The 129,920-nt window shown below is 39.4% G+C and overlaps 7 protein-coding genes and 1 non-coding gene across 18 annotated transcripts; 4 read left to right on the forward strand and 4 right to left on the reverse strand.

The window, feature by feature from the left end:
- Window positions 1-7,148: 7,148 nt before the first annotated feature.
- On the reverse strand, window positions 7,149-11,335 carry LEW3 (UDP-Glycosyltransferase superfamily protein). Its single transcript, XM_078580083.1, has 7 exons — window positions 10,987-11,335; window positions 9,674-9,960; window positions 9,295-9,481; window positions 8,796-8,864; window positions 8,522-8,715; window positions 7,862-7,971; window positions 7,149-7,484 (listed from the first exon to the last, which is right to left on the reverse strand). Exons 1-7 carry the CDS (start codon window positions 11,284-11,286, stop codon window positions 7,246-7,248), a joined length of 1,386 nt encoding a protein of 461 aa, XP_078436209.1. The 5' UTR covers window positions 11,287-11,335; the 3' UTR covers window positions 7,149-7,245.
- A 9,831-nt stretch (window positions 11,336-21,166) lies between these two features.
- LOC144706857 (tRNA (5-methylaminomethyl-2-thiouridylate)-methyltransferase) lies at window positions 21,167-26,575 on the forward strand. The gene is made up of 10 exons (XM_078579919.1): window positions 21,167-21,608; window positions 21,958-22,032; window positions 22,599-22,652; window positions 22,828-22,906; window positions 22,978-23,102; window positions 23,259-23,342; window positions 24,181-24,264; window positions 24,497-24,648; window positions 25,033-25,183; window positions 25,908-26,575. Exons 1-10 carry the CDS (start codon window positions 21,210-21,212, stop codon window positions 26,373-26,375), a joined length of 1,671 nt encoding a protein of 556 aa, XP_078436045.1. The 5' UTR covers window positions 21,167-21,209; the 3' UTR covers window positions 26,376-26,575.
- Window positions 26,576-40,620: 14,045 nt separating this feature from the next.
- On the reverse strand, window positions 40,621-43,398 carry ATP5 (delta subunit of Mt ATP synthase). 2 transcript variants are annotated; one of them, XM_078579709.1, is made up of 7 exons: window positions 43,239-43,398; window positions 42,898-42,948; window positions 42,543-42,786; window positions 42,313-42,425; window positions 42,047-42,133; window positions 41,016-41,164; window positions 40,621-40,869 (listed from the first exon to the last, which is right to left on the reverse strand). In XM_078579709.1, the coding sequence occupies exons 1-6, from the start codon at window positions 43,344-43,346 to the stop codon at window positions 41,036-41,038; spliced, it is 732 nt and encodes a 243-aa protein (XP_078435835.1). In that variant the 5' UTR covers window positions 43,347-43,398; the 3' UTR covers window positions 40,621-40,869; window positions 41,016-41,035. The 2 variants fall into 2 exon arrangements, with proteins under 2 accessions (XP_078435835.1, XP_078435833.1); XM_078579707.1 differs by lacking the exon at window positions 40,621-40,869 and having other exon boundaries at window positions 40,913-41,164.
- A 5,934-nt stretch (window positions 43,399-49,332) lies between these two features.
- On the forward strand, window positions 49,333-49,405 carry TRNAK-UUU (transfer RNA lysine (anticodon UUU)). Its single transcript has one exon. It is a non-coding gene; the product is annotated as a tRNA-Lys (tRNA).
- Window positions 49,406-62,696: 13,291 nt separating this feature from the next.
- Window positions 62,697-70,650, forward strand: LOC144706748 (Peptide chain release factor 2). Of its 6 annotated transcripts, XM_078579756.1 has the most exons (12): window positions 62,735-62,815; window positions 62,953-62,998; window positions 63,119-63,251; window positions 63,426-63,521; window positions 63,969-64,010; window positions 64,591-64,935; window positions 65,574-65,786; window positions 66,504-66,605; window positions 66,766-66,903; window positions 67,674-67,978; window positions 68,835-68,988; window positions 70,329-70,650. In XM_078579756.1, exons 3-12 carry the CDS (start codon window positions 63,249-63,251, stop codon window positions 70,467-70,469), a joined length of 1,539 nt encoding a protein of 512 aa, XP_078435882.1. In that variant the 5' UTR covers window positions 62,735-62,815; window positions 62,953-62,998; window positions 63,119-63,248; the 3' UTR covers window positions 70,470-70,650. The 6 variants fall into 6 exon arrangements, with proteins under 6 accessions (XP_078435885.1, XP_078435886.1, XP_078435883.1 ...); XM_078579760.1 differs by lacking the exon at window positions 63,119-63,251 and having other exon boundaries at window positions 62,715-62,815; window positions 62,953-63,088; XM_078579757.1 differs by lacking the exon at window positions 62,953-62,998 and having other exon boundaries at window positions 62,720-62,815.
- A 17,331-nt stretch (window positions 70,651-87,981) lies between these two features.
- GN (sec7 domain-containing protein) lies at window positions 87,982-94,510 on the reverse strand. Of its 2 annotated transcripts, XM_078580020.1 has the most exons (7): window positions 94,184-94,510; window positions 93,946-94,101; window positions 93,092-93,112; window positions 92,948-93,008; window positions 92,009-92,781; window positions 88,292-91,938; window positions 87,982-88,218 (listed from the first exon to the last, which is right to left on the reverse strand). In XM_078580020.1, exons 5-6 carry the CDS (start codon window positions 92,738-92,740, stop codon window positions 88,357-88,359), a joined length of 4,314 nt encoding a protein of 1,437 aa, XP_078436146.1. In that variant the 5' UTR covers window positions 92,741-92,781; window positions 92,948-93,008; window positions 93,092-93,112; window positions 93,946-94,101; window positions 94,184-94,510; the 3' UTR covers window positions 87,982-88,218; window positions 88,292-88,356. The 2 variants fall into 2 exon arrangements, with proteins under 2 accessions (XP_078436146.1, XP_078436148.1); XM_078580022.1 differs by lacking the exon at window positions 93,092-93,112.
- Window positions 94,511-100,591: 6,081 nt separating this feature from the next.
- On the reverse strand, window positions 100,592-102,202 carry LOC144706398 (uncharacterized). Its single transcript, XM_078579323.1, has 2 exons — window positions 101,462-102,202; window positions 100,592-100,926 (listed from the first exon to the last, which is right to left on the reverse strand). Exons 1-2 carry the CDS (start codon window positions 102,122-102,124, stop codon window positions 100,765-100,767), a joined length of 825 nt encoding a protein of 274 aa, XP_078435449.1. The 5' UTR covers window positions 102,125-102,202; the 3' UTR covers window positions 100,592-100,764.
- A 3,631-nt stretch (window positions 102,203-105,833) lies between these two features.
- Window positions 105,834-108,215, forward strand: LOC144706980 (large ribosomal subunit protein uL13z-like). Of its 4 annotated transcripts, none has more exons than XR_013582359.1 (5): window positions 105,834-106,189; window positions 106,962-107,062; window positions 107,144-107,231; window positions 107,865-107,929; window positions 108,050-108,215. XR_013582359.1 is itself a non-coding variant. In XM_078580089.1 (4 exons), exons 1-4 carry the CDS (start codon window positions 106,086-106,088, stop codon window positions 108,105-108,107), a joined length of 315 nt encoding a protein of 104 aa, XP_078436215.1. In that variant the 5' UTR covers window positions 105,834-106,085; the 3' UTR covers window positions 108,108-108,215. The 4 variants fall into 4 exon arrangements, 1 of the variants encoding a protein (XP_078436215.1); XR_013582360.1 differs by having other exon boundaries at window positions 106,968-107,062; XM_078580089.1 differs by lacking the exon at window positions 106,962-107,062.
- The last annotated feature ends 21,705 nt before the right edge of the window (window positions 108,216-129,920 follow it).

The following is a 129,920-nucleotide window of genomic DNA, read 5'->3' on the forward strand; positions in this document are numbered from 1 at the left end:
ATTTTATCGGGATCAAAAAAAGATCATATATGATATTCCAGACTTGGGAATAACTGAGAATAGGGTAATTTCGTCTGGCAAGGATTAAATACTCCTCTACCCCTGCGTTCGATCTACGCATAAGACATATCTCTTGAGGAGACCAATATTGCAAAAGGATGTTTAAGCAGCTTACGTAAATCTTATCCAGAGGAGGAGTAAGGACAAGAAGATCTCTAGACTGGGTTGTAAAAATAAGATTTAGGATATTTAAATGAAGTTTAGAATACACTTCAAGTTCCCAATTGTCTTTATTATCCTCTAAAGGGAATCTGTTCTGATGGGATCAGATATGGACAAGAAGAAAAAAGAGGAAAAAAGACAGTTATATCCGCATCGAAGATAGTGGGACGGAGCTGATGACCGTAGAAGAGAAGCTGTTTTTATTATCAGCTAGTAAAGATGCTTATTATAACCAATCTCATAGCTGGACGTTACAGATTCTATAAATTGGTGTGTACGGACACGTCAAGCATAAACAACGGCTAAAATTCGTAATGACGCATGCGTATGACTCCTTAACGGAGCATATATGAGGGGAAATAAAATTCGATTTCCATGGGTGCAAAATAGAAATAGGGGTCTACTAAAATAGAAAGCGAGTGCGTTACCCAACCGTTCTTAGCTCTCCAGACGAAATTTTTCTTGCCACCACAGGAGCAAACTGGATTTCCCAACAGTGAGCACGGCTACTAAAAAACCAAGGTATTACACAACAGAAATGCGTTACGTATAGGAGATGATCACGAGTTCACAACACAAAAGCACTTAATGGCGCAAAGAACTGACAGCAATCAACCTATGAAAGATGGGATGCAACACAACGACATTATAAAAAACCCATTGAAGGAAAAAGAGATGAGAACATACCTTGACGTCAAAGAAGCGGCGGAAGGGCGCCCTGCGCCTGCTGGGAGACTTCACTTTTCCGAATGCGACAACAGGTAATCGTTCCCGAGTCCAGCCTCCCGAGTGCTTCCTCTTTCGTTCAGAGTTACACGCTACCAGCGGATGCCATAGATCTGCCGTGCGCGGGAGAGTAGAGAGTAGAGACTGTAGAGTGGAGAGTGGAGAGTAGAGAGGGGAGAGGGGAGAGGGGAGAGGGAAGCCGGGAGAGTGGAGCGTGGAGAGGGAAGCCGGGAGAGTGGAGAGTGGAGAGTGGAGAGGGGAGAGGGAAGCCGGGAGAGTGGAGAGTAGAGAGGGGAGAGGGAAGCCGGGAGAGTGGAGAGGGGAGAGGGAAGCCGGGAGACTGGAGAGCGGAGAGGGGAGAGGGGAGAGGGGAGCTGGGAGACTAGAGACTGGAGAGTGGAGAGTGGAGAGGGGAGAGGGAAGCCGGGAGAGTGGCGATTTAGGGCTCCAAGCGCGGGCTGGACATATTTTTTCGTCCAGGACGAAGGACGATACGATTTTTTGCCGAGACGGGATGAAAAACCGTCCCGGCATTACTGGACGGGATGAAAAATCATCGCGTCCTTCGTCCTAACGCTAACATAGGACGTTAGACGGGAAAAAATTCTTCCCGAACTGCCCTCGTCCTGTCCCGTCCCGTCCTCGTCCCGGAACTATAGTTATATCATGATGATTCAACCAAAAAACTCAGGTGATGTAAGTTTAAACAACTTAATATAATTATTAATGCAACGCATCCTGATTTGGATGTTTTTTATGATTTTTTTTAAGGAAATCACCCACTTAGGACGTATGGTATCTTTAGGTATTTCTATCAGTAATTTTCCATGTTTTAGTACAATGACTTTGCAACCATCCCGTAGTTACTGGTCAATAGCTAAACTTCCAGCGTACAAATTCATAATGAGCCAAAATACATTATATAGATTAATTAACTTTCTTTTAACAAGTACACTACAATGACATGTTTATAATGTCAAATGAAATAAATATAATTATAATTTTAATGATTTTAATCAAGTTTTATTTCAAGGATTCATTTAAGATGTTACATCTTTAATTAATTATGTCATTATGTGTCCATTTGTAAAAAATGTCATTAGGTTAATTTTTTTAAAAAAAATTGTGCATCTCATTATTTGAATCCTGCAGTCTTGAAGTACAAATACCCAATAACTTGATTTGTTTTAGTTGTATTGTCTTAGAGGATACCAACATATCTCAATAGTTGAAGAGTTCTTATAAAGCTTAAGCATAAAATATTTCTCTCCACTTTTATTCTGATTCTGTGAATGGACTTCAATTTGGTCCCTCCACATCACCGTTTTTTAGATAATTTCCGATTTCTTTCATTTGTGATTTTTCAATGCCTCTAAAATAAATTTTAAAAAATTCACAAGAAAACCAGAAAATTCTAAAGTTAGCCGACAAAAATTCAGATGAAAAGGGAGTGTAACGGTAAGTTGTACGCAATGGCTGAATAAATCTATTCTATAAAATTTACATGCATTTATCTTCACACATGAAAAATAAATATAGTGTGATAATCATTTCTTATCATGTAAGAACTTTGAGAAATTTTCAGAAGTACTTCAGATAACGCATATTATGGAATGCATCATAGCATGGTAGGTCAATCCCATATCAAAAAATCCTGTAAAATGAGGGAAAATAATTGTTAGTATTATCAGATACAGGAACATATTCAATTCCCCTAGCGGGCCCTAGAAATATATTTACCAAACATTAGTTCTATCAATGGAACTTTCATTCTGACCCAGAGGCCAAGCCTATGATCTAGCAAATGACCCACCTCTGCCTATAGACAAAAATTATATTGTGGTACTGTGAAAAACACATAGTTATATCTTGGTTATAAGATTTCATGATTCCCAAATTTAACCAGTCAAAAATGGATTATGATCATGTTAAAAATAGCTGGGATGTGATTGAGAAAGTATACTTGAAATGGGACAATTAATCAATAATATCAGCCTTGGTGGAGCAATCTATCCACCTTCTCTAGGAAAGTCATTCTGCCTTGGAATATGCAAGCGAGCTTCAGGTCCTAGGGGAGGATTAATTTTTATCATATATGAATTTCACACTCTATTGATCTGGGATATGCACTTCATGACAAAGGCCTACAGCTACTTTACAGGTCTGCGTCCAGAATTTGAAAATGTTTGTGATTACTTATCTAACAAATAACACAAACTGAGATTCGAAGATGTGGTCATCTAAGTATGCAAAGAAGGAGCTGCTTGAAAGGTCACAGTCAGATAATTATGTAGAATTCTGCTTTATTGGCAAAGCTGGTGTTGAGAGGTCTGGAAAATTCCTATGTACCTTATTGTAGCACTAAGAAAGTCCAAACATCCAATGGTACCAAACTTACTTTGGCAGATATTATTAGCATTGAAATTGACCAATTTGGAACACTTACCCATGTCTTACATGTTCCCAACTTAAGCGTGATGACTAAATCCAAAGTCACCACTACATCACCTGTAGTTAAGGAGGAGAGTGAAGTCGGTGTGACCATCAACTTGTATGATAATGAATCAGAGCTTGCTGCTGCGCACTGATTCATTGGGGACACAGTCACTAAAGTGAGAAAAGTAGTTGGAGCTATTCGTGAAACAACACAGTGATAGATTTATTATGTTGATATCTGTAGGGGACATAAATTGCAGCCAAGGTTTCCCTCACTTGATTGCCCAACTCGGTGGAGAAGCATTCACGAGATGCTATAAGAAGCTATTGCGTAGAGAGATGTGATTGATGCAGGGGCTGCATTATTCACTAAAGGGAGGAGGTAAATGAAGATCTCGCATGAAGAATGGGAGCTGCTGAAGGACTTTTCCTTCCTACCGAACCTTTTACGTACACAACAGATCACGTCAGCCGATCGAAGGAATCCAGTGTTGGAGATGTCATCCTTGTGGTGTATGCATTATCACGACACGTGGAGGACTTCATTTACGGGGTTACTAAGCCCATGTTGTTCACCGACAAGAGACTACCTCAGGATGAACGAGTATCATTGATAGCTGCATGCATAGCCATGCAGAAAAAACTAGCTGACTACAAGAACTTGTGGAACAATGATGGTCATCCTCGCTGCCATGCTACTTGACCCATTTTGCAAGGGGTCAATTTTGGTTGAGGCATCCTATTTGAAGGCTATCTCCTATGTTCAAAGAATTCTCCCTATTACACCAGAAGTTCTACATGACCAATGCAACCCAACCATGCCCGTCAACAATAAAATATTGAAGGCTTGGGTCAGTCAGGCCCTCAGCAGCAAACCATCTATAAGAATAACTTCAGCAGCCACCCTTGTGGAGGAATTTGAGACCTTCCTACATACAACTCGCCAAGGAGGGGGAGATACTGCATGTGCCTGGTGGGGTAGTAAGGGTGTTCTTGTCTCTCCAACATCATCAAAAATTGTGTAAATTTCTATTAGTGTCTGTAATTAGTGCTCCATTAGAACGGTTGTTCTCTGATGGCAGAGCAATTCTCACTTATGGGCAATCATGTTTGGAGAAGTCGAGTATCGCGGCACTTCTTTGTGTAAAGTGATGGTTTCAAGGGGAAGAAAACAAGTGGTACAACATTTGTCTTGTTGGTAAAATCTATCATGAAATAAAAACATCAATATGATTCTAATTTATCTTAATTTACGTTAAGCGTATTGTAAACTGACAGTGTATTAATTGCATATTTACACTATAGCTTTAGAGAGATAGGACAATGCTGATGTGATTGAAACACAAAAAAGCATTCTATTTCGTTACTCTTTGGATAATATAAGTACTTTGTTTGCTATTGGTTGGACATTTGATATTTGTTAACTTAAAGATGAATTAAACTTTTCACTTTACATTTGAATCTTACAACAATTCTTACATAATCTATGAAGTACATTACTGGTACCATGCCGCTGGCAGAAGAAGTGGCAGCCAACCTCAATTCATACCATGACGGAGTGTGCGACTACTCCTTCAATGCCTCGAGATGTCACCACAAGACTAAAGTATGCATTTCATCAGCTCTGACTCTAAAGCTGAAGATGACAAGAGTGTTAGGTCTGACTTAAATTACATATATGCCACTATTAATGGTTTTCAATTCTCATCGGAGAAAATAGAATTGATTCAGGCCAGTCCGAGACAAGTCCTTCCAAGCCTTCACTTGACTCCAGTTGACCCCCTAAGCCACACATCCCAGAGAGCCATGATCCATATTCTGAGCCATGGGTTGACCACATCTACTGGACCCACCACAACTTTTCCCCAGCAATGATTAACCACGTCTAGTAGCAGGTTGCTCACAACTTCTACCAAAGGCTACCTCCATCACCCCAAAGCTCCGGCGAGGATAACAGATGGCTTGTGGAATGAAATCTTATGTCACCTCAATCTCACCAGATGATACTCCTTTAAGTTTACGTACTATCTTTGTTTTATAGTCTACGTTTTGGTTAAGTTCCCTTAGTTGACATCAATGTGGAACATTAATTTAGCATTAATTTCATATCAATGTTTCGTCAATCTACATTATCACATTATATATACAACTCATTATCTAGCACATATTTTTTGCTAACAATTGAACATGAAAATATGTTTTTTGATCTTAGCGGGAAAACCAAAATTCCCACATGATATCCGTTATCCATTCCATTATCGTATTCGATATCATTATCGTTATCCCCTAAACGATATCAACATCCCATATCAATATCATCCTAACAATATCCAGAAATGTTATCCATTCAGTAATGCATAACAATATCTGAATCTGATCTCGTCCGCATCCGTAATTTTTTTTACCACAGATATTGCGTTATCCGATTATGGATATCACATAAGGATGCAATTAGTAGCACCCTAATTACCACGATTCATGGACAATTTGATACCAGATTATGCGATGGCACACTGGTAATGGAAGGAAATTCATTAACTATGAAATTAACTCCATATTTAAGTATCTGGGGATTAAGTATGAATCTTCATGCCCAAATATAATGGAGCCTTCAAAAGAAAAATGAGAGCTTTTACCATTGAAAGAAATGTACCAAAGGTCTGAAAAAATGAGCGCTGCTATACTTTCACCTAACTAACCAGTTGCCAACTCGTTGACTATGTCAACAAACCCCTTCAGAAATTTTTCAGACCTCTTCTCCACAAGCTAAGATTAATCACAGTTTGGACCCAGGACATAAGCCTACAAGAAATAAGCTTACTGGATGTTGATGGGTGCATACCGTTAAGTAGATGGCAAATGGTCAACTCGAAAGGTTCGAAGCCGCATCGGTTTCCCAATAATACACCCAAAAATAAGGCATTGATTATGGGAATACTTTTGCTTGAGTTGCCGAGATGAACACAGTCGGACTTCTCATCTCTTTAGCTACTAATCAACACTCGGAATTATATCAGTTTGATGTAAAATGTAATTACAACATTCCCAGACAATGCATTCTTTACGACAGAGTAAGACCGAATTGCATTGGTGATAGTCTAGCATTCACGTAGCTTGAGTAAATTTCTCAGACCACTCTAATATTTTATGAAGATGATATTATTTTCACTGCAAATTATTCGACTAAAATGATTCGTAGGCATTCTTAAACATTCTTTAGGATATCAAAGTGTTCCATCCATTCACTGCTATATCGCTCTCAATATAAATATATTTATGATTTACTGGATGAAACAGGTCACCTTCCATGCCACCCTCAATATACTCCTATAGACATAAATTGTATAACTTAAAGTTTGGTGCCACAGAACTGAATACTGACCCACTATCCTAATCCCATAATAACTCTTCCACATTTGTCACTGCAGACCAGATATAAATTTCAAAAATCATATTTTTTTTAATTATATCTACTTTTGGCTGATTTTCATTTATCCTTCAGTTAATATAAATGTATACAAAACCCCTAATGTAAATGTCACATAAATTACATGCTAGGCTCAAATTACAAGTTTTCAACTAAAACTAACACTTCTCGAATCAAAAAAGTTATGGTCCTTTACATGGGTGAATCCAAATTGATGTCATTAAAATAATATCTAATTCATGAAAAAAGATATTTATGTCATTTCCACTTTACACGTCCTCCAAAGATAACAATATCGGAATGTAAGAGGGAGAGACACATCTCCGTTCTCTTTCCATTTTCATAAATTTAACATACCAATCTATATTTTCATCATAATTTATGAAAACATGTTAGTAACAGGGACAACTGGTAATCTAAAGTCAGGCCTGTGGTTACCTGCTGTGCAGTATTGGACAAACAGCAGCTAAAAACTCCTCAAAAAACTTTCTCTCAGAGAATCTCTCTGCTCGCCTCCTCGCCGCAGATGTAATCGCCAGCCTCTCCGTCTCTGGCATTTGCAGAATCGCAAGAATTGCATTAGCATATTCTTCCGTTTTCTCTGCAAGAAATCCCGTTCTCTGCCCGTCCTCATCAACGACGATATCCATCTTGGGTCCTGCAGAATTATGCGCTGGGACAAAGAGAGAGGAATCAGAGAGCTTAAAGTCGGCAATAATTCGTAATGTTTGTAAATTTCTAAAAAGAAACTGTATTCTTATCGTGAGAATAGTGGAAATAGAATTTCCGCATGGGCAAGTGGGAAATGAAAGCAGAGGAATGAATGTCACCAAAGGGGTGAGAGAGAGAGGGGACTGGAACAGAAACTTCACTTAATACTCCCTGGCTGCCATCCTAAAGAAAGGACTATCCTAGTTAAAGAAAGGAGTATTTTTAAATGGATAAAATAAAAATACTCGAATGGGCCTAATGGGCTAAAAGTACAAACTCACACCCAGACGGTATAGAATCGCATCAATTTCTTATAACTTTGGGCATTAAAAGTGGTACCGATTGGAATGGCACCAGCAGCCATGTACTCAACGATGCTTATTCCAAAGTGTTCATCTACCATGGAGTGGAGACCCGCCACTGCAGTTCCAAGAAGCTGGACCAGTTCCCTGCACCAAAGAGGATAGAACATAAGATGGAAGATTTGAAATGGAAACAAGTGAAAAATTTTCCGAGTAGCTGAAGATCGATTAAATTCCTTGAGAAATTTTAAAATCCATCGAGCAATGAAAAAAAATAAAAAAACAAGTTTGTGCACAAAAACAGAAAATGTATTCTTCAAAACAAAGAAGTTACCCATAAGGAAGGTAGCCAAGAATCTGTTGAATTTGTCTAGGGAATCCTCATGGAGGAGGTTCAAGCATCAATTCGGGACTTAATACTGTTATTTCACTTTTCTTCTATCCTTCACAGAACCCTATACTACGAACTCTATTAACCCCCCCTCCCATTTCTGATATTATAAAATGCCCTTTTTTGCTCAATGCATCTTGTGAAAGTGTTCTTCAAAAGCTGCTTCTCACAGTCCTACTTTATCAGGTTTACTTGTCGAATTGGCTTCTCTATTTTTTCGCTTCTCTACATTGCATTATTTAGTGGTAATTGAATAAAAATAATCAAATGGTAAACAAAAACTAAAAGTAGTGGGATAGTAGAGACCTATAAGTGACATCAATTAAGAACTTCACATCGCGGTCGATACCAAGCTGGCTACATATTTCCTTGAGCTTCCTAACCCGCTCTTTGTCTTCATCATGTCTACAGCTGCCCACAAGCAGAAGCTTAGGTCTTGGCAGTGACATATCCAGATTGTCTAAAGCAAGAGCCAGAGCTTCAAGTTGAACTGTATGCGCCTGACGCAGATCAGTAACAAAATCGCAATCTATTAAACTTTAGCACAATATGAATGAATTCCATCAATGACAAATTTCACCTTTTCTGGGCGAAACTGGGCAACAGATATGAACACCGGCGCTTCCTTTTGTCGCTCCAGAGGAAGTGCCTGTTATTGTAACAAAAAATGGTGCAAGCTAAGGTTCAACAGACTGGATTTCTGGGAGTAGGGTTCAGCATTTCCAGACAATGTTGATGGTTGACGTTGACAATTGGACGATGATGATTTCAACCTCAACAGCGGTTGATGTCAATGTCAACCATCCACTGTTCAAAAGAAATTCGTCATCTTCAATGTCAACATGACGTATCCTGGTTGGCATTGACAGGTTAACAATCCATGTCGCTTTAATTTTGCAAAATTCTTGGAGAATCTGTCACATCAAGGTCTAACATAAGCAGTCCCCCATCAATATTATCTGCATTGCCACCTTGCCAAAGTCAACCACCCTTTGTCATCAATGTCAACAAGTGTCAATGACATTGCATTTTGATGGATAGATGACGGGTGTCAAACCCTCCGGGTAAAGAAAATGTACCTGAAGGGCTGAGGTGTCACAGGGAGGGTAAACTCGTCGGATTCGATCAGGAATTTTCCATAGCTTCTCGATGTGAGATCTTGTCCAAGAAGAATTGACCATCGCCAGATCAGAAAAGGATCCCACAAACCCATAAATCCAGCTAAACACAGTGTAGTAGATGATCTTGCACCGGGAAAGCCAAATGCTGGAATACGATAAAATAATAGTTAAATTCACGAATATTAACAACTTTGAGCATTTATTATTTGATATTGGATCCATGATACTATACTTCATCAGATTAAAATGCGAGATAACAAACCATGTGATAAATATTCCAGGCTTTTTCATAGAAGTATCAAAGGTTATAATGAATAAAGATACGACTCAGAATCACCTCCTGGCAATGGCAGAGTCGTTGTTGTACATTGCACTGCGCCGGCAGACGCGAGAAATCATATCTGTGCTTATCGTTGGATAATGTGTATAGCACATTACTTTGCACCCAAACAGTTTGGCGACAGGATAAGTAAAGGCATAGCCACTGGTATCAAAATAGAACTGGGGCGCTAGGGTACTCAAAGCCTCCCATGCAAGATAGACAGAACCAAGGCTTTGGCCAATCATCGTAAACCGGGGATAAGTTCGTTCTTCTATCCACTTCCTCCTTAACAAGATCACGACCTGTTCATAAAGAAAGTCAGTTTAACGCCACAATCTCTTGATATTGGTGCACGATTTTGAGAAAAATATTTTTCAAAAAACAAACCAAACGGCCTGATTAAATTGTTGAGACAGATATTTTTTTGAACAAAAATAGTTGATACAGATTGCTAAAGCAAAGGATAAATTTCTCAGGTTTTCATAGCATTTACAATAGATCATGATGTTGAGCTAATCTCTCGATTCAACCTTCAGTTGATTTTTTGAGACCCAATTCATACAACTTCAGAACTTCGTTGAAAAAAAGTTCTTTTGTAATTCCTAACAAAAAGACTCAGAAAACACAGGATGCCCACCTACCTGAGCAGTCTTTAGTTTGATTCAAGATATTGTTCAAAAGAGATAATGACCAGTTTATAGAGAACGTCAGTTCAGCATCGCCATTCATTGATCTCGGTATATGATTTCCCAAAAACAAGTTTCAAAAATCCTGAACAGGGCTGACTGATTCTGTTGATGCGGCGGATTGCGAAAGAAAATTACAAATTTCTCCAGATTTGATCGCATTCACAACAAGTAATGATGTTGAGCTCATCTCCTTATTCAATCTTCGGTTGATAAGCCGCGCCCCAAATCTTCCTAACTCGCATATTCTTTGAGAAAAAAATTGAAATTACACGCAGGAGAACTCAGAAAATACTATATCCCCACCTACGCGAGCAAACTATCGATAAAACTCCAAGATTGAATGTTGAGCTCATCTCAAGATTGAATCTTCGATGGAAACATGATGAAAGACTGAATTTTGTTTTGTCAATTCCCAAAACCAGAACTCATAAAATATCGAATACGCACCTACATTAAACAAATTGTTCATAAAATTGAATTACACATTCAAACTACATATTTCAATCTAATACCAAATTATAATCCGAACAAAAAAAATAGTGAAAAAGTAAAAAAATCAATAAAAAAACGAAATTATTAACAAATCGACCGCAACACAAAATGACATTTCTACTGAAGAATTCAAGAACAAGTCTATACCTCAGGCGGGGATAGAAGCTCCACCCCGAAACGATCTCTCGCCCGGGCGACAAGACCTTCAGAAGTGGCATCATGATCGCCCGTAAAAACGACGGATCGAAGATCAGGCCGCTCACCCTGGACGGCTTTGACAGCGCACCAGAGCACTCGTTCTCCACCTCCGCCATCGTTGGTGTATGGATGAAAGAATCCAACCGCAGCAATCTTAGGGCTGCTCCTCGCCTTCAGCCATGCCGCTGCGATCAGCCCCGACAACGCCGAGATCGCCCAAACAAGAACAAGGAGAAGAAATTCCAACATTGCCGCAGAAAGATCTCAGTTTTTGGCCTTGGGTTTCGCATTATACTCAAATATATAGAACATTTTTTGGTCTTACATCTAAGTTTTGTATTTAACATTGGTTTTATGGGGTTCTTCTGTGGAACAAATCTCAGTTGAAACAATTAATGGGTGTTCATGTTGTTTATAGAGTGATGGAAATTGAATAGTAATTTAGCATTGTTTGGAAAATATATAGAAGCATGATATTTCTTGTTTTATAATATTGTTGGATTTAGTAGCTAATAAATTTTGGTTTTACAGTGACTGAAACTGGTTGTAAGAGTGTATTTTGGAGATTTAATATTGCTGGGAAAAAGAAAATGTTTTGGAATTTTACAGGTATTCATGATGGTTCTATGGGACACAAGTGGTTGGGGACATCCCTGGTCCGGATGCGGTGAAAGCAACGGCTTCTAACATGTATAGAGAAGTCCAAGGGAAATTAATAGAGATGTTTGATGGCGTTCACAGTGTCTCTCTTACAGTGGATGCTTATCACAAAATAATCTCGCCCTTTTAGGTGTCACTGCCCACTGGGTTGACGCCGACTGGAAGCTGTGTGAGCTACTCCTTGCTTTCCAACAGATCAAGGGATCCCATTGCGGCACCAACTTGGCGAGGATCGTCGTGGAAGTTGCATATGAACATGGAATCGAGTCGAAGCTTTGTGCCATCACCACGGACAATGTGTCTAAGAACAGAACGATGTTGGCCTCTATTATAGATCAATTGAAGACCATAAACCCATAGTTCACTATCGATAGACATGTACCATGCATTGCCCATGTAATCAACCTCGTAGTCCTGGCCAGATTGAAGATCAGTCGTAATCCTGAGGCACCAGCAAGTAGTACGCTACGAGGCAGAGATTTTCACATGTATGCAGCATTGGACACAGATGAACTAACTGAATCGCAAGTCGAAGAATATAGTACAACGACAGATGCACCCTTGGGAATAGCCGTTTCACGTGTGCGAGCCATCGTCAACGCTATTCAGGATCCACGCAATGAATGGAGAAATACGTTGATATGTGCAAAATGTTTGAGCTCCCAAACACGATCAAGATAAAGGTTTGACTGCCCAACGCGCTGGAACTCCACCTTCATTATGTTAGAGCGTGCTCTTGCCAAGAGAGAGCTATTTCCCTATGTCCTATTGTCAGGATTACGCCAAGAGAGAGCGCGAGGTTCCTTTCGACATCATCTAAAGATTATGCCCTATGTCAGGAGGACTAGGCGTTGATTGAAGAATATCTGTGTATCCTCAGGCCACTGTGTCAGGGTTTCAACTATGTGTGTTCTGTGAAGAAATTGTCAATCACTGAAGTAACATCATTGATCGCAGACCTGAAGACTCAACTTGAGCAGGCGATGTGCAGTGCTAGGGCAACTTTGGATGTCGAGCGGAGGGATGCATTGCACTCGTCGTGTAGTGCTATGCATAACAAGTTGATGCAGTATGCAACGGTACTTTGGGGCAATCATACTGTGGCGATGGCAGCGACATTGGATCCATTCTCCAAAATAAACGTTGTGCATCCGTCATATCGCCAAGATGTGTTTTCCTATCTTGGAGGTCTTTTAGACAGCGTGTGTAATAGAGATACCAACTGAATGTGAGTCGGAGCAGGGTGAACCATCTGAAAGACGTCGTCAGCAATATTTTGTATCCTCCAAGCGATAATATACACGTCCGTGCAAGAGTCAGCGACCACGTTCAGCACCTAGACAGGAGCTCGACAAGTATCTAAATATCTTGTGCAGTTAGGAGGAAGATAGTCCACTAAGCTGGCGGAAGGACGTTAGAACTCGATACTTTCCGAACTTGACAAAAACTGCATCCCAATTTCTTGGCGTAAGCCCAACCAGTGCATCAGTGGAGTGGCTTTTTTCAGTTGGCCAAGGCATCACCACGTATCGAAGAGCACGCTTAGATGCAGAGAGCATTGAAATGTTGATGATGCTTCGTGCATGGTTCCGTCGCGTAGAGTAGTACTCGGCTGACTACGATGATGACGTTGACGACAACAACAGCTCCTTTAATGGTGAGTTACGTTTTATCGCTTTCTGACCTTTGCTTGAGCATGCTTATTTTTCTTATCTCTCTCCTTTCCACGTAATAGTGTAAGGGGGGGAAAAACACGAAGGCGGTGGACACGTGTACATCCTTCCTGCTTTATTGTAAGTCGTGCGTCTACCCCATCCTTCCTGCTTTTATACACATTTCCCCATCTGTGAACGCAGATATTTGTCTTCCATATGCATGCAAAGAATCTCTCTCTGATGCGTTACTTTGAATTTTTTTTCATAGCTTTTATCTTTCGTCCCCAAAATTCCATCTCTAATGTGAATGTAGAACTTTCCATTTTAAATCCGCAATATCGAATACGTCTCTCAACTTCACTTACCTATTTTAGATTTTGTTCTCGCTCTAAGACTTAGAATATTTCTGAGGTAAACTTTTGTCAAACAGTTGTCTCCCAAATTGTTGCACACAGATATTTGTCTTCCCTGTGCAATGCAAAGAATGTCTCTTTGATATGTCACTTTGAATTTATTTTTCTTAGCTCTTATCTTCATTTCTCAAAATTCTGTTTATAATCTGAATTTATACACTACCATTTAAAATCTGCAATTTTGAATGTGTCACTCTTCTTCACTTCTGTGATTTAGAATTTCGAATGTTCTCGCTGTGAGACTTTGAAAATTTCTGAGGTAGATATCACTATGGCGGGAGATAGTTCTCTTTCTTCTACTCGGGTGAAATTGATCCTTTATCCTCTTGTGGCTTATCCTTGAATCTCTATTTCCCTCGATCCAGCTGTAAAAAATGGCGACACCAGTTCATCATAAAGCATTTCTCTGGTTCGTTTTTGGTGGGTTTGCCCATTTTGAGCGGTATGTCGCTCTACTATTTTGGTTCTATATATGGGTTTTCAAAAAATTTTTGGTCTTTCCTTTCCTTTTTTAAAAATTATGAGTCAAGACTGTGATTTAAGTTTTTCTTTATAGTTTGTAGGCGGCGATGACCTTGTTTTCTTGGTTGTGATCGGTTTTAAAAATTTGGGTTATTGTTTACGGTTGAATGCTGTTGTTTGTATCTTCTTATTAAGACGAAGGTGAAGATATAAGGGTTCAGGTGTCTCGAGCATGCAGTGTTTTGTTACCCATTGATCACATTCATTTCTTTTTTCCAATAACATTTTTACATTGTTCCCTTACGACTTTGATTTCAGTGTGTACGGAGTAAAAGTGTGAGAGGTGAGATGGCCATCTCAACACCGTCACTCTACACCAAAAGTGAAGGTTATTTTGAGCGAGTTGGATGGACGACTTCATGAACTCTGCATCAATATTCTGTCTCAGATTCTGAAAAAATGCTCCCTACTTTCTGTTTCACCTTTGCTATGATTGATGAACGCCACATGCCCATGTCTAGCCCTACTCTGAACTTCTTTTCCATTTTAGTTTGTGTGTTATCCTTTTAACTCCAATGGACATCTCGAAGGGTGGTCGTAAGAAATATATGAAATTTTCGATTGCTCATCTCATTGTAAGATGGAGATAAGAGTACTTCAGAAAACTGATCAATTATGCACACTGTGAGTGAATATCTCTATCCGAGTGGCATTCGTGTAGTTACTCGGATATTCTCTCTCTCCTCCTCTAGGGTTTCTCTCTCTCTACATATAGGGAGGAACCTCCTCTCTTGTTATCTCGATCAATGAAGTTATTCCACATGGTATCAGAGCTAGGTCATCCGTGACCTTGGCAGTGCTCCGCCGCCGCATCCTCCTCCGCCTTCTCCCCTCCTACAATGGCATCCTCTACTGGGCGTTGCCTTCATCCGAGAGGCATCTAAGCTCTCCGTTGCCCTACTCCACGCGCCGCCGTCCTTGCTCCGCCATCCTTCAGATTCCCGCGCCGCCGCCCTACTGTGCGCGGCCGGTGGCCTCTCCTTTCCGGCGCCGCCACCCCCTGCTCTGCGCGCCGCCACCTCGACCCGCCGTCGCCGCCCTGCGCGTCGCCGCCGCTTCGTGCGCCGCCGCCACCGCCGCCGCCCAGTAGGGATTGCCCCCAATCCGGTGCCAATTCCCAAATTGGCCCTAATTTGGGCTCCTTTCCAAAATCGGGGCCCAATTTGGGGCTAATTTGGGCCTATTCCCAAATCAGAGCCCCTTGGGGCCTAATTTTTTGGGATTTTGGTCCAATTGGAGCTACTTGAGGCCATTTTGGGCCAAATTTGAGCTAATTGAGGCCCAATTGGAGCTCATTGAGGCCAATTTAGGCCACTTAGCTGATTGAGGCCAATTTGGGTCCCCTTCCCGGCCGCCTCTACACCGTGGCCGCCCCCACCTCCTTGCCGGCTTCATGATGGGTTAGACCTTCTTATCTCTCTCCTACTCTACTTAAGGGTTCACATGGCGGGCGAGGACACTGCGTCGGCCCCCGATTCGCCTCCGCCTACGACTACTCCTACATCTCCGGGCATGCACCCAGACCTCTACATGTCCTCCCCAAGCTTCATCACCGGCCTTCAAAGCCTGACAACCCTCCTTGACGGTACCAATTACGTTACGTGGTTCGGGGGGTTCCGACGCTTTCTTGAGATCCATGGCCGGGTCTCTTTCCTCACTGACGACCCGCCCTCTCTTGAAGACCCAAAATTCACTACATGGGTCATTCAAGATCAGGCCGTCACCTCTTGGCTACTGAAGATGGCTATTCTTGTCATTGCAGAGCCGATGCAGCTTATCTCCCCGTCCAAGGCCATTTGGGATGAATGGGCCCGCATGTATGGGTATCGGTCCAACATTGGTCGGACAGTGGAGATTGTTGAAGGAATGTTTCGTGCTTGTCAGGGCGATCATCCACTTCAGGAGTTTTAGGCCACTCTGCGCTCCCTCCTCAACCAGCTCGCGAATTATCAGCCGTACACGGCCGACCTCGCCACACAACGCCGCTACCGCGAGGAGATTGCTGTTGGTTTATATCTGTCTGGCATCAACCCCACCCTCGGCTCACAGATTCGCGGTCACATTCTGAGTGACGTCACTCTGCCGACATTGGGCGAGCCTTCTCCACAGCATTACGAGTTAGCTCCCCGGGGTCAGCTATCTCTGTTCCCGCTCCCTTCTCAACTGACTCAACTGCACTCTCCTTGGAGACCCGACCTCACGGACGCGGCTCGGATGGTGGTGGTCGCGGTCAGGGACGGGGCCGTGGTCGCGATGGCAACCTATATCCTCCATGCATTCACTGTCAACGACATGGCCATCGCTCCGACAAATGCTGGCAGAAGTTTGGCAAGCCTGACCAGGTTGCCAATTCCAGCATGACGGACTCCTCCTCGGCATCGAACGTGCTTATTATCTCCCAGGAGGAATATGATCGCTTGCTCTCCACGCGGCCTTCGACGGACAGCTCGAGTGCTAGCGGCTCTCATGCCTCACACATTGCGTCGGCTTCGCCATTAGGCACTGCTCTTCTTGCCTCTCCTCCGGGTCCCTAGATTATCGACTCGGGCGCCTCTACACACATGTCAGGTACCCCCTCCCTACTTTCCCGACTTTCTAGCCTTCCTCACCCAGAGTCGGTTACTATTGCAGACGGCCGTGTTTGTCCCGTTCGGGGCAAAGGACGTTCCCTCCTGACTCCCTCCCTTCCATTATCTGACGTTCTCTACGTCCCCAACTTTCCCGTTAACCTACTATCCATCAGTGCCATCAGCAAAACCCTCTTCTGCTCGGTGTGTTTTTTCCCTTATCACTGTATTTTTCAGGACTTGTGGACGGGCAAGAGGATTGGTTTGGGACGTGAGACCGGTCGGGGTATCTACAAGCTCGTTCTCGATCACCCTTCCACTGACTTTCGTTGTCTTCTCTCCCAGTCGGAGACTTCCCTTCAATGGCACCGTCGTTTGGGCCACCCCGGCATTACCAAACTTTGACACGCCCTCCCTTGGATAACCTTATCCCCCTTTGATTGCGAGTCTTGCCAGTTGGGCAAGCACTTTCGCTCTACATACTCTTGTCTTGACTCTATTCCAAGCACGAAACCTTTTGACCTCGTACACTGTGATGTATGGGACCTTCTCGTGTCTCGTCTATCTCAAATTTTTGCTATTACATCGTCTTTGTCTATGACTTCTCTCGTCTCTCTTGGGTTTACCTTCTTCATGACCGCACCGATGTTCTTTCCTCGGTTCGTTAGTTCCTTCACGAGATCTCCACCCAATACACTTCCACCCCCAAAATTCACCGCACGGACAATGCCTTGGAGTTCGTTCAGACGAAACTCCAGGATCTTTGCTCCTCACTTGGCATCATCCACCAGACCACGTGCCCCTATACCTCCCAGCAGAACGGTGTCGCCAAGCAGAAACACCGTCATCTACTGGACATGACCTGCACTCTTCTCGATGAGATGGGCGTTCCACACTACCTTTGGTCGAACGCCCTACTCACCTCTGCCTATCTCCTTAACCGCTTACCCTCCTCTCCTCTGGGGGTGGTGAAGTTCCCCTCCGTCGCCTTCACCCAGATGGCGATCTTTTCGCGCTACCTCCTCGGATATTTGGGTGTGTGGCATTTGTCCACGACCACACCCCCAATTTATCCAAATTGGCTCCTCGTTCTCTCAAAGGAGTCTTCGTTAGCTACTCACGCACCCAGAAAGGTACTTTCCTGATCAGCGAAGATATCTTGTATCGGCCGACGTCACCTTCTTTGAGCCCACTCGCTACTTCTCCCCGACTCCATCTCTGCCCACTTCTCCACCTACTCCGTCTCCACTAATGCCACCTTCTACATTCCCTTCACCCGATCCTCCTCCATTGGTGCCCACCCTTCCGCTCCTCGTGGAACTTCCACTTGAGACCGCCTCCTCCTCCGCTACTCCTCTTCGGTTGGGACCTTCCGCTCCATCTGTACTTGCCCCGGCTCCGGACTCCGTTGAGCCACCAGGTGGGTCCTCGCCCTCGTCCGCACGTTCGGCGCCCCTTGCATTGGCACCGACTGACCTCCATCTACCAGTGGCTCTTCAGAAAGGTACTCGCTCCTGTACCCTTCACCCTATTTCCCACTACGTCAACTATGACCGCCTCCACCCCGCCTATCGTGCCTTCTCCCTATCCCTCACCTCCGAGTCGATACCACGGTCCCATGTGGAGGGCTTGAGCATTCCCCATTGGAAGGAGGCTATGGATCAGGAGTATGCGGCCCTCACCGAGCGTCAGACCTGGACCCTTGTCCCTCGTCCGCGTGATACAAATATCGTCACATGCAGATGGATATTCACAGTAAAGTATAACCCAGATGGCACGATCAATCGCTACAAGGCCTGGCTAGTGGCCCGAGGTTTCACCCAGACATACGGCATCAACTACAAGGAGACCTTCTCTCCCGTGGTCCATTTGAACTCTATCCGAGTCCTCCTACCCATTGCGGTGAATCAGGGGTGGCCACTATATCAGTTGGATGTCTCCAACGCCTTTCTCTATGGGGAGCTCACCGACCAGGTTTTCATGGAGCAACCACTCGGATATGCAACTCCAGGCTCGACTGCCTGGGTGTGCCATCTTCAGCGTGCACTATACGGCCTCAAGCAAAGTCCACGTGCATGGTTCGCCAAGTTCAGCAAGCTTGTACTTGCTCAAGGACTCACCCCATGAACAGTGGACCCCACGATGTTTCGCAAGCACGGCTCCAATGGCACGGTCATACTTGCCGTGTACGTGGATGACATTTTACTCACGGGCAGTGATCATGCAGGCATTGCTCAGGTCAAAGCATACCTCCACCAACATCTCACTATTCGGGACTTGGGGACGCCCAAGTACTTCCTCGGCATTGCGTTTGCTCATCAGCCGGGTAAGTTGATCTTGAATCAACGAAAGTATGTCCTGGATATGCTAGAGGAGACCGGGTTACTTGGGTGCAAACCTCGAAGTTCTCCCATTGACAGCAAACCTTGCTTCTGGGACTCTACTTCTCCACTACTTACTGACGTCGAGGCTTACCGACGATTGGTGGGGAAGCTCATCTACCTGACGGTCACCCGCCCAGACATTGCTTATCCAGTGGCACTCCTCAGCCAGTTCATGCATGACCCCCAGGATATACATTGGCACGCCGCCCTTCGCGTACTTGCCTACCTGAAGCATGCCCCGGGCAGGGGGCTCCTCTACCAGCATCATGGGCATCTCCGAGTGGAGGCGTACTCGGACGCCGGTTACGCTGGTGATCGCGGTGATCGGAAGTCCACTTCGGGTTTCTGCACCTTTGTTGCTGGGAACCTGGTTACATGGCGTAGTCAGAAGCAGAGGGTGATCTCCCTCTCGAGTGCAGAAGTCGAGTACCGCGCCATGACACACGCCTCTTCGGAGCTACTGTGGATACGCTCTATCCTTCACGAGCTTGATTTTCCTGTGCAGGAGGCTATGCCAATGTACTGTGACAATCAAGCCGCCATCTTCATCGCCAACAACCCCACCTTTCACGAGCGGGCGAAGCACATCGAGATCGACTGTCATGCGATTCGTGATCGCGTGCTCACTGGCCTCATCACTACTCCACACGTGGGATCTTCGGATCAGTTGGCGGACATATTCACCAAAGGACTGAGCACCACCGCATACGACGTCATCTCTCGCAAGCTGGGCTTGTTTGATATCTAAGCTCCAGCTTGAGGGGGAGTATGAGTGAATATCTCTATCCGAGTGGCATTCGTGTAGTTACTCGGATATTCTCTCTCTCCTCCTCTAGGGTTTCTCTCTCTCTACATATAGGGAGGAACCCCCTCTCTTGTTATCTCGATCAATGAAGTTATTCCACACACACCATCTGGCATATTTAAGCAAGGAAATTCCATGATGGAATACCCATCTTTTTCATTTGTAATAGACTTTTTAAGACACTATTTCATTATATTGACATTGTTGGGAATCAAATATTGAACTATCTACATTCATCTGGAATTTAACTAATGAATTTTAAATTCAAATTTCTACAATTTAAAAATCAAATGAATTTTTGCAAAATAAGTATCATAAAGTTTGGTGGGGTTTAAATAATAAAACTTTTACATCTCTCAAAAGATTTATTGCACTCTTTGTGAAATTAATGAAAGGATAAAGGGTATGTGAAAATCAAAATTTACGCTAATTATCTGGTAAATTACTCAATTCTCGCAATTAACTACTACAGTACGATTATAACTACATGTATGAAAGATATTATTATTGCTAATTAATGAGAGATTAAATTTCAAATTTTCAACTTTTTCAAATGTAAACAAATATTTTTATTGGAGTTTTATCAAACTATTCAGTTAAAAATTTGTCCACCTTTCGTCCGTCCACCATACGAGTCTTCCGGACGGAAGGTTTTTTGTCCTGTGGGACAAAAAACGTCCCGTCAGGTCATCGTACGGACTAATTTTCGTCCAGGAATTCGTCCGAACCCCCAGGGCGAAAAGAGCGTCCCGTCCGCATCCCGGAGCTATAAAATGACGAGAGGTAGGATGACGGAACGGTAGGATGACGAGGGGTAAGATGATGGAACGGTAGGATGACGAGTGATAGGATGACGGAACGGTAGGATGACGAGGGGTAAGATGATGGAACGGTAGGATGACGAGTGATAGGATGACGGAACGGCAGGATGACGAGGGGTAAGATGACGGAACGGTAGGATGCTGAGGGGGTAGGATGACGGAACGGCAGGATGACGAGGGGTAAGATGACGGAACGGTAGGATGCCAAGGGGGTAGGATGACGGATCGGTTGGATGATGAGGATTTGGATGACGAGAAATTAACCGTCAACCAACCTTACTATATAAACAGGATCAGGCGCTGCTGGCTAACTGCTCAAACGCGCGAGCAGGAGAGAAGAGAAGCATGCGGTGGCGATCCATGGCGGCTTCTCCAGCGATTGCTCGTCGTTCGATCCTCTCGCCAGCGTCACATTCTCAGCTTCTTCGTCGTCCAATTCCATCTTGTGTGAATCCTCAGCGAAGATTTCAGCTCCATCTTCGGAGTTCACGGCGCGTCAGTGAAGCTTCGGTCGCTGCCGCGTTTTCTAGATCCATCTCGGTGAATTCAGCTTCAGTTCTATCTGATCATTCGTGTCGTGATTCGTCTGCTTTGGATGATTCCTTTCTTGCTTGCTCGATGCCTGGCCGGCGGTTGAAGGTCGCCGTGCTCGTCAGTGGCGGCGTCGACAGTAGTATTGCTTTAAGATTGCTCCACGCTGCTGGCCACGCCTGCACGGCCTTCTATCTCAAGATATGGTTTCAGGTAAAAATTAAAAAAAAATTGTATTACTTGCCCGAACGGTATTCTTATCGCGCCGATAGCTCAATTGAAACTCGTTTTTTCTAAAAGAAGAAACTTTAACATTTTGAATCTAATGGGATGGAGTAGAGCTAATGAAGTAGTGTGGAGGGAAATATGTTGCGTTTGAATTTGGCTGAGGATTTTCTGCGTGTATAATTTTTTAGACTTTCAAATAATATCCTGAAGTCCATTTAAGAGATAGATTCAGGATTTTTTTTATTTTTAATCGTTCATTTTATATTATATGTTGATTACTATCGGCCAGTACTTATTTTGTTTTTGTGTTTTCAATGTGTTTCTTAATTTATAGGAAGACTTTGAAAACTTTTGGTCTGAGTGCCCATGGGATGAGGACCTAAAATATGCAAAATCTGTCTGCGATCAGGTAAGGTACAATTTTTTTTCTCATCCTTGCTTCTGAATTTTTCTAGTGTCAGAATTTGTTCGTTTACCTCACGGTGCTATAAATTTGGTATGACCTAGCCGAAATTTATCTTTAGTTTGAGTCAGCCAACAGCAAAGATTAATATCAGCGTAATTAAAGACTACTTTGAAGTCTCTGTGACTTGAATTACATTTGGCACAACTTTCTTCAAGGAAGACGAAAACTGTTATTGTTGTCACTCAGCTAATATTTATTAGTGTAGTTTGTTGAGCTTATCTCTTATTTGGTCTGATTTCTAAATTCAATGAGCCAAATCCTCGAATCCTTCTGGGGGATAATCTAATTAATTATATTTATTTCTTGAAAAAAATAGTTTTATTCATTAAAATTTTTCATCTTAACAGTTTTCCAAAAATCATGAAACCTGAAATCTTTAACTGAAACTTCAACTAAAAATTTTCCGAAAATATGACTGATCAAGTAAAAAAAATCTCCTTATTTTTATGGGTATGCGATCTTGAGATAACTATTGTTTGATATTCTCCTGAAATAAAATCTCAATGTAGATTGGAGTCCCGCTGGAACTTGTCCATTTGACGGACGAATACTGGAAGCATGTGGTAAGGAAAACACTTCTCCAACTTGGGTGCCATAATCCATATATATAGTTTTACTTCAGTATATAGCTGTTATGCTCGGGTGACTGTAAACTTTACTTTATAGATTTTACGAGGAACTCTATTCATAATTTTTAACTGTTGGTCTTTCTCTTTTCCTATTCAAAATTAAATGTAGGTTTCACATATTATTTCTGAGTACCGATGTGGACGTACGCCTAATCCTGATGTTCTTTGCAATACAAGAATCAAATTCGGTTGGTCTCAGACTCCATTGTCTTTCAATATTTTTCATTTTCTTTGATAATTAATTTGCTTCATTCTTCAGGGGCTTTCCTTGATGCAATCGACAGTATGAACTTCGACTATGTTGCTTCTGGACATTATGCTCGAATTGTTCACCCGTCTTCAGATGAAGATGGGGTTTCCATCCTCAAATTATCCAATGATACGGTAATTTATTTGTATCATTTAAGCCTTCATTTGTTCAAAAAAAAAATCATTTAAGCGTTCATCTTTGTTTCTCTTTTGCAATGATTTAGTCAGTGGCATCGGAATCATTGTTTCCTGTCTTATGAACTTTGCTTTACAATGTTGGGCCTATTTCAGGTCAAGGATCAGACCTATTTTCTGTCCCACCTGTCCCAGAGTCAACTCAAACGTCTTCTTTTCCCTCTTGGTGATCTCTCAAAGGTTAGCTGCTGGCGTGTTTCGTCCTGGTTTGCATTATATTTTTAGAAAATTTTATTAAGTACTTTCTTGACCACTTAATGCCTTTATTATGTCGACTTTATCACTTAATTTCCTCCTTGTATTATGTAACTTTTGCATATGTTGCCCATGAATATTTATTTTATATGTTGTAGCTATTTATGAAATGGATGATTGTGTATTTCCAACTGTCTTTCTGATCAACTTTTGGTCAACCACTTCCCTGTAATAACCGTTTTCAAGAAAAAACTGCCCTGGAATTACACATACCAGTACTAGGGTTCATGGACGAGATGACAAATTTGTCATTGTCATGCCCACCTTTCGTCATTTTAATCATTACCCATGTTTTAGTTGAATGAATGAAGATGATGATGGCTTACACAGAGAGGATGGATGATAATAATGATGACTACCTTTGAGAATCTGAAGAATGACAAGTAAGATTCATCTTCATCATCGTCAGTGTCCACTAGTCATCGTTTTTATTGATACTGAACCATACTCTGAAAACCTCCCTCTTCTGCAGATTGATGACAATTCGACATCATCATCTACAAGTTCAGTCATCGTTATCATCATCCATGTTTTGGCTCAAATGGATTACCATGATGAGCATGATTCATCATCAACAGATGGACGATGACTCTTGGAAAATGGATGACGATAACGATGTTGATTCATCATTGTCATTTCAATTTTGGAAGTTCAGTTTGAACATTATCAAAATATTCATGATTACCGCTTCTTTCCATTTGTTTTTTTGTAAAAATGATTTCCTTTGCTCTCTAATCATTGTTGCCATGTGACTCCATTGCAGGAGGACGTGCGTGGCCTGGCATCATCTTTGGGTCTCCCAAATAAAGACAGAAAGGATTCACAAGGAATCTGCTTTCTGGGAAAGGTCGGTTATAGAATTTTCTTGTTCCAATTCTAGAATCAAGAATTTAATTTTCTCCAATCAAAGCAAAAAAATGTGAAATAATCCAAATTTCAGACCAATATATATTCCACGAAAGAGAAAAAACCCTGATGCCCTAGGCACTCTAGATCCTGTTAGTATCTTTTAAACTTTTCTATTTTCAAAAAAGTGTTTTTAACTTTTCTAGAAAATATTAAAAGCATTTATATTGCAGGTTAAATTCAGCGAATTTGTTGCGAGGCACATTGGAGAGAAGGAAGGTGCTCTCTTGGAGGCGGAGACAGGGGATTTCCTGGGTAACCACCGTGGTTTCTGGTTTTACACAATTGGTCAACGCCAGGGCCTACGTCTCCCTGGGGGGCCCTGGTAAACCCTAATTTTCCTATCTTGCAAAAACTTCAATGTTTTTTGCTATTTACAAAAGATACGCTATTTTATTTCAAGCTAATTGTACATGAAATAAATGATAAATCGATCTGATTCGATTCGGCGTAGATGAGTTCCAACATTTCACGTTTATTTTTGGTATTTATAAATGATGCACGAGTTCATTTAGTGTTATTACATGCATCTTTTACTAAATTAGTAGGCTGCTGATTTCATTCAGCGCATATGAGTTCTTACATTTAGCTTTATTTTTTTTGGTATTTATAAATGACGCTCGAGTTTGTTTAGCTTTATTTTAAGGAATATTTACTTCAAGTAAATGGCAAATCGGTCCCAATGTTTAGTGCATATGCATGATTGCAGGTATGTGGTGGAGAAGGATATAGAGAACAACGTAGTCTTTGTATCGAGGAATTACTTCTCTCGTGATAAAAGGAGGAGAGTGTTCCGTGTGGGATCCTTGAAATGGATCAGTGGCACAGCCCCAGAGAGCGGCAGCCATCTCCAGTGCAAGGTAAACCGACTTATCTCTATCTTTCTCTCAGAGATACCTACATTCTCTCTCTAAAAGAAGAGAGACACAACAACTACCTGGGTATTCTCTGTCTGACTCTCTCTCCATGAGCAAGATACCTACATTGTCCCTCGAAAGGAGTCTGCAATAGATACTAACTTCCTCTGCATTTTCATTATCTCTCTCTCTTTCCCTCTTCTGAGTTTAATGGACCTAAGGAGAGATATACCTAGATTCCTCCCCTAAAAGGGACGGGATGCAGTTACCATCTGCTCATTCTCATGATATACCAGAACTTAGAGAGAGAGAGAGAGATACTTTTTGGGAATTCTCAATATCAATACTCTGGAGCTTGAGACAGAAAACTACTTTCTCTCTTCAAAAGGAGATAACATATTTGAGGGCATTCTCATTGGGAGAGAGATAAGTACAATCTCTAATTAAAATTAGTGAGATACTTTCAGGGCATTCCCATTCTCTCATTCCCTTAGTACACTGGACATGAGGAGAGAGATAAGTACAATCTCTAATTAAAATTAGAGAGATACTTTCAGGGCATTCCCATTCTCTCATTCCCCTTAGTACACTGGACCTTGATAGAGAGAGATATAACCACCTCCCTGGCATCTCTCTCTCTCTCACACACACTTTTTCTCACTCAGATTAAACCAGACCTAGAGAAAATCCGAACAATATCCAATATTTTTTCTACATCTCTTCGCAGGTCCGCCACGGCCCCGGCTTCTATGACTGCACCATCACCTTAGAAGAGAACGGCGATAACCAAGACGAGTTCACGGCTGCTGCCACCTCTGCCTCCGCTGCCACAACTGCTGCTGTCGTTCGTCTCTCGGAAGATGATCAGGGCCTGGCGGCAGGCCAATTCACCGCCTTCTACGACAAAGGCACCTGCATGGGCTCGGGCGTGATACTGGAATCATGGGATGACACGGGCTTTCCCATCTGTGCCCGGGCCGTGGAGCTCGCAAAGCTGCCTGAAAAGTCAAACCTCGGACCCCCAGTGAAAATATTCAACCAGTTGACCAGCTCCAGTTCACCGCAAACAGGCACGAACCGGGGTCTTGTAGCGGTGACGAGTGATAAGATGCCACGAGTAACCCGTGCAGTCTCCCTCAAGTGGAAGTTTAGTGGCTGGCGGCGCCGGATTGGCAGGTGGCTGGGAGTGTTCTAAGCATTCTGGAAACTGGGTTCTGTTGTTTGACCAGAAAGTCAAAGTCTTCCAGGTCAGCCTCCGTGATTTATCCCCTGCTGACTTATGTTTGACTTCTCTTATCATTGACTTTTCTGACTTATCAATGAGGTCAACATGTGGCAAGGAGATGTTGTAAGGTGTGTTTATGGTAGAGATCTTTTGATCATTTTTTGCATAAAGTTGACTGGTCAACACCATTAGAAGTGTGGAAAAAGAAATAGTTTAAGACATCTGATATTGTTAATATTATTGGAGAAGTTAGGTAAGATAGGGCCTCTGTATGGGCTGGTAACTTAGCTCTGAGGGCTTTCTTAAATTGTACATAAATATAATTCTAGAGATAAGAGGAAAAAGAGAGTTTGGTTAAATAACTCTCTGATATATGGGCATAGTTATGTATGAATAGACTTGATAAATAAGAAGAAAGTAAGACTGGAAAATTGTGGAACATGAAACTAAAAAGCATTTTATTTGTTGATGGATAGGTTTATGCATTAATAATAAACAATAGACAAGTAGAATACACACTGTTTTGTGAAAATGTAGAATATTTATGAAAAACTATTCGTTTATCCATTTCAATAAAAGATATATTTTTTTACCCCATTAGGCACTTATTGTTGGGTTCTAGAGGCCTAGATCTGGATGAATAATTCAAAATGATGCGCAGCGGAAGTCCCTTTGCGAATCAAATGGCATCAACGAAAAACATTGAACGAAGTACCTTTTCACGGATCTCATCCTTGATTTCTTCGATCCCGGAGCAAGACGAGTCGCGTTGTTCAAGGGTGCAGCCTCTAGACATATCCATGCAGTCCTTGGCGCGTCGGATCTCCTCCTTTTTCGTTGACGAGCCCCGTTCTTTCTCCGTCGGCGTTGTTACGTCGTCCTGATCACATCAAGGATAGAGAGGGGGTGTGGGGAGAGTGGAGAAGAAGGGGAAAGGCCCCTGAACAATTCTGGCATAGGTGAATTTCGTTCAGGGCCTTCCCCTATTTATACTAAGTGGGTATTTTTCATAAAAACCCCCAAAACTTAAGTATATCTTCCAACGTCCAAAAGACCATTTGCGTGTGACCCTCTAGGCCCATGTGTCAGTCTAGTTAACGACTCCAGTGGCCCAATAACCTTTATTGGCCTTCCAAATTAATTAACTACATCATCATATAGATTAATTAATGTCAGATCGATTTAACCTAATCGATATGTCGAGACTCCGACACGTGGGGTGCCAAGCTACACCTCGTGTCCTAGAAGATACAAAGGAGTGTGTATTGACTCACTCAAACCTTAATCGGTCATCCGAGTTAGTATTGATGCATTCGGAAATCATCGGAGAACTCTTCTCCAATATTTCACTACCTTGACTAAGGACTTCATTGCATCATCTTCCTTGAGTTGTCACCTCTTATACCGATGGTGGACGATCCCATCTTGACCACTCAATCGCCTTCATGTACTTATTGATGCACCCGAACTAAGACCGTTTAGAATCCCATGATTAGAGACTCGTTGGCCATAGCCAAAGTACAACCGTCCGTCCACAAGACGTCTTTGGTGTCTCAGGTCTAAGGACCTCTTACACAACCGTGACGTGAATCAACATGATTGACAGTTTGGTATAATACCATTCAGGAATTCGTACGGATCAATTCAGTGAACTCTTTCCACTAAAGAGCACCCACTATCTATCCTTAGTGTTGCCACACTAATGGCTACACGACCGGCCATACTCATCATATGAGTGAGGCTAGATAGTGCAATTCTATTCAGATACTTTGATGTCCTTCTCGCGTATCCTTCGAATAGGAATGTTTAGAACACATGCTTAAAGACTAGTGATCTCCACATTACGATCTCATCATAATTCACTGTCCGATCATGTATTCATGGACTTCATTATACGCATCACACGTGCACTATAATTAATGAATATGGAACGAGATGTGGAGTGTGTAATTGGCTTGACGGCCACATATATTTCCATCACTTATAACTCTCCGCATCCCTTCATTTTTTTCCATTAAAAGAAGTTTAAAATATGACCAAAAATAGATAAAAAGTCAAACATATTTTGGGAACTCATCTATTATTTCGATATTAATATTTTTCAACATTATGAAGTAACCTCAGTCAATCAAGAACTTTTATTTTAAGCTATTGGATTTGTGTTTGATCAGCAAAAATAGATAATGTTCCACTGAAGTTATCATTTAAGAATAAAGCTGGAGAAAAGTTAATGGCACATAATTCCAAGCCTTACCCCGAGTAAAACACAAACCCACAGTTTTTCTATAACTTGAAACAAAAATACTTGTTATTATTTCAAGTCGAATTGAAAAGGGAGCCAACAATAGTTGAGAGCTATGATTGGACACATTGTTTATTTATAATTATTTCACTGATTTTAACATGTGGGCTACAAGCTTACAGTTAAATGTTCTTCGCCATTCCAATGGATGTCGTGTATACATCCTTTTTTCTTATAATTTCAGTATGTTTCTATAAAAAAAAATATCTTAGACATTTGATAAAATCTCTCGTACTGATATGTAAGTAATACCATTTCAAGCCATCTCACTATATTAAGAAGAAAGAATCTATACATAAATTGAGCAAAATATTTATCTATAATAGTCAATGAAAAATAAAAAAATCAAGAGCTCAAGTTTTCAGATATTTAAAGATTGAAATATATCTACAACTACACATGGTTAGGAGTCAGTCATCCCTCAATAATAAATATTAATCTAGAAAACCACTAGACTTTCACCCAAAACTATCTATGAATTAACTTTGAGAACCAGACTCAACGTACTTATTTAAAAGCAAACACAATCATAAACTAAAAACCAAAAGAAAACTTCAAATTTATAATATATTACATCAACATGTTAAAATTCCCTGATGTCGATTCATAAGTTTGCTTTTTTGAATTTTGGAACTATTCCAATATACACAACATTCCTAAACACAAACAAAAAATCTCAAGCTTCCTTCAGAAGAAAACAATTTAAAACTGATAAATCTATGTTTAGACTTCCTTTAAAATTAATATATCAGAAAACCTGAATTCTAATTTTCACAAAACAAATAATTTTCAAGACATGAATTTTGTGAAATTAATATTTGATAATATGCATTTTGAGTAGCTTAATCAGACCATATTTACATGTTTATTTTCATTGAATTAATTATATATGCATGTAATCAAGATTAAAATGATTAAATTTATTTTAGAAGTATATTCTGAATTTTATGCATTTTTAAATTTTTAGGGATTTTTCTGACATCAAATTCTGAAATAATATATTTTTGAGCCAGAGTATGATTTTCAGGAATTTTTGACATTCAATTTGTAAAGATATGATTTTTGTAAGTCAAAATACATATTTATTTATAGTTTTGGGACTTTATTTTATTAAATATGAATTTTAGAACATATTTTAAAGCCTTTATTTTCGTGATGCCACGTCTTGCCGTTCGATTTGTGGAACGACGACCAACCAGAGTTAGGGATAATGATTGCGACAGCTAATCATTAAACCTAGTTAACGATTAGCCAATCATTTAACTAAGGCATTATGGCATCGTGATAAGCGATGGCATAATTGCAGTCAAGACGGACGAATCTGCTTTTTGATTTTTACTAGCGCAGGGTGACATGGATGAATAAAAAAACACTCTTTTTTGCAATAAATGAACACATGAATGAGGCTCAACTTTCTTTAAACTGGTGATTTATTTCTTCCTTTGATCAGACAACAATGACAGCTGTGTGACGTGTCAGTGACACATGGTGCCAAATTTACACGTGATGGCGTGCACGTATCTGATTCTTATTGGATTTAAGGGGAAAATGGCTGAAGTGGCATGCGCCGACGCACCGCCACGTCAGCTGAAAGCTAGATATTAACCAATACATTTAAATAATATTTTATTGTTCTTATGTTTTGTCCTCAAGGTGACACATGGTGTGATGAGAGCCATCAATTGCAGATGACGAGGAAGAAATCTTTGGATAAAATCAATGGCTAGGGAATGTCCAACTTTCAGGCTTGATATCTGACGACACAGAACTCGGATTGAGCTAAATATTTTAAGGGGAGCTTCGTTTTTTGGTCCTCTATCCATCCATTTTTGGTTGAGCCCTTAATCTTTGTAAAAAAATCTTGAAGCTGACTTGGGCTTAAAAAGGTAGATTGAAAGAAAGTGAAGTTTTGAAGGTCCATCAAGTGTTCCTTGGTGTCACTAGTGTGTGGAGAGATTCAGCAGAGTAGTGGGGAGGTTGATCTGTAGAAGAAAGATGCCTTGATCCTGGCGATAGGGATCTAAGGTTAGCTTCTTGCCTTACATTGAGTCTTCTTCACCACACTTAGGTAGTTTAACTACCTTCATCATTCATCGTTTTCATCTATCACTGTCAATCATCCTCCTTCATTATCAATCATTATCATCCCTATCCGCCATCCACTACCATCCACTTCACGTCTTCTCCTACATCACTAAGATCTTGTCGCCTATCTTTCTCTTTCCCTTAAGAAAACATATATCCTTATCACTCCATTTCTACCATCATTCTACCTTATTCTCAGTATCTACATCACTGCATCCACTACCGACTACATCACTACCACTGCCGCCGTCATGATCCCATCTCATCTCTCCATCTTCAAAAATCATAAACCCTGACTTATAAAACCCTAATTAGCCGCCTCTTATCATTCACTCTTCTATTGTCTCATGCCACCATTCACATTCACCTCGATCCTCTCATCTTACTAAAGGATCCACTACTAGTACTAACATGCTACTCGTCTATTTTCTCAATTCCTCCTACATCTATAAGTAATCAATATATTTACCTATTCTTTAGCTCGTGTGATATACGTAACTACTCTCATCTTTTTGACTTCACCTAGTCAAGAGATTCCTTCCCTAATATATGTTCCCTGTGGAGATGACCCATACTCGTCATTAGCCAACTGAATAATTTTACGAGTATAGGTTTAGAAATATTATTGATTAAACTCATTTTCTCAATGACATAAATGTACCCTAATTTTTTAGTTTATTAATTGGTGCTGTTACCAGGGAACGGTAGCTATTAGGAATTTTTATCTCTTGTGTGGTGATTGGAATTTGTTTAATTAAGTGCTTTTTAGATTAAAATTAGTGAATTAAATTTATGTTACACCCCATAAGGACAAATACTTTAATTTTTAATTTTTAGGAGTGGTGTCTATTTTTATGAGATTTAGTGATTTATAGTATAAATTTTTATGAGAAATGGTTGATAGAAACCCACATCGTGACTAAGGAAATTCAGGTGAACTGGGGGAACCCTCTAATGATAGAGATGCTAACGATGATGTTAAGGATTAATAGAAGACAAAGAATAAATGAATATTCTACACCTCTAGGGAAGATAATGGCAGGATAGACTTTGCCCAAGAGCCCAACAACATCCCTTGATACTTCTTGGCTGATATCCTCAAGGGAGGTCTACACTCTTTAAGAGGGAATACATATAAAAAGGAAATGAAAGGAATGCTAACAGTGGCCAAATGACAAACCTAGTCCTAGATACAGGGATGGACATATCTTTGGCCCACAATGACTAAAATAGACCTTAAAAATTATATGACGCTTAATATCACTAATAATCCTTCCAATTTTGAGATTAAGTTTGACTAGATTTATGACGTGTTTTGAAAAGGTAGATGGGATCATTTCAGTGGGTCTTTGTGTGGAAAAAGGGCATGTTGAATTTGGAGTTTATTTGAAAATATTTATTTGTGAGCCATCACCCCCTTGACAACCAAGGCACAACCGGTACACCATCCATGATCCATGATGCATCAGACACTCACCAGTAAGCAGCAGTCGACTAGGTGTTTGTTCATGAGCCGTGACCCAACACTCACATACTACAGCTCAACACGCATTAGACTGAAAACAAGGGTCCTTCACGCTTGGTTGCCACATGCCTAGGTGGCTCACTTGGACTCCCAAAATGGCACATAACCTGTTGGCCATTCTAATCCCCCCCACATCATGAAGGGGAATGCGGTGTGACAACTGAATTGGACACTCTATTTTTTCTCTTCTGGTATGCACCTTTGTGATACCCACCATGGTGCAGTTTTGGAAGGCTACATGCCATGCTAATGCACTGCATAATGCATTCAAACTTAAATTTTCCTAAAGAGGGGTAGAAACCAAAAAGGATGTTAAATATTGTATTTTTCTAATCCTTCCCCTGGACCCATTTTTTTCGCATAGATGTCCATGAAAATTTTATTTTCACCGCAATTCTTTCACATTTATGTTTTTAAACTAATTTTTAGTTCTGTAGTCCTTGGAGGATGTGGGAATCCCAAAAAATAGGAACGATAGAGGCAAGAAAATGGTAAAAATACATATGGCATTCATCTGCAGCTTTAATCCAATAATATTTGGAATTCTTAACAAGATGTTCAATTCTACCTCTATCTCTCCGAGATGAATGAGTGACAGTTACAACCAAATGTGAATTTTTAGCAAAATATCTCTAGCGACCAGAAACTAAAGTAAAATCTGGATGTTAAGTACCAATCTCTCAACCATGTCCTAGACACTGCACAAACCCAAGAGATCTCAGAGCTCATTCAAGCTTGATGTGGTTTATAGAGCTAATTTTTGCCATTCTTCACTTTATCACTTCTGACTCCCTAATCTACTAGTGGATTGAAGTGAATTTTATGAAGTTTATTCTCATATTTCCCCAGCAAACAATTCTGTTAGGTCAGATCTCATTGGATCTGTCAAATTCAGGGTCAAGCTTGAACTAGGGTCTGGTCAATGTGTTTCTTTAATCTTCTTCTTGATATCTTCAGAAGCCCTTTTTGGAGACATATTTGAAACCAATTTTCCAAGTAAAAAAAAAACAGATTCAGATCTATATCATTCATTATTGTTGATCAATCTGGATTAGCTCTATTTGAGCAATAAACCTTTAACTTTCAATTAAAGTCGATAATCTTATAGGGTTATTTTTAGTGTGTTCATAGTAATGACAAATTTGAGCGACCAAATATCAGATATATTATTGGAGGTGACTCGTTGAACTGATTTCTCCCTTTATTTTTTGGCCTATAATTATATACAGTTGAATTTTAAAAAATGGATAGACTGAGTGGTTTGACCTCCCCGTGAGTTTGCTGACATCTAATTTACCAAAATAAAGAATGTATATGTTGGTTTCAAAAAAAATAAAGAATGTATATGTCTCAAACTTATCATAACTCCCAAAATATAATCCCTTATCTATTTTGATTTTCCTTAATATATCAAAAACAAAACAATTGTCTCTACTTCTTCATGATCTTCTTTCGGTAATCAAATGGATTCTAACAATGATCTTTTACTTTTCCCCTTGACTTATAAAGCACAACTTTAACCCCCTAACATCCAAATATTTATTTCCAACTAATTAAAAGAAAATATGTCAAATATTTACCATGTTCCATGGAAAATAACACAACTACCCCTACTAGCATCTATGTAAATTCCCAAAAAATTTTCTCATCATTTACAAATGATTTGTACATTAGAAAAATTCCTTTTTAACATATAAACAAAGCTAGTTATGTTTTTAAACAGTTCTTATATGAAATTGGGTTTTCAATGGTTCTTATGTTTATTTAAGTGCTTATTAACTGGAGGAAAAACCAAAACCCTTTGGAGGGCCATTATAAGTTTTAAATTTGGAGGTATTTTCACGAATTTTGGGAAAATTTCCCGATTTACATTGAAATCTCTCATCGTGGATTCTGAAGGGTCAGTTCTAATTTTTTATGCTAGTTTATGACACTTATTTAAAAAAAAAATTATCCAGACATGTCGAGACATATATTTGAATAAAAAAAGATGTATTCCATGTAATTGAGACCCTAACTGCATATTCCTTGCACCGTCCATACTTGTCATCATAAGATTGGTGTCCTTATATAAAATATTCTTCTCAAATTTATTATCTGAAAAATAAATATATCGCAAACTTAGTAATGAAATTATTTATAAAAATCATATTGATAAAATTATAGATATGATGATAGTTACATGTAATTCATTTGATAAAATTATCAAGTTATCATGTTTTTAATAAAAAAATTATTGATATTCCTAAATTTCCTATAAATATCACTACCTGAAAATTTTGAACATTTTTCAATAACCCTGTTTGACTTAACAAAAGATTCAAGAAGTTTTCATACTGAGAAATATTTCTGTATCATGTAATCAAAGTAAAGATCTGAGGTGAGAGAGAGACCAGACCTCAGGATATGAGGATCATTCTCCATTATCCTATTATTCTCCATTATTACCATCCATTTCTATGATTTTCCATACATTTTCTCTTTACATTTCACCATTTTCCCTAGAATTTAATTTTGATCTCTATTTTTTTCTGTGGAAAATGAGATGTATTCATTTTACACAATTCCAAATTTCCACTACGTTGCATCCCACTGGGCGCCTACAATTGACCAGCAATGCTGACCCATAATATGTGTGCGCCTGCCATTTTCCATACAAGAACTCTTCATGCCTCATGACATGGCTGCAAGCGCCAATGCTGCCAGCATCTGCTAACCGATACCAACGTAACTTTTTATTATTTTATTTAAATGCTAAATTATAATTTTAAATAAATATCATAAATTATTAAAAATAATAAAAATACTAAAAATTTATTTGTACTACTCATTTTATTCGTATAATTTTAAAATTATTCTAAAATTACAGAAACATAAAAAGTCAAGAAGTTAAATTACTATATTTGAGTAGATTGACCTCTTTCTTTAACTATATTGTTATAGAATAATAAATAGACAAGTATCATAGGTATGGTTGGATAAGTATGAATTATAAAATTAAAAGTGAGCTTAATTTTTGACTTATCACCTGTGCATCTTTTATCTGATAAAATAAATGCATACAATTTTTCCAGTTGATAAATTTTTATCTTGCTAAAATAATTCATGCACACATCATGATCACATTAGTCCTAACTATGTACATGCTTTGAATTTGTTTCTAAAGCTTTGGTAGTACTAGTTGGTGAGATAATAAAAAAATTATATGGATATCAATGAGAAAACTCAGAGGCATGGCCCTTTTGAAATATCCAATTATAATCCCTAAAAAAATTAAAAATAAGTTCCGACATGGCCTGAGCTTACATGTTCTTTTGCATCATAATTTTAGTCAATGATGACACATATAATGTAGCATAAACAATGTTCAATCAAAATATTTGGACAAATAAATCAAGGAGAAGAAATACCAGAACAATAAAGCATGAATTCTAGAAACAAATCCAAAAAATAATAAGGTTCATGGTTGCCATAAAGGGATCCAGGTCATATCATTAATCATATCTTAACCATATGATTAAAACATCCAATCGTATCTAAGGATAGAGAAATAATTTCAATACAACTAGAAATATTCCTCATGATCAGGTTACCTTCCTAACCTCTTGGAAAAATAGAGATCTGAATTTCAGTCCAGTTTTAGGGAAGGAGGCCCATGATATAACAGAGATATATGAGAAAAAATGCTGAAAGGAATTTTAAGAGTGAAACCCTAGAATTACACATTAGATCCTCCCAAGAGAAATCATCTGCAATAGCAATGACACTCTAAGCAAGTGCAATTCCTCATAAGAACTGTATACATTCCGAGAAGATACTCAGCCTTACTTGATTCAGAAGCATGCATCAATTTTCTATCTCTTTATTTTTGTGAGTTTTATTATATTCATGAACTAAAAAAAATCTATGTTTATTACTTAGCTGCTAATTCTATGAAATATCCAAGAGGGATCCTTGAATATTTTAATGTTTAAGTAATGGTATTCCTGTGTAGAGTATCATAAGGATATTGAGGTAAGCCCATATCATCCTAGGGAGATCATTTTCAAGACCACTAAGGATAGGATAGAATATGCGTGAGTAATCCAGTTGAGGTTTAGAAGTAGGTAACGTGTGACCCAATATAAATCATGATGAGTTCAAATAAGACCCTGAGGAGCAAGAATTAAAAGGCAAAGTAGAAAGCTTTGAACTTATGTGGGATAAGAAAAATACATACATAGGGGAAAAATAGAGTTTTACACAATAAATAAAAAGCAATATATGATTTCACTTGAATTATTCCTATTTAAGGGTGTAATTGAATAAGTAAGAGGTCCATCATTTGATGACTATTTGGTACTACCCATAATCATGGACCACGTTGGATTCAGAAACTGGAATTTCAAGAACATTATGATCAAGGTATTTTCGCTAGATGGAAATGATTTGTATGTGAAGTCTTGACAAGTACTGGATATTTTTACTCATTCAACATTGTTTTGCATGTCTTGTATCTCAAAAAGTGTATGCCTAATTACGAAACCAGTTCTCTATAGAGGTTAAGTTGATTGGAAGAGTTACCTTCTCTTGGTTAGTGATGTGAATATCATGGGAAGTGATTGATGATTGATGAAACCTGTTGTATTGTCAATATGATTTGAGGATGTGAGTGACTGAAACCAACTCCTGTGTATGTTGTTAGTCATTGCACAACCCAAATATGACAAGTACTGGATAGAAAAATTTGGAAATGACAATCACATGTGAGTCCCCATTTTCTGACTCATTCAGTAACCTTGGGGTACGTGCATATGAGACGTTAGTTTTTAAAACTTAGAATGAAGCTCCATCTTTTTAGTAAAAAGATTTAAAGTGAAAATTCATATATGTCATGGAGACAAAACATTTAAATTATTTTTTTAAGTTCCCATTTACTTTACACCCTTAACTGGACGATAAATAACATATCAAAATGTAAATTATTTAAAATTTTTCCTACATTTGATGAGTAATAATTCAGGAGTACATCATGGCAGACCAGAGTAACCTAGGTAGTGATAAATAGTGTGGGTTGAAAGGAGTAAAATGTGGAAGTTCATTAAATTCTAAAACTAAGGTGGTATTGGACACACCACTAGAATATTTAAGATCCCTTTGTGCATAGGTAAGTATTGGAGGAGTATTTAAGTAATAACCTTGAACTCTCTTTAGACTAACCCATATGGTGGAGGGAATAATCAGATGTGAGAGTTGAGCTTAGTGGGTTGGACACCTATACTATTAGGCCTCATGGGAGCCAAACCGAGGTTCACCATAGACTTCATTAGAGAGCTACCTGATCTTGCCTAGGCTAGAGCCCAAGCTAGAGAGAGAGAGAGAGAGAGAGGCTTCAACCCAAGCATGCACACCTCAATCCCCCTCAGGGAGAAATCCCTCTATTGAATAATAATAAAGTTAACTCCTAAAAAAAAATCTAAGATTCTGATTTCCGTAGTTAATCATAGAACATTATCACTGATCATTTGGCACTAAAGGAAAGTCTTGCCATCATGACAGCCTAACCAGCTAACCAGTTTTTCTCTTACTTTCCTCTGCGTCTACAGTGCTAAGACAAGAAGGCTATGACTAACGAGGAAAACTTAACACGCAGGGCTTTCCTTTGTCTTCAGGATCTAATGAGTGGTCCCGATTAAGGGTAGTAGGAAGCCCGGGGTAGGGATAATCCAAGTTGACCAGATGAGGCACGAGCAAGGCAGATTGTACTGGGCACAGATATTTGGAGCATATTGTAGAAAGTACTAATCCTAGTGGGTGTAGATTGTGAGAAAAATTCAAAGAAGATTGGACCATAACTTCAACACCAAACCAGGTTATAATAATTTTGTGGATTATCTTATAAATTATTGTGTCACTTCATGGAAACCACATCAGTGAATTATTTCTTCTTGATTTTTCATTGATTTGAACACTTAAGAGAATAACCAAAAACGTGTATATAATTGTCATTCTGAGCTTTTTGACTCGTGGATGATTGAAAGACCTTCAGCCGTCCATTAAAATTCCAATTTATTGGTTCTTTTTTCTTGTAAAGACATAAACAAACATATTTGATCATTGCATTTGGGTTAAAGATAAAAGTTCATATTTCTCCCTGTGGATTGATCTTGTTCTCAACCTTTATGAGAAACAGCCATGAATTTGGTGAGCACGAGTTTATAAATGTAAAGTTGGTATAACCCTTATCACATTAACAATCTTTTGAGAATTAAACATCATGTCTAAATAAGGAATATGTTTGATTCTACTTCTAATATTATGCAAGACCAATTATGCCAAAATCAAGTAAAAATGAAATGTCCAATTCCAGTAATTAGTTGTTTCCGTGTTCCATGACAATTTAAACAATCTTCGACACCATAGGATGAACTAGCATTGAGCAATTATTACAACAGTTCAGGAGATTTTCTAAGGCAATTTGCTGACATTTGAGCACAACTGATCCATTCTGTATGCAAAGAATTTTCTACATAGTCATCTTTAACCACAATTTTCATTTTCTCGTCAAACGTATAAATGTGCCAACAGCATTTTGAGGGAAATCAGTGTATCTTGAGTAAATAACTGGGGCAGTAGCTTAACAAATCCTACCAACACTGGAACCAGAGTCAGTCTGGTCGGTAAACTGACTAGACAAAGACTATATGTATGTATGCATTGAAAGTCCTAACTTAAATTGAAGGTCAACGACTCTAAAATTTTGCTTCAAGTTCATAGTCAAGCATGATGTGCATGCAAGATAACTTTGGAAATGTAAACTGGCCTTTTGAATTGACTTTGATAAAGAAACTCATCCTGGGTAAGATGGACTTCAGGCATGCGCAAAATAAACTGACCAGTACTCATCCTTCCATCCGAAGGCCATTACCTTTTGCATCCACAGGAAAAAATGCACATTCTTTTTTCTCAAAAAAATCACATATACATAGATGCCTCTTTGGTTGGTGAAAAAAATGAGGATTTCAAACTCTGACCATGTCATACGATCCCAAGATTGTATAACATGGAGTAATGAAATGCTTAAATTCAGTCATGTTCTTTGGCTACCGATTTAGAAGTTGAACAGGAATGGATGGAAAAGTTGTGCGGGGAGATAGGGATCAACCAGGGACGAGCCACCTGAAGATACAATGAAGATGAGATGACCATGAGGATGACCATCGTAGATGGAGAAACGGGTCAGAGGTGTTGAAGAGAGAAGAGACAAGGAAGGGCTGCCCGTAATAAAGGGAACATGAGAAGGAAAAGACATGAGTGCCCTTTGCGGCCAAAAGACGGGACTTTCCCCCAAGGCATCGGGGATCAAATAACCATACAAGTATATCACCTCACGGTCTCCAAGCAAATCACTGATTAGACAAGTGTATTGTCTCATAGTTTAGAAACTGACAGAGTTCCATTCAACTGTTGGACCGAGACATGAATATTCAATGGCACCTTGAAGTTTTGTGTACCGTCAGTTTCCATATAAGAAACATTATGTATTGAAGCATGTTCATATGTTAAATAAATGGGACATGATATTGACCAATCGTTAGGTAAGTGGTTGCCTTTTTGAAAATCAACAATTGCTGATATTACTCCGTGGGGAGTCACGAAGTAGCAGTTGCTTCTGTGATTCCATGAAATAGAAGGATTTGGAAACCACCTTGACTTGAGGCTATGTAATCACAGAAAGAAACCTTGTCCTTTCTTCCTCTAAATCTTGATCTTTTTCAATGCTGATGCACAAAATCTAGGAATATTTTGCATTGGGTCTCCTTTTTATGGGTCATCTTAGGATTACCAGGAGAGAGAACGAATGAGTTCGGAAGAGTGCGAGGAGAGAAAAAAAATTGCACAAAAGGCTTTCCCCAAGATGAGAGAATATAGTATCAAGAGGACTAGAGTTAGGAATGGAGAATCAGTCCCTCTGTCCTTTTCTTTCTATCTGTTCATCCTTCAATGTAGTAATAGGATTAGTCTTTCTAACAACCTACCCATCAATCCTTCAATATATATCTTCATCCCACACATCCAAACCTACCTATCCTGTACCTATCGATTTATCTATCTATATATTCCTCTCTGCTGCTTCTTGCAATATGAGTCAAGGACGAGAAGAAAGACAGGAAGTGATGGATTCACTTCCTGAACAGAGTGGAATGATGGCCATGGATGAGATTCGTTTCCAAACAAATGAGATCAAGCCATCTTTAATTTCCTATTTTTCTTTATTTTCAGTATCTATCATATATCCATGAGTACTCTACTGCCCATAAATATATCCAGAGTACAAAGATTAAAACATTCTTATTCACCCTAATATTGAGAATGGCATTTGATGGGATAAAATATGGACAATTCTATTACTAAACTATAAATACTCCTATAAAATTTCAATCAGAAGAAAAGGAAACGTTCACTTAACTTGGCACCGGCTCTCTCCCTTGTGTATGCCACCATGAAAGGCCACCACGACTGAATCAGTCGACACAAGGCAGTGCAGATAATCACTTCATATTTTTGGCAATCTGATGAGATAAATAAATAACATGGAAGGTCAGCGGATGCCAATTTATGGTGTAAGAAGAGTACTACTCGCTTGTGAGTTCAACTTATTTTCTCAAAAAACTTGAGAGTCCAAAGCATAAGGAGAAAGCTGAATGGGAATACGAACGGAATTGGGACGGTCAGGTTTTAGAAGCTGTCAAAGTTGACGGGCTCCCTAAGAAACCTCTCCATCTGCTGCGCCCTTGTCTTTATGGACATGTCGAAAACCTTCTGTCCAAACTCCACCACTAAACCCCCCATGATGCTGGGATCAATCTGCAATTAAGAGTTGTTTACTGGTTTACATCCACGAATCGCTTAGACAACGAAGACCATGGAAGGAATAGAAGAGAAAAAAGTGGTTGAAGAGGCAGAAGAGAAGAGAAGAGGAAAAAGCGGAAACAGAAGAGAAGAGAAATATGATACAGAAGAGGCAGAAGAGAAGACAAGAGAAGCAAAAAAAGGAGATTGAAAAGAAAATTTGAGATCGGAAAAAGAGCTAAATTAGGTGGAAGAGATAGAAGAGAAGAGAAAAAGAGGAGAAAGAAAAGAGGAAAATAAGGTATAAATGAGAGAGCAAAACGAAGTATAGAAGAGAGAAAAGAATGAAACAAAAGGAGACCCAAAAGAAGAGCTCAATGGGATGGAAGAGGAAGAAGAGAAGAGAAAGATGAGGAAACAGAAAAGAAGAGAATGAAATAGAAGAGACAGAAGACATTTGAGAAGAAGACAGAGAATTAGAAAAAAGATAAAACAAGAAAAATGAGAATTCAGAAAAAAAAAAATCAAATGAGGCCGAAGATATGGAAGAGAAGAGAAAAGAGGAGGCAAAAAAGACGTCAAAATGACATAGAAAAGGCAGAGGACAGAAGATCAGAAAACGAGTAGACATAAGAGAGCGAAAACAAGGGAGAAATGGAGAAGAAAAAAGGAGTTGAATGAAGTAAGACAGAAAGAAAAGAAGAGAAAGAGAGAAAAACGGTGCAGTATTCTATCTCTTCTCTCTCCTCTTTTCTCTTCTCTTCTATCTCTTCCACCTTGCATAACTCATTTTCTTTGTCTCCTCTTTCCTATCATTTCTCTCTTCTGTAGCTTCATTCAGCAAAACGCCAGACCCAATGGGTATGATAATGCATATAGAGAGAGAGGCTGTTCTACCTTCTGTTCCACTTTCACATTCTTGCCCTGGCCCAGGATCTCCTGCAGCGTTTCTTTCAGCTCTTTCTCCTCTTCCGGGGGAAGAGGCTGGAAGAATCAGAAAAAAGAACATCATTTACCACCACAATCTACACAGGGAAACAGGGGGTTTATCTCTGGTAAAAATAGAAATGAAAATTTTGATTAGGCTCCAACGCGGAGACCCACTTTGGAAATCATGAATTTTCCAGCCACAAAGGAGAGGAGAGAAAGAGAGAGAGACGCACAATTACACTGGTGACAGTGACCTTCACTTCTCCTCTGTGAGCCATGGTCAACTCTGTAAAGGTCTTGGCAATCTTCTCAATGTGCCTCAGCCTTCCCTTCTCAGCCAAAATAGCTTCCTCAATAAAACAAAGAAAGTCCAGAATACAAGATCAGGAAAAAATAAAAATTAAAGGATAAAAAGACAATCACAACAATACTTTGTACTCGGAAAAAATATTGAATATCGTACCCAGAAAATTCTTGGTGATTTCCGAGAAACTGGCTTCAGAAAATATCTCCTGCACAGCCTTCACCCGGACATCCGCCCGGACAGATAAATCTTTGATGAATTGGGAGAAAACAGGGCTCTCTTTTGAGGCAGCGAGAAGCTTGGTCAGCTCTGCCTCAACCTTATCCAATGAGTTTGTTTTTGAAGCCGAAATGTAAAGGGCAGAAGCATAGTTCCCAGCAACTCCGAATAGTGACAGAGGAACCTGGAGATTTCATGTTGAGAAAGAATTCCTTCACAGGGTACTTCGAGTAAGAATCTAAAAGAACAAAAACAATAATCAAAGAACAAGTAGGGAGATATGAGAACATGTCACCTTGATGATTTCTTCCTTGGAGTCCTTGCCAGTCGCGTAGTTCCTCAAACCCTGAAGAAGGGAAAAATTATAATGCCAGAAACATGATCGAACGAGTTACACAAATCGAGAATCAAAAATCGACCCATTGGACTCGACAAAAATATAACTACACAAAAGGGGCCTGAATTCTTCCCCAAATAAACCAGACCGAGAGAACCATGAACGCGGAACATCAACAATCATTTGACAGTAGGGTTCATGCAAGAGATCAACCGGATCGACTCTTGAATGGATTAGAACATCAAAAAATGCAAAAAAAAAAAGAAAAAAAACAGGTCTTGCGGAGGATTCAGATATACCAAGGCAACCACATTGTTGGGGCTTGCAATTCTTCCTGGCCCGATGGAGGAATCAGCCTTGAGAAGACCCCGGAGAAGAGAGAAGCTCGATCTCAAACGACCCGCCATTGTCCAAAGAGAACCCTAGCTCCCCTCTCTCTATCTCTCTCTTCCCCCTTGTCTGTTAAACTGTATATTAGAACTGGAGGACGGATGACGAATATCCGTTTCGTTCCATCCGTCGTCCATCATTGACCACATTTTTTCCTTTTAATGTCGTTGATATGGGCATATTTGCCAATATCCAGTATACATGATGGTAATATATGTCATGATATTTGATACCTGTTATAGCACCAGTATTTGTTCCTATGTTAGATATCACCATCTCACGCTTTTTTGATATCGGGTTGTCTGATATTGATCATCGGCTTTCTCTTCATCTGTCTCCCCTCTTGTCATTGACAACATTTTTTTATTTTAATGTTGTCGGTATGGGGTATAGTGCATGAATGCCTGTTTATTCTCCAATCAGCGTCAGAGATTTTTAACCAACATTTATCGCAGTTTACAGGTCATAGTGGATATATTGAGATTTTGATGCCCACTAGAAGATAGTTTTCGCCACGTCTGTACACAGGGGGTTGTATGGAATGAATTTTTTTTGTGGAACCTAAATTTTTTTCAGTGAGATTAGGATCTGGATGAATTAGGGATTCATAAAAAGCACATCTTGCACGCAAAATATGCGGATTAGTGGTTGCCAAGCGACCTGAACTTCACTGATTGGCTCATAAACTTAAATATTCTTCTTAAATATGAACATATAGTCTATATTTTTGGAGAGTGATGGCCCTGTCTAGCTTGCATCGGATGCAACAAAATGGAGAGATATTGGATTATCATAAGCGAAAAGATAATTCCACCATGGTCCATGTGCAATGAGTTGTAGAGGCAACATGAAGATATGGAACCGACACAGATGATGCTTCATCTAATAGATTTATTTGCTGAGCCGAGTAGGATTTAGTGATATGAGATGTAAAATACTCTATTCAGATCTTAGATGGTTGAGTTGTCATCAATATAGAGCCATGTACTGAAGATGATAGAGTGGATCAAAAGGGTAGTTGTGTTTGGGGTTGAACTCCCAATTGAGATGAGCACAAACCTTATTCTTCAGTCCTCACCTTATTAATCATTCACCAAGTTAATTGTTAACTTTAATATGAACAAATTTTAGAGTACTTTGCTTGAGCTTCTATACATGCTTACCGTTACTGCAAACGACCTTCAATAGGCGACACCCCAAATACTCTTCATTGGTTGGACAACAAGAAGAGACATGAGATGTCTACTTCCAAGAGAGATGAGCGAAATAATCAAGTTAAAGCAACTCTGACAAAGGATAGTGCAAAAATGGGCACATGTTTGCGCTACATAATGAAAACTCATCTTAAGAGGAACTGCAAGAAGTACATCAACAAGATAGCTTAAAAGAAGCGTAATGATATATGTGATAGATACTTATCAAGTACCTGCCCCAAGGGTTGTGCCCTCTTGATACATCACTTGGCAGGACCTTCCTCAGGTGGCCCGCAGCTGCCATTGCGTTGAGAGCATTGGCTTGCTCGCTCTCAGCATGCGTCGCATCTTATCGAATGTTGGCCATCATGAGTGGCATATTGCATGGAGCACAAGAGACGGGAGTGCGCGACCTCTCGCCTAACTGATGTACCCTCTACGCACCTCCCCGATGATATTCAATGATGGCACGAGGATCGCTTATACTCCATGCATCACCACCTCTGGGGGACACGAGTACGCTATGGGTGCCTACGGCCTTCTCCGGGAGCTGCACCGGTATCAAGGTACCTCTTTTTTTCTTTGCAGTATCTCTTTTTTTTTTGCATCATGGGTGTGGGCGAGTACGGTCCGGATGCAATTGGGACATTTTATGCGTGCTCCACACCTATAAACACTTATAAATACTTCACTTAATATATAAATCTCTCTTGGTAACATCCAAAGCACAGTTGGATCAGTCTACGGGCACAACCCTTTGGGTTAGCCGCACCCAGCTCCGTGTTTTTTGCCAATATAAAAGAGATAATTATCTTGTAAGATTCAACATATTAGGTATTGGAAACTAGATGTGCTTCTAATACCTGAAATAACATGCATGCGTAGACAAATAGGAGAAAGCTAAGGAAAGTTGAGCCAGAGATGAGGGTGGTGAATGGCACAAGAATTGATGCTATCATTGTGGTGACAACAAACCTCAAGCTTCTATCCTTAATGCATTGTCTTTAGAAGATTTGTATTATGTTCCCAGCACAATAAATAATTTCATTCATTTTTGTTGTTTGAGTAAACTCGGGTACATTGTGACCATCATAAGAGAATTTGTTTTACTTGTTTTAAGAATAAATTGGTCACTTTGGCATCATTGGTCAATGGTTGTATATATAATGGATATTTCTTGTTTCAATCTCCAAGTAGAAGTTGCTCTTAAAAAAATAAACATGTGAACACGATGTACTTATGGCACTCTTGCTTAGGCATGTTAAAAATGGAAGATTTCTTAAGGTTCATAAATATGTATCCTTGGGTCCTTTTGATTTTGAATCATACACAACCATGAGTGTAGCATTATGGATAAGTTTCCAGAAAAGCTATTGTCAAAGAATGGAGAATGGACCAAGATCTAATTTCATTATATGGGCAATATCGATCTGCTTTAGTAGATCATATAGATCTAGAAAAAGCTTCTTCTTTTGAGGAATTTCTAACATCTCTTTTCCATTTCCATTTACCCAATTCATATCTTTGTTCGGTGTGTTCTTGGGAATAATTCGATCTCTTCAATTCAGGATACTAATATAAGGTTCTGAAAGGTTATGAAGTCAAGTTAAATCAAATAGGTCGGGACGAAAGAGTAAGAGGTCAGGTCAGATGAAACGTCGGTTGATTCCACCACTACTATAAATTGGACACCTATCCATAGAAAGAGCTAGGCTCACTTCTTTTCTTCGTGACCCTTCTACTCTTTCTCGTACACATGCGACTTGCCCAGTTCCTTTCTAAGTAAAGTAATGGAGTGATGAAACTCATAACATGTTGACACAAAGACCTCCAAACTAAGAGTTTGATCGGTAGAGGAGCGCCCAGACCACTCTCTAGTGATGACACATGTCGTCGAGGACGTCGTCCGATTGGCACCAAATATGATGGCTCAGTACCGAGATAGGTAGTGGTATCGAACGTCGACGGTGTCGTCGTCCGACGGATAAACCCCTAAGGGGTTGATGTAACTATGGTGCAATGAGTGAATGCCTTATGTGTCGTACTTGTAGGCTCCAACTGGAGGGAGGCGCCGAGCTCCGAGGTGGGACCGGGTCGCCGAGTGACGACGACGGTGGCCTCTCAAACCTCATCGGAGCTATGGGGACGTCTACAACTGAACGGAATTTATTCGTAGGCCTTGCACGTACGGACGACTCGTATGTACCGGTAGAGACACTCAAATTGCTTCGTAGTTTCTCTCAACTCTTTCCCCTCTCACCTACCTAGCCTGAGCGCGGCGGACTCAAGACTAAATTATACTGCACGGGATAATTAAACGAGCGGCGAGAGGGGACGGTGTACCTCGTCCTCAGGCGGCTCGTCGTACAGGTTGTTCGTTGACGCGACGGCCGGAGCGGGTGCGATGGAGAGGAGCCGGAGAGCGATCGGCGGAGAGTGAAGGAGGGACCGAGGAGGACGACGTGAGGCGAAGCTTCAGCTCAAGTGGCAAGGAACCCGGTTAGCACATCCCTATGGATCGGTGCGGATGGGGTCCCGTGGCGGCCGCGAGCAATGAATCGTCTCAATGGTCGGACGCCGGCTGAGGTGACTTTTGGCAGCGATCCGTGCGATCGGACGGTCAGAGGAGATGAGGAAGCGGTGTGGTTGACAGCTTGAGGATCGACGGGCGTCAGATTTCAGGTCTCGAGCGTCAAGACCAGGCTGGGCGCGGTCAGCTGTCTTGGGGGGGTTGCTCGACCGTTCCAAATCAAGTTGCCTAACGAGCGTTCTAGTGGCGCCAATCAACCAGATTCATGCCGGGACGCCGTGGATCATCTTCACGGACTCGAACGTCCAATATGGACTCGGAATCGGCGTTCGATTCGGTCGGTGCGCCGGCTACCAACCTGGCTGAATCGGGTGCCGAACTTCAGGTCAAGACGACATCGGGACTCGATCTGTATCCATCGGTGCAGCGGATTGCTCCCGTCGTCTGAGAAATTCAACGATCACCGGAGTTTTTCTGTCTGAACTGACCTGAGTCACCGTCTGATCAAATTCACCGTCTGACCAAACCCAAAGCTAACCGGAGAGCTTCGAAATTGGGTCGTTCGAAGTCTCCCGTCGGCAGTCACAATCGGCGACGGCAGAGGCAGATTGGTGGCACTGACGGAAGCCTGGAACTTGTTGTCAACGCCACTCCAATTCTGCCCAAAATCCCGATTCACCACCTGTTGGAGTGTTTCCGCCCATCAGCCACATTTGGCTACCGCGACGGCAGATCGGCAGCGCAGACGGGGCAGTGAATTAGCCTATCACGGTTAGTCAATCATACATCGTGTAATCGGCGGGGAGCCGTCATGGGGGCGATGTCCAAGAGGGGGAAGAAAGAAAACAAGAGGGTAAGGCAGAGGTGAAGGGTGACCGGCTAGAACCCTTTCACCGGCATTTCTCCCAAACCCCACCGATTTCCCAATCGTTTCTTCTTCCTCCGCCCTCCTCTTCCCTTCTTCACCCTCCCTTCTTCCTGTGCGGGAGGGGGAGACCTGTCTTCCTTGAAGAAACTCAACTCAAATTCAAAGGAAAACAAATCTGAGTCTATTAGGGCGCCCAGTATTCCCTTAAGTAGGGGAATTAATGGGCCCCTAATGGGCTCTTAAGCAAGGGAGAAGGGGGTTGGTCCACTAAAGGGAGCCCTTATATAATGGGCCCCCTCTTTTACAACAATGAAGAGGAACACAGCAAATAAAAGAAAGGGAATGGCAAGGGAGGGGGGTCCAAATGTTTGACCCCCTCCCCATGATGACAAAACTGGACTTACGATGAAAACAAAACAACGAGTGCAAAAAAAACACAAAACTCGACTAAAAAAAAGGAAGATGAAATCAAAATGTGATAGACGAGCAGTTTCACCCTGACCACGGTGGCTGGCGGTGCAGACGGTGACGTCGGCGGTTCGAGATGGCGTACGCCATCATCTAGCCAACTTATTATTTTTATAAGAGAAGGAACATACCACATTAGAAGTGAACATGTGTCCTCTAACCACAATCACCACTTCTTATAAATCATTTCCTCCTTTATTTTAGTAGACTGAGCTATTCATTGTTCATTCTGAACCTTCTTATTCATTCGCTCCCCCAAAAAAAAGAAATTTACTTTTTTTCAGCTCTTATTTCATAACATTCTATAAGAACTTCGTAACCTTCGGTGCTCCTAAAGTCGCGCCTCATTTGAGTTTGGGTTCGGAAAATCTATAAAGGTCAAAGGATGGGACCCTTTTCTCATTCTCACTCAGGTTCTCAAGAAAACGCCACTTCTTAACAGAACCTCAACCTGTTCTATTGTCAAATCTCCACCAATCACCACTACACTGCGCTCGAAAAGTTGAGCGATTATTGGCCAACTACTTTGCAGAACCTTAGAATGGAAGAGAGCATAGATTCATTCTTTCTTTTAGAACCTCACAGCCCGGTTGGTACGACAAAATTGGGCAAAGAAAAAATAATGCTTAACCAAGCCGACAAAGACCGTCAAAAAAACCATAGAACATTGTTCGTTTGAACCTTACGACAGCCGAAAAGGAAGTCAACCTCACCTTCTTGTAGATGGTGTTAGTGAAAGCTATTGTATTTAGCTCTTCTTTTATTTTTTATTCTTGAAATATGAGCAGACTTGCTCCGCAATACAGGCCTCATACAGAGTCGTGCCCATGTGATATGATGAGAAGAAAAGATAGTAGAAAACCTTTTATTTTCTGCACCCATACATAATTCAAAGTTGGGTGTATAGCTCAGTTGGTAGAGCATTGGGTACATAATTCAAAGTTGGGTGTATAGCTCAGTTGGTAGAGCATTGGGCTTTTAACCTAATGATTGCTGGTTTAAGTCCTGCTATACCCAAACCTACCAACCACCGTAGTAAATTAAGGATGCATAGTAGCGTTAAAAGTTTGTTAGACTCTCTTCGACGACTTCACTTGTCAGGTGAGGTTCCAACTCAAGGTTTTAAGGGTCAAGTTTACGATAAAGTTACAGAGTGAAGATTAATCTCCTAAGAAGTAAAGGAATCGATGAAGAAGAAAGAAGAAGGTTATCCATTAAGAAAGGTCACGATGAGTGAAATAAATAATGAAAGGTTACGAAGTCAATACACAATATGTGAATGAATAAAATAAGAACCTTTGTTTTGAGGTGTGAGTTTACGAGCATTATGAAGTAACTGGGCTTTTATTTTCTTCGTAACCTCACAACCTACTACACGAATAGTGGTGCTTTGACTTCAACTTGTGAGTGTTATTTCCATCTTGACCCGACCAAACCTGAAATGTTTGCTTGCTCACTAGAAGAGTTAGGCAAGAGCAGCTAGTTTAGAAGAAAGAGGAAACATGGGGCTATTCGACCTCACTTGTAGGAGACTAAACTACCTAACCTTAGCTCATTTATTTGTTGATCAAGGAAAGAACTGGCCATTTCCCTCTCAGCATAGAGGGATGAATATTTCAAACTCACACAACAAGTTGAAAGCCCTACTTATTACTTCGTACCTTGAAACAAGGTTATCTTCGATTATAGGGCTCTTGACATACTTTTCCTTGGGAAATTTATCCTACATGCATCTATTACACAGACTCTCTGGGTGCACCCTACTCACAGGGGACACATGCCCAGCCCTCCAAGCTCCAAAAATGATACGTTTTGCAAGAACTTTGCTCCCCCTTTTGCTTCTACGCATAAACTCGTGCCTGCGCGTAAACTTGCACCTTGGAATTAAGAGCAATCATTTTGGGTGTGCTCTCTATGACCTTCCATCCACTCTGTCATGTAATAAATGCAACTTACTTTAGGAATATAATGTGAACCTGAGCGCTGGTTTAAAGATGGCTACTTTGGAACCTTTTACTTCGCTCCTAAGCGCTAAGCGCCTTCTACATCTTCCAGCTAAAAGACTAGCAACATCTTTGTAACTATTTCATTCTTCCTCCTAATGTCGGAACCTAGATGTCAAACTTTACTATATGGGAACATGACCCCTTCTTACAAAGCGGCTTTGTTGTGAAAATGTATTTGTAACCTTGGGGTTTCAATGCAGGCTGGGCCTAGGATATATTGCGAGAAATACTATACCATCAAATAAAGATGACACTAGCCCTTCTCTACAGGCTCTATACATTTACCATGATGCTGACGCATCCAGTGAAGTTTTATTTACATAATGGCAGGTTAAAGCTCATCATTTCTAGACATTTGTGAATGTTCGTTGTTAATAGTGTTTTCTTTACGAGCTGGTTCTTAATTCTCGTAGAACCTCTAGGAAAAAAATCCTGATCTAAAAGTCAATTGTATGTTGTCATGACAAGAAGGTTCTTATTTATCAGAAAAACATATTCCATCTCTTTTTTTACCAACACCATAATGAAGATTAGGAACTAATAGCACAAATCTTGTAAACATTTTTTCTCTTTTCTCAAGTATTGGTTCATAAATTAATTGATTACACAATTTACACTAACATAGCAACCATAGTGATATATATTAGATGCTATATTGTCGAGTAGGTTCTTACTAGTTAATCATTAATAGCTTATGCACAAGATGGAGATAATAGAGCATGACAAAGGTAACGTGAAGTGTTAGTAGGAAGGTTCTTATTTATCAAAAACTTCAATCATTTGACACGTGTAAATTTCAGGTTTTGCAAGAAAAATAGAACTTACTACATTTTGAGAAACTTGAAGTAGAGAAGTCATTGATTTAAATAAATTATTTCTTTAATACTGTACTTGTAGAAGTACAATGTTTTGCAAGAAAAAAGGTTCCTAAGGGGCGACTTTAGCAGTGGAGAGAAGAAGTGATGAAGCGAAAGGGGTGAAGCAATTAGTCACAGAGTGTGAGGAAGAGTCACTTATGTCGCTTCACGTGGTCTGCACCCCCCGAGTACATGCTTGTTCAGCGTCACGCGCGACCGTGAATTTTCACAGTCAATGAATATTCCACTCTGTCTTGCACGTGGATCGTTGACCCTGTGGTGAGGGCAACTAGATGACCGTGATCTAGATGCGGCAAGGCAACAACGTGCAGCAGTGACTAACAAAGGAGGCCGCGAACCAAGATGACCACGAAGCAGATTTCTCGATCAATCTGCTGCGTAGGTCATTGACCCTGTGGTGAAGATGAATTGACATCCCTGAACCAGAACCAATGAAACAACAATGCACGGGCGTCTGGAAAGGGATCGAAGGAAAGAATGGCGCCTCTCGTGAGCCAGGCCAATGGCATCCTAATGACGTTCACCAGGCCTCCCTTCTCTCAAATTCTCTTTCGTCTCCTCTCCATTCTCCTCCTCCTCTCCTTCTCCTATTCTCTCTTCTTGGGGTGAGACCTAGACGATGATGGTAACTGCCACAAAGAAATTCCAGATCTGATTTGGTGCGGTGCCCATCATGGCCTTATATAGGGCCATGATGGGCCCTTTACAAAGAGTCCAACAAGGGGGGCCCCTTTTTACAACACAAATAAAATAAACTATGGAAATTTAAACAACGCGACGATACAGACGATATGGATGCGCCATGACAAACACAGCACGACACAATGAACTGACATAATGAAAATGCAAACACAAGCATGGTAAAACGAAAAATAAAACAAACACAAACTGGGAGAAATTTAAATGATCGACGGTGCGGTCATGTTTTCACCCATGGTGTTAAACCCGGATGTCTTCGCCATTGCCTTGGTGTGTCGGTCGTGCTGAGCGCGAGCTGGCGGGTCGTCGATGGTGATGATGATGTCTCTGATGACGTCTTGGGTGGGGTAAGCGGGTGCTCCATCAGAGCCTGCTTGTTGTGGAGAGGATGTCCGGATTACAAGTGCATCCCTTCTTCCTTGATCAGCTGACGTGATCAGACACAGTTTGGGGAGCAGGGTTCGATGTGGTTGGAAGACTGGAATCATCATTTCAGTTGGATATTCGAAGGAGACGAATCCGCCGCATGTGGAGTACCTTGTTTGTGGTCTGATTGATAATGGGTATCGATTGGAAGCGTGCATATTGTTTTATTTTTAAAGGACACAAGGAACTTAGAGGAATCAAGGGAGGATAAACTTACCGAAAAAGGGGAAAAAAGAGGAATGGGAGTCTCAACATGAATGGGAATGAGAATGGATAAAAGCTTTGTGGGATCATGGGTTGGGAGCTTTCTTGACTTTCATAACCAAATGTTCTTCAATAAAAATGAAAGAAAATTCTGAATCTGCTTTGTTTACGAACAAGGCATGACTTCAAGAGCGAAGCGACGTGTGATTTTAGGAGCATTGGAAAAAACACTATGAAGGTTTCCGATTTATTTATTAGAAAAAAGATAACTGAAATTAATCAGAAGAAAGAAGAAGAAGGCGCGATGCGCGATGAGTGAAGAAGTGAAGTTATGCTTACATAGAGAATGAATGAAAATCATAAGAATCTCGTGCATTAAGAGTTTGATCCTGGCTTAGGATCTCTTTCATTCGACTGACTTGGATTCAATTACATACAAGTTTGACGTAGTGAGTGTAGGTTATGAAGTAAATAAAGAGAACAAGCAACACAACCTAACCACCTGTGTAACACAAGGGAACCTTCAGTACCATGGAACATATCTACCTTATTGTTATCTTTTTATATGATACATCATAGCTATTTTATTTGAGAGCCGTATATGAGCACAACTTTATTGTGGTACAGTATACCTTAATAAGGTTAATAGAATACTGTGTATATCAAATTTTATACGATTATAACCTAACTGGTAAAGTTGGTCGAGCTGATTACTAAAAAATAGGTTGTGGGATAACTTATTAATACATTATGATGTATGTGGCCTTATGTCTGTCCAAGATAAGCGTCGTTGTTCTCATGGATGATTTCTCTAGATTTAGGTGGCTAAACACAACGAATCATAAGTTTGAAGCATTTAAGATATTTGAATAGTTCAAGCATGAAGTAGATAAACAATCTGTAAATATTATCAAAACTCCTTGATAAAATTGAGGAGGTGAATACTTAGATATAGAATTCAAACAGTTCATGAATGATAATGGTATCTTTACTCAACTGATTCCAACCTGCACACAACAAATGAATGAGTTGTCAAAGAGAAGAAATTGAACTTTGTTGGATATGGTGAGATGAATGATGAGCTTCTCAAATTTACTAATATTCGTTTGGAGATATGCTCTTGAAAAAATATTGTGAATATTGAACATGTTACCTATCAAATTTGTGACATCCACCCATATGAGATATAGGATGCAATGAAATCCAACTTTGCATGCATTTATGTTTAGCCCATGTGAAGCGGTACACCCTAGGCAAGTTGAAACCAAAGACTGAGTTGTGTAGATTTAAGACATACTTAAAAGAAACAATGGATTACTACTTTTACTGCCTTGAGGAACATTCAATATTTGTTACAAAAAGAGTCATCTTCTTAGAGGATGAATATTTTATATGGTAAGATAATGGGAGTAAAGTAGTCTTGGAAGAAATTCCAAGTCAGATCATGATTATCACCTTATTAGATGAGGGCTCCATTTTAGAACATGTTCAATTACATGCACAAGAACCACAGAAGTTAGGAAGAGTAGTGAGATAACTGAGATATATTGGACATATTAAATTAGGTGAAGTCGAGAATCTACATCTTAAGGATAATGATCCTCTAACGTTAATGATGAGGCAGTTTAAGACTCTAACTCTTGGAAATGGCAAGAAGCAATGGATTTTGAAATTCAGTCCATGCACCAAAACCAACTGTAATAATTGGTTGACCCTCCCAGAGGAATAGTAACTATCAAGTGTTAGTGGATATCTAAGAGAAGTATGTGTATATAGACAAATTGGCACATACATGGTAATGCTAATTGCAAAATATTATCGTCAAAGGTAAGGAGTTGACTATGATGAAATATTCTCATTAGTTTCCATAATTAAGTCAATCTGAATCATTCTCATCAAACCTTCATACTAAGATTATGAGAAATGGAAAATGGATGTCAAGATTGCATTCCTCAATAGAATTAGTGAGGAAGAGGTGATGATACAACCCGCAGATTCTGCATCCGAGAAGGTGGAATTTTTTAGATTTGATGATGCCATCAGATATTATGACTTCATTAAGAATGAATATGAATCATGCAAATACAAGATGATGAATGGGAGTGAAACCACTTTTGTGATTTTGTATGTGGATGACATTCTACTTATTGGGAATGATTTCAAGATGTTATTGTTAATAAAGGCACAGTTTTCTTAGAACTTCTCCATGAAGGACTTGGGAGAAGTAACCTACATATTAGGGATATGTATCTATAGAGACAGATCAATGAGGTTTCTATGTTTGTCCCAATCTATGTGCATAGATGCCATTGTTAAGGTTTGGCATGTAGAACTCCAAAAGAAGTCTGATACCGGTGAGACAGGGGGTTCAAGTATTTGAAGATAAATTAATTAAGACTCATGAAGATAAAATGATGACGGAGAAAGTCCCATATGCTTCTACTATTAGACCCACTTTGTAAGCAATCATATGTACTATACATGATGTTGCATTTTGTCAAAGTATTACAAGCATATTTGAGGAAAACCCATGAAGGGAACACTATATGGTGATGAAATGTATCCTTAAGTATTTTGAGAAGATCACAGATTTATTTCTAATTTATGGAGGAGAGGAGTGGAAGCTTCAAAATTATATTGATTCAACTTTTAGCCAGACCCAGATGAGATGGCGACAGATCTACATCTAGATTTACATTCATATTGAAAGGAAATGTCATATCTTAGTAAAGTTCCAAGCAAAGCACTACAACGGATATGACAACAAAAGTTGAATACATAGCAGCAACCAAATCCACCAAGGACACAATATGATGGAAGAAATTCATCATTGAGAGAGGCATTATTCTTTCAATTTCGAATCCTATTCCATTGTTGTGTGACACTGTCTCATTAGAAGTCAAAGCCCATTCTAAGACACTTTCACTTGACTAGAGAGATGATTGCTTCAAGGAGATAGTGTGATGGAAAAGGTTCCATCAACCTAAAACATAGCAAACACACTAATGAAGTTCCTAGCTCATGATGTTTTTGGCATCACTGAAAAAAATAAGATTTGTTGAATAAGGTAATTGGCTTCAGTCCAAGTGGGAGATTGATGGATATTATATGGCCATCAAGTCAATCACACTTCCATGATTTATTTAAGCTCATTAAAATAAATATTTGTTCATAATTATTTTCATGTGATCTTTATAATGAAGTTCATAAAATACGTCCAATGACTTAGTGAATCAAGATGAGACCGTAATCTTCAAGCGTGTATTCTAAATAGTTGTATTCGTTGGATACTCGAGATGGAGATTGAGTTATCCGGATAGAATAACACTATTTTCTCCTACGTCTAAGATAAGTATGGACAATTTTATGGCCATTAGCGTGGAGACACAAGGAGAGATGGTAGGTCCTCTTTAGCTAAAGAATTCATTCAAGTGAGCCGAATGAATCCCTTGATGATACTATACCTAGGCATCAATAAGGTTGATTGATGTTAAAATTGTGTAAGTGGTCCATTGATTTCAGACACCAAGGACATAGAGTGTATGGACAACCATGCTTTGATTGAGATGTATGAGTACTTAACCATGGGATTCAAACATGTTTTGGTTTAGATAAAGTAAGAAATACATGAAGGCGATTGAGTGGTGAAGACAAGATGGCCTGCCTTCAGTACAAAAGGAGATTGACTCAAGGACAAAGATGCATCAAATCCATGGCCACCGTAGTAGGGATATAGGAGAAGGTATTATCCAATGATCCCCATTATGCATTAGAACTAACTGAATGATAGATCAGGGTTTGATGATTAATTCCCCTTTCTTCGTTCTTTCATTCTTCACTCATTCCACAAGTGCATATTTATAGTGTGGAGATCAACACCGTCTTCAAGAATATTTGGAGAGGGAGAGGCAATCCAACAAACCTTTACTCGTGTGGATACTTCTAGAGGATGGGCATGTGAACCAATTCCAAACTCTCTCCTTGGGAGCAGGTCAAGGGTAGAACAAGTTTCTCAAAAGGTACACAAAGTTTAACATGTTTTAAAGATCAAATTTGAATTGATATTCAGCTTTTGTTGCTGGGAAAAGTGTTTTCCAACCTTCCATTCATTGCCCAAAACCCAACAATTATCATTGTATATAAAAATATATAAGCAAGGATTGCATGACATGGCAAAATGGATTGCCATTCCACACATTCTAGGCAAAAATTATTGGTATTGGGTGCATTGCTAGGTTGTGCCGAGTCAAATTTGGTCTGCATTTTTTCTGTTACTAAAAGAGATTCCTTACCCCCCTTCAAAATTTATGAATATTCCCAATTGGGTTGCCTTCGTAGGTCTCGCCAATGTTACTTGTAGGTAGTTCTTTCATAACCACGAGATGGCCATATCTTGTCCCCTTGTGGGGAATCTGCTCCGAGGTCGTTGCTCTACAACTTTTGGGCCGTCCTCTAGGCACCTTTGGAAGGCAGGGAGTGTGACTAATCCCACTCTTCAACTCACCCCTTCTCATCAGTTGTAGGGTTGGTGGCCTAAAACTTTCTTGGCTTCACCATAAGGCCTCATCTCGCAAAGCCCACCTCACGAGGCGTCCCTCTCGCAGTATGAATTTTCCACCCCTCCCTCGGTCATGTGACAAGCTACATTTCCCTTCTCCATAGCAGGGTGAGTCCCATGCTTTTGTGGATCACGATCTCACACACTAATCCCTATGGGGGCCATAGTAGGCCAGCTGCCCTAACTAAACCACTCATCATATCGGTCAATAAGCCCCATTGTTGGAAAGTCTTGGCTTCAAAACCTTATGTATAGCTTCTGCCTAATACAGCTCCTCTCTATAACCCAACCCAGGCTTGGGTAGTTAAGGTTGTTGTACACAACCTCGGTTGAGCATTTAGTTAGAAACGGTGATTGCAAGCTCACCAGAAAAGAGGGTGTTGCTCAAGATTGAGAGTTGTTTTCATGTCTTGTCTTGAAGCAAATACACAAAACAACTCTAAGGTATATTCCTTTATTTTTACAATATTATTGGATAGACAAATAAAATATATGGTAGGCATTAATGTTTTTTCTCCACCCACTGAGTGGTGCCACATTAGCGTGCCACTTTTTTTTAGCTTTCATATTATGAGGCATACATAAATATAATGCTTCTTTTCTCCACCATCATCATGCGGGGGACTCGTGTGAGGCGTCGACGCGAGCACTTCTCCAAGCACCTACAAGGTATCACTTATGTATCGTTTCCTTCCCTGCACATGGGCGTGGACAAGTGGGATTCGAGTGTAATAGGGATATTTATACTCGCTCCACGCCTGTAAACATTGATAAATAGTTCACTTTATAAATAAAATCCCCGTGGGTGGCGTCCAGGGTACAGATGGATCGGTCTACAGGCACAACGCAGGGTTGGTCGTACCCGGCACCGTGTTTTTCGCAAATTATATATATATATATATATAATGCTTCTTTTTTTTTACTCTTCCATCTTTTCTTGGTCTCCATGCCTAGATCTAGATGAAGAAGTCAAAACATTCCGCAGCAGAAGACTTAAACGGAATCATCACGGCATCGATAAACATTGAAACGAATTACCTTGACACGGATTGCATTTGTGATTCCTTTGATCCTTGAACAAGTCACATGGAGCTGCTCATGTGTTCATCCTCTAGAAATATCCACGCAGTCCTCTGCACATTGGATCTCCTCCTCCTAGTTGACGAGCCCCGTTCATGCTCCGTCATCGTCGTTACATCGTCCCGATTGCATAGGGACTGGAGAGGAGGTGTGGGGGAAAGGAAGAAGAAAGGGAAGGCCCCTCAATAATTCTGGACTGGGTTAATTTTGTTCAGGCCTTTCTCTATTTATACTAAGTGGTATTTTTCATAAAACCCCCAAAACTTAAGCATATCTTCCACCGTCCCAAAGACCATTTGTGTGTGACCCTCAAGGCCCATGTATCAGTCTTGTTCATGATTCTAGTGGCCCAATAACCTTTATTGTCCTTCTAAATTTATTAACTATATCATCATAAATATTAATTAATGTTAGATCGATTTAACCCAATCGATACGTCGAATCCAACACATAGGGTGCCAAGCTAGACCTCATATTCTAGAAGATACAAATGAGTTTATATCGACTTACTCATATTTCATGTTCGTCATCGGTTACCGTGTATGTATAATCCCTCATCCACTTGATGCTTCTAGACAACTTAGGTTATGGTCGATTGTCAAATCCTAATCGATCATCCGAGTTAGTGTTGATGTGTTTGGAAATCATCGGAGAACTCTACTCTAATATTTCACTACCTTAGCCAAGGACTTCATCGCATCGTCTTCCTTGAGTTGTCACCGTTTATATCGAGGGTGGACGATCCCATCTTGACCACTCGGTCGTCTTAATGAACTTCTTGGTGCACCCAAACTAAGACTATTTAGAATCCCATGATTAGGAACACGTAGGTCATAGTCTAAGTACAGCTGTCCATCCACACGACGTCTTTGGTCTCTCAGGTAAAAGGACCACTTACACAACCGTGACGTGAATCAATCTAATTGATAGTTCTGTATAATACCATTCAGGGATTCATACGTATCAATTCAATGAACTCTTTCCACTAAAGAGCACCCACTATCTATCCTTAGTGTCTCCACACTAATGGCTACGGGACCGGACATACTCATTATATGAATGAGGTTAGATAGTGTTATTCTATTCTGATACTTTGATGCCCTTCTCGAATATCCTTCAAATAGGAATATTTAGAACACATGCATAAAGACTAGTGATCCATGTATTACGATCTACGGAATGGCACGTCCGAGACATGACACCTAGGACGTGACGGGACGGATGACGATTAGTGACGGACGATGACATGATGAAAGTTTCGTCACATCACTGTCTCGTCATACGTCCTAGGATTTCAAAAAAAATTGTAATGTCTGCGTCACCATCATGGTTTGCGGCGTCCCATCACGTCCCCGTCCCATCACGTCCCCGTCCCATCACGTCCCCGGAAAAACAACCATGCGGAGGAGAGAAAATTGGAGGGGCATATCTCCAATTATTTTTGGACGTCATCCTTCTGCGCGCACAAATTAATGCAAGGACTTTTCTGAAAAATACCAAGAAATCAAGTTAGCGACACCACGTGGCGAAATCTCGGCCATCAAAAAGCTTAAATCTAACGATTTTTAAGTTTTTTGGTCATTTGTAAAAATCCGTCACGGCCGTCATCCGTGACGCCCGTCCCGTCACGTCACTCGTCTAAGGCCCTCTGTCACCATCGCATCACCGTCACGCCCAGTTCTTCATCCGTTGTCACCATCACGGTCCCCTAATTTTGTCACTGTCACCGTCACGTCATCTGTCACGTTGCCGTCACCGTGACGTGTGACGTGACGGATGATGGCTACTGTTCCCTATTACGATCTCTTCATAATTCACTAAGCTCGATCGTGTACTTATGAACTTCATTATAAGCATCACACCTGCACTATACTGAATACCCATCAATTTTCTATTAATTCATTAAATCGAGATGTGGAATGTGTGTTGCGCTTGCCGGCCACATATATTTCCATCAATTTTCATGTCTTGGCTTGAAACAGATACACAAAACAACTCTAAGATATATTCCTTTATTATTAAGATTTTATTGGATAAACAGATAAAATATATGGTAGGCATTCATGTTTTTTTCTCCACCTACTGAGTGGTGCCACATTAGCATGCCATTTTTTTTTGAGTTTTCATATTATGAGGCATGCATAAATATAATGCTTCTTTTTTTACTCTTCCATCTTTTCTTGGTCTCGATAATTTCATTTATTATGATATTAATTGCTTCTTTTTTTCTACTCATCCATGTCCCCCTACGAATAAAAAAAGAATTTGTGTTAGCTAATCAATGTCCATTATGGCATCAAAATTTGCAATGGCATAATGCCACCTTATTCCAATGATTAGATATGTTATTCATTGCCATAAAACCATGATCAACTACCATTTAATTCGATCAAATGGCAACATGTGGCTGGCGTGAATTGAAGACCAAAAATCATTTAATAAATTTGAAGTAGTCGAATATAAGTCAAATAATATAATATATATTCCACATAGAAATTATTATCTGTCTGAATATGATGTCAAAAGATGCAGAAAAACATATGTTAAATTAGATTAAAAAATATTTCAGAATATTGAGTCTGAAAATTCCTTAAAATACCAATAAATCCACAGAAAATCATAATATCCCTAAAAAATTAATCATTTTAGGCTTTACAACACACATTTATTGCTATTTTTGTAGAAAACATGTAAATTTCATTTTATTTACCTAATAATTTGCATGTTATCATGGTTTTCGGGCGCCATCTCGCAACATTTAGATGTTGATGTCCATCATGGTTCTTAGTGAGATTTTATGTAGATTCAATGACACTTTTGTGTGAACCATAGGATGACCAGAGCTGGTGGCAATGGGGTCAAGGGACACCCCTATGATTGGTACCACAACAATCTAGATGGTGCACATAGGGTGATAGATCTAGCGGGCCATGTGAGCACATCATTTATCAAATACCCGTAGAACCATGCTGCACCTTGGTGAGATCAACTACAAGTGCTCATGCACTACGTACAAACATTCATGGGGTTGAGGGAGACAATCTGGCGAGACAAGGCATGGCGCCTTCTTGCTAAATCTGATTTAAGGCCAAGTGCCTCACAAGCACACCCTACTTACATCGCTTGAGTCCTTATGACATGCAAGTAAACTCACAAAGGCCTAGTTTGTAGTTTAGAAGTGTATTGGCCATAATAATTTGCTCAAAGTTAAGCACCATTTACCAGTGCAGTATAATTCATTTAAGTATATCAAAAATAGGCGATAGAATCAGCCCTTGAGAGCATTTACACAGGTGGCCGCTCTTGACAACATGCTGATGTGGCCAATCACTCAGGTGGCCTGACAAAGCTTGGCTATGATGCCCAAATGGGCCATACTATGTGCAGCCCCAAAACACCATTTTTTTGTCATTCTTCTACTTTTAATTCTTTCTAGTTTAACTATCTGAAACAGCCCTGAAAATAAGAAATATTGAGATGATGATTAGAACAAATGGTGATTCATCATCAAAGGCTAAACAGATTATGTTACAAAAATAACTTTGTCGATGATCAGTTATTGAACTTACACGCTTTAATGTATATATATTCTAACTAAATAGTATATTTGAATTTCTTATTGAGTTAGTGTATCAAATGCAGTTTTGTAATAAAAATAAGATAATGTGCGTCATGAGTTAAGACTGAAATGAGCCTATAAACTTTATAACTGCATACATCGGATGGATATTGTTAGAATATAATATGGAATGTTGATAAAAGGTTGAAAAGTAAATGATGATCTAAACTTGTATCTCCCATTCAGGTTGAAATGTTCTCTTAGAAACCATATAATGATGAAAGATCATTTATAACCTTTAAATATTATCATGTAATAAATATTAAAATGTATCAAATAATACACATTTAAGCGTATGATTTTACTGTAAAAAATTCAAGACTGCTTCATCCGTCTTGATTTGATAAGAACACTGACTTTAAAACTGTGGATGATCCAAATGAAGAATCAAAACATACTATAATTAAAGATTGAACAAATATGGGGGATAATCGAAACTTGACTCTCCCTTATGATAGGAGCATCCAGTTTGGTGGATGAAGACTAACTAAAACTTTATAAGTGTAAACGTTCCATCATTATTCAATTTTTTTCCATCATTGAGACTGTTTATCTGATCTTTGAGTATTTCCCATGATAATTTTTTCAATGAAAGACCTTATCATTGTCAGATATAATTGATATTAATAGAATTTTAGAAATCAAACTTATATGATTTGGCTTTGTAAGTGCATGCTTTGCAGTTTGCACTGAAAACTCTTGGTTCCTTAAATATTCAATTGTCAGTAGTTTATGATATTGTTCCTATTTAAAAAAATAAAAGAAAGTTAATCATTGTTCAAAAAATAAAAGAAACTAACTAATCAGAGTTCTATAACTTTAAAAAATAAACTAACAAATCAAATCTAAGCCATTAAGACATTTCTTTTGTTCACGAGGTCGATCCTTGAGATTTTTCCATCGGTGATTCTCATCAGTTCTACTCGGGAAGATCAAGAACAGTCTTCGCCGCCGCAGGTAGCTCAATGTCTCATCCAAATTCCGTATTCGACAAATTCGAAAACCTATTTTCATTTTATTTCCACGTTCTTAGTGGATAGATCGAGTAACTACGTCTTCTGAGCCTAAATTTCTCTGCAATTCCTCTTTCCCAGAATGATAGGTGCCCGTAAGACGGATTGAGTTCTAAATGGGCGTATGGTATCTTATCTTTGAACGTTTTATGTTTTTTTCTGACGGGGATTTCCTCTACTGGGCGTTCTCTGGCATTTGATTTTGAAGGATATAAATGTAAGCAAATGATTCTTTCTATGTCTTCAGTTCCATGGATTACGGAAGAGTAAAATATTTGATCATCACGATCTCTGGGATGATTCTGTGGGACGAATTTGCCTGCTTGGGAGGGAAACGCCGTTGAATTATTTTGTGGGATATAAAGCTTCAACCTTTCATGGTGAACAAAGAGGGCAAGCGTCAAGTTTAATATGTCTCTTTCGTATTTGTCGGAGTTAATCGATTGCTTTAGATGTTTTCTGATATAGTGGAATATTAGAGCGTAAAATATCAAAATCTTCTTAATGTTGATGATTTGACTGCTGGATCTCATATCTTTATGCGGGTGTTTCAGAGACGAAAGAGGCAAAAAACTATTGATTCGATGCGAGCTAGTTTCTGTGCTTTGAGGAGGGGAAGATCACAAACGGCATCGCTTGATAGGATCGAAGTATGATAAATTTACCTCCATGGTTATGTTTTTTATTGAAAAATTGATTTGCACATTCATGTAGGGATCTTGGACTGAAACTGTATTAGGTAAAATTGTTAGAAAATATGAAGCATATTAAGGTAGGGATATCTATTCTTTCGTGTTGAAGAGAAATGTTATGTTTCGGTTTAGGTTACTGTCCTTCGGATTTTTCTTCGAGCTAAATTTTTTTGCCTTTTAGGTAGAATATTATGGTAATCCAGTCCAATCACATGCACTAAATGGAAGAAATTTCATAAAATTTGATAATTATTGAAACATAGAACAATAGTTTCGCATCAACAATAGTTTCCTTTTCTCTCAAAAAAATGTGAGGCTATCAGTGGCTGTGAATAAAACTAAAAAATATTTGGCTGCATCTTTGAATAAGTGGTATTAACATCTTTACGTTTTTGTTTAAAACAGGATCTGTCAAAAGTTGTTGCTAAACAAGCTAAAGAAGGAAAGGTACGTCAGAATCCCATCAATATATTCTACCTTTTCATTATCTATTGAGTTTTCATGGGACTGGATAAGTATCTTGATGTTGGGACCCTGCCATGAATTATCTTCTTCCTGTCCGTCTTTATTCTCTCTCTCCCTGTCCAAATCTTTGAAAGAAACATTCCTTTTTCACACTTTTTCTCCCTTCATCTCTCTCTCCTTCTCTCTATTCATTCAATACCAGGATTTGAGAATTACTCTTCCTGAAAATAACCAGTTCATCAATTTCAGGATCTTTCTATGAATCTTCTAATCCTTTTCCTCCTAATTTTGTCTCTCCCTCTCTCTCTGTCTCTTCATCTCTGTCCATTTCTTTGAGACGCACATTCCTTATTCCCAATTTCTTCTCCCTTCAACATTCTCTCCTCATGCTCTCTTTTTTCCTCAGTCATGTGTTGAATTCCCCTTGCCTTCTCATTTTTTATCCTCTCGCTCTCTCTTGCCTTCTCTTTCTTGCTCTCTTATTCCAATGTGATAACACATGAGTTTCCTGAGTAGATTATCATGTCTTGTGGCCTCTTAACGGATACGCCAACCCTTGCAGTTCTCCGCTTTACCCAAGCATCCGCGTCTCATTGAGAGAGTTCATCTCCGTTCGGGTCTCCTTCAACGCTCTTGCAGACACGTGCTCAATGCTCTGATTGGAATCGGCAGTTGCGGCCATGATTTTGGCAGTTGGCACACAGCCACTATTTGGGGAGATAAATCCTTCTTCTCAAGGACAGCAGATGCAGGTATTTCTGTTTTGGAATCGAAGAACTCAGATGGGATTACGGTGGACAGCATTGTTTCCAAGGGTTGGCCTATACTGGATGAAGCTGAAGGGGATTGGAGGAGCCATGCTGCCGCAATAGCCCAGTCCATTCATCTGATCAAGAAGCGATTACAGGTGCCTGCTTCAAAACTTATCCTCAAAGAGTTTATTCCCTCTGATGGCTACATCGATTTCTTTTTGGGGTTACATCGCTGGGATGATCAAGGGTTACATCGATTTCCTTTTGGGGTTGAGAGATCATGAGAAGGGTTTGAAGACAATGAAAAATTTGTCATCGTCATCTGCCAGCTACGTCATTAGCACTGTCATTGTCCGCGGTTAGGATACGGATAATGATATTTTCAATGTCATCATCATTCTAGGTATGTAAGAATGACAGTGATGAGAATGGATCTGTCTTCGTCATCTGATGAGGTGAGCTAGAGAGAGAGGTTTAGGAGGAAAAGCCTTAGTATTTAAAAAATCTGTCCTCCCCTCATCATCCGTCTTGTCTTCTTCAGTCGTCTATCTTACGGATGCCAAGAATGAAGACAACACATCCTCCTCAACCTTGCCGCCGAAAAAAGATGATGACAATGACAGTCTCACCATCACCATTACCATCCAGGTGAAATCGAATTTCTAGTCCTCACCATCAGTGTCTGTCGTCATGGAGAATGCTAATCATTGGTGTTTGTCCTTGCAAAGCATATGATGCATTTGACGGAAATGCTAGCTTTTCAGTCTCCATATTTTTTCCCTCAATATTACAGTGGAGAAAGATACAATCAAGGGCGGAAGAATTAGGAATGGAGATAGAGAAACCAGATCTCTGGAATGACCCTGTGTATGCTGGAAAGGTAAGTAAAGAACATGGGGCACTGTTGGGCAAGCTCAAAGAGGTCAATGCTTTTGAACAAGATCTACTAGAGAACATTGATCTGTTGAAGCTTGCACATGATGAAAATGATGATAACATGACGCTGGTGAGCATTCATTTTTGCTACTTTTGATCATCCCCGCTGTAGCTAGAATATTCCATAGACTTGTGAATGGTTTTGACCTTTCCATTTATGGGACTCGTGTCTTGGTGGAAAAAAATGGGATTCATATTGCGTTCTGCTATTATCCGCAATTGAATATGCATATCAGAAAACTTCTCTTAGTATGATAAAATCAGATAAAATGGGACTCATCTAATGCATTCTGTTGGTAAAGTATGATAAAATCAGATACCTAATTTTTTTGGATCTCCTACTTGGGATTTTCGTCTAGATAACTCTTTACAGTCAAAGAACTGTTGCGCCAGACATTATTAATTTATATGGAAGTTTCGTAATTTATTTGTTTTATTGTTTTGAGCCTTAATTTTTTTTGTACTGTACCTCTATCCTTAAGTAGATCCGACTACTTTACCATGCGGATTTATGGGTCCTTAGATTATTATGTAATGAACCTATTTATTGTAACTGGTCTTTCAACTTTCTTATCTTAGCTAATGAAGCAATCTTTTCTTTGAAAAAGCGTAACAATAAATAGGTTCATAACAGGTATTCAAACTAGCTAACGAGTCAGCCTTTTCTGGCGGCTGATAATTTAATTTTTAGTTCTTCTTTGTTGTCTGGGTGCTGTGGTAGTCTTTTCCAATGAATTGCCCTTGTATCTAGAGGAGCGTTCATTCATTTTGTTTCAAATTCATGCAGGAGTGCACTGCTGCACTGCTAAATTTGAGAAGAATAACAAAAAAAAAGGAGCTGGAAGCACTGCTCTCTGGAGAGCATGATGAGTGTTCTTGTTTCATAGAGGTGATTCCTTGGATCCTCCTCCTAACGGAAATTGGATAATTTCATATTTAGCTTCTCAACTGGTGAATTGGATTAAGATGCGATATTTTTTCTTAGATGTTTCAGTTATTTACATATTTAGTTTCTTATATTGTATTTAAGATGGAATTTCCTTCACAAGGTTCAAGCAGGTGCAGGAGGTACAGAAAGTATGGACTGGGCTGCCATGGTTTTGAACATGTACAAAATGTGGGCAGATCGTCGTGGATTTGCCATTAGTGTTGTGGATGAAATGCCTGGCGAGATGGCAGGAATAAAGGTCTGTCACATTCCCCTTTCACTGAATATCATTTTTGTTTGTATCTCATTTGAGTTTCATATTTCTCGCTTAGTATGTATTTTTCACCATAATGCTGAATAATCCTTTCCATTCCTGATTAGAAAGAGTTAGGAGGCAGAGAGGAAAGGAGATAGAACTCAAAAAAATGAAAAAAAGTAAAAGTTCTCCAAAATGTTGGGTTCTGAGGAACATTATTTGCCTAGTTAAAGAAATTTTTTCACTTATTTATTTTTAAATTTTAATATTTATTCATCTGTTTTTTAATTTTATATATTTATTTTAAATTCCTACTCAATTTTTTTGCCTTTTCTTTTTATTTATTTTATTATTATCATTTTTTCGGGGTTAATTGGGGTGGATTGATAGAGTCCTTCTAAGGACTTACAACAGAAGACAAGTCAACGGCAAGCTCAATCAGAGACTGATCCTTATGGGGGAAAATGACAGATTCTTGAATAATCGTGGGGTTATAAATAACATTTGTTAACCTATTTGAGGACATGAGATGAAATAGCATTGAGGTAGGTCTTGGCACGATTGGCTGTCTGGGCATCGTGAGGGCAATGGTTTCCGTATTTGGAAATTATTGTGGCTTAGATCGTTCTTGCTTCTCATCATCATCTTCTTCTTCTTCTCAATGCAATAGATATTAACTAAAATTTACAGCTTTCTTCTAACTTATCTCAATGCAATATCATGATAATTTTCTCATCTCTCTTTTCTGGATTATTCAATCTTTGCTTCATCAGAGGGCAACTATTAAAGTAGAGGGAAAATATGCATTTGGATACGCCAAGTCAGAAGTTGGGGTCCACAGACTGGTTAGAATCTCACCTTTCGACAGCAGCAGGCGGCGGCATACCTCATTTGCTGCTGTGGCTGTAATTCCCATTCTGGGAGATGTCTCGCTTCGTGTTCAGATTAACGAATCTGACCTCAAAATTGAGCGGTTTAGAGCTGGGGGGGCTGGCGGTCAACACGTTAACACAACAGAGAGTGCGGTGAGGATAACACACATCCCCACTGGAATTGCGGCTACTTGCCAAAATGAAAGGTGTGTGGGTTGCGAGAAGTAATGTTTGATGTCATAAACTGAATTTATAGCTTGGTGCTGTCTCTGGTAATATATTTTTGGTTTTTTAATCAGTGAAATATTTGGAGGAAGTGCTTCTCATCTGATTGACTTGGCGCATAAACAATTGTTTCGTAGACCATAGAATCAATGCTCATTGCTTTTTAAATTTTCATTTTAATCTTGTTTTCATTTTCAGTTTGTCGATGTAGGAACTATCACAGACCTTAGAAATAATGTGACGGTCGTTAGAAAAGTTCAGTTCAATCTTTTTTCATTGAAATAGCAACAATTACTAGTTTAAATATTGGGAAAATGAATCATGTTAATCTTTTTTGGAGAAAACTCTTTCTACTGTCTATTTGTATTACTAATAGAATTAGATTATTTTGATTATTTTATTTTCAACTTCAGTTATTAATGATTTTCCCACCTACTAATTTCACTAGTCATCTATTTCCTCATACGAATGTCGGCAAATTTTGTCAGCTGCCCTTCTTTGAAAGGAGACATGTATTCGCTATATGGGGGTTAAAACTCCAGAAACAAGAAATTCTTAGTAAAATTTCTATTTATTTGACTTTTGTTGGGCAGAATTAAACTTTTAATAAATAGTACTCCGTAGTGCTGAAAAATTGTCTGACCTTAACCTTGTTGAGCAATAAATCCTCAGTACAATTTTAAGTTCATGTATGTATTTGATCTGTTTTAAATTTTCTCTAGCTTTTACAGTTGAATGCTGATTACGATTTTCGCATGTTTAACTATTTGTACTGTTGTTTTCCTCAAAATAATCCTTCCAATTGCTTGCTTGCATTTTTATGTAATGTGTGTGTAGATCGCAGCACATGAACAAAGCATCAGCCATGTCGGTGCTTCAGTCAAGGCTGGATCAGCTGGAGATGGCTCGCCAGGCCCAGTTGAATGCTGTCCACACTCAGTCGTTGACTGAAATAACCTGGGGTAACCAGATCCGCTCCTACGTGCTTCATGTGAGTCTCTCTCTCTCTCTATGTATTAATCTCCCCTCCCCCTTCTCTCCTTCTATCACTCGTCTTTTATTCTGTCTCTATTTGTCTGTCTCTTTCTATCTCTCTATCTCCCCCCCTCATCTCTTCCTCTCTCTCTCTTCCCCTTTTTTCTCTCTCTATCTCTCTCTTCCCCTTTTTTCTCTCTCTCTCTCTCACTCTCTCTCTCCCTTGATCCTTCTCTCTCTGTCTCTCTCACTCTCCATCTCTTTCTCTTGATCCTTTCTCTCTCTGTGTCTCTCACTCTCCCTCTCTGTCTCACGCCCCTCTCTCTCTCCTACCCCCTTTTCTCTGTCGCTCTGTCTGTCTATCTGTCTGTCTCTCTGTCTGTCTGTCTGTCTGTCTGTCTCTCTCTCTCTCTCTCTATATATATATATATATATATATATGTATATTTCTCTCTCTCACTCTTTCTTCCTATCTCTCTCTCTCTCTGTTTCTCTCCGGGAGTCAATTCCCTTTGTTCTGAGTCAGAGTGAGTCATTGCTGTGCTTTTCTTCCAATCAAGAAGAGAAATCCTTCCTCTCTGAGAAACTTTATTTCACTCGTGTTCCTCTTCCAATAAAAGAACTCCCTCTCTTTTAAGACGAAATGAGTTTTCATGTGGCCATTCTTTTGTGATGAAAAAACTCTCTGACTCGGATATCAGTCTACCGCATTGTATCTCTGCCTCGGATCTGTTTTCTCTCCTAAAGCAGACTATCTGTTACTACTTTTGAACTTGAAGTCTCCTCCCTCTTCCTGTAGGAAGAAAAAACTTTCTCTATAGTAACCTCGTGTTAATTCTAAGTCAATTTTTATTTACTGTAGAAATCCAGCAATCTTGTGTCTATTCCAAAGCCCACCATCTGTTATTACAGAGAACCATCATTCCTCTCTCACAGAATTAAAACCTCTATCTCTCTTTCTCCCATTCAATGGAAGTCTTTGCATGTTTTCAATCTACTCTCATTGCTGAGAAGGAAAAAATATCTCTTTCTGTGAACCAAACTATCGGCCCATGTTCCATCACCTGTTATTTCTGAAGCTGCCTGTTCTCTTTCTCTCTCCTGTTCAAGATAAATATTTCTCTCTCTCTCTCTCTCTCTCTCTCTCTCTCTCTCTCTCTTTATGTGAACGGAAATAAGCCTACGTTTAGTCCCCCATTGTTGCTGAGAACTATCTCCTTCCTGTAGAAACATCTGTCTCTCTATCTTTTTCGTCTACTATTTTTCTCTTTTTATATCTCTTACAAAATACGAAGAACCAGTTTTATGTTTTATCAATTCTTGAAGGGTTTAATGCTGAAGTGTGGTTTGCTGCAGCCTTATAGGATGGTGAAGGATCTCCGGACTAATTACGAGGTTTCTGATCCTGATTCGGTGCTTGAGGGTGACCTTGACAGCTTCATCCTCAGCTATCTTTCCTCCTCTTTAGAGAGAGACGAGCACGATACAGTGGCCTAAAGGCTGTCAGAAAGGTTTATGTTCAGAGGAATTCCCTGGTACCCACTATGATAGAACGTTTGCAGTTATATGAGCTCTTATAGCTCTTAGAGGCTAGGTTCACAATCCCCAACGCAAGAAAACTGTTAAAACTATATTGAATCAATGTCCACTCAGGAATAATTATTCTCTGTTGATTATCTTGTATTGTGATACCCCCACCTTTTTCTGAAAACATGTTAACAAGTAAAGCAGCAGTCAAACCACATATTTCTATGACTAGATTGACCTACATGATATTGAACTCATTATTTGTTTGTAGGAAATCGTTCAGAAAAATTATGGTCTTTATCAAACAAAAATTTTGTAAACCATAAAAACGATTAGTTGGTATGTGCCTCTAGTTGCCTGATAAGAAGTTTCGAAATACAATTAACAGTTTTACATTGGTTGGCAGGTAGTAGATATCTTAAGTTATAAGCATAGTTGTAGCAATTATTTGACAACTATAGAAACCATTAGGAAAATCAAGGTTTGACTGATATGCTGAACAAAATCTAGCAGCTGAGTCTATCTTCAGTCCACCCACCAGACTGGCTCCATTTGGCCCATGATGGTGTACGACTGTCTTTTAGCACATCACCTGCATCATTCTCGCCTTCCCTTATACAGAAGACTATGAATTCTGATTCAAATGCTCACATGACCCGCGATCCGAGCTATTTTGTCACCTATGATCCCCCCTCCTAGCAGGCATTACATCATTATCATATTTAGTGAACTTTTCCCTATCTCTGGTGTCAGCTGCATCTGCCTTTTGTTAAGCCCTTGGAACTCAAAATAGACTTGATTGAAATTCCAACTGTTGTCACAGGTCCACGATATTCTGGAGAGACGTGGTAGAAGAAGATAGGGGGATAGATTATAGAGATAGAGGACTAGCGGGATTGACGACGCCTCCGAGCAGATAGGTTGGACAACGCCTGGACTTGATCCAGTATGCCCCCCTCAAGCAGGAGTGATCGTCTGCAACAAGGAGGGTCTGAGAGGCCTTCGAAGCGGAATGCACGATAGCACTTACCAGAGTCAAAAGCCCTCTCTTGTCTCTGCCGGATTGCTGAAGTAGTCCTTGCTAATGGGCCTCTGGCATGGTCCTGGGCCGACGTTCATAGATGCGATGGTATCATATCACCTTTCCGCTTTTGTTACCCTTGCAAATATTTCCCGGGTCCCTCAAAAAAAACAATATTGTTTTTCCACAAATGTCGTGCTAAGGATTAGGGTCATGATGTCATCTTTACTATTGACTTCCGCCTTTTATCGCGACAAGGTCTTTGGCCAGATGACTTTCTTAACTATCAAGCACGTCAATCTCTACCTTATCCACTAGCCTCCTGCTTTTTCTGTTGATGCTCAGGTTCATGAAATGTCATCGATCACATCCAATCACGGATGGTATAGACATGACTTGAGATGCTTTAGGAGGCCGTCATGGTGACAGATGATGTAATGGGTGACAGAAGGCTTGGACATGTGACTTGTCGAGATTTTGCGATGGTGATGAAAAAATCTAGACATGTGACTCTCTCCCTCTCCCTCCCTCTCTCACCCTCGTTGTCTCTCCCCATCTCTTGTTATCTCTCTCTCTCTCTATCTCTCTCTCTCTTTCTTGTCATCACAATCCAGATAAGGAGAACTAGAGAATTTGAGAGAAAGGAGAAGAGAGAGAGGGAGAGGAGATAGAGGGGAGAGAGAGGAGCGGGACAAGGAGAGGGACAGGGAGAGGGTATTCAAAAATATTTATTTGTAATTTATGTATCAAAAGGTCTAAGTTAAAGAATGAAATAAGTTGTTTTATCTGCCAATTAAATGAAGGATGGGAACATTGTCCGAGTGATGAGACATGACAATGCGTGGCGTGTCGCAGAAATGTGACTAATTTTCTCAAATTCTAGAGACGTGATATGGGACGAAAGATGTGATGAAATATATGTCACACCCATGCTTAAATCATCATTATCCATTCCGTCACACCATGTATGTCCCATTTGGGATGTGCCAGATCCTAGTTGATGCTAGTTCGATACTCAAATTTAGGGTTAAAATGATGATGTTGTTGATTCAAGTTTAATCAATAAAATATCTAAACTAATACTCATGTAAATGTACTAGATAGTGGATGAGTACAAGTTGACTTGACAAGGTATATAAATTATGGATTTAATACTTGTTAAATGGCTATTAACACAAGAACGAAAGGAGATACATACAAAATAGAAGATAGGAAGTAGTGATGAGATGAAGATGGTGAGATGGGATTGGTGATAATGACTAGGTAATAAGAATTAGATGAAGAAAAAAAGCAGGATGCAAATAGATCAAATAAAATTGAGGAGAGAGTAGACAGAGGGAGGTTGTGAAGAGAGATATGGATAAATGAAGGTGATATGGATAAGAAAATGATCAACGGATGATTTAGTGTTTTATATCTTAAATGATAATTATAAAAGGGGACAAGATGGAGATAATTTGAGGTTGTGTGATGATCATGGCTTATAGTAGATAGAGATGGAAAAGATGAAATGGATATGGATCTACCTAAGTGAATGTGTTGAAGATGGATCAATATAAGGCAAGAGACTAACCATATCTCTCTATATTACTCTAAGAGAAAAGCATTTTTCTGATGCAAATGAGCCTCTTCACTTCTCTGTTGACTTTCTCCAAGTACTCAAGACACCAAGAACACCCTTTATGGACCTTCAAAATCTCACTCTCTTTCAATATGCCTCTCTATTAGGAATTGAGTTTCAATATTTTTTCACAAATATTGGAGATCAATTTATATATCAATCATAGAGAAATATAGGAGAGAAAGATGAAGATACCCTCAAAATTTCAGCTTGTTTGGTCATCTAGATCATCAGATATCAAGCCTTAAAGTTGGACGATTCTTAGCCATTGATTTTATCAAAAGATTTATATTTTCTTGTTCTCATCAGTTCCATCACTTCACTTTTAGTGTTTTGTCTTTAGCATTGCATTAAATCAAATGATTGGTTCATATTTTCCTGCATCGCCCTCAATTGATGACGGCCCTTGCGCCACATGTTCGTGTAGGGAAAAACAAAAATGACAGAATGGTATCCTATTACTATTATAAAATTAGGGGAATACGTATATGACATTCCAGTGTGTTAGCGCAGGTCTATTTTAATAAAAATCTCCTAAAGAGGACATGTATGCACCATGTATCTCGTGACACATCAGTTGGTTCCACAATTTTTTGATCATTCAAACTGTATCAAAACAATTAATTTTAAGTTTCGTCAGCCTCAGTCCATGCGCATAGTTATTGTGCAAAAATAGGTTCTTTTTCTATTTGACCACATCATCATCTGTAGTAAAACAATAATAAAAATCTCGTTAGTAATTCATGTCAGTATAGCATCGCCAATCACAACACCCTAATGGTTTAAATATAATGATTGAGTGATGACCATCATTAGCAGTAATTATATATTTGTTACCGCTTGACAAATCAACAAGAACATGCTAACTATTTTGGGAGATGATTTTTAACTTAATGGACTTCATCTCATCAACCACTTGCCTTCATGTGTTCTCTGCTCAGCTTGTCCCTTTGAATTGTGGCAGTCTTTCTACCCATTACTCTCTTTCAAGATTAACCTTATTCCTAGTGTGTAGGGATGTGTCGGCTAAGTAGCAAACCATCACAATATTTGATGTTTGTGTCTATATGATATTCATCCAAATAAAAAGTTGTTAATATAATCATCCTCCTACTTGCATATTATGTATAAATAAGGTACATTAGGTGAACTACATCCCTTATTTTCATCTTCAAACTCCCTTATGTCCTTTCTACCACATCATCGACGTCTAATTCTAGGAATTTCTTGTTTCTGTGTCTTGTCCTTTGGTTCACAAGGCTGTCTCCCCTCTAAAGAGCTCTCGCTGTCCTCACTTGTACCAGTATCTTTCCTCTCTTAATTTTTTTTTGGAAACCAATATTTTGCATCACCACCCATCACCTCTTGTTGTCCCTAATTATTCAGTTCCTTTGACCTCATCATGATGTGAATTACGTGATCATGAACCATGTATGATGTCAACATCTCTGGAGTTGCACCATGCCATTTTGACCTTGAGATTCCTATTTATCTTTGAAAAAAACTTTACAACTGTTTACCCACTGTCCCATGCTAATACACACCATGAAACCCCTAATCCACTTAAGCACCAACCACCCATCAATGGGTGCAGAAATGCCACATGAATACATTCCTATTGGTCTTGTATAAAATCCAAATCTCATTCTTTTAAATTCAAAAAAAATCACAAATGACCAAAATTGTCAAGAAACTTATATGTATTAATGACTAATAATCCAACAAATGTATTATCAGATACTCCCTTTTTTTACTATTTGGTGGACAAGATAACCACGAAAGTTTTTCTTATGGGAATTACTAAGGATGATCATTAAAATTGTGGGCCATAGGTATCTTACCAAAATATGTTGGTTCAAGAATGGAATCAACATATTTTGCAGCATGAAATCAATTACGTCTTGCCTACCCATCATCAATAAATGCATAATATATGTGATTTCTTGTCTTTCCAGATCCATTAACACTCATTTTATAAATCATTATGTGCCATACGTGAATACCAAAATGGTACACTTAATTTTTGGAGCTGGCACCCATATCACCACATGTTGTTATTATTGCTTATTAGGAAAATGCAGCTTATTTACTTTAGTATTAAAATGTGACGTTTTTAAGACCCCATCAAATCATTTTAGGCTTAATTTAATCTGTAACTTCATATTTTTACTACATAACCTCTAAAATAAAGGGAAAACTGAACATAAACATATAAACATTATTAAGACAGGTCCATCATTATTACATCGTGCACGTATGTTTATAAAATATCGGGATGAGGAATTAAGTGCTGTCACCCATCTCATTAAAATCACAGTTACCCATACATTTATAAACACGTTCTCTAATCAAAAAAATATAACATGCCATATTCATACTCATCCTAAAATATTAGGATGTTTATGTTTGCCTAAAACACAACCATATCCAGCACATTAAGTCACTTATATATCAGACATATGTATCTTTTTTGGGACATGTATCCATATTCCATGACTAAGAATCTATGAATCCAAACTGATGAATAGTTATTTGTGTTAATGCATTATTCAATGAGAAAACCTTTAGCAATGCACAATCAAAGTTTTCTATTTCGTACTACCATCATACCAGTCCAAGGGCTATTATTAGTGTGATTGAAATATAATTCAGTCTTTATTTTATATTATTTTAACTAACATGTGGAGAAACACATGATTTGAGAAAGAGAGATAATTCTGAGAACAAGAGAGAAATGAAGACAAAAATAGATAATGAGAGAAGAATAGGATTCATCGTAGACAGAGATAAATGGGAGCAAGATGAAAACACTAGAAAGAACTGGAGAAAAAGAAGAGACTATACAAGAAAGATGAGAGAAGGAAAGGATTGGGATAAGGATTAAATGGACTGGATTAGATAAATGAGGAAGGGATAAGCGAGGAGAGAGAGAGAGGGTATGGGAAAAAATAGGTGGGAGATTTAGAAGAGGAAAATAATGTAAAAAAAATAAGAAAACTAAGGAGATACGGATGAGAGGATATTGGAAACCCAAAAGGGATAATGTGGACTACTTCAGAAAAGGGAAAATCAGAAAAGAGAGACAGAAGAGTATTGATAAATCAAGAGGCAAATAATAGGACACAAAGACAGTCTTGGATTCAATTTTTTGTTGTTTCAACAGAAAATTTCAAAGTTAGGAAACTTAAGGGGATACAGTACGTGCTACACTGTTATATCCATTGAACGTAGGAGGCTGGAGGACCAATGAGGAAGCCTAAGTTGTTTGTGTTGACTATTGACCTTGTTGACTAGCTTCTTGTAAGGGCATTATAGTCTTTTCCATGGTTAGTATGTTAAGGAGGTATTATGGTTCATCCACTATAAAAGTAGATCATATTAGGGCTCCCACAATCTTATTTTTGGGGTACTTACCTGGCCCTCCAGGTCCCTGATCCTTAGAGGGATCCATAGGCTTGATTGAGCCATTCCATTGTCATCAAAAAAGGTCCAAGGAGCTAGGTGAATTTATTCCACTGGTATGGCACCTAAAGGTATGCTCAAATTTCCGTCAAGTGGTATCAAAGCCATTGTTACCTCTAGCAGTATTTTAAGGCTTCTCGGAAGTTATCAGTGGTGTTCAGGTGATCGCATATCCGATCAGGCATTTCCTTGAACATTAGTAGGGATGCCCCTAAATTACCACCCATTAAGGCTGATGCTCAAGCTTGGGCTGCTATAACGTGGCTCCTTAGATCAAGTGCCTAAGTCGGGTGACATTCGGGCCATTTCTCTGTGGGGCCGCTAAAGGAGCCCACTATAGCATTGTCCATTACGGGCCAATGCCTGAGCACAGCCCGCTAAGCACATGCCCCTTATGGGCATGTGCTTGGACAGCTAGTTGGGCTATCACATAGGGAGACCCTTAAGGGTGACTAGCGCTTGGGCACCCAATTAGAACATTGCTGAGCATGACCCAGTGAGCAAAAACATCTTAGGGGCTAGCAGTTGGGCTGTGCAAACGGGGATGCCACAAAGCATGGCACCTAAGGGAGCCCAGCTGAAAATTGACCCCTCACGGCTAGTTCTTAAGAGAGGGCCGAACATGCTACTCCTCAAAAGTGGCTCATGCCTCATAGTGGCCCAATTATTTTTATATTGAGAAATGTTAAATTATATATTTTCCAGTTTTAGAAATTCCATAATTTTATGTTGAGTTATCTATCTGAAAATGTATTTCTAGCTTGAGTACTATAATAAAATGTGTTTGATTTTGAAATAAAAAGCCAATTAATGTCAACATATAGTTAAGACAATTTGGGTGATCACCCGTGTGAAAGTATATAAGAGCAGCTATTTGCTAAATTACATAAAGCGGATTTATATCTAAATCAATGGCATCAACCCAGAATTTTAATAATTGAGATTAATAGGTACTCATCTATGTGAGACTATTTTCCCATATTAACATCGGTGTAATCTTCGGCATGTGAATTAAATATATAGTATTAAGCACCCTAGGTACTGTGACTCATAAGTTTTTTGTACATAACTCAATAGGTACATATTAAGTTTAAAAATGAGTTATTGCTTTCAGCCATCTATGTGGAGCTAAAAATTTCTCATGTTGCATATTAAATTTATTTTATGATTGGTTCATCATTTTATTAATGTACATTGGTATTAAAGTTCCCCGTGTTGAGTGGAACTAATTTCCCTCGATGGATGCATTGCTCCTCCAACTTGGGTACATGGATTTGGACTTGTGTTTTTTCTTGAACTTAAGCAAAGTGATTCCATTGAGGTGAGAAATGTCGAGTCACTGACACAATTTTCCCCTATCCTACAACATGTTCCAAGGGATATTTGGGGTCATGTTCCTATGGATTGTCTATATTCTACATATCTAGACACTATCGAACAACAATTTGTTGGGAATTCAAAAGCTAGGGCTGGACCGTTAATTTTGAGGTTCAACAACTCTCGCTGCACAACGATTGAAATATATAGCTGGCTAGCCGATCACATATTCCACATCTCGTCCAATGTCCATTCATATTATGTATGCATCATAATGCATGTGGGATGTGTATAATAAAGTCCATGAATAAATGGCCAAACTTAGTGAATTATGATGAGATCATAGTATAGAGAGCACTAGTTTTTAAGCATATGTTCTAAATATTCTAATTCGGAGGATACCCTATAAGGACATTGAATTGGATCGATTTAATTTTACTATCTGATTCACTCATATGACGAGTATGGTCAGTCTTTTAGCCGTTAGAGTGGAGACGCTAATGATAGATAATGGATGCTCTTTAGTAGAAATATTTCATTAATTAATATGTTTGAAATTGTTAGTGTTATTATACGAAACTGTCAATAAGGTTGATTGATGTTATATTTGTGTAAGTGGTCCGTCAAGTTTAGATACCAAAGACATCTTATCGATGAAATAGAGTACTTTACTCTGAATATGACATAAAAGTTCCTTATCATGGAATTTGAAATAGTCTTATGTCAGGTGCAGCTGGAAGTTCATACAGATGAATAAATTTCCACCCTCATTTTAAGTGGAGACAACCAAAGTAGGATGATACAATGAAGTGTTTGGCCAAATCAAAGGAATATTCAATAATAATGATTTGATGATTCTCCAATGCATTAATACTAGCTCGGATGGCCGATTAGGGTTTGGAAGTTTACCATACCCTAATTCATCCCAAGATTATCAAATGGATAAGGAACTATAAATGCATGGTAACCCATGACATGTAGGTTCCATGAATGAGTCGATACACACTCCTTTGTAACTTCTACAGCACGAGGCATAGCTTTGCACCCCACGTGCTAGAGACTTGACCTATCGATTAGATTAAATCGATACATCATCAATTAAAAAAAATATATGATAATATATTTAATTAATTTTGAATGCCAATAATGGTTATTGAGCCATGGGAGTCATTAACAAAACTCATACATGGGCCTAGAGTGTCATTCACAAATGTTATATTGGATGTAAGAAGATATACTTAAAGTTCGGGGTTTTTTTATGAAAATATCTACTTCGTGTAAATAGGGGAAGGCATTGAAAAAAATTCACCCAAGAAAGAATTTTTTAGCGCCCGTCCATTCTTCTCCCTTCTCCTGTTATCTCTTCTCAATCCTCTATAAAATTAGGACAATAGAATGATGCAGATGGATCGTGAATGCAGCTCATCAAGGTGAAGGAGGCGATTTAACATACCAGAGCTCACATGGACATGTCTAGAGGCTACACACTTGAGAATCTCAACATGTCTAAGAAATCATGGATGTGATCCTTACCTAGGCGATTGAATATATTATAGTGTAGATACCATTTGATTTTGTTCCATGTCATTCACTCCGGATATCAACTTTGTTTCATCCAGACCAAGGCCCTAAAGAAAAAAATTAAAGGTTTTTTCCTACCTATGTTTGTTTCCCTAAATAAATATCTCAATCTAGACATGTACAAGGGATATTATGAAACTACCCCAATAATTGGGGATCAATCTAACATCTGGATTGTGAGATATTATAATTTGAATTATGGTATTCTAGACTATTAATCATATTTTGTCTCTCTGATTTGATCCCTGATTTGGAGGGTATCATGATGTCCTAATAATGTATTGTGAACCTTCCAAATTGGGGATAGAATTGGATAGACAAAATATGATTAATAGTCCAGAAATACAAAAAATCAAATCATTATATCTCACAAATCATATATTAGGTTGATCCCCAATTTGGAGGGTAGTGTATCTAATACATTGTTAGGCTATCATGTATACATTATTAGGCTATCATGTATACATTATTAGGTTATCATGTATATATTATTAGGCTACTGATAATCACCAATACCATCCTAATTTCATCATAATTTAATTTATTTAACAAATTTATATTCATTTAAATATTAATAATAAATATTATTTAATCTTAAAATAATTTACTATATCTTGAAAATGAAACAAATATTTCCTTAATAACTCGTATTTTTTATATCTATTAAATTAAATTTAGCAGTAATTTTTTTTCAAAGTCAAATAATATATTTTGGATTTATTAAAATATTATTAGGGGCTCATTAGATTTTTTAGCAATATTATGTGATGCCAGACATCGTCAGGGACGTCATCCAATTGGTACCGAGACGATGCTCTGATACCAAGATGTTTCTGGATGTCGTATGGGACGTCGTCCGATGGGGTATCGAGACAATGCTCTGATACCAAGATGATGCTGAATGTTGTGAGGGACGCCATCCGATCGGGTAATTTCCTAAGGGAAATGTAACTACATGATGATGTGTCCTAGGCGAACGTATGTGCAGGCCCCGATTTGTGGGGGTTTGTCGAGCTCCGAGCTCCAAGGCAGGCAACCGGTGACGGTGACGGTGACCTTCTGACCCTCATCAAAGTGATGACGGTGACTGGTGTCGAACAGAAGAAATCTGTCGGCGCTCGCATGTAATGGACGGGCTCGACCCGTACCTAGGAATTCGCTCGTATAGTAACTTCAGAATATAAACTATCATATAATTCTAACCTGAGCACGGTGGAGCATAGTCGACAATATACCAAAGATGGTAATATAACTGATGAGCAGAGGGGAACGATGTACCTCATCGGTGGTGTCACTCGTCGTTGATGTCTTCCTCGGCGCCGACCGGTACAGGCAGGTGCGGTGGAGGGGATCGAGAGTGAGCAAGGCGTGGCCCCACAAGCGGTGATGGCATGGAGTTGAAGCGTGGCATAGGGGAGGGTAGATGAGGACGAGGAGAGAGGTTGCAGCAGCTAAGTGGCACGGGCAAATGCCTGACCTCCATGGGTGTGCCTATATCATGGCTCAGTGTGACCGGAGCATGTGTTCAGCAGAGCAGCGGAGCTCGCACGGCACGATGTTGGACGTCTGCGCACATGCAAGGCATGGAAGGGGGAGGCGGTGTGCATCGACCATACCCAGAAAAGCCTCTCCTTCACCTTCCTTCCCTTCCTCTTCCATCCTCTCTTCCTCCCTTTCTTCTTCTCCCTTGTGAGACCGAGATTTTGAACAACACAACTCAAAATCGATAATTCCTTGTCTGAGAGATTAGGGATTTGATAACATGCATTTTTCATACCATATATGATCACATTTACATGTTTATTTGCATTAAATCACTCATATTTGCATGTTATCAAGCTTGAAATGATTATATCTATTTTTAGAATGATTTTCTGAATTTTTTACATTTTTTGGGACTTTTATAACTATAGATTCTATAAGAATATAATATTTGCAACAAAATATGACTTTTCTGGAATATTTTTAAATTACATTTGGAAATATATAATTTTTTGAGTCAAAATATATATTTATACGTATGTTTGGCGTTTTATTTTATTTAATATGAAATTTTAAGTATTTTGGCTTTTTATGGCATAGGGTGATGTGGCGCGCTGACGCGCCACCACGTCAATGTTGAGAAAGAGGTTTTTTCTTTGTTTTTTGTCCTTTTGTTATGTACACGTGGCAGGGAATACAAAAGGCCACGGAATACGAAAAAGCCACAGAATACAAAAAGTCAGGGAATACAAAAAGCCATGGAATACGAAAAGTCACAGAATACCAAGTGATTTGACTTCTTAACAGGCACGAAACCAATGACATTGATGAGGAGAGAGAAGAAAATAAAGGCTCGGTTTGCTTCAACTTCAAACGGCCATAACTTTGATCTACCATTCTGATTGAGCTGAAATTTTCAGTGTTGCTTCATCTCCCCCTCCTCTTTCTATCCATACCCTCTAGTCTATAAATAGAGGCCTGGATCATTGTAAAAATCATCTTGAAGTTGCTTCCTACTTTTGAGGGCTGATTGAAAGATAGTGAGTTTTGAGATCCATCAAGAGTTTTCTTGGTGTCCAGGGTGTGTGGGGAGAAGCATTGGAGAAGAGAGAGAGCTTACCTGCACTTGTAAATCAATGTGATCCTGGCGGAACATAAGAATCTAAGGTAAGTATCTTCGCTTTACGTTGTCTCTTTCCCGACGCCATAGTTAACATAATTAGTGTTTATCATCGTTCTTGCACTCTCATTTTACTCCTCTCTCGTATCTCTATCCTCGTCACCACACCACTTCACATACAATCACTATCTTCGTTCATACCATCTTTCATCGTCATATCCATCACAATCACTTACTCCTTTCTTTAAGTTAAATTAGCTTATAATTACGTATGTTTTATCGATTTCACTTGCTCACTTCCTCAAATCTTGCTTCCGTCGATCCTCTTGTCAATCATCACTAGTATAAGAAAGTAATTTCTTAATCATCGTTTCCTTGGAGACGATCCGTACTCACCACTAACTACGTATTTTTAAGTACGATTAAATATATTTTTATTGAATAATCTCAATCACCAACGACGAATTTTAACCCTAAGATTGAGGTTATCAGGCTCCATTGTGCCCCCTTATATGGGGGCACGCTGACCCTTATTAAGAGCAGAGGATACCTCTGGGGGGGTGGGGGGGTTGTGTGGTTCTCTTACATAGGACCCCTTTTGACACAAAACAAAACAAAGGTTGGACATGTATTCGACGACATGAAATGACACAACATGCGACAATACGAGCACGAACACGATACGACACGACGAACACGGACAAGACAAAAACAAACACACGAACACAGTAAAATGACGAATAGAACGAGCAAAGGCCAACAAAAATCAAAACATTCGAATGTGCACATGTGCTTTCACCCGGGGTATTTGAATGGGTGTATCTTCACCTTCGCCTTGGTGCGCCAGTCGGGCTGGACACAAGCCGGCGAGGCTGATGATGATGGCGACTCTGAAGAGGTCTCTGATTGATTGGACTGGCACGCTCCATCATTATGTTTTTCTTATTTTTATCTTTAATGGAATTTTTAAAAGCTAAATTTAAAATTAAAAAACTTTTATAAGTCTGAATATATTTTTCTTCAGTTATTTAAATATTTATAAGCTTAAATATGATTTTTTTCTTTATAATAACCACTTAGTCAAGTATCATGATCTGATTCATTCCTATTACGTCCAATACATGACATTGCTCAATCATTGGTAGTGGCTATTTATAATGATATGTTCTTGTTTTCCTTTTTATTATTACTTTATAAATTAGGAAGCACACAGAGAACAGAAAAATACCTGAAATTTTTTAAAGTAAATGTTGATTGACACTTATCACATGTGGCACCATGTGATTTAGCAAAGGGAAAAGGTGCATTTATTATGTTGAGATGCCATTTTTCAGCTACAGGTGGAAGAATCAAATTTGACACATTTTTTAAGGGATGTAAATTGTCTTTATTTGACAGATGATAGTCACATGAGATCAAACATGTTTCACTACATTAATCAAGAATATTTACAAATTTGGATTATGATAACATGCATTTTAGTAGCTTAATATGACCATATTTACGTCTTTATTTGCATGAAATTAAATATATATGCATGTTATCAAGATTAAAATGATTAAATTTATTTTTATAATGATATCTGAGTTTTCGGCATCTTATGTATCTTTTGAGATTTTTCTGAAAGCAAATTCTGAAAGAATATATATTTCAAAGTCAGAATAGATTTTTTCTGGAATTTTAAGATATGATTTTCTCAAGTCAAAACATATATATTTATTTTGCATTTTTGGGCCCTTATTTTATTTAATATGAATTATAGAACATTTGGAATATTTTATTTTGTGACGCCACGTGTCACCATTCGTCTCGTTGAACGACGATAAATCAGAGTAGCAATAATGATTGGCGACAGCCAATCTTTTAGCTAAGTTATGGCTTTGTGATTAAGGATGCCATAATTGCATTTAATGCTAACAAAATCACTTTTTTACTCTTTCCTGGTGCTGGTGACGTGGACCGATCAGAAAACAGATCCTCTTTTTTTGCAATACTGAGTTCATGGACTGAGGCAAAAATGATTAAAATTTTTCTTTTTCTCTTCTCTCTCTCTTTGGAATGGTCAAACATTCCAACGCCACTGAGTTGTCATATGACATGTGGAGCCACGTGTGAACATGGCATACACGTGTCCATGTGGTGCCTATTTGGATATTTTTCAATAGACTAAAAAGGGTAAATCACTGACATGGCACATGCTGGCGTGCTGCCATGTTAGCTGCAAACTAGATAATAAAGGATATATTTAAATAATATGACATTATTCTCCTTTTTTGTCTTTTTCTCCACGGCACACAAGAGTTGTCAATCATGGAGGAAGAGGAGGAATCTCAGTCAATCAAATTCTTGGACACATCAAAACGCTAATGGAATGACATGACAGCACTGAATTAAATTAAATTTAAATTAATTAACAAAAGGAGAGAGAAATATTTCAATTAAATTAACAACTAGGAATCATCCAACTTCCAAGCTTGATATCCAACAATCCAGAACTCAGACTGAGCTGAAATTTTAAGGGCAGCTATGTCTTCCATCCTCTCTATCCATTTATATAGTCGGATCGATAAATTGAACCCCTGATATTTGTAAAAAAAACAATCTCAACCTCACTTCCTCTTAGAGAGGCAGATTTAAAGAAAGTGAAGTTTTGAAGGTTCATCAAGTGTTCCTTGGTGTCTCTAGTGCTTGGAGAAGTCCAACAGAGAAGTGGGGAGGTTGATCTGTAGCATAAAGATGCTTTGATCCCCACAGAATATAGGGATCTAAGGTTAGCATCTTGCCTTACATTGAGTATTCTTTAACACACTTACGTAGGTCACTATTCTTCATCATCCATCATCTTCATCCACCACTATTACTCGCCTACATTCATCCTCACCCATCATCTTCCCTATACATTGTTATCTAACTTTCAGTTCACGTCACCTACCTATCTTTCCCATTTAAGCCAACATAACTACTTTTCTCCACTCATCATCCTATCTCAATATCACTACCTCATTCACCATGTCCACCACCTACTGCGTCGCTATCATGATCATGTATCATTTCTCCATTCCCTTCTATTTTAAACCCTAAATTGATAAAATCCTAATTAGCCATTTCTCATCCTACCGTTCAATCTTGTTTTATGCCATCCATTCACTAGCTCATCCCTTACACCTAACTTTTCTCACCTTCATGACTTCACCCACTTAGGAGCACTCCTTCCCTACCATCCGTTCCATGTGAAGATTACCCTTACGCGTCACTAGCTAATTAAATCATTTATGAGTATAGGTTTATAGATTTTAGTGCTTGAACTAAAATTATCAACGATCTAATTTTTATCCCAATTTGGAGTTTATCAGATTATAGTGTGGAACCTTTGCAAAACAGAAGAACTCTACTCCATGCTAATGATCTGTGATGGGGAGTGATTGCCTAGATTTATCCAACTTCAAAATGCGATGACTAACATTCCAGATGGATTTTTTAGTTAGAACTTTTAGAGTTAGTTCCATTTTTACCTCCTCTATGAATTGGCGTTTAGAAAGGAGCCTCTAAGGTATTTTTCTCAGGGGAAGCATCCAAGGTTATGTCTACTTTGTCAAACTCTATATGGACTCAAAAAGAGTATCTTCCACTGGTTTATGATATTGTTAGAAGTAACTCAATTTTAGAGTTGTTGAAACACAAATTAGATTAGTTAAGAAATTTTTTAAAACTTGATTCTATGTAATGAGTGTCGTAACTCGAGAATGAGACCACAAGTTCTCATGTTCTCAAAATCAGTACATTCTAAGATATAAATAATGACAAGGAGATGATAAGGGATATCTTTAGGGTAGTAGATAGATAGATGGTGATAAGATGGTAACATAGATTTACTAGATGAAAGGAGATGTGTAAATGATACTGCAGATAAATGAAAATGAGTGGATAGTGAAAATGCGATGAATAGATAAGTAGATTGGATATATACTCATATTGTATTTAAAGGAGAACAAATGTGTAGATGGAACAAGTGCCTTGGATACTGATAAGATACTGGGATCAAGCGCATTTCCCTTCATTATGACCCCTTTTGTCTCTTGATGGGCTCCAACCTTTACAGAACTCAGTACATCTAGACACAATGGATCATGAAATCCATTATTCCATTTGCCCAAGATTTAGGAATGATTCTGACACATTTTTAACAGTCTTCACATAGCTAATTGCTAAATGGGATGGTATAGATGGGTAGATGTGAGAGAGAAAATGATAACAAAATAATTAATTGTTTAATATCATGAGTTCATATGCTTTTTTGCACTAAAATGATTATATAGGTGTGTTATCAAGCTTAAACAGATTGTCTAATTTGTAGAATGATACTCTAGTTTTTTTTCTTTTTGGGTATTTTCATGGATTTTTGGGTATGTTTATGACATCAAGTTCATGTAGAAATAAATTTCTAAGTTGAAGTCTATTTTTTAAAAACTGTAGACATCAAATTTGAGGTAATATTTTTTTAATTCAATGTATATATTTCTAATATTTTCATCAATTAATATATATACGTATTTTCATGTAGAACACAAAATCAAAGGGCAGCAAATGTGGCAATCGAAGAGTTTTGGGCTGAATTTGGAGCATGGATTCATCTTTCGTGTCTCTTTCCATAATATAGATCTTTAAATAGACTCATTAGTTCATCTAAAATTCATCATGGTATTTATCCTACTTTATTAGGCCAAGTGAAAGAAAGTTGTTTCAAGATCCATCAAGTTTTCTTGGTGTTCATCGCCATTTGAAAGCTAACTGCCTTCATCCTGGAGGAAAATAAGGATTTATAGTAACCCTTGTTGCACTTACTTCATCCTCGTATTTTGAACATCACTCATTCATTGACATCGATTCATCCACTTCCAGCCATTCACATCCATGCATATATGGCATCCTCCCATTTACTTGTGATTCAACTACAACCATGCTTAATTGTATACATTTATTATCACATTTAGATTTATCCTTATTTATCATCCTTATCCATTATCTATTTTATTAAATCCTTAATGTGTTCCCAGTGGAGACGTCTATTGCTCATCAATAACTAGTTAAATTCTTTTATGAGCCAAGATCAGTCAGTTATTACTGATTAAACTCAACTATACACAACATTATTATCCTAAAATTGAGTTTATCAAAAAGCGGCCCTCTAACAAAAGGGTTAAAATGCCTAGATTTTCAGATATTATGTGTACAAGTGGGACGATTTTGGAGCCATTGGTGTTCTCCTCAATCTGGGTCTGTGCCAATTTTTAGGAGCAGATATTCCGGTGATGAATATTCCAGTGTGGAATTTCGCATCTAGTATTAATGCATTAAATAGTTTGTCATGTACCTGCACACAAATAAGACAGGATAAATATCAGCTCACAAAAGAGTGACTTATGGCACATTTTTGGTTGGGATGTAAGAATTTCTCGCACATGTCAATTTGGCTTCGAACATTAATTGGAATTTTTATTTTTTACTTATTAAATTAATCCACCAGTCCTGCACAATAAAAGAAACATTGTATTCACATCAAATGTGGTGTCCTTATTTCATTTTAACTCTTATGTGATATATCAAAATAGCATGCCCTGCCATTAATTTCTACACCATATTTCCTAAACCCTACTAGTAAATTTTACAATTTACTATTAAGTATTGACCTAATTTAGTATGATGTATCAATGATACTTTTGGTTTCATGAGAACCCATTTCCAATCCCACCCTTTTCCCCTCACATTTGGGTTCTTTAGGTATGTAGTTTAGACCTCCTAACTATTAGAATCAGTGTTCCAAAAAATTCTTAAAAAATTATAGCAAGAATATGAAATAATTTGGTGTTTTCCTAATCTCTTTAAACTAGTATAGATGGTCCATTTCTCATTTCCCACTGAGGACAAAGGTTCAACCCTCGTACAATAAATACAGCTCCTGGAGAATTCTCTACACTCTGGAGCAAATGTCTAGAGAGAAAAGAAAAAAAACTTACAATTACCACCAACCCACCTCCCCCACCAGCCTTACCCTTCTTCTAGGTTGCCCAGCTATCCAGCAAAAACACATTCCATGAAATTTTTCAGCAGAAGGGACCTAACAAGGAAAATATATGTATACATAAATAAAGAAATTACACACGGATAAAAATAAAAATAAAAACACTTACCATAATCGAGTCTTCTACCTCCAGGCTCACGAAAAAAAGAAGAATTATTAATAAGGCTTCCCTTCTCAGCCTGCAGCTTGACTGCTGCCTTCAGCTTGTACTGGAGTTGAAGATTCTGAGACAGCGCCCTCCTGCATCAGCTCAGGCTCTGGGAAAATCTCACCCTCCAGAGATGGCGAAATGGAGTTTACTAATTGCCAGGTCTGCTCCCAGAGGCTATCCCCACCTGTGGGACCCACTCTCCTGACCAAAACCTCTTTGGCTTTCATCACCAGGAGTGTGTTCTTCAGCAGCTCAGGGATCAGCTCTCGGAGTTTCTCACTCTTCTTTCCCCTCCACTTGGCCTTCATCAATCTCTCCATCCGGCTCAGCACGCCAAGCCAGACATTGCCGAAGTCGCTAAGCTGAGAGAGCTCTCCCAGCTGCTGCAAGAATACCTTGGAGAGCAGCTTCACTGCAAGGACCAGAGTGCCCTCCATGTTCCTGTAGTCCTTGGGGAGCTGGTTCTGTGCCGTCTCCAAGAGGTCATCCAGCAAGATGAACAAGACCTGGTCGAAGAGCTGCGCCCACGAGGCAGGAATGAGGGGGATGCCCTCTAAGCCCGCCAGACACCTCTGGAGAACGGTCAGTCCCTGGTTCCTGACCTCCTCCCTGGGGTCAACGCTGACTCTTCTCAGCCCCTGGATGAGCCTCATCCACATGTCTCGGATCCCATCAGAAATCGACTCCGCAGCGTCTCCGGCTCGCTTCGCTTCTTCAGCCCACCGGCCCAGCGCTCCAACAGATTCTGCCATTAGGTCGAGGGCTTTGAGGGAGCGATCAGTCAGCCCAACCCGGGACTCGACAAATTGTCTTGCTGCATCAAGGAAGAGGGCATAATTGACTGGGGAAAGATGGGCCCCTCCATCAGACATGACGAAGACCAGGGCCTCAAAGCCAACTTCTGAGGCCTCAGGATGACGGGCTGTGATGGAGAGTAGGGACGTGATTGTACGCCAACCCATTTGAGACTTGATGTGGGGGGCGTTTGCCTTCACCAGGCGGGTTACCTCCTTGGTGATGTTCTCACAGTAGGAATCAGCTACTCGGGCGTCAAGTTTGAGAATCAGCTGCAAAGACCGGAGGAGTTCGTCGGCGAGGTTTTCCTTGTATGGTAGTAGCCTCTGGCAGATTCGGAGAAGATCCAAGACCGCTTTCTCCACCAGGTTGCAGGGAACCATGGTGGACTGTACAATGGCAGCAATATGATCGTAGACGATCTGCCACAGCAGAGTGATTCTATCTCTGTTGTTCAGGGTGACAGCTATCAGCAATTCCAAGCAGAACACAGCAGTGTCTTCATCCTCAAGGGAGCTGGACCCTTTCTGCAACCGGCCTGCAACCCAGGTGAGGGCCTTGGCAAGCTGCAAGAGAGACTCCGCCTGGAGGAACTTGCTTTCTGTGAAGATGGTGTCTATGCGGCACTTCTGGATTGTCTGGAGGGCTCTTTGATGCGCAGCGAGCTGCTGCTCGGTTGGCTGGGATCTGGTGTCTTCTGGGTCTAGAGAGAGAAGCTGGCTGAATCGGCCCATCAGGCCTGAGGTTCGTCGAGGAGTGGCCATCGTCGACAGCTGAGATGAGAACTGAGAGGTGGGAGGCAGCTTCCCCTGGGTAGGCTCTGGGACATAGTCCGAATCATCAGCAACACCATCAGTAGCGACAGGGCCAGGCAGAAGCCCCAGCTTATGCAGCCTTAGGATGCAGTCTAGTATGTTTCTCCACCCAGTGTGGATGTAATCTCCATATCTGTTGGCAATGATGAAGACTGTTTCTGTAGCTAGCCTGGCCTTGGAATCTTCCCCAAAGGCAATCACTGGCTCATCTACCAAGGAGGAGGCACTCAGTAGGGTAGTGAATTTGCATAGAGAGACCACAAGATCATCAAGTACATCATCGAGGCGATGACAAGCAGAAATCTTTGCCACGGCCATGAAGCCATCAATGCAGGATTGAAAGATATGCTCTTGCTCTGCATGATCAAATACCACAGAAATTGCAGCAATGGTGGGCCCTGACATGATTGCAAACATGTCACGATCAACCAGAGGTTTAGAATCATAGACAATGTATGGAGAAGTGGTTTTAGACTTTCTAATCAGATCGATCCATCGACTTGGTGTCATTTCAGGGATCACGGCACTGGAATCAGGGGTAGTCTTTATTTCATCTCTGCAAATAGATTGATACAACTCCGAGAGATATTCTCTAGGGAGGTCCTTGCCATCGTTAATGAGGCGGTTGTTCCGAATGAAATCTTCTTCTGTCATCTTTTTCTTGACTTGGACGTTGTGTTGGTCGGTGTTGAGCATGATGAGAGAGTAAGACAAGAGCAAGGCTGCATCCTTGTTCGCCAGAATGTGGGGAGAATGCTCATAGTATTTCTCAGAGAAGGCCTCAAGAACCCTCTGAATCTTCTGGGATTCCCCTGGGAGCCTGAAGGTCTCGAGGAAAAGCCGTAAAGCCGTATCAAGATTCATATCATGAAAGTCAAAGGTACCAGCAAATTCATGGAGGACCTGGATACAAAATTCATCATGGTTACCCAAGAAGTCCCCAACAAGATTCTTATCAAGCCCAGACGTGTACCGGAAGAAGCACGCCACGCTTTGCGGGTCAAGCTTTTCTGGCAAGAGATGGGTTCCCTGCAAAAACTCCAGTCCCTTCTTTGGATCACGGTTAAAGTGATCTGCACTGATCATCAACCTCCTCTTTATGTACTTCTGCTCACGGACAAAACCAACCCAGCAATTCGGATCAGAGTAGTTCTCACACTTTCCTGTCCAGAATGATCTGTACTCCGAAAACTCCACCGGAGGGTGTTCAGGCACTGGAGACGAGTCAATTATCCGATTAGCCATACCCTGAACCACTGCAATTAATCCATCCAATGCCAGAATATGCATCGACGATAAAGGACAGTTCACTGGAAATGCACTCTTTGAAAGAAGATTAGCAAGCTCTTCAAACACGTTGTTGCATGTTATATCACAGTCCAAGTTGGCATACATTTCAGGCATGAATGTGTCCTGGCGACAGAAGTCAACAAGAGCCTCCAAGGCAACCTCCTGCTGCTGAAACAATGCCCCATACTTGCTCTTCGCCAGTCTAAGTATTACGCATGAAAAGAAGGCTTCAAACTGGAGCTTCAGCTCAGTGCGTAGATGATGATACAGATTTAGCACAATGCTACAGACCATTGAAACTATTAAAGGGCTCATTGACACTCCAAACTGCATTAGATTGCTGAAAAGCTCGACCTGCACAAGGGATAATAACTTTGGGTGTTTCTTAATTGATGATCCACCCACTTCAATGGCAGAATTGATCAACCTCAGAGCAAAGAGAGGGACGTCCTCATCAAACGCTATAGGGTTTGCATTGGAACCCGCACTGATCTGCTCTGTGATGTTAAGAAGCGAACACAGGAAGTGAAATATTTCAACCATGCATGGGACTCCGTAGGGTTCTGACATCAGCTGCACGCCTTTAGTTTGTTCAGCAACAGAACTTTTATCCGCTATGCTTGCCACAGGAGAATCAAAGAGTGAATCTCCATTTTCTGTTGCTTGTTTAACAGGAAAAGGACCTATATTATCAATCAGAACGACCTGCAGAAAGAAGATCGTTATTATATCTCAAGGACTTTATAAAATTAAACGAGAGAGATTGAGGGCTCACTTCTTGAGAAAGATGAAGATCCTCGATATTAGTTACTGACGACGACTCGACATATGGTAAGCGGGAAAAGATGCACTTCACAAGCTCATGCATCGTGTGGTGAGAAAATCTCTGAAGCAACTCGCCCTTGGTCCCTGCTTGGTGGACTACCCGGAAACAAGTATTCACAATAGTGCACACATGTTGATTATTCAACAGCACAGATGCCTTGCACTTCATGCATGCTAGAAGCACTTGAAGAATCTTCATTAACACAACCTCTTCAGAAGCGGGATCTGTCACCTCAAACCGACAGCTGGTTACTGCATCCACTATCAAATACATGGCTTTATCGACATTCATGGTGTTTAAATCCAAAATTTCGAGGGTCAAGATCTTGTAGACCGAAGATAAGGCAACCCCAGTTATGGGTGCACCCGTTTCATCTGACTGGATCACATCTAAGAATGGCTTGAGGTAAACAGTGGGGTCCACGGCACGCCACTTGCGTTCTAAAGAGAAGATTTGTCTTCGCAGGGTCTTCAAGGACTGAATAAGAGAGTGTTCTAGATGTTCTTCGCTGCCAACATAACGACCGCCCCAGCGTACGTTTCTTCTCATAACAGCCAAAACAGCACCGATTTCAGAATTAATTGTGCATGCTAATGCAACCTTACTGGAAGTTGCTACACCGTTATCAAGTTGTTCCTCTTCAATATCCTTGATTCCTGACAGCAGTCTTACACCTCCCATTTTTGGCACTATGGGCGATCACTTAGGAAGTCTTATGACCACTGCATATGAGAGAAACAAAAATTCTGAAGTCATTAGATGATTCTATTAACTAAATGTAATCAAGAGAGATATTGAGGAGAAAACACAATTGAAATTAAGTAACGTATTGAGCAAATGAAGATGTAAAATGATAACACCAAGATAGGAAAATAATTATGATGCCACCTTCTACTAGTCAAGACCCGAAACTTCGCTCTTCAAATGGCTCACGCTGCAGTTGATATTCCTGAAAAAATGTGCAAGGGATGATGAGATGGGGGTAAAAAAGCTCATGTTTCTGAGAAATAATGTGACGAGATGAAAACTTACCGATACTGCACATTCCAAACTCTGCATAAAAATAAAAAAGCTGACTGGCATTAAATTTAATATAAAATGATAAAAAGTAAACTTGCCAAGAGAACGGCCATTCTCAAAAAAGTATATTTAAGTCTTTCCTCAACTCATAAAATCCTGCACTACTATTTGTCAATTGGAACGCTACAACTACTTTTCCGCATCATGTTTCCAAATCTACTCTTTTTTTTGCGAAATCAGCATGAACCCCTTAGTTATCGATAATATTTTATTGCAACATCAGAGATTAAGTCAATATATTACTTCTCTAGCAGAAGAAAACTCAAAGAGGTTCCGTAACCAGTAGAAACCGTCCAAAAGTTATGACCAATACCTCTAAAACATAAAAAGGAATCGCAGAAATTCTGGAAAGCAATATTTAGAATCCATTTTTCATTTTTTTGTGAAAACAATATTTTTTGATATCCATCTTTCGCGCAAATGAAACATGCATTTTCAAAAGCTTTCCTCATAGTTGAATTCCAAAATATGTGGAATATTTAAAGTTTTAAAATTTTGAAGCCGTGTCGTACGCTCAACTTTTATAATAATGAATTGTGTTCAAGATTCATCTTTATTTTCTTCTTCGTTGAAAAGTGCAGGATCTTCAGAAGCATAAAAAAGAAATTCACGATTCAAAATTACCCTCCACCTATGGCAGGGTAATCCACCCGTTAAATACGAAAAGTATTCAGATCAATATTAAACATAACAAATTGACGAACACCAGACCGAGCGCTAGAACACTCCCAATTCGACCAATCACACAGCGAATCAACAAACACAATGATTTGCCCAGAAAAAAAGAGATAAGATTAAGAACTTACGTGGGTAAGCTCGCATAGCCTAGATCAGTAATCATCCATCGACATCATCTCAAACTCGCAACACAACACCACAACATCATTTCAAGCGCAGATCTTCCGAACACTCCCCACACGACAAAGGGCAGCACTCTATTCCCTTCCAAAACTCCAAAATCTCTGCAGATTCACCCATCAAACAGCGAATCAACAAACAAAACGACTTACCCAGAAACGCGAAGACACAGGATTAAGAAATTACGAGTGACGCTTGCAAAACCCAGATCAGAAATCCTCCAAAAATATCAATTCAAACTTGCCCAGCCCCAATCAGCAATCTTCAGATCTTCCAAACACTCCCAAGGGGTGAAAAAACACGGGAGATTCGCCGGAGAAGCCCTCCCGCGCTTCCCAAATCGGCGAACTCGCTTCAAAGAGTAGATTTCTAATGCGATCTACCTCTCGTGCAACTCATCTCTCGACTCTGCAGATCGCAGCTCTCCTCTTCTACTGTTCCCACTTCTTATGGATCTCTCCTGCGCTTCTTCCACGACGACCGAGTCGGACGATCCCAACCCGACTCGGTATGACCGATTCTGTAGGGGCCTAAATACCCTTTAATTAACTCTACTCCCTTCCACCACTGGTGAAAAGACACAAATGCCCTTCATCCCCAACAGTGAAATATAAAAGTATAAAAGAAGTGAGACTTATTAAAAATGTGAAATTACAATGTACAGTATAAAATGTGTTGAAATTAATATAGAACAGCCGGGTTCGACTCCCACTCCCTGCATCATTTGGTGTTTTCCCTCCCCTAAGCCAGGGGACTCTTCTCCGATTAAAGTATAAAGAAGTGAAACTTTATAAAAATGTGAAATTACAATGTAAAGCATAAAATGTGTTGAAATTAATATAGAACAGCCGGGTTCGACTCCCACTCCCTGCATCATTTGGTGTTTTCCCTCCCCTAAGCCAGGGGACTCTTCTCCGATTAAAGTATAAAGAAGTGAAACTTTATAAAAATGTGAAATTACAATGTAAAGCATAAAATGTGTTGAAATTAATATAGAACAGCCGGGTTCGACTCCCACTCCCTGCATCATTTGGTGTTTTTCCCTCCCCTAAGCGAGGGGACTCTTCTCGGATAGGAAGTTTCATAAATAAAAATTTAATTTTAGGAAAGAAATTTAATTAGAGAAAATCTTAACAGGCTCCCCTTATCCCAATGCATTCCATCATCACTCTTCAATGAATCAAGCAGTCAAAGGTTAGTCATCCAACCATATTATCCATAGAATTTTACTGACAAGGTGTAGTCAATAGTAGTTGGCTTTTTTGTAGATATGTACTTAAAAACCAATGCTTTTCATGAAAAGTGTAGGCTAGACCAATCATTTCTCATCATGGAATGAAATGCACTAGATGGGTTGTCTAATCCTTAATATCAGTAGTCTTTTCATTACTGGTATACCTTTGAATGTCATCTAGGAAAACAATGAAAATATGTTAGTAAAGTCTCAGTCAAACGTTATCATACTTACAAGTGGATTCTGTTACTTGATTTCAAGGAGAGCTTGAAAGTATGCAAGCATATCTTCATCATGTTTCATATGATCTAATGATTGAGAAATTTCATCAAAGGTCTAAAGGCTGGGATAGAATCATTTATTGATATTCAACGGGACAAGCGGTCAACAACATTATCGAGGAGGATGCCCATGTACTTTAACAATATCAATATTATGAAGGCCAGACTCTATGGATTAGAGAGTCTCATTGATGCTGTTATTGACATGAAGATTGATCGGATGTTGATGAGTCAATTTTGACTTTAACAACCATCACATGTTTAGAAGGTAGTGTCAATGCCAGCATCTATAGATTTAAAATTTTTCTTCCATCATCAACATCAACATTTATCATCAATGTCAGAGTCCACAATTATGATCATGAAAATGATGAGCTATTAAATTCATATCGATTAACACAAGTGATAGAAAGAGGAACTAGGATCAGATAATCTTATTGACTTCTACTTTTAAATCAAGAGTCATTGATTTGACTTGAGAAGACCTCGTTCTGGTGTTCTGGTGCTTTGGTTTAATAATGACAGTTTCTGGGATATTTAGGGGGCAGGAAGACATGAATAATCCTGAAGAAGGCTCAATGGTCACATAATAATGTTTGAAAAAAAATATTTAAGGGCGTCATCTGTGCGAGAGACTTTGGCATGGTGGAATAATAAGTGAAAATATATTAAAGAAATAGGAAAATGAGAGAACAAAACATATGTATTATCCTTCGTAAGATAGAGACATGATACATGAGTATTCATCAACAAATTCAATACAGTAGCAGCATCCCCAAATAGAAGTGTAATAACATGGTCCCTCTCCAAACGCCATAATGAAATAAATGGAAGAATTTAAGACTAGTAACAAATTTAAGACGCTTATAGCAAATATGTGGTGTTAACCAAGTTTAATGGACTCTAGGTCAAAAGGGGAAAGTAAAATCTAGGGGAGTTCTTTATGGAGTTTTGAGATACCAGGTGTCCAAGAAGTTAGTACCAAAGTCTGTAGGAATCTACCTTGCTGATCAATGAGAAAATGTCCATCGGTAGATGGCCAGAACAAGCTCATAGATGACATGGTCATTATTAAACCCCAAAGTAAGGGGCATTCTTATCCTCATATTTTGAAAGACATAATGGAAAAAACTTTAACGCATGGCTGGTAGCATTAATCAACAGAAGGTTGATAAGAAAACTAGGAGAAAAAAGAATCATCAAAAAGGGGTCAGGAGGAAGTTGGATTGGTTGTCTTTTCCCATGAAAAAGAGTTTAAAATTATTTCATGGTAATAGTATAAGGTTTATAGAGGCGTAATAAGCAAGATAAGAGTGAGGTACCTGGGCTATATGTGGAGGCATGTCAGTGAGTGCCTTAGAAAATTTTCCTCATTGAAATTTCATGTGGAGATCATACTCTTCCTGGCATATAATCACGGAAATAAATGATATTAAAAAGAGTGTTTGACGATGGTGGATGAAAAAACTGTGTATGTTAACATTTTTTACCAACAACTAATATGACCCCAAATTCGCCTTTGATCCTACTAGCAACCAAGGCAGAAGTAGTGGTGGGCTTGGCCTTCCCTATGGAAACAGTAAGATCTTATGAAAATATGTTACCACGAATAGGAAAATACAATATTAATAAAATTTTATCTTGAATGAGAGTTTTGAAATAGAAATCAAGTCTGGACAAGAATATGACTACAATTAGTTCTTCTTAATGACATCATTATGGTTCACGGTCAGGAGAAGATGGGTGATATAGCTTCAATTCGATGAGGAGATCTAAGAGACATACATATTTGTCTCTTGAACTTCAATTGTCTCAGAAATATTGGAAAGATTTCCATACCTTTGGGCCCACTCATCATAGCAGTGATGGATGGTCTACTAGTCTTCAACTATCATGAATATGGGTCCACAAGCTTTAGAGATGGGGTGGTGATGAAATAAGGAATTAGATTGATCTTAAAACGATACCAAAATTGAACAGCTCAACAGCATCATTTATGTTGTTATACTGTTGGGTAAAATTTTTACTCTTAATTTATTAAATGGTGTTATGTAAAACCATTGAAGTATGTATATTCAAGGTAGAAAGAGTCAAGTAAACTATAAGTGTTTCTAAAGCATTTCTTAGGTTTCCCATACTTGTAGGGTGGCAAGCTCCTCCTACTGCGTTGCAGCAATCATGATAACCATGGGTACTCTTGTGTCCTCCCAAAATAGTTCAAAAAAATGCATAGATCCACCAAGGCACACATGATGAGACCGCGATAAACATGTGTACACTATGGGTTTGATGAAATGCATAGCTCACTATTGTATGTGGACAAACCATACAAGGGGGAGAACACACTAATTACTTGTGGAAATACTCAAGCTATTTTCTCTTGGCTCCAACTATTCATATGTTGATGTTGTTGATGCAACATCTTTGACATATTGGCTAAAAGTGGCACCCAAAGACCAACAACACTCTTAAGGTATTCTCCATATGTTTGACTACATCAGATAACCTCAACATTGACTCTGGAAGTTTCTATGAGCATTCATCACAAGAAAACTATTGGTTTGATTGTGATTTTTACCATGTAAAAATTGTGGTTAGAAATACATTGAAAACTGCATGTTGACCAAGGATGGCACACCACAGAGCTCCAAATAATGGGCAGTGCTATGTGAACTACACAGTTATGCATCATAGTTGAACAACAGCGAACACATGCTAGTAGTAGAGCCTCCACGATGTCATCATCAAGTTACTAAACAGTTTCCCATCCAGCCCAAAATACTTACCCATTAAAAGTAATTTAAAATTGCTAATGAAATCATGTTTGTCTCAGAGAGCTTTAACACATAAATTTAGACACAACGACATACCAATAAGAAAATCAAAGAAATTCTAATGGAACTCAAATATATTATTCAACCATGATTAATGATAAAATGTAAGGTTCTACAAAACATCACTCATCTCGCATGAAAATGTTCATACTTGCACATTATCGTGATTTAAACTGAGAAAGATATCCTTTGGTGTGATTTTATGATTTTTCCAGATTTCTACGTATGTTTAAATATTTTCTAATTTTAGACTGATTAACATACTAATTCTACAAATATGATTTTTTCAGAATTACTATTGATGTTAATTAAATTTTCTGATTCTCGTATATTTTTTCTGAGCGATCTGATTAATCAATTTGCAGAGAATTTAAATTTCAAAGGAATTATATTTTAGATTTAGTAAATACATGTATTATCTTTTTTATGGGTTTAAATCTAGCCCACTTATCGCTGCCTATCATCCAATTGTCAGTCAATGATTGGTTGATAACAGCCTTGATTTATAATACAATATAATATAAATTTCATTATAAATTTTATTGATTTTGAATTATCTTATGTGCAGAGCTAAACTAAATTTAGTCACAAAGTAAAGATATTCAACTTATATCATATTCGTGATATTTTGCCTTATTTGAACCGAATTTGGTGCACTCATGCCTGTTAAATGACCATAGAACTATTGTTTTGTTATTTTTTATATCATGATTAACCTTTGACTTTTTCCCATATTTATCTAACTCATTAGAAAGGTATTTAAAGAACCCCAATGTTTAATATTATTTTAAAATTAAATTTATACCATTATTTTACATTATAAATTGACAGGGATTATTTTATAAGGTAGAATATTGATAATACTCTACAAGAATAAATCCCACGTATTACATATTTTTATTTATGTTACAGTTTAATGAATTGAATTTAGATGGTTTTGAGTGGTGGGTGGTTCGGATTTCCACCGAGCAACTGCCTTTGTCCATTGTATCTGTGGAAACAGACTGTTTTTTTCTGTTTTAAATTTGCAAATGTAACAAAGGACTTCATCTGCATCTGTTCCCCCCTCAACATGACCTTTGAGTATTTCTTAGTGGAGAGGTTGACTGCTACATACAAGAAGTTTTCCACGATGTGCATAACGACAGCAAAGTTGATGCCACTACGGTGCTAGTTTTGAGTTGGATATGATGAGGTGTGTGGAGTCCATAACGAGTTTGAAACTTGAAAAGTGAGATATTCTATGTTTTTGCCCAGACACTATCATATTTTTAAAAAATAAAAAAGTTGGCAAAAAACACGGGGCCGGGTACTTCCAACCTTGCAGTTGTGCCTGTAGACAGATTCAGCCATGCCCTGGATGCCACCCAGGTGGATTTTATATATAAGTAGATTGTTTATCAGCGTTTATAGGCGTGGAGGGAGCATAAATATCCCAATTACACTCGGATCCCACTCGTCCACGCCCATGTACAGGAAAAAGAGAAGATACATAAGTGATACCTGGTAGATGCTCGGAGAAGGTTGCTCCTACCGGCGTCTATTGGGGTTCTCGCCGGATCCCCCCGCAGCGGTGAAGATGCTATCATAGTTGTTTGAAAATTTTGGCTTATCATCTCAACAATTAGACTTTACTGGAGTTGCTGCCTTAATTTAATTTGGACGTCATTTTTTAAATTGGATTTGTCAGTATTAACTTGTTATCCTAACTATAAAAGTATATATTTTTTGCTTTTTATAGTAACCTGAAGCCTGTTTTTAATTTATGATGAAATCTTCATTTTAGAGATATATTCATAAATTATTACATATAACATTTATAATTAGTTTCACAAATCCACGCTTCAGGTTGACCAGTCATTGTGCTCTTAACATGTGCAAAATATTGATGCTCAACTTATTGTCTGATTTCTCCACGAAGAACTAACGGTACTAGATATTGAAAATTATATCCCAATAAACCAGTTCTAGGGCAAACTAAGTGTAGAAGATGTTCTAGGCAAGACCCTGAGTATAATTTAAATGGACCTAATATTCAAACTAAAACTGAATTAGTTAGAACACAACCTAAATCTTCAATCTAATTGAACATTTTGATCTTTTTTATGTACTGTCCTTTTTTAAACCAAGAACGTCAGTCTACAAGACATAAATAAAATAAGGTTCCACAATAGTTTGAAGTTCATAGCCTTAGTTTCAAATCACCAACCACATCACATTCTCAATCAGATATTATAGAGGAAAATAAAATTGAAAACTGGGCTAATAATATAAAGAAAGAGTCAAGACATCACCGACAACGGATTGATCTCATGTTTTACTTAAGAAAATAACAAAGAACTCGGCAAACAAGAGTAAAGAGATAGAGAGAGAAGAGAGAAGGGAAAACAAAAAGAGGAAGATGGCAACTTAGAGAACTTAGGCAGGGATCTTCTCTCCGTCTTCAGTGATGAGAGCCTTGCTGACCGGCCTAGCCAGAAGATCAGTGAACTCCTGGAAAGGCGACTTGGAGAAGCGAGTCTCTCTCCAAAAGTCCGGGGTCAGGAATCCGTACGTTTTCATCAAGCAATCGAAGGTTGCCTAACATAAAAAATTACCACATCGATGAGAATTCATAAGTTCCATCAATAAACTAATCAACCCGAACCTTAATCTCAGAAATTGGGTCGTTAAGTACAATACCATGAACAGTTCATTAAATAATCAAATTAGTGAGAGTTCATCAATGCCATAATCACAGAAGATAGGTGACTAAATGTAATAAAATTCCCAAACAGAGTTTGCGAGAATACTCCTAACCCTTGGTATGAATGATGGTTATGAACAGTTTATTATACTGGCAATCACAAATAATGAACAGTTAAAGATTGCCGTTTTGAAGTTAATCAATTACAGCAATCTCAGAAGCCGAGTTAAATTTGCAAGAAATTTCCTAAACCTTCTTGTGACGAATGTTTAAGAAAAGTTAATTATTCAATCAATTCAGTTAAAATCTACCCTTAAATACAATCGATCTAGACTTCCAGCAATAGAAAGGGAGTAGAAGAACCTGATTTTACCAAAAATTGTGAATCAAAATGTAATAAATCGACGATAGGACAAACAAAAACCGCACCTTGACGAAATTTCCAAGGGTCTTGGTCGACCCACGAGAGGAAGTGAACACATCGTCAATACCCGCGAACTGAAGAACCTTCTTGGGCACTCGAGCAGCGACAATTCCCGCACCACGCGGTGCAGGAACCATTCTCACCGTGACAGATCCACACTTCCCAGTGACCTTGCAGGGCACAGTATGGGGCTTCCCGATCTTGTTCCCCCAATAACCCCTCCTCACGGGAACAACAGACAATTTCGCGAGAATGATAGCCCCTCTTATGGCCGTGGCGACCTCCTTGGAGCACTTCACGCCGAGCCCAACATGGCCGTTGGTGTCGCCGACGACTACAAAAGCCTTGAAGCGGGTTCGCTGGCCAGCGCGGGTCTGCTTCTGGACGGGCATGATCTTCATCACCTCGTCTTTGAGCTGAGGGCCGAGGAGGGTTTCGACGATCTGGTGTTCCTTGACGGGGAGGGAATGGAGGTAGATTTGCTCGAGGCTGCGGATTTTGCCCTCTTTGACGAGGCGGCCGAGCTTCGTGACGGGAACCCATTTCTCTTCTTCGTCGCGGTTTCTGCCGCCGCGCCGCCCGCCGCGGCGGTCGCCGCGGCCGCGATCGCCGCGGCCACGGCCGAAGCCGCGCCCGAAGCCGCCTCTCTCGCCGCCGCGCTCCGCCATTGTTGGCTGGTTCTGGTGCTAGGGTTTGCCCTCCTCCGCCGACGAGGAAGACGATCGCAAAGGAGCGGCAAGCTTGGGGAAGATAGGCTCGAGAGATCGCTCTCCGGGTATTTATACCTCTTGTCCTCGAGAGAGGGATTCTAGGGTTTCCGATGGCTCCATCCTGACCGTCCATCTCGAGGTCGTTTTAATCGTTGCTTTTGCCCTTTTTTTGCCTTTTTTTGGTGTTTTTTTTTTTAAATAGCTTCATTTAACTTCCTGATCTCCGTGGAATGTTTCGGATGGCCGCATCCTGACCGTCCATCTGGTGTTCGTTTTTTGGCCATGTTTTATTAAGTGTTTTTTTTTTTAAGTGGGCTGGTTTGGTGTTTTAGTTTTTTTTGGTGGTTTCATTTGACTTCCTAATATTCGTTAAATAGGGGTTAATGGGAAATCTCTATCAGGGTATTTATATATGTTCTTGTCAAAGAAGGATTCTGGGGTTTCTCGTGGCCCATCCTGACCGTCCATCTACTGTTCGTTTTAATCGTTCCTTTTGTCTTTTTTTTTTGGCTTTTTATAAGTAGTGGGCTGGTTTGCTGTTTAGTTTTTTGGTGGTTTCATTTAACTTCCTAATATCCGTGGAATTAATTAGAATTGGTGTAGCTCTAAGGAATGTTTGTGAAGTAGGGGTTAATGGGAAGTCACTTTCTGGATATTTATATCTTTTATTGTCAATGATGGATTCTAGGGTTTCAGATGGTTGCATCCTAACCATCCATCTGGTGTTCTTTTTTTTGCCCTTTTTATTAAGAGTGTTTTTTTAATTAGTGGGCTGATTTGGTGTTTAGTTTTTTTTTGTGGTTTCATTTAACTTCCTAATCTACGTGGAATCGACTGTAATTGTTTTACCTCCGATGGATGTTTGTAAAATAAGGTTTAATTGGTTGTTGAAGCGTCTCGCCCATTGTCTAGTGGGGTTTAGGGATGAGACAGGACGAAAATCATTTTTACGGTTAGGCTTAGGGATGATCTGATCATGTGTGGTGTGTGGTTGCGTGGTCATTGTTTATATTTGCTGAACTGCATTTTGGGCATGTGTGGGCAGTGAGATTGTAGGAATTGTATTTTAATTCTATCATGACCTTCATAGTATCCCCTGAAATTGATTAAAATTGTTATATATCTTAATGACGTCATTAACAATGGAGTTAATTGGTAGTTGGCCTGCCTCGTCTGGCATCAGGCGGGTTCATAGGGACAGGACAGGACAGGACGAAAATGTTTATACAGTTAGTAATAGGGATGGTATGATCACGTGTGGTGCATGAGTGCGTGGTTGTTGTTGGTTATAGATGGTAAGTGAGACCCTAAAATTTTGAACTGCACTCCGCATATTGAATATGGATGGTCTGATATAGTATCTATGGAATAGCTGATGCATGTTGGTAACAATGGGGTTAATGGGTTATCGGCTCGTCCTGCCCAACCTCTTGCAAACTAGAGAGCGACAGTCATATGCGATGGTCCCATCATGTGTGATGTCCCATTGCACAATTTACTGGTCAAATCACTCATAAAATTTTGAACCACACTTCTCACATACCTCGGAGCATCTTCCCACTACCACATGTAGACCCTTGGACATAACAGTTACGACATTGTAAGATGGTTCTTTTTCATCATTCTCCCTCTCCCTGTCCCCCTTTTTCATCTCTCTCTCACCTCTCCATATTTCTCCGATGTTTCTCATCTATCTTGCCAACTCTTTCTCACGCATGGAAGGACAAACGTCATTTGTCACATCATTCGTCATGGCAACTTTGGTGTGACAGTGAAGGAGGGTCTCATATGTGTGACATGATTGGACGGCTGTCAAAGATGACTGCGACGACAGATTTTTAAACATTGAAAGAAAGATAGAGATAGACATGGTCCAAACCATGCGAGCGAATCCCACACGTGCGGTTGGGCGAAGGTGCGGTGCGGTTGTGCGGTAAATCGCACACGATTTTTGCACACTGCACCGCACGCCGCGCAGAGGTCGGTGCAGTGCGGTTTTGTGCGGATGTGCGAAAATTTGAAGGTCCCCCCCCCCCCCCCCCCTGCCGCCCCCCTCTCCTCGTCGCCGCTCTCTCTCCGCCTTCCACCCCCCAGGCCCCAGCTTCCGCCCCCCACCCCCCCCCCCCCTCCCTCTCCCTGCCGCCGCCCACACCCCCGTCGCCACGCACACCCCCGCCGCCGCATGCCCCCCTCCCCGCCGGCCTCCACCCCCCCTCCTCCCTTGGCCGCTGCTCTCTCCCCCCCCTCGCCCCCCGGCCACCGCCCCACACCCCTGACCGCCGCGCTCTCTCCGCTCTCCTCCCCGCCACCGGCATCCCCCTCCCGGCGCCCTCCTCCTGGCCGCGCTCTCTCCGCCCTCCACTCCTGGTCGTCGCTCTCTCACCGCCCCCGCCTTCTCTCCACCTCTCCTCCGCCCGCGGCCCCCCTTCCACCTCCGGCGCCCGCGCCCCCTCCCCGCCGCTCTCCCCATCCCCTCCTCTGCCCCCGCCCCACCCCACCCCACAACCCGCCACTCCCCCCACCTCCTCCCCTCCGCCGCCCTCCTCTACTTTGGGAGGGATAAGGAGGGGGAGAGAAAGAGAGAGAAGAAGGAAGGGGAGGAAGGGGAGGAATGGAGAGGAGGAGAAAGATGGCGACCGGCGACGCGAGGCGGTGGCGGCGACGGCGGCGGAGGTGGCAGTGGTAGGGTTGAAGAAGGGATAGGGAGGCTTGGGCAGTCCTCCAAGAAGAGTTAAACAAAAACTCGATTATTGAATTATGACTACCTAACTGTTTCTTGAAACAATGGCCTACACATATAGGCCTTGGAGGAAAGAGAAAACACAACTTAACGAGAAATTAAAGACGAGAAATGAAAGACGAGGGTGTGCTTCGTGTCACGCCAAGGAGCAGTTGTTGATCTGCCGTTGGCGACGTGTTATGATGCGCGAAGGAGCGTGCGTGCGAGGAGACGTGCGTAACGCTGGTATGTTGAATTTGTCCGATGACGGTTGCGGCATGTCCGAGGTGGAGATGTTGACTTCGGTTGACTGTGGCGGTGTGTCCGTAGTGGAGACGTTGCCTTCAGTTGACGGTGGTGGCGCGTCCAGTGTCAATGCGTTGGCGTCCATGCCACCAGCACCGCACACCGCACAGGCCATTTGTGCGTGCGAAAATTCGCACACTCGATGCGAATTTTCGCACCGCACCGCACGACCATGTCTAGATAGAGAGAGAAAAGACTGATTTTGAGAAGAGGGGGAAAGAGAGATAGAAATATATAGATAGATGGAGAGGGAGAGAGAGAGAGAGGCGGAGATAGAGAGGGAAACCGAGAGAGGAAGAGAAACGTAGAGAGAGAAAGAGATCATGAAAGAAAGAGAGACCGTGAGAGTCATACCTGGATTTTTTTTTCATAAAACATTATGTTTCTTCGGGATGCTGTCCAGGATGCGAGGGCCTGTGATTTTCTCAAAACCTAAGGACGTGTGACGGGATAGGTGACATGACGAACTGTACCCTCACAGTTTGTTCTGTCGTAGTCGTCAACCGTCCCCATACGTCCGTTCGTCCCGTCCGGTAGCGCCGTTCCCAACTCTCGGGCGGTTTTGCGCGGTGCTCGGAAATCCGCTCAAGAACCGACCAGATCGAACAAAATGGCAAATATGTCATTCCAAATGTTTCGATCAGAGGAAGAGATGAACGTCGAAGAAGAAACCCTAGCTAGGGTTTCGTAGGGTTTGCAGGGAGGAGGAAGAAGAGGGCAGAAGAGATGGTCTCCGGATCGGGGATCTGCGCAAGGCGAGTGGTCGTGGATGCTCGCCATCACATGCTGGGGCGATTGGCGTCGATCGTGACCAAGGAGCTGCTCAATGGGCAACGCGTCGTCGTCGTTCGATGCGAAGAAATCTGCATTTCCGGCGGGCTGGTTCGCTAGAAGATGAAGTATGCTCGGTTCCGTAACAAGAGGATGAACACCAATCCCTCGCATGGGCCCATCCACTTCCGGTCTCCTGCCAAGATTCACTGGCGCACGATTCGCGGGTGAGGGTTTTGGCCCATTCCTGGGTTAGGGTTTAAGTTCATTTTTTTTAGCATAATTTGATCTTAACGACACTTTTTAAATTCAATATGTTTTGGCTATTTTTTATCCGTATTCAGTGAGTAATTTGTACTTCTTATGCTCACTGAGCCCTTTAATTTACCCATTTACTTGCAAACTCCTGATAAGATTTCCTTGCGCACGAATTGCCGGTTCGGGTTTTGATCAAATTCTGATCTTTCTGCTCTAGTATAATTTAGAATTGGTATAATTGAATTTCATCTTTTCTTAGAATATTTTCGGGTGAACAACTTGTTTTCATTCAATACTTATATAGTTGCATTTAGTTTTATATTTGTAGTTTACGATTGTGATTTTTCATTTGGAATTACATTTTTTGTATTTTCAAGTATTTTTCTCCAATGATAATCAAACCCTTCAATTTGGCCATTCACTCACGCCTTGTTTCTTTGGGGCATGAATCGATATTTGGGGTTTTGATCGACTTCTGATCTGTGGGTATTCTTTAATACAAGTTTTTGAAAAATTTCATCCATACATTTGATCATAATCTTATTGTTTGTTGAAGTGTCATGCGGTTGTTCATATTTAATTCATTGTTTCTTAGAGGTAGATTGAAACAGTTATTATTCAATTCATCAATTCATATTGAATACAAGTTAGGATTTTTTGCTGCATTTAGCAATTAATCTAATCGTTTTACTCTTGTGATTTTACTGAATATGTTCAAATTAATCTAATTAACCTCTCAAGACGAAGAGGGGGGAGAGTGCCCTGGGTAGGTTGAAGGCTTACGAGGGAGTTCCTCCTCCGTATGATAAGGTGAAGAGGGCGGTCATTCCCGATGCGCTTTAGTAAGCTTATTTACTCGTAATGTCTGTCGTTTCGCTGTCGAATGACTATTAATCTCTGCATTATTTTGTGTTTCTGCTAAGGGAGTTGAGACTGCGGAAGGGGAACAAGTTCCGTCTCTTAGGGCAGTTGTCGAAGGAGGTTGGGTGGACTTACTACGAAGTTGTTCAAGTAAGTTTCCCTTTTTGCTGCTTGATTTCTTTGCGAACAATTTTTTTGGGTGAATATATGTGTGTGTGTGTGTATCTATGTGTGTGTACTGCGTCCCATTTTCAAAGTACTAAGATGCTTCTTAAGATCAAGAATTAGATGTTCCTATCCATCTTAAGTTTGTAAACCTTTTTAAGTTTTTTTTTGTGGAGATCTCTCTAATAAAGCGATGGAAGCTTGGATATTTTATGTCAAACTAATCTGAAAAGATGTCTGTTGGTTGAACTACTCCTATCTCAAGGTTCTAAGTGAAAATTATACTTCTGTTTCATTCAATGCTATTACTTCAATCAGAGGAATAAAAGCTTCCTTTCTGCCTGCATTATATAGCTATATCATCAGTTACTTGAATGAAATCTATTTTTCTGCGATTAATCAACTATTATAGGAATTACCATACGATTGGAAAACCTTATAGGTATTGCTGCGGTATTTGTTAACTCTCTGTCCGGTAATTCTGATTTTGTATTTTTTTCTAGATACCAGTATCTTTATTTCTCTTGAAACTTCATTTCAATTTTGTATTCTTATTCATGAGTTTGCATTCAGATCTGCTATTACTTCTTGTTGATTTTCTATTTACTCTCGATACAGGAGTTGAGGAGAAGCGAAAGCAGAAGGCACAAGTGGCATATGAGAGGAGAAAGCAGCTCAACAAGGTGCGTGGCCAAGCAGTTGCAGCTGTAGAACAGCAGCTTGGGTCACAGCTTGAGATTTTGACACCCATCACTTACTAATATTCTTTCTCTTATTTTTTTCTTGAATTTGTTGCGGGGCAGTTATGAATTCGTTGGGAGTCCACTTGAGCAAAATTGGGAGGGTCTAGTTGGTTCATAATTCTCCCATTATTTTTGTCAAGTTGGTTACACCTTTTGTATGTCAATTTTGGGAGTCCACTTGAGCAATATTTGGAGGGTCGAGTTGGTTACACCTATTTATAAGGAACGTAAGCAGTCTACCCTAAACATCAAAGTACTAAAATGCCCCTAGTGGGCTAAGTTCCTAAGATACCCTTTGTGGGTAGAGGATCGTATCACAAAATTTGGAGGGTCTGGTTGGTTCATAATTGTCCCATTATTTTTGTCAAGTTTACTACGTTTTGTATGTCAATTTTGGGAGTTCACTTGAGCAAAATTTGGAGGGTCAGGTTGGTTCATAATTGTTCCATTATTTTTGTCAAGTTTACTACCATATGTATGTCAATTTTGGGAGTCCACTTGAGCAATATTTGGAGGTCGCGTCAGTTCATAATTGTCCCATTATTTTTGTCAAGCTTACTACGTTTTGTATGTCAATTTTGGGAGTTCACTTGAGCAAAATTTGGGGGGTCGAGTTGGTTCATAATTGTACCATTATTTTTGTCAAGCTTACAACCAACTGTTTGTCAATTTTGGGAGTTCACTTGCGCAAAATTTGGAGGGCCGAGTTGGTTCATAATTGTACCATTATTTTTGTCAAGTTTACTATCTTATGTATGTCAATTTTAGGAGTCCACTTAAGCAATATTTGGAGGGTCGAGTTGGTTCATAATTGTACCATTATTCTTGTCAAGTTTACAACCTTTTGTTTGTCAATTTTGGGAGTCCACTTGAGCAAAATTTAGAGGGTCAAGTTGGTTTATAATTGTACCATTATTTTTGTCAAGTTTAGCTAATTCGTTTGTCCTGTAATTCACATCATCTTTTGTTCTGCACATTACACCAATACATGATAAAACAGCAATTTCTTTGGATACACAGTTTTCTTATACGTGTTTAAGATGATACAAACATATATTTTGAATTAGATTAGAAACTAATTTAAAACACAAATCGACTTATACCAGTGAATTTGAATGATGCCATCCAGGTCTTCATCAGATCTAATAGATAACAAAAAATCGAACATGGGTTGTACTTGACTTCCAGCACTACTTTATTTAAATAAATGTCATTCCACCACAGTAAAGAAATACATCAGACATACAATCCTGATCTGCAAAATGGTCACCTTCCTACCATATTCCATCACTCACCCCCCCATTATAATCAGATCACAGCTTAAATAAATCTACCTGTCTAGTTATTCCCAGCCTCCATGCCTTGGAGGATGACCACTAAGTGAAAGTAAATTAGGGGGGGGGGACACTTGAGATTCATACTCAGATATGGCTATAACAGACTTTGAGGTTTGCTGCAAACATGGGTCAAGATTCGTTACCCTTAAAGAGAACAATGATCAAGATGATCGTTTGGACATGTAGAAAGATAGAAAATTACTCGACCTAAAACAACAGAAATTGTTCAATTACCTTGAAGCCATGCTAAATAATCATCACATTAAACAGGTTACATACCAGATGAGAATTGATAAATAAAATTAAAGTGTGTAATAATTATGTATGTCAGTTTCCTTTAATTTGCTTTAATCAAGTAACATTTTAATATTGATAAAGTTACTCGGTATGTCCAGTGGCAAGTGATGTTGTCTCCACAAGGACTGCTGCTTAGAGATAATCAAATTTGGAATCATAAGAAATTGAAAGATATTAATATAATAGTAGGAAACATAATCGGTATTTAGTCATGTAATAATCTACACTGAGTAAGTTAGTGATAATAAAGATAATACAGATATAAAAAAGATAATAATAGGAGTAAATACGTTATACAGCTATGAGATTGACCAAGAGGATTCACTCCTGAAAAATAAATTATGGATAAAAGATATGGATGAGAATGATATAAATTATATTTAAGGATATGAAATATTTCCTTTACATCTTAAAAAAATAAATATTTACTTTTTTTATATTGTATAAGCGATAGGCGAGAGACGTGTGTGAAGAAAATAGTTCTTTATGTTATTATAAGAAGGATACATGCATAGTTATAATTTAAATAAGAGATGAAACAACGTAATGGAGCAAAAAGTAACTAGGAGGGAGAAGAATAATAGGATATTAAGAGTTAAATGTAGAGTTTTCGAAAAGGTAAGGATGGTAATATCGAAGGGGTTTGAATATGAAAATATATCTATAGATTTATGTAGTTATTAAATATGGTACTGATTGAAATTGCGGAGGAAATAAGAAAGAAAACTAAAAATATTGCATGTCCGAAGATGTTCAATGAATTCATCTCTATTTATTCAATTTAAACTTTGATGCAGATGAATTCAATACAGTTTCAATTAAAAATTCATTACAATGTTCATCCAAAAAAAATAACAAATACCTAGATAATCCAGATTTAAGAACTCAAGGAGAAAGGGTATTGATTGTCGCCCCCTAATGTTGGTGGGCTTCCCTTAGTCGTTTATTCTGTGCTGGCATGAATCCATATGTTTTCAAGCTTCTACTATGCTTCCCTGAGCTTGAAGAGTGTTATCCCTAGCTGTCATCACAAGGTTGTGGTTGCCCAAGCTTTGAGAGTGTCCCACACCAATTTTGAAGTTCCACAGCAAAAGATGTGTGCAAAAGTGATGAAAATAAGATTTCATGGATCAAGAAGATGCTGTGAGAGCTGTAGATCAGGTTGGCTGGTCATGGAAGGAGCTCTAGATGCTATTTGATCCCTTATCCACCTTTTTGTTGTTCGAAACCACGTCCAACTGGAAAGAGATGATGGCTAGGGGTGGAGATTGATGGCTAAATCCCTGGAAGGTCAGTCGTCATGAAGAGAAGCTTGGATGGCTGGGTATAAATTGAAGTAGTGGCCCCTTTTACTGATGGGTGTAGCCTCATCCTCATCAGCCTCCTACAGCCAGTAAAAAAATATACATTTTTTTAGTTGAAATATATATACTTTTAGAATTTTCTGACATTAATTTGAAGAGATATTATATTTTAATTCAAAATTATGTATGTCTAATATTTTTTGAGATATAGTATATTATTTATAATTATTTAATGCACTTATGATTTTCCAGATTTTACAATTTTTCTAGCCATACTGGCAATTTCTGAGAAAATCGGAGGAGAGAATTTTGGACGGCTGAGAACGATTTCAACTTCCAATCGTGATATAAAAAAATCTAGAAGGAATTTCATGCTTAAATCTTGAGATTTTTTTGTCTTTCCCTCCTATTTCCGTCCATATGGTGTGATTTATTAATAGACCCCTCTTTTTGTAAAAAATATCCTAGAATGATTCTTCTTTAGTATGCCGAGTGAAAGAAAGTCATTTCAAGATCCATTGATATTTCATATGTTCATCATCGATTGAAGTTAGAAAGCCAAAGAGAAGTAGAGGGGTGTTCCCATTATCACAAATTACCTACATCTTGGCAGAATATAAGGATCCACATTTATTCTTTGGTGCTTACTTTGTTGTATGCTTATTATATACATTAATTGTATGCCATTCACATCCAACCATACCCAATAATATACATTAATTCTCACATATATATTTATCCTTATCACCCTTCTCCTCAAATCTGCACGTCTTAAGTTATAAAATATATTTTCTCGTCTCGTAATTACAATAAAAGGTATTTCATCCATAATATGTGTTCCTCTTGAAGACTACCCTTTCTTATCACTAACTAGTCAAATTTATAAGTCAAGATTTATAAAGTTGTATTAATTAACTCAAATAACGCAGATAATTATTACCTTCAATGTGAGTTCATCACAAGTCCACCTATCAATTGGGTTAAAGAGATTTAAGATTAATAAATGTATATGTTAGAATTAATAAATAGATTTGACTAGATAATTAGCTCTACAGTTAATGGATTTCATCAAGTCAATGTCTGAGAATGCAGTTAAACTATAGGGGCTTGTGTGAAAAACTCGTATTAGTGTAAAAGGGAACAATCACAAGTGAGATATACCATGAAAGTGCACCCGTGGGAGTCCTACTTACATGCTTGAGAGTGATTATGTAGGCAAGATTCAAGCAAGGAAGTGACTGGAGCAAGTCTAACATTGCCTAAGATTGGTGCGTGACAACGGGATCTGTGCAAGGACTTGGGTTATTTTATGCTTTTTTAACTTTCAGTTCATACTCTAGATGTTATTTGATTTTCAGTCTAGTCTGGTTTCATCATTGCCGTATTAAAACACATAAAAACATCTCACATTGTTCATTTCTTTAATTTCTTGCGCCTACCATCAATCTCTTTCCAAAAACCTTTAAAACACCTCCTAGAATACCTAATTACATATTTAACCGATTTCTATACTCCTGTCATCTTCTCAACCTTCACTATTCTCCATCTCTCACCTAAAATCATATTCTTATAATATTAGATATTTGATGGCGCACGCCATCGAAGATCATCGACAACGTTGTCTGCGTCGGCTGCCACCGTCGTCAAAGATCAGTTGAAATCGCTCAAAGTATTGCATTTTGTTTTCTTCGTTCTTTCTCATCTTTTGTGCGTTTCTCGTCTGGTCGTTGCGTTTTTTTCCCATCTGTGACGCTCTCTACGTCCTTCGTCGTCATCAAGGGGAGGGGTCCTTACCCAATTTGAATCCCCCCCTTTGTGCCCTTCTTTTCTTGTTTCTTTTCTTCTTAAGTTTGTTTTATTTTCCCCTTTTCATTTTGTAATGAGGGGGGGGCCAATTTATATGGGCCCCCGTAATGGACCCCTTATTCCCCTTGGTTGACCAATTTGGGGGGCCCCATTTCCTCTCCCCTTTATAAGGGAAGAGGGGGCGCCCTAAAGAATTAGACCATGAATTAAGAAGATTTGTTTTTTTTATCATTCTTGGTCTCACCCCCTCCATCGAGAGAAATCAATATAGGGGGGAAGCAGAGGAGTAGACATGGTCGTTCTGTTCTTTTGGCGCGAATTTATGCGAATTGTTCGTTCTGTTCGGTTTTCTAAACAGAACAAAAACAAATTCGAACAGAACATCGAACAGACCCGTATTCTGTTCTTTTGTTTGCTTTGTGCGAATTTTAGTCTAATTTTGTGCGAAGGTGCGAATTTGTGCGAATGTGCGAATTTTGTTCGTTTTTCAAAAAGAAAAGGAACAAAACAAAGAACAAGGGCCTGTGCGGTTCTTTTGTGCGAATTTTGTGTTCGTTTCAAACGAACAGAATAGAACGACCATGTCCAGAGAGGAGCCGCTAAAGATGCCAGAAGGGGAGATCTACCGGAAGGAGAACAAAGAACAAAGGGGTCTGTAGACCACCTCCCTCATCCCTCCCCATGTCTTCAACCCTGGATCCCCATACCTGTGAATAACCTTCGTCCCAGACGCCACCAAATCGGGCGTCTTGCCACCTTCCGCTGGTCACAAGCGAGCCCAACCGCTGTCGATTACGATTCTGACGAATTGAGATCAAAATTGGGTCTCGTCCCCTGGTCGGTGGATACTAAAGGAGTGATTAATCAGGTTTTGCGCTGCCCAGGAATTTTGGATCGACGCCGGTTCCGCCATCGCTAGGATCTTTGCCGGTCGCCTGGAACGTGAATTTTTCTGATCGAGATTCATACGTGAATTCTTTGGCGGGGAATATGCATCGGTCAGTAATTTTTCAATGATGGACTGGACTGGTCGGGAATGCACATGATTAAGGACGCACCCTGATCGGGGATTCTCCTGATCGGGAGCCTTCATAGGTGAATTTTCTAGGCTAGGAACTCACCGTGGTTAACAATTCCATCAACAAGATTCAATCGGTCGAGAACTCCCTGACCAGGAATCCACCCCGATCATGAATTCAGCCGAACGGGGATCACCAGCCGCGTGTTCTCATTACAAGGGCCAACGTGGTCGAGAAATCAATCGGCCAGAACCCATTTGGATCGTTGAATTCTCTTGAAGGAAAGACCGCCTTTGGTCATGAGACAATAGACCTGGCCCTTAGTCGAAGTCTCACTTGACCAGGGCCGGTCCTGGATGGGAACACCTTGACCGAGGGCTCCCTCCCAATCCACAGCGTTGAGGTTACGGTCTTGCTCCCGCCGTTGGCCACCTCGTGATGGTCCGACTCACCCCAGGCTACCGTTGGTTGCCGGGATTCCCCCTTTTGCCTGTGAAGGGGCATTGCCGCTCGCACCTGCTACACGACTCTCCTGGGCTGACTAATGCACGCTAGCTTCGACGAGCCAACGGAGTGCTCGAGCCGCATCATCATCGCCCTTGCTCGTCGAGCCACCGTGATCTCTTCGACGACTCTCCGCTCCACCCGCTCTGAATCGCCGTAGACATCGACAAAATTCTGCATCGCGAGCCATGCTGACGAGGTACGGCATCCTCTCCCGATGCTCATTTATTTACCTTTTGCAGTATACTTTTGTCTCGACTCCACAGCGCTCTGGCTAGGTGAGCGAGAGAGACAAAATGAGAGAACTACGACTCTGTGAGTGTCTTACCAGTATGGACGAGTACGTCGGTTACGTGCAAGCCCTACGGATAGAGTCCCTTCAGCCCTAGACACCTTCGTCGCTTCGACGAGGTTCAAGAGGCCACCGTCGCCGTCACCCGGCGGCCCCGTCCAAGCTGTGAGCTCGGTGCCTCCCTCGAGTCGAAGCCTACACGTACGACACATAGGACATCCATTCATCACGTCGTAGTTACATAACCCGTTAGGGTTGCATCCGTCAGACATTCGATACCGCCATCCTTTATCGACACCGAGCCATCATATTCGGTGTCGACTGTACAACATCCCTTATGACATCAGACATCAATATTTCTTTCTCATCATAATTGAAATCACCTTATCTCAATACTTAGGCTCCCTGAGGATCAACCCTTACTTAAGCACTATACTAAGTGAGGTATATAACTTTTATTGCATGAAACTCAAATCCTAGCAATGATTTAATTAAACCATAAAATTGAGCTCATCAGCAACCGGCGCAGCAGCACGCATGAAGGTGGGCACGCAGCGGGGGGCATCGGCGGATGCGACTACAAGAGCAAAAGTGGGCACAAAAGCAAGCATGGTGCCAGGCGCGAAGGCGGACATGGCGGTGGGCATGGGGGTGAGCCCAGTGACGGGTGGCTAGAATTAGGGTTTACCAAGGAATTCCAAATATGAAGTGGCATAATGGTAAATAATTTGAAAATTCAAAATAACAATAAAATTAAAATAAAACATAACTTTTTCTTCTTTTTCTTTCTTTTCTTACTCAAAGAGGGGTGCCCCCACTCCTTACATAGGGGTGAATATGGGCCTTCCCCTTAGGAAAAAGGATAAGGCCCACATGAGACAGGTCGAAAGGCCTCACAGAAAGCCTCACACCTGGGCCCAAATATGTCAGCCATAATACACAAACATGTGGGCGCTATTACATAGGCCTGACGCACAAACAAATACTTTGGCCCGCATACAAGGCCTACAACAAAACGAAACCATAAAATCACAAACGAGGATAACGTCAACTAGGGATTATCCGTCCGATATCCAGTATCGAACATTCAATATCTAATATCCAGAAAAAAAACTGGGACGGTGTCTGATACCGGATATTGGATATCGGACGATATCCGTTTGATAGGTGAAAATAGATATTGGAGACGGATATCGAATATGTGAGGACAAGACAGATATCGAATTTCGGATTCCGATATCCAGATATAGGAACCAATATCCCGATACTGAAATCTGATATCCGGTTATTATTATTTTTTGGACTCCTGTAATCCCATATGCAAGAATACTAAAATTATAAAATATAAATTCTGTCCTGCCATTCTTCTAGAAAAGTCCCTTTATTTAGTTGTGGGCGCAAATGGATGCAGCCGGTAAAATAATTGGAGAAATCCTCTCCGCTTCTCTCCTTCAAATTTCTGTAAGAAAAACTATTTAAAATCCAATTTAATACAATAAGCCCCTTCAAATAATTTTATTGGATTTTTACTCCTGCAACATGTAACCTAGAGTTATTTTTAGGGGCATATTTGCAAGGAAAAGTTAAAAATGTCCCTCTAACTTTAGAAATATACTCTAAAAGCCATTTTTAGTTATAATTATATCATTTTCTAGTTAATATGTCATTTTTCCACAAATAAATTCCCAAAAGATTAAAAAAAATTATAGAAAAAATGTTAAAATTTTGGTAATTCATCCCCACAATAGATAACCTTAAATTTATTTTTTAGAACTGCAATTTTTTTTTCAAAATACAGTTATTCCATGCCCCAATGAATTCCAAAAAAATCATAAATTAACAAAAATATTTAATAAAATCAGAAGAAGAATAATAAGGAAACACCACTCTTGGAATTTATAAAAGAGGCAACTGTTGAAATCCCTGTCCTTGAGGCAATACAACACATTCCTGATTATTCCAAATATGTGAGGCACTTATGTGCCCCATCTAGGAAGGTGAAAAGGATCCAGTTATCTGAGAGTATCAACTCTATTTTGAGTAGCGAGATTTCTAAAAAGAAGAAGGATCCAGGGCACCTCTAATTAAATGTGAAATCAGGGGTAGAATATTTAGTAGATCTTTATTGGATTCAGGATAGAGTGTAAATATAATGCCAAAAGCTTTGTATGATGCTTTTAAATTTGGGGAGTTGACCCGATACATATGGAACTTCAATATGCAAATGGAACTATTAAAATGCCTCATGGACAATTAGTGGATGTGATTATGAAAGTGGAGAATTGTCCATTCCGAGTAGACTTCATTGTTGTAGATGTAAAAATTGTAGGCAATATTAGTTTGCCCCAATTATCCTAGGGCGACCTTTTCTTGCTACAGCTAGGGCGATTGCAGATTGGGGAGAAGGAAAGATCAAACTCAGGTTAAGAAGTAAAGAAGTTGAGCTACCAATTTCACATCTTATGAAAGCTCTAGTAGGAGTCTTAGAGGATATAAATTCTTGTACTTTGGAAGAATATGAGTGTGCTATATCTACCTGTGACACCTGTGAATTATCTATAGAAGAAAGTACCCCTTATATAGATGATGATCACCCATTAGATGACACTTCGTTTTGACCTTGCATAGAAAATATAGCATCTAGAGATTTGGAACTTAAACCTTTGCATAGAAAATATAAATAGATATTTTTTTATATCTATCTGGGATCAATTAATTCTGTGCCAGTGATCATTTCGTCATCATTGAAAGCAGTCCAAGAGAAAGAATTAATAGAAGTTCTAGCTAGACATAAGAGGGATTAGCCCTCAAGTTTGCTAGTATCGAGTTTTCACAAATGAAAATTCAACTCCAATGGTACAACATCAGAGAAGGTTGAATCCACTCCTTCATGACGTTGTGTCACAAGAGATTAAAAAATGCCTTAAGGAAGATTTTATTTACCCAATTTCAGATTGTCCTTGGGTTAGCCGTATTCATGTGGTTCCAATGCCTTAACTGTTCAGAAAAATGAAAAGGGGTAGGAGACTCAAACAAGAGCTGCTTCTAGCTGGAGGGTATATGTTGATTATAAGAAGCTAAATGAAGCCACTAAAAAAGACCACTACCCTCTACCATTTATAGATCAGATTTTAGAAAAATTAGCTGGACAAAAGTTTTATTGCCTTATAGATGGATATTCTGGTTATAACCAAATAAGTATACACGAGCATGACAAGGAGAAGACAACTTTCACCTGTCCCCTAGGCACTTTTGCTTTTAAGCGAATGCCTTTTGGATTGCGCAATGCACCAGCCACCTTCAAAAGGTGCATGAGTGCAATGTTTTCTGATCTTATTGGTGATTATCTAGAGGTTTTCATGGATGATTTTTCTGTGTTTGGAAACACATTTGAGTTATGTCTCTCTAATTTGGAAATTATTTTGCAGATATGCGAGGCAAACAAATTGGTACTGAGTTGGGAGAAAAGCCACTTCATGGTGGAGGAGGGAATCGTGTTGGGCCACAAGGACAGCAAGGATGGGCAGGAGGTGGACCAAGCCAAAATAGAGGTTATCAAGGGGATTCCACTACCCAGCAAAATCAAGGCACTTAGAGCCTTCCTCGGGCACGCCGGCTTCTACTGACGCTTCATCAAGAACTTTGCCAAGATTGCAAAGCCTCTTACCACTCTTTTATCTAAATACGTTGAGTTTATTTTAGATGATTCTGCCAGAGCTGCTTTCCTGCTAATCAAGGAGGCCCTAATTAAGGCTCCCATTTTGTAAGCTCCTGATTGGAGTCAGCCTTATGAGATTTTTTTTGATGCCTCAGATTCTGCAGTTGGAGCCGTCTTGGGGCTGAGAAAGGGACAAGAAGCTGGTGGTGCTCTATTATGTAAGCAAAACCTTAAACGATGCACATGTGAACTATTCTACAACAGAGAAGGAATTGCTTGCGATTATCTTTGCATTAAATAAGTTTAGGTGTTACTTAATAGGTAGTTTAGTTACTATGTTTTCTGATCACACTGCCCTGAAATTTTTGTTGAGTAAAAAGGAGACAAGACCCAGATTAATGAGGTGGATCCTGCTTATGCAGGAATTTGATGTAGAAATAAAGGATAGGAGAGGTGTTGATAATGGTGCTGTTGATCACTTATCTCGCTTATCCATTCCTTCACCTAATTTTATTATTGAGGAATTTCCTGATGAGCATATCTTGGCAATAGAGGGCAAAAAATTATCATGGTATTCGCACATAGTGAACTATTTGGTGACTGGTAAAATTCCTGATGAGTGGACTTATGAGGATTGAAAGTAATTTTATAAAGACATCCGATATTATTATTGGAATGAGCCTGAACTATTTAGGTTAGGTATTGACCAAATCTATAGGAGATGCATACCAGACAAAGAAAAATGGAGTGTTTTGGAAGCATGCCATTCATCACTTTGTGGTGGACATTATTCTTACAAAATCACTACATTTAAAGTGTTACAATGCGGATTTTATTGGTCACATCTGCATAGAGATGCTTATGAATACTGTAGAAGATACCAAGCTGTAGTGAATCTTAAGAGAAAAGATCGTATGCCATTAAAGCCCATTATAGAGGTGGAAATTTTTTATCTATGTGGCTCTTAGGACCTTTTCCTGGTTCACATAGTTATGAGTACATATTAGTGGGGGTGGATTACGTCTCTAGGTGGGTAGAGGCCACCCCTACCAGATCAAATGACCACAAAATAGTTTTAAAATTTGACTAGGAACATATTTTCTCAAGGTTTGGATGTCCAAGATCCATCATAAGTGATGGAGGAGCCCACTTTAACAATCATCACTTCAAAAGATTATTAAAGAGGTATGGTGTCCAACATAGGCTCACTACCCCTTATCACCCTCAATCCAATGGGCAAGTGGAGGTATCCAATAGAGAGATTAAGAAAAGTTTAATGAAGATTGTTAAGCCTAATGGGAAAGACTGGGCCACAAAGCTTACAGACGCCCTTTCGGCATACAGCACCGCCTATAAGACCCCATAGGGAATGTCACCTTATAGGTTGGTCTACGCTAAGGCCTGCCACCTACCTGTAGAACTTGAACATATCACCCTCTGGGCTATCAGAAAACTTAATCTCTCTCTTGAAGAAGCAGGAAAGAGAGGTTCCTGGAACTGCATGAATTGGAAGAGATTAGAAATGAAGCCTATGAGAACTCCAGAATATACAAAGCCAAAATGAAGACATTTCATGATCAATATATTTGTACGAGAACTTTTTACCCTTCCCAAAAAGTTTGGTTGTACAACTCAAGGCTAAAACTGTTTCCAGGAAAAACCTAGATATAGATGGGATCGTCCATTCACTATAATTAAATGTTTTGATAATGGCACATTATTATTACAAAATGTCGAGACGGGTGCCGAATTTAAAGTGAATGGACATAAAGTGAAGCCATATCTAGAGCAAGACAAACCACCTCCAAATGAGGAGCTAGATCTGGAGGAACCTACTCCATCTCATTCTTAGTATATATATATATATATCTGATAACTTGCAAATTATGATGTTTAACTAGTGTTTACCCGTCCTGATTCCAGTACCAGATGCTGGTATCAGGACGGATGCTGTATCGGATACCGGAAAGGGGATTTCCGGTATCCATTTTTTTCGGTATCCGGATATCAGATATCGGTTGCCACAGTGCCGATATCCAATACCGCTCTTCGGCTCGATGTCGGCATCCCTCTCTGTCTCAGGGGGAACAATGACGGTACTGGATATTGATTTTCGATATCCACATCGAATTTCATTAAGTTATGAATTTTCGTGTATTTTTTATTCAAAAATTTGAATAAAAAATACACGAAAGAGGGGAGGAGAGCTGAAAGCAACGGCCGGCGGAGTAGGCAGACGACGAACGGCGGGTAGTGGATGGTGGTGTCGGTGGACGGTGGCAGCGGGGGAATCGGCGGACGGCAGACTCGCGGGTACGTTCCAGGCTTCCAGCATTTTTGTCACTTCTGTATTTTTCGTCCGTTTAATCATGATGAATAGTTCTAAATTATTTTGTTTTCTGTTCTTAATTCATCTCAATGCTAATTCTTCTTCTTTTTTTTACATCTAATTCTTCACATTCTCTCTGATTCTTCTTCACTGTTGTAATTCTAATTCTCCCTCTCTCTTCTCATTCTCCAGTCTCCACTCTCCATTCTCCAATTCTCCCTCGCCTCTCTTCTCTCTCGAGTCTCGATCATTCTCCCGTACTGTATATTTCTCCCTTACTGTATATTTCTCACTTCTTTTGGAAGCTGTAGAAGTTTTGGAGTTTTTCGGAAGTAAAATGATGAATTCAGTAGTCTTTTAGTCCAGTTGTTTGCAGATTCTGTTTCTTCTTCTTTCAGGTGTTTTTTTTTTGCTTTATGAACATTGTCGGATTACTGAAAGTTTTCGTGGGATTGCTTAATTTTGCTTTGCTCGTTGAGTGAATCCCAGAAATTGGACTCAATGTTTGTGTTCTTGTGGGTTGGGTTTCATTGGATACGTGCTGCTTTTGTAGCAAAGTATTGTAGGTGAATGTTTTCTTCTTTTGTCGTTTTATATTACTTAAGCATGTTATTTTTTTCACTTTGGAGTCACAATTTGATAACCACCAAGTGAAACAAGCTTTAGAACAAAGATATTGCCAAAGTGAAAGCTAGGGGAAAGGGGAAAGGAAGGCACCCAACTTAAATCCATTCTTCTTCAGAAAAAACTTGCCATTATTTGTGGGATTTGACCTGGCCTAAGATGTGGGGCTTGGTCTATGTCTTATGTTGTTGACCTACATACATTGATTTTTTTCTCTGCGTTTTGCTGTAAGATATGAGCGGGAATTTTAACATGATTATTTTCTTTGGTTCTTTTCATTCTTCATTCAATATTTTTTGAAGTCCACTATTTTTTTGGTCAATATCTTTCGTTCAATATTCAAGATTCAACATTCAACATCGTATGTGATAAGTTTTTTCTCATCACAGTGTTTGGTCAAATAACTCATCTCCTTCCATAATTAAATTTTAGTCCCACTGCTTATCAAAGATTTCTATTGGCATTGCGAAATACTTACAAATGTTATGTATTTTCTATCTTTGGTTAGCCTCTCCTAATACATAGAATTTGAAAAGACACTCATTTACCGAGCAAAACTGTTCAAATAGATTTTTTATGTTTTGATTCTAGTCATTGCTCTTCGAACCATTCCAATGGTGATCTATTTTCTCGTGTGATCTCTAATGCCAACTTACGCAACAAGTTTTTGAGGGATTTATCTTTTTATGTAAATTAAATACTTTGAATTGTTTTTATTCTCATCTTTTAAATGTTTGAACGAGCTATTCATTCAAAATTGGTTCTAGTCATTGATCTTCGAACCATTCAAATAGTACTTTAATCAATGTTTGAGTTGTGTAATCTTTCCATTTACATCACAAAGATATATTGCTTCTCTAATATGGTGTTAGTGTTTGTTGGAATCCAGTATTTCTCCTGGTTTCTTAATGAGTAGTTTCATCCTTTATTTCTCGTACTGTTGGTGGTTTAGCATTTGTGCATTATTTTAAAATTGCTAGAAATTTGGTAAAAAAAATCTTTATAAACTCGAAATTTTGGTTTGAAATATAAGTTACCATTGTAAAATGGGCATTCCAAGTCATTGTGTGTGGTCTAGAGATTTGAGATTGTTCAACATCAAGTAAAATTGTCAACTTCTGACCCTCCCTCTCTCATTTTCTCTTACAATATGATTCTATCTCTCTCCCTCACTCTCTCTCATGCTCTGCATATTTTTAATTTATTGTCCTATCTTTCCCTCTCTTCACCCACCCTCTACTACTCCCTAATTCTCCTCCTCTCCTCTCTTTTCTCCCTCTCATTCTTCCTTACTCTATAATTCTCACCCTCCCTCTCTCATTTTCTCTTAGAATACGATTCTATCTATCTCCCTCGCTCTCTCTCACGCTCTGCTGATTTTTAATTTACTGTTCTATCTCTCTCTCTCTCTTCTAAACCCCTCGATTACTCCGTAATTCTCCTCCTCTCCTCTCTTCTCTCTCTCTCATTCTCCCTTACTCTGTAATTCTCTCTTATCTTTCTCTCATTCTGCCATTCTCTATAACCTCCCTGTTCCTCTCTCAGTCCATCTTACATTCTAATTTGTAGTTCTAACTTCTAACTCTCCCTGTCTTTTCTCACCCTTTATAACTCTCTAGTTCTCCCTCTATCTTCTCTTATCTCCCTCTCATTCAAACTTACTCCGTAATTCTGACCCTCCATCTCTCATTATCTCTTACAGTATGACTCTATCTCTCTCCCTTCCCTCACTCTCTCTCACGCTCTACAGATTTTTAATTTACTGTCCTATCTCTCCCTCTCTTCTCCCACCTTCTACTACTCCTTAATTCTCCTCCTCTCCTCTCTTTTCTCCCTGTCATTCTCCCTTACTCTATAATTCTCACCCTCCCTCTCTCATTTTCTATTAGAATACAATTCTATCTCTCTCCCTCACACTCTCACATGCTTTGCTGATTTTTACTTTATTGTTCTATCTCTCCCTCTCTTCTCCCACCCTCTATTACTCCCTAATTCTCCTCCTCCCCTCTCTTCTCTCTCTCTCTCTCTCTCTCTCTCTTATTCTCCCTTACTCTACAATTCTAATTCACCCTCATTCTCTCTCACATTCTTACTCTACAAATCTCCCTCTCCCACTCATTCTAACTTACTCCATAATCCTCACTCTCCCTCTCCCATTTTCTCTTCCAATCTGATTTTACCTCCCTACTCTCATTGTCCCCTACTCCCTAATTCGGCCTATCTCCTCTCCTCCCCCACTCTCCACTTCTCCTTCGTTGCTCTCATTATCTCATACCCCCTAATGTTACCCCTCATTCTCGCTCATCCTCCCTTACTCTCTAATTATCCTGTGCCACTCATTCTCTTTTACTCACTAACTCTAAATATCTACTCTCGAATTCACCCATGTGTCATTCTCTCGCATTGAGTTCCACGTTTCTGTCATTCTACCTCAGTGCTCTATTTATTTATTGGTTTTATTGATTGTACCCGTTACTTACTCCAGCGTTTAAAACATAGTTCGAAATCATGTGATGCCATTGTATTCAATCATTGCTTACCAAAATATGCCTTTAGAAACATGAACCCACCCGGAGGCAGTGGCCCAACCCAAGACAGATCTGGGTCGAGAGCTATAGGTCATGAACGAACAGACGTGGGAACTTCTCGTGTTGTACAGAGTCACCCTCGTTCGAATCGTTTAGTCATCATTGACTACTTCGAACGCATGGAAGATGGATACAACGCATGCTTATTGTGCCGAGAGATGAACCCGCACAATAAGAGAAAAGCGATAAAGTGCCAGGCTGAAAAAAGCACCAACTTATTTTGACGACATTTCAAAGCTTGCCATCCAGCTGGTCACGCGGAGCTTAAGGGCAATGTGTCGGAAGACCCTGATCAGCCACGTTGATCGGACAGATTGCAAAGCAGACAGCAAGGAGAGCCAGGCCGACGAGGGCCGATTAGGGGGCATACGCCGGAGGGAACAAAGAATGTCATTGCACGGTTTGTATGCATGACTGATTCACCATGGAGCATTGTTCAGAATCTTGCCGTCAAGGAGATGTGGTGTTATGCAACACTTCTCGACTTGGATCCTCCAAGTGCGAAGGTCATTAAGCAGTGGACCATCCAAATGCATGGTCGCATGAAACAAGATGTGAAGAAGCTATGGGAGCACGTGGACCATGTCTCACTCACCGTAGATGCGTGGACCGCCGAGAACGGTACTAGACTATTGGGCATCACCATCCATTGGGTGGATGATAAATGGGTGTATCGAGAGCGGGTTCTTGCCATCCGAGAAATCGTCACCAAGCACGATGGAGAAAACATGGCGGCCATCGTTCTCCATGCTCTAGAAGAATTTTGTTTGCGACCAAAGGTCAGCATTCAATGGCAAACTTTATCTTATTAACTAACTTTGTGACTTTACATGTGACCGATATTTACGCAGGTCTATGCCGTGACTACTGACAATGTCACGGTGAACAAGAGGATGTTGGCCTTGATGGCAAGAAAGATAAAGATCGTTAACCCAAATTTAAGCGCCAGAAGGCACGTCCCATGCGGTAATAAAATGTTTTGGCATTCCTTCGCCCCAACCTGTGGAGCCCGAAGAGGGCGACATGACGAGGACATCAGAGCACTACGACAACGACTAGGACAACGAGCTTGGAGATACCTTCTCAACATCCGACGACCATGACGGAGCACACCGACCGTTATGCTTGGGTGATGCAGTTGTAAAGGTGCGGACACTGGCACGCAGTATTCGAAGCTCTACGCAACGGAGAGAACTTTATGCGAAGGCATGTGAAGATGACCCTGAAGTTGACGACTCCAACATGGTCGTCTTAGACTGTTCGACCTGATGGAGCATCACTTACGCTATGCCAGCAGTTGTCGTGAAGAAGCGGTATGTAATTGATGAAGTGTCGAAGGCTTTTGGCCGGAAGGGGATGGCGAAAAAGATGTCGAAGGACGAGTGGGAGTTAGTGAAAGAGTTTTGTCGCATCCTTGGTCGTTTCGCTATATCCACAGACCATGTTTTTAGGATAGTGACACCGGCGATATGTGACGTACTATACCTCATAGACGGCCTCGAAGAACACATGGAGGAAGTGGTCCAGTAAATCGAAGATGGCAATTTCTTCACAAGCGTACGACAATTGCATGAAACGGATCGTTCCAACATGGCGCAAGCGTGTAAGGTGATGCATTGAAAGCTTGCACAGTACTCCGTGATCTTGTGGGCGAATGAACAATCACCGCCGCGGCATTGATGGATCCATTCCACAAAGGGGCAATGCTTCGGCCGGGCGCTCGAGAGGCAACCATTGCATACATACAGTCCTTGTTACAGTGTGACTTGTCGCCGCGTGGCCTAAGAGAGGACGCTGAAAAGGTACCCGCAAGAGGTAAAGAGTTGGACACTTGGCTTTAGAGCATTATGTGGAAAGTCCAACCAGCACGTGCAGCAACAAGGTCGGCGTGGGACGAGTTCAACCAATACCTGATGGAGGTTGTGCCTGATGAGGGAGTGTTCACTCCACTATCCTGGTGGGCCAGCACAGGCGCGAAGCATTTCCCCTTACTTGCTGTCGTTACGAGGGAGTTGTTGTCCGTATGTGTGACAAGCGCACCTGCCGAGCGCATGTTCTTAGTAGGCAACGCAATTATCACGACTGTTGCTGATAAGCATGGAAACACTAATCACTATGAAGTGTTGGCTCCGTGCGGACAACAAACGGTGGTACACTGACGTTGAGCTGGATTCGGACGGCGATGATGAGCAAGATGGTGTGGTCATATGTGCTAGAGGTACACATCAAGTACATGAACTACATGTTTCCCATTTTTTACGTAATCTTTGTTTTTTATTTCTTAACTTTCGCTACGCAGGTGACGACCAAGTAAGTGCAAACCTCTGACAGAGCCGTGCTCTAATGCCTAGGGGAAGAGCGTGTTTTTGACATGGCTTCCTTTGTTTAGGACTTTGCACATATGTCCTAAATAAGTAGTGAATTTTGTTAAACATTAAGAATTGTTCATGTATATACTTTATATATTTTTCTATTGAGTTTTGAAACACTCTCATGAAAATATGTTGACTTTCACCAAATTAAAAATTCCCACCTAGTCAAACATGTGTCGTACTTAGTTCAAATGTGCACTTTTTTTAGTATTATAAATATTGGTTCCACCAACCATGTAAAAGCACAACAAAGTGGGGGAGAGTTTATTAAATATTTTTGCAACATTTTTGGAAAAGGTTCTTGAATTTTCAAAAATTAAAAATTCACATTTAAGTGTCCAAGTAAAACACTTAAGTCAAAAGTGCTTTTACAAGTAAAAAATCAGACTCTCCCTTATTATAAAACCGTCGGATTTATCATTCCTCTTACTAACTACTTTTATTATCTATTCAAAGTACTAATTATATTATGCACTTTTATTTTCCTAAAATTCCATAATCTTAATTTCGTTAAGACATTAATTGTAAGTCTAAAATAACTCATTCCACTAATATCTTACACTCCCACCTTATTATTAAACCGTTAGATTATTATGCCTCTTACTAACTATTTCTATTATCTATTAAAACGTATTAATTATATTCTTCAGCTTTATTTTCTTAAAAATACATTAATATTAATTTCGTTAAGACATTAGTTGTAAGTCTAAAATAACCCATTCCACTAATATCTTACACTCTCCCCTTATTATTAAACTGTAAGTTTTATTACTCGTCTTACTAACTATTTCAATTATCTATTAAAAGTATTAATTATATTATGTAATTTTATTTTCTTAAAATTACATTATATTAAATTTGTTAAAAAATTAATTGTATGTCCACAAATATCTTACACTGTCCCCTTATTATTAAACCGTCAGATTTATTATTCCTCTTACTAAATATTTCAATTATCTGTTAAAGGTAATAATTATATTATGTAATTTTATTTTCTTAAAATTATAGTATATTAATTTCATTTAAAAATTAATTGTATGTCCACAAATATTTTACAGTCTCCCCTTATTATTAAACCATCAGTTTTATTATTCCTCTTACTAACTATTTCAATTATTTATTAAAGGTATTAATTATATTATGTAATTTTATTTTCTTAAAATTACATTATATTATATTTGTTTAAAAATTAATTTTAAGTCTAAAATAACTCTTCCACTAATATCTTACACTCTACCCTTATTATTAAACCCTCAGATTTATTATTCCTCTTACTAACTACTTTATTATCTTCTAAAAGTATTAATTATATTATGCAATTTTATTTTCTTAAAATTACAGTATATTAATTTCATTAAAACATTAGTTGTAAGTCTAAAATAATCCATTCCACTAATATCTTACACTCTCCCCTTAATATTAAACCATCAGATTTATTGTTCATCTTACTAATTATTTCTTTTATCTATTAAAAATATTAATTATATTATGCAGTTTTATTTTATTAAAATTACATTATATTAATTTTGTTCTAACCTTAATTTTAAGTCTAAAAAAACACATTCCACTAATATCTTACAGTGTCCCCGTATTATTAAACCGTCAGATTTATTATTTCCTCTTACTAACTATTTCTATTATCTATTAAAAGTATTAGTTATATTATGCAATTTTATTTTCTTAAAATTACAATGTATTAATTTCATTAAAACGTTAATTGTAAGTCTAAAAAAACACTTCCACAAGTATTTTACACTCTCCCCTTATTATTAAACCGTCAGATTTATTATTCATCTTACTAACTCTTCTATTATCTATTACAAGTATTAATTATTTTATGCAGTTTTATTTTCTTAGAATGATATTATATTAATTTCATTAATACATTTATTTTAAGTCTAAAATAGCCTTTCCACTAATATCTTACACTCTCCCCTTCTTATTAAACCATTATATTTATTATTCCTCTAACTATTTCAACTATCTATTAAAAGTATTAATTATATTATGCATTTTTATTTTCTTAAAATTACATTATATTAATTTTGTTAAAACATTCATTTTAAGTCCACTAATATTTTACACTCTTCCCTTATTATTAAACCTTCAGATTTATTATTCCCCTCACTAATTATTTCTACTATCTATTAAAAATATTAATTATATTATGCAGTTTTATTTTATTAAGATTCCATTATATTAATATCTTTCTAACATTAATTAAGGCCCACATAGATGTTGCATTTTTGACATATGAATTTCGACAAGTGACAACAATATGTGAAAAGGACATATCTTATTTTTTCAGTACGTAGCATCTGTGGGCGCACGCAATGAGATTCACATATATGACGGCTGAGGCAAATTTTTCAGTACGTAGCATCTGTGGGCGTGCGCAATGAGAATCACATATAATTTTCCCATAGCGGATCGCGGTGGAATGAGAAAAAATAAGCGGATATCGAAAACCGATATCCGGATATCGGATACCGATATCCGATATCCGGTATCCATCTCATCCATTTACTTACGGTATCTGGTACTGATATCCGTCTAACCCTCAGAGACGGATATCGTCCGATATCCGATATCCCACACCGTCCCACTTTTTCCCGGATATCGGATATCGGTTGTCCGATACCGGATGACTGACGGATACTGGTTGGGCATTCCCTATGTTTAACTGATGAATATTACATTATATTTATGTGTTTTAATGACCATATTTGCATGTTATCATATATAAATGAAGATAAATGATATACATTTGGATTTCATTGTAATTTCTAAATTTATTGTATTTTTACACGGTATTTAACCTCATTTCTGTACCAAAATAATTTTTACAGGGCATTAAATACTTGGCCAGAGGTTGGTAACAGTTTTCCTATTTTTCTAAAATTTTTTCCATATTTTTTAATAATTTTCTGACCATTATTTAGCCAAGAAATGATTTTAGAATTCTAAGAAATAATATTTATAATTTTTATATATTTAAATATGATTATAGATATTAAAATTGGAGGCATCCACGTCATTCACCCGAAAATTTGGGTGAATTAATAGAAGTAAAAAAAATAATCCATTATTGGCTCATTATGCGCGATGCCATAATGAGCGAATCATGATAAAATGACAGTACAAGGCGCATGCGATGAGAAAAAAGGTATGTTTTGTTTGTTACTTTTAACTTTTTGTGTATTCAATGCACGCGGAGAATCGATCTCCGCGTGCATTTATAACTTATGATTATTCCTCGTTGGTTAGCCGCGTGCATTTAATGCACGTGGCAAACGATACACGTGTATTTATTAATTAACTTCTAGCATAACCAATGTATGCAAAATCGATAGCCGTGTGCATTAAATGCATGCGAAAATCAATTTCACATATATTAATGAATTTTAAAAAGATACCTCATACAGTTAATGCAGGGTAAAGTTACCTCCTTTTGTTTTTTTGTCAAACAAAAAAAAAGGGGCGACGTGGCCCTTTGTTATCTGTTCAAATGAGGCAATCAATTCTCCAATGATTGCGCGCTGCGCACGTGCACAAGGACATGTCAGAACACGATCCGAGAAGGGGGATTTTTTGAGAAAATAAGTACCAACCAATCTGAAAATGCCATTTTACGAGATTTTTTGAAGAGAGATAAAAGATCCAATGGTTGAGATTAAACGCCAATAAAAGGACTTTATCTTGAGATCTAGAAGTCCGATTGAGCTGAAATTTTGAGGGCATGTTTGTCTTTTACCCCTCTACAATCCATACGGTTTAAATAGAGGTCTAGAAAGAGGCAAA

The sequence above is a fragment of the Wolffia australiana genome, chromosome 8, assembly GCF_029677425.1.
Source record: "Wolffia australiana isolate 7733 chromosome 8, ASM2967742v1".
NCBI lineage: Eukaryota > Viridiplantae > Streptophyta > Magnoliopsida > Alismatales > Araceae > Wolffia > Wolffia australiana.

Excerpts from the sequence above, each read along its gene's own strand:
- LEW3 (XM_078580083.1), bottom strand. The coding sequence starts at position 11,286 with ATGTTGGAATTTCTTCTCCTTGTTCTTGTTTGGGCGATCTCGGCGTTG. Across the intron at positions 9,961-10,986 it reads AGCTTCTATCCCCGCCTGAG|GTCGTGATCTTGTTAAGGAG; the intron begins GTATAGACTTGT and ends CTTTATGAACAG. Across the intron at positions 9,482-9,673 it reads GACTCTGCCATTGCCAGGAG|CATTTGGCTTTCCCGGTGCA; the intron begins GTGATTCTGAGT and ends ATCGTATTCCAG.
- LOC144706857 (XM_078579919.1), top strand. The coding sequence starts at position 21,210 with ATGCGGTGGCGATCCATGGCGGCTTCTCCAGCGATTGCTCGTCGTTCG. Across the intron at positions 22,653-22,827 it reads ACGAATACTGGAAGCATGTG|GTTTCACATATTATTTCTGA; the intron begins GTAAGGAAAACA and ends AATTAAATGTAG. Across the intron at positions 23,103-23,258 it reads TCAAATTATCCAATGATACG|GTCAAGGATCAGACCTATTT; the intron begins GTAATTTATTTG and ends GGCCTATTTCAG.
- ATP5 (XM_078579709.1), bottom strand. The coding sequence starts at position 43,346 with ATGGCGGGTCGTTTGAGATCGAGCTTCTCTCTTCTCCGGGGTCTTCTC. Across the intron at positions 42,134-42,312 it reads TCACTGTCACCAGTGTAATT|CCTCTTCCCCCGGAAGAGGA; the intron begins GTGCGTCTCTCT and ends TGATTCTTCCAG. Across the intron at positions 41,165-42,046 it reads ATGTGAAAGTGGAACAGAAG|ATTGATCCCAGCATCATGGG; the intron begins GTAGAACAGCCT and ends TCTTAATTGCAG.
- LOC144706748 (XM_078579757.1), top strand. Across the intron at positions 65,787-66,503 it reads ATGATGATAACATGACGCTG|GAGTGCACTGCTGCACTGCT; the intron begins GTGAGCATTCAT and ends AAATTCATGCAG. Across the intron at positions 68,989-70,328 it reads TCCGCTCCTACGTGCTTCAT|CCTTATAGGATGGTGAAGGA; the intron begins GTGAGTCTCTCT and ends GGTTTGCTGCAG.
- GN (XM_078580022.1), bottom strand. The coding sequence starts at position 92,740 with ATGGGAGGTGTAAGACTGCTGTCAGGAATCAAGGATATTGAAGAGGAA. Across the intron at positions 91,939-92,008 it reads ATCTTCATCTTTCTCAAGAA|GTCGTTCTGATTGATAATAT; the intron begins GTGAGCCCTCAA and ends TTCTTTCTGCAG.
- LOC144706398 (XM_078579323.1), bottom strand. The coding sequence starts at position 102,124 with ATGGCGGAGCGCGGCGGCGAGAGAGGCGGCTTCGGGCGCGGCTTCGGC. Across the intron at positions 100,927-101,461 it reads CCCTTGGAAATTTCGTCAAG|GCAACCTTCGATTGCTTGAT; the intron begins GTGCGGTTTTTG and ends TTTTTATGTTAG.
- LOC144706980 (XM_078580089.1), top strand. The coding sequence starts at position 106,086 with ATGAAGTATGCTCGGTTCCGTAACAAGAGGATGAACACCAATCCCTCG. Across the intron at positions 106,190-107,143 it reads CACTGGCGCACGATTCGCGG|GGAGTTGAGACTGCGGAAGG; the intron begins GTGAGGGTTTTG and ends GTTTCTGCTAAG. Across the intron at positions 107,930-108,049 it reads GGAGAAAGCAGCTCAACAAG|TTATGAATTCGTTGGGAGTC; the intron begins GTGCGTGGCCAA and ends GTTGCGGGGCAG.